The 110,007-nt window shown below is 47.5% G+C and overlaps 2 protein-coding genes across 2 annotated transcripts; one reads left to right on the plus strand and one right to left on the minus strand.

Moving 5' to 3' along the window:
• Positions 1-849: 849 nt before the first annotated feature.
• Positions 850-57,925, minus strand: LOC138793988 (zinc finger protein 845-like). The gene is made up of 20 exons (XM_069972753.1): positions 57,775-57,925; positions 57,566-57,689; positions 57,335-57,453; positions 56,848-56,911; positions 52,809-54,113; positions 41,968-42,101; positions 40,554-40,715; positions 40,345-40,468; positions 40,132-40,232; positions 39,438-39,501; positions 38,175-38,936; positions 21,859-22,042; positions 21,087-21,762; positions 17,832-17,988; positions 3,402-3,535; positions 3,125-3,286; positions 2,916-3,039; positions 2,666-2,808; positions 2,449-2,530; positions 850-2,300 (listed from the first exon to the last, which is right to left on the minus strand). The coding sequence occupies exons 1-20, from the start codon at positions 57,796-57,798 to the stop codon at positions 1,522-1,524; spliced, it is 5,424 nt and encodes a 1,807-aa protein (XP_069828854.1). The 5' UTR covers positions 57,799-57,925; the 3' UTR covers positions 850-1,521.
• A 10,659-nt stretch (positions 57,926-68,584) lies between these two features.
• Positions 68,585-78,975, plus strand: RNF121 (ring finger protein 121). Its single transcript, XM_069971900.1, has 9 exons — positions 68,585-68,693; positions 70,441-70,481; positions 71,402-71,543; positions 71,744-71,898; positions 72,280-72,387; positions 74,872-74,992; positions 75,081-75,214; positions 77,504-77,605; positions 78,757-78,975. Exons 1-9 carry the CDS (start codon positions 68,631-68,633, stop codon positions 78,875-78,877), a joined length of 987 nt encoding a protein of 328 aa, XP_069828001.1. The 5' UTR covers positions 68,585-68,630; the 3' UTR covers positions 78,878-78,975.
• Positions 78,976-110,007: the final 31,032 nt, after the last annotated feature.

A 110,007-nucleotide genomic window follows, 5' to 3' on the forward strand; every position in this document is an offset into this window, starting at 1 on the left:
GAGAGGAGGTGATGACATCAGAGGAGGAGGTGATGATGATATGAGAGGAGGTGATGACATCAGAGGAGGAGGTGATATGAGAGGAGGTGATGACATCATAGGAGGTGATGATATGAGAGGAGGAGGTGATGACATCAAAGGAGGAGGTGATGAGATCAGAGACAGTGGTGATGACATCAGAGGAGGTGATGAAATGAGAGGAGGTGATGACATCAAAGGAAGAGGTGATGAGATCAGAGGAAGTGGTGAAGACATCAGTGGAGGTGATGACATCAGTGGAGGTGATGACGATATGAGAGGAGGTGATGACATCAGAGGAGGAGGTGATGATATGAGAGGAGGTGGTGATGACATGAGGAGGTGATGACATCAGAGGAGGTGGTGATGATGATGGCCATTTAAGGATTAGTGTGGGGCTGTTTGTATGAATATTTCTCCCGCTTTGAGCCGGCACGTGGCCCATGTTTCTCCTTCCTTCTCCTCCATCTGTTTATTCTTCACAGCGTACTAAAAAGGTTTCCAGGAAAAACAGCTGATCCTCAGGACAGAATATGACTGGTCGAGCAGTAAGGTGCTGATACACTGCACCCCCTGCTGAATCAGCTGTCTGACACCTCTGGTACACTGGGCATGGAGCCCTGGCCCCTATAGCTGCCGTCATCATTACCCAGCTCCATCCCGGGTGTACTGCGGCCATTGGGGGGGGAAGCTGTTTTAGGCTATCACTGTGATATAAGCTAACCCTGTGCTATAGGCTATCATGGTGCTATAGGCTATCATGGTGCTATAGGCGTACAGTTATACTTAGCACATTCTGACATCCACCAGTTTGCTGTTAGAAAACCTTTATTAACACTTATTATGTGCAAATCCTTTAATTCTCACAGTCTTTACAGGGAGAGAAAACCTCGGCAGGACCTTATGAACCTCCCAGAAGCCGCACCAGAACTCTTGTATACTTCCTTCCATCGTTACATGGAGATGAAGGGGGTTACAGACCTCTTAGATCAGCCTTAGGGGTCAGAGGTCACAATGACTATTTTGTTCTGGATAAAGCAGCGACAGTGCCTCGATCCCTGGAAGCGGGTTCTGACTCTTGTCACAATGACAGCATCCTATCACAGCCCGGAGGCGGAACCTCAGCTACACGACCGTATCCCAGTCTAGAACGTCCGCCGGATGCAGCCTCCCTGGAGTCATGTCCGTGGGGGAGTGAATGAAGCTGTCCGTCCTCACAGTCAGCCATCCTCGCCTTCCCTATATAAATCCTTAGGAAATGTTTCTCGGTTGCAGTGACCGATTCGGGACAATAACACATGACAGACGTGGCCAAAGATCTCCGGGGTATATGAAGTTATAGTGTTCTGTATGGTGGCCGGTTATATATACGAGAACAAATCCTGAAGCGGCTCCACACCGGCCGCATTTCCTGCAAGCTGAACGCGGCTTCTCCCCCGTGTGACTTCGCCGATGTCGCTCGAGAAGAAAACATTTCCCACATTCGGAAAATGAAAATAGCTTCTACGTTTTGTGAGTTCTTACGTGATAGGCAAAGCTGGACTGATGGGTAAAACATTTCCCACATACAGGACATGAATATGGCTTCTCCCCCGTGTGAATTCTCTCGTGTTTCTCCAGATAATCTTTACGCATAAAGCGTTTTCCGCATTCCATACATGAAAATGGCTTCTCCCCCGAGTGGATTCTCTGATGTCTCTCCAGATGACCTTTACTCACAAAGCTTTTCCCACACTCTGAACATAAAAATGGCTTCTCCCCTGTGTGAGTTTTCAGATGTTCCAAAAGATAGGATTTAAGACTAAAACATTTCCCACACTCAGGACATGAGAACGGCTTCTCCCCGCTGTGCGTGATCTGATGGTACTCCAGAGAATATTTATGCTTAAAGAACTTGCCACAATCCGCACACGAAAACGGCTTCTTCCCCGTGTGAATTCGCTCATGTTGTTCAAGGTAATCCTTGCGGGTAAAACGTTTATCACATTCTGTACACGAGAAAGGCTTCACTCCCGTGTGGATTCTCTGATGTCTCTCAAGATGACCTTTAAGCATAAAACATTTTCCACACTCTGAACATGTGAACGGCTTCTCCCCTGTGTGAGTCCTTATGTGCTCTATAACATACGACTTCCGGCTGAAGCTTTTCCCACATTCAGGACAAGCAAACATTTTAGCGGCTCCATGTTCATGTTTGATCTCAGTCCATGATGGAGGATCAGCTACCTCATAACAGGCAGGAAAAAGGAGGCGGCCATTGGAGTCGCTCATCCAGTCTGCACCTGAAATAAAACGATAAAATAAGATGTGGAAAAAATCCGTAAAAAGTGTTTGTCTACGGCTTCTCCCCACGAGAACAGCAATGAATGACAGCGAGGAGGACAGACAGGAGCGAATACAGGAAAACACGGACTGATGAGACGTTCTTACCGACCACTGAGAGCGATACGTGGGGATCCAGGCCACTGCTTGTTACACCATGAATTTCCTGCAGGAATCCCACATCAAACACCTGAGGAAAAAGGAACGTCAGAAGGACGGGAATAACATTCAGCCAACTATTTTCCCATAGAGTGTATACTGCCTGCCCCATCAGTATACGGCTCCATCCCATCATCTATAGAGGAGTTACAGATATCTCATCTACCTGCTGATCCGGGGGCCCGTTGTGCTGATCCGGGGGCCCGTTGTGCTGATCCGGGGGCCCGTTGTGCTGATCCTCTGGACAATCCTGGGAATATACAGGACGGGGACATCTCTCTGCTGGTGGATTTCTCCTCCTGGATCCATCTATAGGGAAGATACACAGTGACATTGTGTATAAGTGATGAGGGATGATGGGGGTCTTGGTGCCCCTCCCCCCTGGTCTCCTCTATAATCAGTAAGTCTCCTCTTACCCGGTGATGTGAGGGGCGGCTGATCCTCCATCATGGCCTCCTTGTACACATCCTTGTGTCCTTCTACATACTCCCACTCCTCCATGGAGAAATAGACGGTGACGTCCTGACACCTTATAGGAACCTGACACACACAATGATGGCGTCATCCTCCAGACACCTCCCACCTTGGTGTTATATGTCCCAGCATTCCCAGCAGCATTGCTCACCTCTCCAGTCAGGAGCTCAGTCATCCTGGTGGTCAGTTCTAGGATCTTCTGCTCATGGATCAGTGATGGAGGTGGAGGATCTGTGATGGGGCTGCTGCTCCAGCCTCCTGACACAGGGGGCGCCACACACTCACCACACCACTTCTTCACTACTGTGTAATCCTGTGTATGGTGAGACACTGATCACTACAGAGAGTCTAACAATCCTTCCCCTCTCCAGTCATCTCCCTGTATTATCTATAGGGATAAGAGGGAGGGGATGTGACGCATGGCTCACCTCTCCGGTGATCAGGTGGATTATCTCTAGGGTGAGCTCTAATATCCTGGCCGCCATCATGTCTCCCGCCTTCTCCAGCCTTGGGGGGTCATTGATGTGGGGGACCATCGCCTTTACCTGACACCGTCCTGGACCTGAGGAAACAAGAGAACAAGGACTGAGCAGAATCCCATCCGGAGGAAATCCTACATGACGTCTCACAGGATGTTTCCTCCTCGGTCCATGAATCCAGATGCAGCCGTCACTCAGTATAATGGTTCTCCTATATATTACATTAGACCTATGATGACTCTGATGATGGAGAGAACATGTGACTTTATCCTCGTCTATCAATTGTTTTTGGCTGTCCAGGTATAATGGGAATTGTAGTTCTGCGACAGCTGGAGGGTCACATGTGACACCTGAGCACCACCAGGCCCTGGTCGCTGCCATATACCAAGGTCCAGTACATCCAGATCTATAGGATTCCTGACAATTAAAGGGCTACTCCAGCCATAGGTATAGGGCATAAGTGTCCTACAGCAGGGGGAGGGGGCTGACCGATGGGGAAATCTACAATTGGGGAGGAGGGACCCAACTCCACATGCTGAATAGAGCTGTGTGTGTGTGTGTGGGGGGGGGGGGGGGGGGGGGGGGGGGGGGGGCTGCTGCCTGATCTCCGGGACTCACATACTGGAGTGCTGGGTCGGCATGGACTCTCTTCACTCTCTAAGGAGCCGCCACAGGCTGCCAAGTACATTGTTCGGTACTCCATGTATGGTGAATGTATGGTGTCCACGGCGACACAGCGCCCCGTTCTTGTGAGTCCCGCATACACCCCCATGATCAGACACGTATCCTCCACCCTGTGGGTAAGGGACAGGTGTACATGGCCGGGATACCCCTGTGGGTGAGGGACAGGTGTACATGGCTGGGATACCCCTGTGGGTGAGGGACAGGTGTACATGGCCGGGATACCCCTGTGGGTGAGGGACAGGTGTACATGGCTGGGATACCCCTGTGGGTGAGGGACAAGTGTACATGGCCGGGATACCCCTGTGGGTGAGGGACAGGTGTACATTGCCGGGATACCCCTGGGGGTAAGGGACAGGTGTACATGGCCGGGATACCCCTGTGGGTGAGGGACAGGTGTACATGGCCGGGATACCCCTGTGGTGAGGGACAGGTGTACATGGCTGGGATACCCCTGTGGGTGAGGGACAGGTGTACATGGCTGGGATACCCCTGTGGGTGAGGGACAGGTGTACATGGCCGGGATACCCCTGTGGGTAAGGGACAGGTGTACATGGCCGGGAAACCCCTGTGGGTGAGGGACAGGTGTACATGGCTGGGATACCCCTGTGGTAAGGGACAGGTGTACATGGCTGGGATACCCGTTGTGGGTGAGGGACAGGTGTACATGGCCGGGATACCCCTGTGGGGAAGGGACAGGTGTACATGGCTGGGATACCCCTGTGGTAAGGGACAGGTGTACATGGCCGGGATACCCCTGTGGGTGAGGGACAGGTGTACATGGCTGGGATACCCCTGCGGGTGAGGGACAGGTGTACATGGCCGGGATACCCCTGTGGGTAAGGGACAGGTGTACATGGCCGGGATACCCCTGTGGTGAGGGACAGGTGTACATGGCTGGGAGACCCCTGTGGGTGAGGGACAGGTGTACATGGCTGGGATACCCCTGTGGTAAGGGACAGGTGTACATGGCTGGGATACCCCTGTGGGTGAGGGACAGGTGTACATGGCCGGGATACCCCTGTGGGGAAGGGACAGGTGTACATGGCCGGGATACCCCTGTGGGTAAGGGACAGGTGTACATGACTGGGATACCTCTGTGGGTGAGGGACAGGTGTACATGGCTGGGATACCCCTGTGGTAAGGGACAGGTGTACATGGCTGGGATACCCCTGTGGGTGAGGGACAGGTGTACATGGCCGGGATACCCCTGTGGGTGAGGGACAGGTGTACATGGCCGGGATACCCCTGTGGGTGAGGGACAGGTGTACATGGCTGGGATACCCCTGTGGTGAGGGACAGGTGTACATGGCCGGGATACCCCTGTGGGTGAGGGACAGGTGTACATGGCCGGGATACCCCTGTGGGTGAGGGACAGGTGTACATGGCTGGGATACCCCTGTGGTGAGGGACAGGTGTACATGGCCGGGATACCCCTGTGGGGGAGGGACAGGTGTACATGGCTGGGATCAGTTACATATAGATGTAGTGCCGCCAATAACCTGGTGATGGCGCTGCGCTGGCATAATACAGGGATGGGGAACCTGCAGCCCTCCAAGTGTTACAGAACTACAACTCCCATCATGCCTGGTCAGAGGCTGGAGGGCAGAAGGTTCCCATCTCTGTATAATACCAGGGGTGGGTGCTGCCCCCTGCTGTCACTACCAGGACTACTCCCCATACAATGTTACTGCTGAAGGACTACTACACCCAGCATGCACCCCTGCCCATAGCCGCAGCACATACTGTATACTGTCAGGATTGTAGCCGAAACCGAGAGATATAGAGATATAGAGAGAAACCAGAGAGAGAGAGAGAGAGAGAGACACAGAGAGAGAGAGACAGAGAGAGAGACCAGAGAGAGACAGAGAGAGAGAGAGAGAGAGAGAGAAACCAGAGAGAGAGAGAGAGAGACAGAGAGAGAGACCAGAGAGAGAGAGAGACACAGAGAGAGAGAGAGAGACAGAGAGAGAGACCACAGAGAGAGAGACAGAGAGAGAGAGAGAGACAGAGACAGAGAGACAGAGAGAGACAGAGAGAGACCAGAGAGAGACCAGAGAGAGAGAGATATAGAGATATAGAGAGAGACAGAGAGACACAGAGAGAGAAAGACAGAGAAACCAGAGAGAGAGAGACAGAGAGACAGAGAGAGACAGAGAGAGAGAGAGACAGAGAGAGACAGAGAGAGAGACCACAGAGAGAGAGACAGAGAGAGAGAGAGACAGAGACAGAGAGACAACGAGAGACAGAGAGAGACAGAGAGAGACAGAGAGAGACCAGAGAGAGAGAGAGATATAGAGATATAGAGAGAGACAGAGAGACACAGAGAGAGAGACACAGAGAGAGAAAGACAGAGAAACCAGAGAGAGAGAGAGAGAGAGAGAGACAGAGAGAGACAGAGAGAGAGAGAGACAGAGAGAGAGACCAGAGAGAGAGAGAGAGACAGAGAGAGAGACCAGAGAGACAGAGAGAGAGAGACAGAGAGAGAGAGACCAGAGAGAGAGAGACCAGAGAGAGAGAGAGAAGAGTATAATCCGGCTCCTCACTCACCTCCAGCACCGACTCCTCACCGGGGGACCAGCCGTGTGCTCAGTGACATCACAGATCATGTGACCAGCTCCAGTCATGTGACTCCACAGTGTGGGCGGGGTCAGTGTGTGCTGAGGAGGAGACCAATCAGCTGTCAGCCATCTCCTCCTGTAATACCAGACATGTCATCTATGTGATATATGTATACTGTGTGTAATATACATGGTGTATGTGTGATATATGTATACTGTGTGTAATATACATGGTGTATGTGTGATATATGTATACTGTGTGTAATATACATGGTGTATGTGTGATATATGTATACTGTGTGTAATATACATGGTGTATGTGTGATATATGTATACTGTGTGTAATATACATGGTGTATGTGTGATATATGTATACTGTGTGTAATATACATGGTGTATGTGTGATATATGTATACTGTGTGTAATATACATGGTGTATGTGTGATATATGTATACTGTGTGAAATATACATGGTGTATGTGTGATATATGTATACTGTGTATTATACATGGTGTATGTGTGATATATGTATACTGTATGTTATATACATGGTGTATGTGTGATATATGTATACTGTATGTAATATACATGGTGTATGTGTGATATATGTATACTGTGTGTAATATACATGGTGTATGTGTGATATATGTATACTGTGTGTAATATACATGGTGTATGTGTGATATATGTATACTGTGTGTAATATACATGGTGTATGTGTGATATGTATATACTGTGTGTAATATACATGGTGTATGTGTGATATATGTATACTGTGTGTAATATACATGGTGTATGTGTGATATATGTATACTGTGTGTAATATACATGGTGTATGTGTGATATATGTATACTGTGTGTAATATACATGGTGTATGTGTGATATATGTATACTGTGTGTAATATACATGGTGTATGTGTGATATATGTATACTGTGTGTAATATGGTGTATGTGTGATATATGTATACTGTGTGTAATACGGTGTATGTGTGATATATGTATAATGTGTGTAATATACATGGTGTATGTGTGATATATGTATACTGTGTGTAATATACATGGTGTATGTGTGATATATGTATACTGTGTGTAATATACATGATGTATGTGTGATATATGTATACTGTGTGTAATATACATGGTGTATGTGTGATATATGTATACTGTGTGTAATATACATGGTGTATGTGTGATATATGTATACTGTGTGTAATATACATGATGTATGTGTGATATATGTATACTGTGTGTAATATACATGATGTATGTGTGATATATGTATACTGTGTGTAATATACATGGTGTATGTGTGATATATGTATACTGTGTGTAATATACATGTGTATGTGTGATATATGTATACTGTGTGTGTAATATGCATGGTGTATGTGTGATATATGTATACTGTGTGTAATATACATGGTGTATGTGTGATATATGTATACTGTGTGTAATATACATGGTGTATGTGTGATATATGTATACTGTGTGTAATATGGTGTATGTGTGATATATGTATACTGTGTGTAATATGGTGTATGTGTGATATATGTATATACTGTGTGTAATATACATGGTGTATGTGTGATATATGTATACTGTGTGTAATATACATGGTGTATGTGTGATATATGTATACTGTGTGTAATATACATGGTGTATGTGTGATATATGTATACTGTGTGTAATATACATGGTGTATGTGTGATATATGTATACTGTGTGTATTATACATGGTGTATGTGTGATATATGTATACTGTGTGTAATATACATGGTGTATGTGTGATATATGTATACTGTGTGTAATATACATGATGTATGTGTGATATATGTATACTGTGTGTAATATACATGGTGTATGTGTGATATATGTATACTGTGTGTAATATACATGGTGTATGAGTGATATATGTATATACTGTGTGTAATATACATGGTGTATGTGTGATATATGTATACTGTGTAATATACATGGTGTATGTGTGATATATGTATACTGTGTGTAATATACATGATGTATGTGTGATATATGTATACTGTGTGTAATATACATGGTGTATGTGTGATATATGTATACTGTGTGTAATATACATGGTGTATGTGTGATATATGTATACTGTGTGTAATATACATGTGTATGTGTGATATATGTATACTGTGTGTAATATGGTGTATGTGTGATATATGTATACTGTGTGTAATATGGTGTATGTGTGATATATGTATATACTGTGTGTAATATACATGGTGTATGTGTGATATATGTATACTGTGTGTAATATACATGGTGTATGTGTGATATATGTATACTGTGTGTAATATACATGGTGTATGTGTGATATATGTATACTGTGTGTAATATACATGGTGTATGTGTGATATATGTATACTGTGTGTAATATACATGGTGTATGTGTGATATATGTATACTGTGTGTAATATACATGGTGTATGTGTGATATATGTATACTGTATGTAATATACATGGTGTATGTGTGATATATGTATACTGTGTGTAATATACATGGTGTATGTGTGATATATGTATATACTGTGTGTAATATACATTGTGTATGTGTGATATATGTATATACTGTGTGTAATATACATGGTGTATGTGTGATATATGTATACTAGGTGTAATATACATGGTGTATGTGTGATATATGTATACTGTGTGTAATATACATGGTGTATGTGTGATATATGTATACTGTGTGTAATATACATGGTGTATGTGTGATATATGTATACTGTGTGTAATATACATGGTGTATGTGTGATATATGTATACTGTGTGTAATATACATGGTGTATGTGTGATATATGTATACTGTGTGTAATATACATGGTGTATGTGTGATATATGTATACTGTGTGTAATATACATGGTGTATGTGTGATATATGTATACTGTGTGTTATATACATGGTGTGTGATATATGTATACTGTGTGTAATATACATGGTGTATGTGTGATATATGTATACTGTGTGTAATATACATGGTGTATGTGTGATATATGTATATACTGTGTGTAATATACATGGTGTATGTGTGATATATGTATACTGTGTGTAATATACATGGTGTATGTGTGATATATGTATACTGTGTGTAATATACATGGTGTATGTGTGATATATGTATACTGTGTGTAATATACATGGTGTATGTGTGATATATGTATACTGTGTAATATACATGGTGTATGTGTGATATATGTATACTGTATGTAATATACATGGTGTATGTGTGATATATGTATACTGTGTGTAATATACATGGTGTATGTGTGATATGTATATACTGTGTGTAATATACATGGTGTATGTGTGATATATGTATACTGTGTAATATACATGGTGTATGTGTGATATATGTATACTGTGTGTAATATACATGGTGTATGTGTGATATATGTATACTGTATGTAATATACATGGTGTATGTGTGATATATGTATACTGTGTGTAATATACATGGTGTATGTGTGATATATGTATACTGTGTGTAATATACATGGTGTATGTGTGATATATGTATACTGTGTGTAATATACGTGGTGTATGTGTGATATATGTATACTGTGTGTAATATACGTGGTGTATGTGTGATATATGTATACTGTGTGTAATATACGTGGTGTATGTGTGATATATGTATACTGTGTGTAATATACATGGTGTATGTGTGATATATGTATACTGTGTGTGTAATATACGTGGTGTATGTGTGATATATGTATACTGTGTGTAATATACATGGTGTATGTGTGATATATGTATACTGTGTGTGTAATATACATGGTGTATGTGTGATATATGTATACTGTGTGTAATATACATGATGTATGTGTGATATATGTATACTGTGTGTGTAATATACATGGTGTATGTGTGATATATGTATACTGTGTGTAATATACATGGTGTATGTGTGATATATGTATACTGTGTGTAATATACATGGTGTATGTGTGATATATGTATACTGTGTGTAATATACATGGTGTATGTGTGATATATGTATACTGTGTGTAATATACATGGTGTATGTGTGATATATGTATACTGTGTGTAATATGGTGTATGTGTGATATATGTATACTGTGTGTATTATACATGGTGTATGTGTGATATATGTATACTGTGTATTATACATGGTGTATGTGTGATATATGTATACTGTATGTTATATACATGGTGTATGTGTGATATATGTATACTGTATGTAATATACATGGTGTATGTGTGATATATGTATACTGTGTGTAATATACATGGTGTATGTGTGATATATGTATACTGTGTGTAATATACATGGTGTATGTGTGATATATGTATACTGTGTGTAATATACATGGTGTATGTGTGATATGTATATACTGTGTGTAATATACATGGTGTATGTGTGATATATGTATACTGTGTGTAATATACATGGTGTATGTGTGATATATGTATACTGTGTGTAATATACATGGTGTATGTGTGATATATGTATACTGTGTGTAATATACGTGGTGTATGTGTGATATATGTATACTGTGTGTAATATACATGGTGTATGTGTGATATATGTATACTGTGTGTAATATGGTGTATGTGTGATATATGTATACTGTGTGTAATACGGTGTATGTGTGATATATGTATAATGTGTGTAATATACATGGTGTATGTGTGATATATGTATACTGTGTGTAATATACATGGTGTATGTGTGATATATGTATACTGTGTGTAATATACATGATGTATGTGTGATATATGTATACTGTGTGTAATATACATGGTGTATGTGTGATATATGTATACTGTGTGTAATATACATGGTGTATGTGTGATATATGTATACTGTGTGTAATATACATGATGTATGTGTGATATATGTATACTGTGTGTAATATACATGATGTATGTGTGATATATGTATACTGTGTGTAATATACATGGTGTATGTGTGATATATGTATACTGTGTGTAATATACATGTGTATGTGTGATATATGTATACTGTGTGTGTAATATGCATGGTGTATGTGTGATATATGTATACTGTGTGTAATATACATGGTGTATGTGTGATATATGTATACTGTGTGTAATATACGTGGTGTATGTGTGATATATGTATACTGTGTGTAATATGGTGTATGTGTGATATATGTATACTGTGTGTAATATGGTGTATGTGTGATATATGTATATACTGTGTGTAATATACATGGTGTATGTGTGATATATGTATACTGTGTGTAATATACATGGTGTATGTGTGATATATGTATACTGTGTGTAATATACATGGTGTATGTGTGATATATGTATACTGTGTGTAATATACATGGTGTATGTGTGATATATGTATACTGTGTGTATTATACATGGTGTATGTGTGATATATGTATACTGTGTGTAATATACATGGTGTATGTGTGATATATGTATACTGTGTGTAATATACATGATGTATGTGTGATATATGTATACTGTGTGTAATATACATGGTGTATGTGTGATATATGTATACTGTGTGTAATATACATGGTGTATGAGTGATATATGTATATACTGTGTGTAATATACATGGTGTATGTGTGATATATGTATACTGTGTAATATACATGGTGTATGTGTGATATATGTATACTGTGTGTAATATACATGATGTATGTGTGATATATGTATACTGTGTGTAATATACATGATGTATGTGTGATATATGTATACTGTGTGTAATATACATGGTGTATGTGTGATATATGTATACTGTGTGTAATATACATGTGTATGTGTGATATATGTATACTGTGTGTAATATGGTGTATGTGTGATATATGTATACTGTGTGTAATATGGTGTATGTGTGATATATGTATATACTGTGTGTAATATACATGGTGTATGTGTGATATATGTATACTGTGTGTAATATACATGGTGTATGTGTGATATATGTATACTGTGTGTAATATACATGGTGTATGTGTGATATATGTATACTGTGTGTAATATACATGGTGTATGTGTGATATATGTATACTGTGTGTAATATACATGGTGTATGTGTGATATATGTATACTGTGTGTAATATACATGGTGTATGTGTGATATATGTATACTGTATGTAATATACATGGTGTATGTGTGATATATGTATACTGTGTGTAATATACATGGTGTATGTGTGATATATGTATATACTGTGTGTAATATACATTGTGTATGTGTGATATATGTATATACTGTGTGTAATATACATGGTGTATGTGTGATATATGTATACTAGGTGTAATATACATGGTGTATGTGTGATATATGTATACTGTGTGTAATATACATGGTGTATGTGTGATATATGTATACTGTGTGTAATATACATGGTGTATGTGTGATATATGTATACTGTGTGTAATATACATGGTGTATGTGTGATATATGTATACTGTGTGTAATATACATGGTGTATGTGTGATATATGTATACTGTGTGTAATATACATGGTGTATGTGTGATATATGTATACTGTGTGTAATATACATGGTGTATGTGTGATATATGTATACTGTGTGTTATATACATGGTGTGTGATATATGTATACTGTGTGTAATATACATGGTGTATGTGTGATATATGTATACTGTGTGTAATATACATGGTGTATGTGTGATATATGTATATACTGTGTGTAATATACATGGTGTATGTGTGATATATGTATACTGTGTGTAATATACATGGTGTATGTGTGATATATGTATACTGTGTGTAATATACATGGTGTATGTGTGATATATGTATACTGTGTGTAATATACATGGTGTATGTGTGATATATGTATACTGTGTAATATACATGGTGTATGTGTGATATATGTATACTGTATGTAATATACATGGTGTATGTGTGATATATGTATACTGTGTGTAATATACATGGTGTATGTGTGATATGTATATACTGTGTGTAATATACATGGTGTATGTGTGATATATGTATACTGTGTAATATACATGGTGTATGTGTGATATATGTATACTGTGTGTAATATACATGGTGTATGTGTGATATATGTATACTGTATGTAATATACATGGTGTATGTGTGATATATGTATACTGTGTGTAATATACATGGTGTATGTGTGATATATGTATACTGTGTGTAATATACATGGTGTATGTGTGATATATGTATACTGTGTGTAATATACGTGGTGTATGTGTGATATATGTATACTGTGTGTAATATACGTGGTGTATGTGTGATATATGTATACTGTGTGTAATATACGTGGTGTATGTGTGATATATGTATACTGTGTGTAATATACATGGTGTATGTGTGATATATGTATACTGTGTGTGTAATATACGTGGTGTATGTGTGATATATGTATACTGTGTGTAATATACATGGTGTATGTGTGATATATGTATACTGTGTGTGTAATATACATGGTGTATGTGTGATATATGTATACTGTGTGTAATATACATGATGTATGTGTGATATATGTATACTGTGTGTGTAATATACATGGTGTATGTGTGATATATGTATACTGTGTGTAATATACATGGTGTATGTGTGATATATGTATACTGTGTGTAATATACATGGTGTATGTGTGATATATGTATACTGTGTGTAATATACATGGTGTATGTGTGATATATGTATACTGTGTGTAATATACATGGTGTATGTGTGATATATGTATACTGTGTGTAATATGGTGTATGTGTGATATATGTATACTGTGTGTATTATACATGGTGTATGTGTGATATATGTATACTGTGTGTAATATGGTGTATGTGTGATATATGTATACTGTGTGTAATATACATGGTGTATGTGTGATATATGTATACTGTGTGTAATATACATGTGTATGTGTGATATATGTATACTGTGTGTAATATACATGGTGTATGTGTGATATATGTATATACTGTGTGTGTAATATACATGGTGTATGTGTGATATATGTATACTGTGTGTAATATACATGGTGTATGTGTGATATATGTATACTGTGTGTAATATACATGGTGTATGTGTGATATATGTATACTGTGTGTAATATACATGGTGTATGTGTGATATATGTATACTGTATGTAATATACATGGTTTATGTGTGATATATGTATACTGTGTGTAATATACATGGTGTATGTGTGATATATGTATACTGTATGTAATATACATGGTGTATGTGTGATATATGTATACTGTGTGTAATATACATGGTGTATGTGTGATATATGTATACTGTGTGTAATATACATGGTGTATGTGTGATATATGTATACTGTGTGTAATATACATGGTGTATGTGTGATATATGTATACTGTGTGTAATATACATGGTGTATGTGTGATATATGTATACTGTATGTGTAATATACATGGTGTATGTGTGATATATGTATACTGTGTGTAATATACATGGTGTATGTGTGATATATGTATACTGTGTGTAATATACATGGTGTATGTGTGATAAATGTATATACTGTGTGTAATATACATGGTGTATGTGTGATATATGTATACTGTGTGTAATATACATGGTGTATGTGTGATATATGTATACTGTGTGTAATATACATGGTGTATGTGTGATATATGTATACTGTGTGTAATATACATGGTGTATGTGTGATATATGTATACTGTGTGTAATATGGTGTATGTGTGATATATGTATACTGTGTGTAATACGGTGTATGTGTGATATATGTATAATGTGTGTAATATACATGGTGTATGTGTGATATATGTATACTGTGTGTAATATACATGGTGTATGTGTGATATATGTATACTGTGTGTAATATACATGATGTATGTGTGATATATGTATACTGTGTGTAATATACATGGTGTATGTGTGATATATGTATACTGTGTGTAATATACATGGTGTATGTGTGATATATGTATACTGTGTGTAATATACATGATGTATGTGTGATATATGTATACTGTGTGTAATATACATGATGTATGTGTGATATATGTATACTGTGTGTAATATACATGGTGTATGTGTGATATATGTATACTGTGTGTAATATACATGTGTATGTGTGATATATGTATACTGTGTGTGTAATATGCATGGTGTATGTGTGATATATGTATACTGTGTGTAATATACATGGTGTATGTGTGATATATGTATACTGTGTGTAATATACATGGTGTATGTGTGATATATGTATACTGTGTGTAATATGGTGTATGTGTGATATATGTATACTGTGTGTAATATGGTGTATGTGTGATATATGTATATACTGTGTGTAATATACATGGTGTATGTGTGATATATGTATACTGTGTGTAATATACATGGTGTATGTGTGATATATGTATACTGTGTGTAATATACATGGTGTATGTGTGATATATGTATACTGTGTGTAATATACATGGTGTATGTGTGATTTATGTATACTGTGTGTATTATACATGGTGTATGTGTGATATATGTATACTGTGTGTAATATACATGGTGTATGTGTGATATATGTATACTGTGTGTAATATACATGATGTATGTGTGATATATGTATACTGTGTGTAATATACATGGTGTATGTGTGATATATGTATACTGTGTGTAATATACATGGTGTATGAGTGATATATGTATATACTGTGTGTAATATACATGGTGTATGTGTGATATATGTATACTGTGTAATATACATGGTGTATGTGTGATATATGTATACTGTGTGTAATATACATGATGTATGTGTGATATATGTATACTGTGTGTAATATACATGATGTATGTGTGATATATGTATACTGTGTGTAATATACATGGTGTATGTGTGATATATGTATACTGTGTGTAATATACATGTGTATGTGTGATATATGTATACTGTGTGTAATATGGTGTATGTGTGATATATGTATACTGTGTGTAATATGGTGTATGTGTGATATATGTATATACTGTGTGTAATATACATGGTGTATGTGTGATATATGTATACTGTGTGTAATATACATGGTGTATGTGTGATATATGTATACTGTGTGTAATATACATGGTGTATGTGTGATATATGTATACTGTGTGTAATATACATGGTGTATGTGTGATATATGTATACTGTGTGTAATATACATGGTGTATGTGTGATATATGTATACTGTGTGTAATATACATGGTGTATGTGTGATATATGTATACTGTATGTAATATACATGGTGTATGTGTGATATATGTATACTGTGTGTAATATACATGGTGTATGTGTGATATATGTATATACTGTGTGTAATATACATTGTGTATGTGTGATATATGTATATACTGTGTGTAATATACATGGTGTATGTGTGATATATGTATACTAGGTGTAATATACATGGTGTATGTGTGATATATGTATACTGTGTGTAATATACATGGTGTATGTGTGATATATGTATACTGTGTGTAATATACATGGTGTATGTGTGATATATGTATACTGTGTGTAATATACATGGTGTATGTGTGATATATGTATACTGTGTGTAATATACATGGTGTATGTGTGATATATGTATACTGTGTGTAATATACATGGTGTATGTGTGATATATGTATACTGTGTGTAATATACATGGTGTATGTGTGATATATGTATACTGTGTGTAATATACATGGTGTATGTGTGATATATGTATACTGTGTGTTATATACATGGTGTATGTGTGATATATGTATACTGTGTGTAATATACATGGTGTATGTGTGATATATGTATACTGTGTGTAATATACATGGTGTATGTGTGATATATGTATACTGTGTGTTATATACATGGTGTATGTGTGATATATGTATACTGTGTGTAATATACATTGTGTATGTGTGATATATGTATACTGTGTGTAATATACATGGTGTATGTGTGATATGAAACAACCAGTGAGATGTAACTGTATATAATAATATGTATGATATATGGTTTTAAACTGACATTCTGCATTTGGCCAAAAGATGTCGCTGCAGCACACGGCCTGTGGTGTTAAAGAATAACTCTGGTGCTGATTAAAAAAAAAAAAAAACAATAAACCAATCATAAACTTGCTTTTCCCACTCACCATCCCTCCGGAGTCCGTCTCTGTTTGAATTTCCCGCTGTTTGCAGGTCCCTGAAGCTCCAGTTTGTGTCTTCATTTTTTCTTCGCTTCCTGGTTTGGGTTTTCCCATGATGCACTTTGTCTCCTGTGATGTCTGACTCTATAGAACTGTTAGGTGGCTTACAGCTTGTTCAGCCAATCAGAGCTGAGCAACCTGAGTCACCTGACAAAGGGAGGCTGGCCTAACAGGGCTTAGATCCGCCTTCCACTTGATGATGTCATTGTCACAAAATGTTCGTACGAACCCGAACCTCGGCAGGTTCGGACCATCCCTAGTCTGCAGTCATCAGGTAAGAATGAGTTTCCTTCACTTCCTGGTGGGGGGTTGAGGGGGGAAAAATAGGGAAAGGGGCAGATAGGTGATTGAAGCAAATTATAGTTATATAACTCTGTAATGTGTTTCAATTACTGTTAATAAGCTTTTGCTGGAGTACCCCTTTAAGGTTGTGCTGTTGTCAAGGGAAACGAACCTGACAGTGGGAAGATGTGACCTGAGGGAAGAAGGAGAAGCAGCTGAGGGAAGTCTGGAGCGGCCATTTTGATGAGATAGCTGGCTGTAGCAGACTGAGAGACCTGACGCCATTTAGGTGAAGCGTATATCTTCTGCCCCCCCAAATGCTGTGGAGAGCAGCCATACTAGTCTGTGACCGGGTCCTGTTGGGAGATTCACTGAGACAGCATAGGAGCTGTGTCATAGATGTGAGGAGAAACGACGGCCATCTTTACTACAGAACCTTGGCAGGAGGGGCCCCCTCATTCAGTAACCGTCTAAAGGTCAGAGGTCTGGGACAGATATTGGGCCTGTACATAGCTTAGTCAGGGCTATTGTCTGTCACAGGCCGCAGTATATTGTGTAAGGAACGTCCCAGCAACTCGGCCATTTGTCTTATCAGGGTACAAACACATAGGCCGGATCCGCTGCTGATCCCTTTTCTGTTAGTTTCTATGAGAGAACATCCCGCTGTGAGTATAGAACTGACAGCCCTGTTAACCCCCCGCTAGCCGCAGCATACTGTACCTGCTCCACGCTCCGGCTTGCTTCGGGGGGCTTCCGGCGTCTGGACCTCCTGCTCAGCCAATCAGTGGTTGCCTCGCCACAGCGTACCGGCTGACCGCCAGAAGACGCCAGGAGCCCCCGAAGGAGGGAACCCGGTAGAGTATGTTCCCAGACCGCGGGGGTTAATGGCGAACTTGCAGCATAAAAACCACCGCAGATATGGTATGTGTGAACGTACCCTTATACTGTTGTTTGTGGATGGATAATAATGTAAATAGTTTATAAGGATTGTGAGCTCCTGTGCTACCCCGCTAACGCCCATCAGAGACCCCCCACATATTGGTTCCTGTTTATTCAGGGGATAGTAGGGATACGCCGGCCGGCCTATCTAAGCTCGCTAGTAGGTAAAGTTACTGTGTATCATACAACATATTTCCGGGCGACGCGCTGTGTAGCACAGGGACCTCGGCATAAGCCTGATTGTATATCATTTTGGGATATTCGAGCTTTGGTACCTTTGTATCTTTCAGTAAAGTGCAGCTTTGTTTGACCTGGTGTTGGATTCGTTTTCCTCATTCATGACTTTGCTGTATCCTGGGAAGCCGATCCTGGTACACGGCTTATATATGTGTAATATACATGTGTAAGGCTAAGTTCACACTTCCATAGGGCTCTCTGTTGGACAGTGTTCAAGAACAGACTGATGGCTTTTTATTTTACGTAGGTAAGAGGAGTTAAGGCTCAGTGTTTGTGCCGCACTCTGGCCGCCTCACCACTCCTTCCTCCTCCCTCTTTATAAATAATCTGGCCTCCTGCTCGCTCAGCTGTCAGTCAGTAGTCAGTGTCTCTGCTGCCCGGCCTCCTGCTCACTCAGTAGTCAGTGTCTCTACTGCCCGACCTCTTGCTTGCTCAGCGTCAGTCAGTAGTCAGTGTCTCTGCTGCCCGGCGTCCTGCTCGATGAGCTGTCAGCCAGTGTCTCTGATTGCAGATCAGTTCTCTCTAGGCAGTTTATGTCTAAAAGAAATAGTTGTATCTCTGACCCCAAATGTGTAGGAGCTGTGGTCTAGGGGTAACTTTCCTGTCTAGAGACCCGCCAGCAGTTCTTTCTTTGGTTCAAATACCAGTTGAAATTAAGTGGATGGCCGCCATTTTAAGGCAGATAATGTCCGTTATTTGCTATTAAATGGCAGCCATCTTCTCAATTTTAACAGTGTGTGAACATAGCCATTCTGTGTGTTTTTTTAATCCACTCCTGGTTTTACAAAATACTGAGAAAAATACTATGTGTGAACATAGCCTTAAAAAGACACAATAATGAGAAAAAAAATAAAATAAAGACCTATGTTTAATTTCCATCAGGGGATTTGAACCAAAAGCAGAACTGCTGGCAGGTCTCAAGACAGGGGAGTTACCCCTAGACCACAGCTCCTACACATTTGAGCTTAGAGATTCAGAGTGTTTATTTCTGACATAAACTGTCTACAGAGGACTGGTCTACAATCAGAGACACTGGCTGACAGCTGAGCGGGCAGGAGGCCAAGCAGCAGGGATTATTCATGAAGAGGGAGGAGGGGTGAGGCGGCCAGAGGGTGGCAAAGACAACTCCTGTTTGACTCTTGATTACAATAGGAGGAGACATAAGATTGTGCATATTCCGCTGCACGGGAAATTACCAAAAGTCATCATGCTCACTAGGGGACTGCCAGCTACAGCACACTGCAAGCACCTCAGGTAGGGCCCGGGAGCTGACAGATTCCCTTTATTATTAGGCCTAGAGGTGAGAATGAAAACTGCAGGAATGTATAATAAAGATAGAAATCACCAAAAATATATTTAACATATAAACTTAATTTTGACAATAGGTCGGTTTCTGAAGAAACAATCCCTTTAAGCCACACGTCCTGAGGAAGAAGATGCTACAATGGAGCTTCACTCCTAACAAAAACCAAACATGGAGGCTAAACATGGCCGCACCCTGCAGACATGCTGCAGAATCCACAACATTCCTGTATGATTTGGCGCAGATTCCCATTCAGGGCGCAGATTCCCATTCAGGGCACAGATCCGGCTTCTTCTATGCGGGAGATTTCCGGATGTTTCTAAAGAGAAGTGTTATACATAAAGCATCTCCCTCGTTTTGTGCTTGAAGGAGGCTTCTCTCCTGTGTGAATTCTCAGATGTCTTGATCGCTCACTAAAACCTTTTCCACATTCAGATCACGACAACTTCTTCTGCAGAGTGAATTCTCTGATGTCTCTCGAGATGATGTTTGAGCAAAAAACATTTTCCACACTCTGAACAAGAAAATGACTTCTGCCCCGTGTGACTTCTTAAATGATACATAAGGCCTGATTTATAGGTAAAACATTTCCCACATTGAGGACATGAAAATGGCTTCTCCCCTGTGTGACTTCTCTGATGTCTCTCCAGATAATCTTTACGCATAAAACATTTTCCGCATTCCACACAAGTAAACGTCTTCTCTCCTGAGTGAGTCAGCTGATGTCTCTCAAGATGGCTTTTACTCATAAAGCTTTTTCCACATTCTGAACATAAAAATGGCTTATCCCCTATATGAGTTCTTAGATGTTCCATAAGATACGATTTATGACTGAAACATTTACCACATTCAGGACATAAAAATGGCTTCTCCCCGGAGTGAATAATTTGATGATTCTTAAAAGAACTTTTATGCAAAAAACATTTTCCACATTCGTCACATGAAAATGGCTTCACCACTGTGTGAATTCTTTGATGCTCAAGGTAATCCTTACGTGTAAAACACTTCCCACATTCCACACATGTAAATGGCTTCTGCCCCGAGTGGATTCTCTGATGTCTCTCAAGACGATCTTTCAGCATAAAACACTTCCCACATTCTACACATGAAAACGGTTTATCCCCGACCATGTGAGTTCTTTGATGTTCCATAAGGTACGGCTTCCGAGTAAAACACTTCCCACATTCTAGACAAGGAAACGGTTTATCCCCTATGTGAATTTGCTGATGTTTTTCAAGATAATCTTTACGTGTAAAACATTTTCCGCATTCCCGACAGGAAAATGGTTTCTCTCCCGTGTGGATTCTCTTATGCCTGTTGAGATGACTTTTAAGCATAAAGCATTTCCCGCATTCGGAACATGAAAACCGCTTCTCCCCTGTGTGAATTCTTAGATGTCCCATAAGATTTGATTTCTGCTTAAAACATTTCCCACACTCAGAACAGGCAAACACTTTAGTCCCTTTATGTCCAGATCTCTTCCTCCCAATCTGTGATTGATTATCCTCTACTTTATAAGATGGAGGAAAAAGGAGGAGAGGCTCATGGGGGACGGTTCTCCAGTCTTCACCTGGAGGAAGAAAGACATTTATTATGATCTCTCCTTCTAGTTGCACAGACAGAGCCGTCACATAGAGGGAAGCGTCAGTCACCGCTAGTGCAGCACTATATACATATACACCTATATACTACAATTATCACTTATCAGCACTGGACAATGTCAGGGATCGGGCCCCTGGCTGGATCGGCAGGATATCACGCCCCCTGATGACACTCGGCCCATTGACATCACCTAAGGACCCAAGAAGGAAATCCTGCATTGGCACGGTGGCCTCTACCAGTGGAGTACCCCTTTAAAGTCGCTATCCCTAACCTTGCCCTGCACCCAATCACCACTGTTAGAGGCCACTGTGCCCATGCAGGATTTCCTTCTTGGTTCCTCGGGTGACGTCAATGGGCCGAGTATTGTCAGGGGGCCAAGATGGGACGGGGGGCACAATGGCTGATATGCCCCGCCTCCATGACCCTCTCCAGCAACAATAATAAATAAGGAACCAAATACATAAGGTTCCCGAAAGGCTCTTACCGTTCTCTGACTCCGATACGGGGATTGTGTGTCCGCTCATCGCTCCACCATCATCTTCCTGCAAAGAGGAAATACATGAGAAACAAAGAAGCCTGAAGTGTTAGGGGGGACTCCGACCCTCCGCAATTACAGCCGATCTGCTACGGACCTTAACTAGCTACTCATTCATGATGATACCGGGAGCTCCAACACACTTCACAGCGCGGCCGTCACTACAGGAGAGCAAGGATGTACACTGTTCCTGCCCGTAGCATATCGTGTGATTGACCCCCAGTAGCGTAATTTAGTGGGGACAGAGGGGACGGACGCTCCGGGGCCCATACAGGCAGGGGGCCCACTGAAGATTTCACCAGTTAATGATGTCCCCAAAAGCTATTAAAATTGTTAACTATCTAAGTATTATCTTTTACCCATCCCAATATTAGCTGCTGTGTGTGCCCCATGCTGGGCCCATCAGCTATGGGAAATAATGCAGTAGTCTGTCATTTTTGTATATAGGTTATTTAGTATAGTTTCCTTGAACTGCATGGGACTATTTATTATTATTCCCCAGCATTTGTACTATACAGTTACTCTATCGGTACTGCGGGTATCCCCTTCAGGTGTTGCCTCTTTAGTCACTGACCATCAGCTATGGTGTAGTCCTCATACTGCCCAATAGATATTAGACAGATAGATATGAGACAAATACATAGAAGAATGGATGGACGGACGGCTAATTAGAAAACAGAAAGCGCCACAGCTTCCTCTATGAGACAACCAGTGAATCCATCTCTTCTACCTGCTGATCCGGGGGGCCGTTGTGCTGATCCGGGGGGCCGTTGTGCTGATCCTCTGGACAATCCTGGGAATACAGAGGACGGGGAGATCTCCCTGCTGCTGGATTTCTCCTCCTGGATCCATCTGTAGGGAAGACACAGGGACTGAGTACATTGTGTATATGTGATGAGGGATGATGGGGGTCTCGGTGCCCCTCACCCCTGGTCTCCTCTATAATCAGTAGGTCTCCTCTTACCCGGTGATGTGAGGGGCGGCTGATCCTCCATCATGGCCTCCTTGTACAGATCCTTGTGTCCTTCTACATACTCCCACTCCTCCATGGAGAAATAGACGGTGACGTCCTGACACCTTATAGGAACCTGACACACACAATGATGGCGTCATCCTCCAGACACCTCCCACCTTGGTGTTATATGTCCCAGCATTCCCAGCAGCATTGCTCACCTCTCCAGTCAGGAGCTCAGTCATCCTGGTGGTCAGTTCTAGGATCTTCTGCTCATGGATCAGTGATGGAGGTGGAGGATCTGTGATGGGGCTGCTGCTCCAGCCTCCTGATATAGGGGGCGCCACACACTCACCACACCACTTCTTCACTACTGTGTAATCCTGTGTATGGTGAGACACTGATCACTACAGAGAGTCTAACAATCCTTCCCCTCTCCAGTCATCTCCCTGTATTATCTATAGGGATAAGAGGGAGGGGATGTGACGCATGGCTCACCTCTCCGGTGATCAGGTGGATTATCTCTAGGGTGAGCTCTAATATCCTGGCCGCCATCATGTCTCCCGCCTTCTCCAGCCTTGGGGGGTCACTGATGTGGGGGACCATCGCCTTTACCTGAGGAAACAAGAGAACAAGGACTGAGCAGAATCCTGTCTGGAGGAAATCCTACATGACGTCTCACAGGATCCAGATAGTTCCTGATTATCCGTACAGATCAGTCTGGTTTCTGTAGAGGCCGAGAGTCACTAGAAAACACCAGCAAAGCCGGCAGTCTGTGGGTGAGGGACAGGTGTACATAATGGCTGGGATACCCCTGTGGTGAGGGACCGGTGTACATGGCCGGGATACCCCTGTGGGTGAGGGAGAGGTGTACATGGCTGGGAGACCCCTGTGGGTGAGGGACAGGTGTACATGGCTGGGATACCCCTGTGGGTGAGGGACAGGTGTACATAATGGCTGGGATACCCCTGTGGTGAGGGACCGGTGTACATGGCCGGGATACCCCTGTGGGTGAGGGAGAGGTGTACATGGCTGGGAGACCCCTGTGGGTGAGGGACAGGTGTACATGGCTGGGATACCCCTGTGGGTGAGGGACAGGTGTACATGGCCGGGATACCCCTGTGGGTGAGGGACAGGTGTACATGGCCGGGATACCCCTGTGGGTGAGGGACAGGTGTACATGGCCGGGATACCCCTGTGGGTGAGGGACAGGTGTACATGGCCGGGATACCCCTGTGGGTGAGGGACAGGTGTACATGGCTGGGATACCCCTGTGGGTGAGGGACAGGTGTACATGGCTGGGATACCCCTGTGGGTGAGGGACAGGTGTACATGGCTGGGATACCCCTGTGGGTGAGGGACAGGTGTACATGGCTGGGATACCCCTGTGGGTGAGGGAGAGGTGTACATGGCCGGGATACCCCTGTGGGTGAGGGGCAGGTGTACATAGCTGGGATACCCCTGTGGATGAGGGACAGGTGTACATGGCCGGGAGACCCCTGTGGGTGAGGGGCAGGTGTACATGGCCGGGATACCTCTGTGGGTGAGGGACAGGTGTACATGGCCGGGAGACCCCTGTGGGTGAGGGACAGGTGTACATGGCTGGGATACCCCTGTGGGTGAGGGACAGGTGTACATGGCTGGGAGACCCCTGTGGGTGAGGGACAGGTGTACATGGCCGGGTAAGGGACAGGTGTACATGGCCGGGATACCCCTGTGGGTGAGGGACAGGTGTACATGGCCGGGATACCCCTGTGGGTGAGGGACAGGTGTACATGGCCGGGATACCCCTGTGGGTGAGGGACAGGTGTACATGGCTGGGATACCCCTGTGGTGAGGGACAGGTGTACATTGCCGGGATACCCCTGGGGGTGAGGGACAGGTGTACATGGCTGGGATACCCCTGTGGGTGAGGGACAGGTGTACATTGCCGGGATACCCCTGGGGGTGAGGGACAGGTGTACATGGCTGGGATACCCCTGTGGGGGGACAGGTGTACATGGCCGGGATACCCCTGTGGTGAGGGACAGGTGTACATGGCCGGGATACCCCTGTGGGGGAGGGACAGGTGTACATGGCTGGGATCAGTTACATATAGATGTAGTGCCGCCAATAACCTGGTGATGGCGCTGCGCTGGCATAATACAGGGATGGGGAACCTGCAGCCCTCCATGTGTTACAGAACTACAACTCCCATCATGCCTGGTCAGAGGCTGGAGGGCAGAAGGTTCCCATCTCTGTATAATACCAGGGGTGGGTGCTGCCCCCTGCTGTCACTACCAGGACTACTCCCCATACATTGTTACTGCTGAAGGACTACTACACCCAGCATGCACCCCTGCCCATAGCCGCAGCACATACTGTATACTGTCAGGATCGTAGCCGAAACCGAGAGAAGGAGAGAGACAGAGAGAGAGAGAGGGGGAGAGAGAGAGAGAGAGAGACAGAGAGAGAGGGAGGGAGAGACCAGAGAGAGACAGAGAGAGAGAGAAGAGTATAATCCGGCTCCTCACTCACCTCCAGCACCGACTCCTCACCGGGGGACCAGCCGTGTGCTCAGTGACATCACAGGTCATGTGACCAGCTGCAGTCATGTGACTCCACAGTGTGGGCGGGACCAGTGTGTGCTGAAGAAGAGACCAATCAGCTGTCAGCCATCTCCTCCTGTCATATCAGACATGTCATCTATGTGATATATGTATACTGTGTGTAATATACATGGTGTATGTGTGATATATGTATACTGTGTGTAATATACATGGTGTATGTGTGATATATGTATACTGTGTGTAATATACATGGTGTATGTGTGATATATGTATATACTGTGTGTAATATACATGGTGTATATGTGATATATGTATACTGTGTGTAATATACATGGTGAATGTGTGATATATGTATACTGTGTGTAATATACATGGTGTATGTGTGATATATGTATACTGTGTGTAATATACATGGTGTATGTGTGATATATGTATACTGTGTGTAATATACATGGTGTATGTGTGATATATGTATATACTGTGTGTAATATACATGGTGTATATGTGATATATGTATACTGTGTGTAATATACATGGTGTATGTGTGATATATGTATATACTGTGTGTAATATACATGGTGTATATGTGATATATGTATACTGTGTGTAATATACATGGTGAATGTGTGATATATGTATACTGTGTGTAATATACATGGTGTATGTGTGATATATGTATACTGTGTGTAATATACATGGTGTATGTGTGATATATGTATAATGTGTGTAATATACATGGTGTATATGTGATATATGTATACTGTGTGTAATATACATGGTGTATGTGTGATATATGTATATACTGTGTGTAATATACATGGTGTATGTGTGATATATGTATACTGTGTGTAATATACATGGTGTATGTGTGATATATGTATACTGTGTGTAATATGGTGTATGTGTGATATATGTATACTGTGTGTAATATGGTGTATGTGTGATATATGTATATACTGTGTGTAATATACATGGTGTATGTGTGATATATGTATACTGTGTGTAATATACATGGTGTTTGTGTGATATATGTATACTGTGTGTAATATACATGGTGTATGTGTGATATATGTATACTGTGTGTAATATACATGGTGTATGTGTGATATATGTATACTGTGTGTAATATACATGGTGTATGTGTGATATATGTATACTGTGTGTAATATACATGGTGTATGTGTGATATATGTATACTGTGTGTAATATACATGGTGTATGTGTGATATATGTATACTGTGTGTGTAATATACATGGTGTATGTGTGATATATGTATATACTGTGTGTAATATACATGGTGTATGTGTGATATATGTATATACTGTGTGTAATATACATGGTGTATGTGTGATATATGTATATACTGTGTGTAATATACATGGTGTATGTGTGATATATGTATACTGTGTGTAATATGGTGTATGTGTGATATATGTATACTGTGTGTAATATGGTGTATGTGTGATATATGTATATACTGTGTGTAATATACATGGTGTATGTGTGATATATGTATACTGTGTGTAATATACATGGTGTTTGTGTGATATATGTATACTGTGTGTAATATACATGGTGTATGTGTGATATATGTATACTGTGTGTAATATACATGGTGTATGTGTGATATATGTATACTGTGTGTAATATACATGGTGTATGTGTGATATATGTATACTGTGTGTAATATACATGGTGTATGTGTGATATATGTATACTGTGTGTAATATACATGGTGTATGTGTGATATATGTATACTGTGTGTGTAATATACATGGTGTATGTGTGATATATGTATATACTGTGTGTAATATACATGGTGTATGTGTGATATATGTATATACTGTGTGTAATATACATGGTGTATGTGTGATATATGTATATACTGTGTGTAATATACATGGTGTATGTGTGATATATGTATATACTGTGTGTAATATACATGGTGTATGTGTGATATATGTATATACTGTGTGTAATATACATGGTGTATGTGTGATATATGTATATACTGTGTGTAATATACATGGTGTATGTGTGATATATGTATACTGTGTGTAATATACATGGTGTATGTGTGATATGTATATACTGTATGTAATATACATGGTGTATGTGTGATATATGTATACTGTGTGTAATATACATGGTGTATGTGTGATATATGTATACTGTGTGTAATATACATGGTGTATGTGTGATATGTATATACTGTGTGTAATATACATGGTGTATGTGTGATATATGTATACTGTGTGTAATATGGTGTATGTGTGATATATGTATACTGTGTGTAATATACATGGTGTATGTGTGATATATGTATACTGTGTGTAATATACATGGTGTATGTGTGATATATGTATACTGTGTGTAATATACATGGTGTATGTGTGATATGTATATACTGTATGTAATATACATGGTGTATGTGTGATATATGTATACTGTGTGTAATATACATGGTGTATGTGTGATATATGTATACTGTGTGTAATATACATGGTGTATGTGTGATATAGGGGGGCTGCGCTCTTTGTATTTGGGGATAAAACCGGTGACGTGCTGGTATACTTGGCCAGATGAGAACGTCCTCCCACCTCTATCCCTGGGGCTCTAGATCAGCATGACCTCTGCTCTCTGACCCTTCGCGGGTTAATGGTGTCTTCAGGGACTGTTATAAGGAGCTGTACACGTCCCGGAGAACGGCCCCAGGACTATGCTGAGCTCCCTGACCATTCTAAGATGAGGACTCTCTGCGGTCTGACATATTAGATGCACCAATGACCCTGAGGACATTATGGAGGCAGGTAAGTGTGTGCCCCCTGGGGAGACCCCGCGTCTGGAGGGGCTGATAGGGGACTGGTATATGGTAACTATGGATTCCCTTCTCCATCATCTCCTGGCCCTGGACACTGACTCCTCAGGGGGGGGTAAGGATCCTACCCTTCCGGACCCTTATAGGCCCATATCGCTTTTGAACTGAATTATATTATTTATTTATAAAGCGCCGTTAATTCCAGAGCGCTATACAGGCGACAGGGGTAACAGGCAGGACCAATACAGGAACAAGCACATTACATGAAGGGAGATGGCCGACCGGTACATGGGGAAGAGGAGCCTGCCCGCCAGCGCTTACATAGGGAGAGAGGAGCCTGCCCGCCAGGTATTACATAGGGAGAGAGGAGCCTGCCCGCCAGGTATTACATAGGGAGAGAGGAGCCTGCCCGCCAGGTATTACATAGGGAGAGACGTCCCTGCCCGCCAGCGCTTACATAGGGAGAGAGAGGAGCCTGCCCGCCAGCGCTTACATAGGGAGAGAGGAGCCTGCCTGCCAGGTATTACATAGGGAGAGAGGAGCCTGCCCGCCAGGCCTTACATAGGGAGAGAGGAGCCTGCCCACCAGGTATTACATAGGGAGAGAGGAGCCTGCCCGCCAGGTATTACATAGGGAGAGAGGAGCCTGCCTGCCAGGTATTACATAGGGAGAGAGGAGCCTGCCCGCCAGCGCTTACATAGGGAGAGAGGAGCCTGCCCGCCAGCGCTTACATAGGGAGAGAGGAGCCTGCCCGCCAGCGCTTACATAGGGAGAGAGGAGCCTGCCCGCCAGCGCTTACATAGGGAGAGAGGACCCTGCCCGCCAGGGATTACATAGGGAGAGAGGAGCCTGCCCGCCAGCGCTTACATAGGGAGAGAGGAGCCTGCCGGCCAGGTATTATATAGGGAGAGAGGAGCCTGCCTGCCAGGTATTACATAGGGAGAGAGGAGCCTGCCCGCCAGGTATTACATAGGGAGAGAGGAGCCTGCCCGCCAGGTATTACATAGGGAGAGAGGAGCCTGCCCGCCAGGTATTACATAGGGAGAGAGGAGCCTGCCCGCCAGGTATTACATAGGGAGAGACGTCCCTGCCCGCCAGGTATTACATAGGGAGAGAGGAGCCTGCCCGCCAGGTATTACATAGGGAGAGACGTCCCTGCCCGCCAGGTATTACATAGGGAGAGACGTCCCTGCCCGCCAGGTATTACATAGGGAGAGAGAGGAGCCTGCCCGCCAGGGATAACATAGGGAGAGAGAGGAGCCTGCCCGCCAGGGATTACATAGGGAGAGAGGAGCCTGCCCGCCAGGTATTACATAGGGAGAGACGTCCCTGCCCGCCAGGGATTACATAGGGAGAGAGAGGAGCCTGCCCGCCAGGGATAACATAGGGAGAGAGAGGAGCCTGCCCGCCAGGGATTACATAGGGAGAGAGGAGCCTGCCCGCCAGGTATTACATAGGGAGAGACGTCCCTGCCCGCCAGGTATTACATAGGGAGAGAGGAGCCTGCCCGCCAGGTATTACATAGGGAGAGACGTCCCTGCCCGCCAGGTATTACATAGGGAGAGACGTCCCTGCCCGCCAGGTATTACATAGGGAGAGAGGAGCCTGGCCGCCAGGTATTACATAGGGAGAGAGGAGCCTGGCCGCCAGCGCTTACATAGGGAGAGAGGAGCCTGCCCGCCAGCGCTTACATAGGGAGAGAGGAGCCTGCCCGCCAGCGCTTACATAGGGAGAGAGGAGCCTGCCCGCCAGGCCTTACATAGGGAGAGAGGAGCCTGCCCGCCAGGCCTTACATAGGGAGAGACGTCCCTGCCCGCCAGGTATTACATAGGGAGAGGACCTTGCCCGCCAGGGCTTACATAGGGAGAGAGGAGCCTGCCCGCCAGGTATTACATAGGGAGAGAGGAGCCTGCCCGCCAAGTATTACATAGGGAGAGAGGAGCCTGCCCGCCAGGTATTACATAGGGAGAGACGTCCCTGCCCGCCAGGTATTACATAGGGAGAGAGGAGCCTGCCCGCCAGGCCTTACATAGGGAGAGAGGAGCCTGCCCGCCAGGGATTACATAGGGAGAGAGGAGCCTGCCCGCCAGGTATTACATAGGGAGAGAGGAGCCTGCCCGCCAAGTATTACATAGGGAGAGAGGAGCCTGCCCGCCAGGCCTTACATAGGGAGAGAGGAGCCTGCCCGCCAGGGATTACATAGGGAGAGAGGAGCCTGCCCGCCAGGTATTACATAGGGAGAGAGGACCCTGCCCACCAGGTATTACATAGGGAGAGAGGACCCTGCCCACCAGGCATTACATAGGGAGAGAGGACCCTGCCCACCAGGCATTACATAGGGAGAGAGGACCCTGCCCACCAGGCATTACATAGGGAGAGAGGACCCTGCCCACCAGGCATTACATAGGGAGAGAGGACCCTGCCCACCAGGCCTTACATAGGGAGAGAGGACCCTGCCCACCAGGCCTTACATAGGGAGAGAGGAGCCTGCCCACCAGGCCTTACATAGGGAGAGAGGAGCCTGCCCGCCAGGTATTACATAGGGAGAGAGGAGCCTGCCCGCCAGGTATTACATAGGGAGAGAGGAGCCTGCCCGCCAGGTATTACATAGGGAGAGAGGACCCTGCCCGCCAGGTATTACATAGCGACAGAAGAGGCTGCCCGCCAGGTATTATATAGGGAGAGAGGACCCTGCCCGCCAGGCCTTACATAGGGAGAGAGGACCCTGCCTGCCAGGTATTACATAGGGAGAGAGAGGAGCCTGCCCGCCAGGTATTACATAGGGAGAGAGAGGAGCCTGCCCGCCAGGTATTACATAAGGAGAGAGGAGCCTGCCCGCCAGCGCTTACATAGGGAGAGAGGAGCCTGCCCGCCAGGGATTACATAGGGAGAGAGGAGCCTGCCCGCCAGGTATTACATAAGGAGAGAGGAGCCTGCCCGCCAGGTTTTACATAGGGAGAGAGGAGCCTGCCTGCCAGGTATTACATAGGGAGAGAGGAGCCTGCCCGCCAGGTATTACATAGGGAGAGAGGAGCCTGCCCGCCAGGTATTACATAGGGAGAGAGGAGCCTGCCCGCCAGGTATTACATAGGGAGAGAGGAGCCTGCCCGCCAGGTATTACATAGGGAGAGACGTCCCTGCCCGCCAGGTATTACATAGGGAGAGAGGAGCCTGCCCGCCAGGTATTACATAGGGAGAGACGTCCCTGCCCGCCAGGTATTACATAGGGAGAGACGTCCCTGCCCGCCAGGTATTACATAGGGAGAGAGAGGAGCCTGCCCGCCAGGGATAACATAGGGAGAGAGAGGAGCCTGCCCGCCAGGGATTACATAGGGAGAGAGGAGCCTGCCCGCCAGGTATTACATAGGGAGAGACGTCCCTGCCCGCCAGGGATTACATAGGGAGAGAGAGGAGCCTGCCCGCCAGGGATAACATAGGGAGAGAGAGGAGCCTGCCCGCCAGGGATTACATAGGGAGAGAGGAGCCTGCCCGCCAGGTATTACATAGGGAGAGACGTCCCTGCCCGCCAGGTATTACATAGGGAGAGAGGAGCCTGCCCGCCAGGTATTACATAGGGAGAGACGTCCCTGCCCGCCAGGTATTACATAGGGAGAGACGTCCCTGCCCGCCAGGTATTACATAGGGAGAGAGGAGCCTGGCCGCCAGGTATTACATAGGGAGAGAGGAGCCTGGCCGCCAGCGCTTACATAGGGAGAGAGGAGCCTGCCCGCCAGCGCTTACATAGGGAGAGAGGAGCCTGCCCGCCAGCGCTTACATAGGGAGAGAGGAGCCTGCCCGCCAGGCCTTACATAGGGAGAGAGGAGCCTGCCCGCCAGGCCTTACATAGGGAGAGACGTCCCTGCCCGCCAGGTATTACATAGGGAGAGGACCTTGCCCGCCAGGGCTTACATAGGGAGAGAGGAGCCTGCCCGCCAGGTATTACATAGGGAGAGAGGAGCCTGCCCGCCAAGTATTACATAGGGAGAGAGGAGCCTGCCTGCCAGGTATTACATAGGGAGAGACGTCCCTGCCCGCCAGGTATTACATAGGGAGAGAGGAGCCTGCCCGCCAGGCCTTACATAGGGAGAGAGGAGCCTGCCCGCCAGGGATTACATAGGGAGAGAGGAGCCTGCCCGCCAGGTATTACATAGGGAGAGAGGAGCCTGCCCGCCAAGTATTACATAGGGAGAGAGGAGCCTGCCCGCCAGGCCTTACATAGGGAGAGAGGAGCCTGCCCGCCAGGGATTACATAGGGAGAGAGGAGCCTGCCCGCCAGGTATTACATAGGGAGAGAGGACCCTGCCCACCAGGTATTACATAGGGAGAGAGGACCCTGCCCACCAGGCATTACATAGGGAGAGAGGACCCTGCCCACCAGGCATTACATAGGGAGAGAGGACCCTGCCCACCAGGCATTACATAGGGAGAGAGGACCCTGCCCACCAGGCCTTACATAGGGAGAGAGGACCCTGCCCACCAGGCCTTACATAGGGAGAGAGGAGCCTGCCCACCAGGCCTTACATAGGGAGAGAGGAGCCTGCCCGCCAGGTATTACATAGGGAGAGAGGAGCCTGCCCGCCAGGTCTTACATAGGGAGAGAGGAGCCTGCCCGCCAGGTATTACATAGGGAGAGAGGACCCTGCCCGCCAGGTATTACATAGCGACAGAAGAGGCTGCCCGCCAGGTATTATATAGGGAGAGAGGACCCTGCCCGCCAGGCCTTACATAGGGAGAGAGGACCCTGCCTGCCAGGTATTACATAGGGAGAGAGAGGAGCCTGCCCGCCAGGTATTACATAGGGAGAGAGAGGAGCCTGCCCGCCAGGTATTACATAAGGAGAGAGGAGCCTGCCCGCCAGCGCTTACATAGGGAGAGAGGAGCCTGCCCGCCAGGGATTACATAGGGAGAGAGGAGCCTGCCCGCCAGGTATTACATAAGGAGAGAGGAGCCTGCCCGCCAGGTTTTACATAGGGAGAGAGGAGCCTGCCCGCCAGGTATTACATAGGGAGAGAGGAGCCTGCCCGCCAGGCCTTACATAGGGAGAGAGGAGCCTGCCCGCCAGGCCTTACATAGGGAGAGAGGAGCCTGCCCGCCAGGTATTACATAGGGAGAGAGGAGCCTGCCCGCCAGGGATTACATAGGGAGAGAGGAGCCTGCCCGCCAGGTATTACATAGGGAGAGAGGAGCCTGCCCGCCAGGGATTACATAGGGAGAGAGGACCGGGCAGAATTAATGGGAGAGATTTATCAAACATGGTGTAAAGTGACACTGGCTCAGTCGCTCTCGGCAACCAATCAGATTCCACCTTTCATTCCTCACAGACTCTTTGCAAAATGTTTGATAAATCTCCCCCAATATCTTTAAAGGATTTTTTTTAACCTAAATTTCTGTACCTTTTCCAGGCTTCTCCAGTTTTACCCCTAAACAATTTCTCACAAGGTTAGATGGGTTACTGAGACCTTCTACTGGCCAGAGAACAGCCCAGAATCGGCCGCCCCTCGCTCCAGGCGCCTAGGCATCAGGGGGGGTTAGCTGCTCCACATGGGTTTTTCTATTTTTTGGCTTCTCAGTTGGTATGCAGCCGTTGGTGGCGAGGCCTCGTCCTATACCATGTCTCAGTCGCTCTTGCTTTGCTCATATGAAGGTTTGGTTAATGTTCTGTATAGGTTCCTCTCTTCCTCTGAGGTCTTGATACCATTATAAACGGTGTCACGGGTATGATCTGTAGTGGATGAGATGCTTCTATATGCTCCGCATATGTATGGGAGTGCCCCGATTGCTGTGCTGTGTATGTATGGGAGTGCCCCTGACTGCTCCGCATATGTATGGGAGGGCCCCTGACTGCTCCGCATATGTATGGGAGTGCCCCGACTGCTGTGCTGTGTATGTATGGGAGTGCCCCTGACTGCTCCGCATATGTATGGGAGTGCCCCTGACTGCTCCGCATATGTATGGGAGTGCCCCGACTGCTGTGCTGTGTATGTATGGGAGTGCCCCTGACTGCTCCGCATATGTATGGGAGGGCCCCTGACTGCTCCGCATATGTATGGGAGTGCCCCGACTGCTGTGCTGTGTATGTATGGGAGTGCCCCTGACTGCTCCGCATATGTATGGGAGGGCCCCTGACTGCTCCGCATATGTATGGGAGTGCCCCGACTGCTGTGCTGTGTATGTATGGGAGTGCCCCCGACTGCTGTGCTGTGTATGTATGGGAGTGCCCCTGACTGCTCCGCATATGTATGGGAGTGCCCCGACTGCTGTGCTGTGTATGTATGGGAGTGCCCCCGACTGCTGTGCTGTGTATGTATGGGAGTGCCCCCGACTGCTCCGCATATGTATGGGAGTGCCCCGACTGCCCCGCATATGTATGGGAGTGCCCCTGACTGCTGCCCCGCATATGTATGGGAGTGCCCCTGACTGCTGTGCTGTGTATGTATGTATGGGAGTGCCCCTGACTGCTGCCCCGCATATGTATGGGAGTGCCCCTGACTGCTGCGCTGTTATGTATGGGCGGGCCCCTGACTGCTGCCCGCATATGTATGGGAGTGCCCCTGACTGCTGCCCTGCATATGTATGGGAGTGCCCCTGACTGCTGCCCTGCATATGTATGGGAGTGCCCCTGACTGCTGTGCTGTGTATGTATGGGAGTGCCCCTGACTGCTGCCCCGCATATGTATGGGAGTGCCCCTGACTGCTGTGCTGTGTATGTATGGGAGTGCCCCTGACTGCTGCCCGCATATGTATGGGAGTGCCCCTGACTGCTGTGCTGTGTATGTATGGGAGTGCCCCTGACTGCTGCCCCACATATGTATGGGAGTGCCCCTGACTGCTGCCCCGCATATGTATGGGAGTGCCCCTGACTGCTGTGCTGTGTATGTATGGGAGTGCCCCTGACTGCTGTGCTGTGTATGTATGGGAGTGCCCCTGACTGCTGTGTATGTATGTATGGGAGGGCCCCTGACTGCTGTGCTGTGTATGTATGGGAGTGCCCCTGACTGCTGCCCCACATATGTATGGAAGTGCCCCTGACTGCTCCGCATATGTATGGGAGTGCCCCGACTGCTGTGCTGTGTATGTATGGGAGTGCCCCTGACTGCTGCCCCACATATGTATGGGAGTGCCCCTGACTGCTCCGCATATGTATGGGAGTGCCCCGACTGCTGTGCTGTGTATGTATGGGAGTGCCCCTGACTGCTGCCCCACATATGTATGGAAGTGCCCCTGACTGCTCCGCATATGTATGGGAGTGCCCCGACTGCTGTGCTGTGTATGTATGGGAGTGCCCCTGACTGCTGCCCCACATATGTATGGGAGTGCCCCGACTGCTGTGCTGTGTATGTATGGGAGTGCCCCTGACTGCTGCCCGCATATGTATGGGAGTGCCCCTGACTGCTGCCCCACATATGTATGGGAGTGCCCCTGACTGCTGCCGCATATGTATGGGAGGGCCCCTGACTGCTGTGCTGTGTATGTATGGGAGTGCCCCTGACTGCTGCACACATATGTATGGGAGTGCCCCTGACTGCTCCGCATATGTATGGGAGTGCCCCTGACTGCTCCGCATATGTATGGGAGTGCCCCTGACTGCTCCGCATATGTATGGGAGTGCCCCTGACTGCTCCGCATATGTATGGGAGTGCCCCTGACTGCTCCGCATATGTATGGGAGTGCCCCTGACTACTCCGCATATGTATGGGAGTGCCCCTGACTGCTCCGCATATGTATGGGAGTGCCCCTGACTACTCCGCATATGTATGGGAGTGCCCCTGACTGCTCCGCATATGTATGGGAGTGCCCCTGACTGCTGTGCATGTATGGGAGTGCCCCTGACTGCTGTGCATGTATGGGAGTGCCCCTGACTGCTGCCCCGCATATGTATGGGAGTGCCCCTGACTGCTGCCCCACATATGTATGGGAGTGCCCCGACTGCTGTGCATGTATGGGAGTGCCCCTGACTGCTGCCCCGCATATGTATGGGAGTGCCCCTGACTGCTGCCCCGCATATGTATGGGAGTGCCCCTGACTGCTGCCCGCATATGTATGGGAGTGCCCCTGACTGCCCCGCATATGTATGGGAGGGCCCCTGACTGCTGCCGCATATGTATGGGAGTGCCCCTGACTGCTGCCCCGCATATGTATGGGAGTGCTCCTGACTGCTGCCGCATATGTATGGGAGTGCCCCTGACTGCTGCCGCATATGTATGGGAGTGCCCCTGACTGCTGCCCCGCATATGTATGGGAGTGCCCCTGACTGCTGCCCGCATATGTATGGGAGTGCCCCTGACTGACCCACATATGTATGGGAGTGCCCCTGACTGCTGCCCCGCATATGTATGGGAGGGCCCCTGACTGCTGTGCTGTGTATGTATGGAAGTGTATAATATAGAAATATAGATAGTAATCACCAAAGATTCTGAAAATACATATTTAACATATAAATGTGACTTTGACAATAGGTCGGATTCTGAAGACACAATCCCTTTAAGCCACACATGTCCTGAGGAAGAAGATGCTACAATGGAGCTTCACTCCTAACACAAACCAAAGATGGAGGCTAAACATGGCCGCACCCTGCAGACATGCTGCAGAATCCACAACATCCCTGTATGATTTGGCGCAGATTCCCATTCAGGTCTCAGATCCGGCTTCTTCTCTGCGGGAGATTTCCGGATGTTTCTCAGGAGAAGTGTTACATAAAGCATCTCCCTCGTTTTGTGCATGAAAGAGGCTTCTCTCCTTCTCAAACGTCTTAATTGCTCACAAAAACTTTTCCCACATTCAGGTTACGACTTCTTCTTCTCTAGTGTGAATTCTCCGATGTCTCACAAGAGTACCTTTGAGCAAAAAACATTTTCCACACTCGGAACAAGAAAATGGCTTCTCCCCCGTGTGACTTCTAAGATGATACGCAAGACCTGATTTATAGGGAAAACATTTTCCACATTCAGGACATGAGAATGGCTTCTCCCCTGTGTGACTTCTCTGATGTTTCTCCAGATAATCTTTACGCATAAAACATTTTCCGCATTCCACACACGTAAACGTCTTCTCTCCTGAGTGAGTCAGCTGATGTCTCTCAAGATGGCTTTTACTCATAAAGCTTTTTCCACATTCTGAACATAAAAATGGCTTATCCCCTATATGAGTTCTTAGATGTTCCATAAGATACGATTTCTGACTAAAACATTTACCACATTCTGGACATAAAAATGGCTTCTCCCCGGAGTGTCTAACCTGATGTTTCTCAAAAGAACTTTTATGCACAAAACATTTTCCACATTCGTCACAAGTAAATGGCTTCATCCCTGTGTGTATCCGGTGATGTTGATGTTTAAGGTAATCCTTACGTGCAAAACACTTCCCACACTCCACACATGCAAATGGCTTCTGCTCCGAGTGGATTCTCTGATGTCTCTCAAGACGACCTTTCAGCATAAAACATTTCCCACATTCTAGACAAGGAAACGGTTTATCCCCTATGTGAATTTGCTGATGTTGTTCAAGATATTCTTTACGTGTAAAACGTTTTTTGCATTCCTGACAGGAAAATGGCTTCTCTCCCGTGTGGATTCTCTGATGTCTCTCAAAGTGACTTTTAAGCATAAAGCATTTCCCGCATTCTGAACATGAAAACCGCTTCTCCCCTGTGTGAATCCTTAGATGTCCTATGAGATTTGATTTACGATTAAAACATTTCCCACACTCAGAACAGGCAAACACTTTAGTCCCTTTATGTCCAGATCTCTTCCTCCCAATCTGCGATTGATTATCCTCTACTTTATAACATGGAGGGAAAAATAGAGGCTCATGGGGGACGGTTCTCCAGTCTTCACCTGGAGGAAGAAAGACATTTATTATGATCTCTCCTTCTAGTCGCACAGACAGAGCCGCCACATAGAGGGAAGCGTCAGTCACCGCTAGTGCAGCACTATATACATATACACCTATATACCTATATACTACACTTATAAGCACTGGACAATGTCAGGGATCGGGCCCCTGGCTGGATCGGCAGGATATCACGCCCCCTGATGACACTCGGCCCATTGACATCACCTGAGGACCCAAGAAGGAAATCCTGCATTGGCACGGTGGCCTCTACCAGTGGAGTACCCCTTTAAAGTCGCTATCCCTCACCTTGCCCTGCACCCACATCACCACAGGTAGAGGCCACCATGCACATGCAGGATTTCCTTGGTTCCTCGGGTGACGTCAATGGACCAAGATGGGACGGAGGGCACAATGGGTGATATGCCCCGCCTCCATGACCCTGTCCAGCAATGATTATAAATAAGGAACCGAATACAACATAAAGGTTCCCAAGAGGCTCTTACCGTCCTCTGACTCAGATACCGATACGGGGATTGTGTGTCCGCTCATCGCTCCACCATCATCTTCCTGCAAAGAGGAAATACATGAGAAACAAAGAAGCCTGAAGTGGTAGGGGGACATAAAGCCTTACTCCACAGAACGATTATCGGCCGTATTTGGCCGATAATCGTCCCGTGTAATAGAAGGCAACAATAAGCTGACATCGTTCATGTCGTTTGTCTTTCAACATGTTGAAAAACCAATCACTCATATAGCAGCGATATGCTGCCGCCGCTCCGTGCGACAAAGGCGGCGGAAGCAGACGCTGCTATATGCTATGGTCTGCCCAGATGATTTGGCGATCACACGGGCAGCTCCCCGCTCCGAACCCCCCCACAGACTCATTGACAGCGCTTGTTTGCTCCTCCAGTCGGCCCTTGGAATAGGGGCTCTACACCCACCGCAATTACGGCCGATGTGCTACGGACCTGAACTCGCTGCTCATTCATGATGATACTGGGAGCTCCAAAACACTTCACAGCGCGGCTGTCACTACAGGAGAGCAAAGATGTACACTGTTCCTGCCCGTAGCATATTGTGTGGATGACCCCCATATTGTGCGAATGATTCCCCCCCCAGTGTTTTGTAAACAGAAAGAATGTGGAATTGTTAAGATCTGAGCAACACTAAGACAACCAGTGCACCCGCCTTATGTACCTGCTGATCCGGGGGGCCGTTGTGCTGATCCTCTGCACAATCCTGGGAATACAGAGGACGGGGAGATCTCTCTGCTGCTGGATTTCTCCTCCTGGATCCATCTGTAGGGAAGACACAGGGACTGAGTACATTGTGTATATGTGATGAGGGATGATGGGGGTCTCGGTGCCCCTCACCCCTGGTCTCCTCTATAATCAGTAGGTCTTCTCTTACCCGGTGATGTGAGGGGCGGCTGATCCTCCATCATGGCCTCCTTGTACACATCCTTGTGTCCTTCTACATACTCCCACTCCTCCATGGAGAAATAGACGGTGACGTCCTGACACCTTATAGGAACCTGACACACACAATGATGGCGTCATCCTCCAGACACCTCCCACCTTGGTGTTATATGTCCCAGCATTCCCAGCAGCATTGCTCACCTCTCCAGTCAGGAGCTCAGTCATCCTGGTGGTCAGTTCTAGGATCTTCTGCTCATGGATCAGTGATGGAGGTGGAGGATCTGTGATGGGGCTGCTGCTCCAGCCTCCTGACACAGGGGGCGCCACACACTCACCACACCACTTCTTCACTACTGTGTAATCCTGTGTATGGTGAGACACTGATCACTACAGAGAGTCTAACAATCCTTCCCCTCTCCAGTCATCGCCCTGTATTATCTATAGCAGCGTTTCCCAACTGGGGTGCCACAAGAACCCGCCATGGGTGCTGCGGGATCCCGTTGGGAATTGTGACACTGTCACTTTTATATCCCTAGAAGTTGTGGCCGCACAGCTTCTAGGGATATAGCGATCAGTTTGATGTTTGCGATGCAGAACATTGAATTGAGCAGAATGTAGGAGCAGGACCTGTCAGCGTCCTGCTCCTACATGCAATCCCATAGGCCGCCGGCACTTCATACCTGCGGCCTATGGGACTCCGGGACGTGACCTCTCCGGCAGGCGTGATGCTGTGATGTCATCACGCCTGCCGGAGGTTCCGTCCCCGCGGCTTGCAAGATGGAGCAGAAGAGAAAGGAGAGCTGCTCCCTGAAGCCACACAGCCCGGATTAGGTGAGTAGGATGTTTTTGTTTTTTTTTATTGGTGCACAGAAGGTGGGGGCACAGCATGGGGGACATTATTACTAGGGGCAGGCAGGGGGGCATTTATACTCAGGGGCACAGCATGGGGGACATTATTAATAAGGGCAGGCAGGGAGGGGGGCATTTATACTGAGGGGGACATCATGGGGGACATTATTACTAGGGGCAGGCCGGGAGCATTTATATTGAGAGGCACAGCATAGGGGACATTATTACTAGGGGCAGGCAGGGGGCATTTATACTGAGGGCCACAGCATGGGCATTATTACTATATGGGGGCACAGCAGGGGTATTATTGCTATATGGAGGGCACAGCAGTGGGGGCATTATTACTATATGGAGGGCACATTAGGGGGCATTACTACTATGTGGGGGCACAGCATGAGGCATTATTATTGTGTGGGGGTACACAACAGTTTGGGAGGCTATATGAGGGAGAAAGGGTAGCTAGTTGCTAGAAATGTGCGGAGCCTAAGATGTCTGTCTCGCAGGTTCTGAAGAGATGAATTGTAGCTGGAAGAAATCGTCACGGTGGTCTGGACCAGATGGAGAGGAAAAGGGAAAGTAACGACTTGGTTAAAAGAAGACGTCACCTGTGAGTCACTAAATGTCGGTTTTTATATTGTGTAAAATGTTATTTAGTGGGGGTGCCCCGAGCTGAATTTTTTTTCTAAGGGGTGCCCTGAGGTGGAAAAGGTTGGGAAGCACTGCTCTATAGTGATAAGAGGGGGAGGGGATGTGACGCATGGCTCACCTCTCCGGTGATCAGGTGGATTATCTCTAGGGTGAGCTCTAATATCCTGGCCGCCATCATGTCTCCCGCCTTCTCCAGCCTTGGGGGGTCACTGATGTGGGGGACCATCGCCTTTACCTGACACCGTCCTGGACCTGAGGAAACAAGAGAACAAGGACTGAGCAGAATCCCGTCCGGAGGAAATCCTATATGATGTCTCACAGGATCCAGATTGTTCCTGATTATCCGTACAGATCAGTCTGGTTTCTCCTGAGGACGAGACTCACTAGAAAACACCAGCAAAGCCGGCAGTCTGCTATGGGGGGGGGGCTGGCGTGGAGAAGCCCTTTAATTGGTTTCCTTGTTGTTGTTTTTGAGGTAGCTGTATCTGCTCCGCGCGCTCTGCTATTCCTGTGTATGTGAAAAGCTTCACCAGATGTGGTACCTGATGCTCTGTCTCTGATATGAGGTGCAGCATCTGGTGTCATCCACAACACCGGGCAGAGCGCACAGAGCAGCCTGTATACACTGCTGTATATGTATCCGACGTAGGGACTACTCCTATATTACGTATCCGGCGTAGGGACCGCTCCTATATTATGTATCCGGCGTAGGGACCGCTCCCATATTATGTAACCGGCATAGGGATACATAGGTGTACATAGCCGGGATACCCCTGTGGGTAAAGGACAGGTGTACATAGCTGGGATATCCCTGTGGTTGAGGGACAGGTGTACATGGCCGGGATACCCCTGTGGGTGAGGGACAGGTGTACATGGCTGGGACACCCCTGTGGGTGAGGGACAGGTGTACATGGCCGGGAGACCCCTGTGGGTGAGGGACAGGTGTACATGGCTGGGACACCCCTGTGGGTGAGGGACAGGTGTACATGGCCGGGATACCCCTGTGGGTGAGGGACAGGTGTACATGGCCGGGATACCCCTGTGGGTGAGGGACAGGTGTACATGTCCGGGATACCCCTGTGGGTGAGGGACAGGTGTACATGGCTGGGACACCCCTGTGGGTGAGGGACAGGTGTACATGGCCGGGATACCCCTGTGGGTGAGGGACAGGTGTACATGGCTGGGATACCCCTGTGGGTAAGGGACAGGTGTACATGGCTGGGATACCCCTGTGGGTGAGGGACAGGTGTACATGGCTGGGATACCCCTGTGGGTGAGGGACAGGTGTACATGGCTGGGATACCCCTGTGGGTGAGGGACAGGTGTACATGGCTGGGATACCCCTGTGGGTGAGGGACAGGTGTACATGGCTGGGATACCCCTGTGGGTGAGGGACAGGTGTACATGGCTGGGATACCCCTGTGGGTGAGGGACAGGTGTACATGGCCGGGATACCCCTGTGGGTGAGGGACAGGTGTACATGGCCGGGATACCCCTGTGGGTGAGGGACAGGTGTACATGGCCGGGATACCCCTGTGGGTGAGGGACAGGTGTACATGGCTGGGATACCCCTGTGGGTAAGGGACAGGTGTACATGGCTGGGATACCCCTGTGGGTAAGGGACAGGTGTACATGGCCGGGTAAGGGACAGGTGTACATGGCTGGGACACCCCTGTGGGTGAGGGGCAGGTGTACATGGCTGGGATACCCCTGTGGGTAAGGGACAGGTGTACATGGCTGGGATACCCCTGTGGGTAAGGGACAGGTGTACATGGCCGGGATACCCCTGTGGGTGAGGGACAGGTGTACATGGCTGGGACACCCCTGTGGGTGAGGGACAGGTGTACATGGCCGGGAGACCCCTGTGGGTGAGGGACAGGTGTACATGGCTGGGACACCCCTGTGTGTGAGGGACAGGTGTACATGGCCGGGATACCCCTGTGGGTAAGGGACAGGTGTACATGGCCGGGATACCCCTGTGGGTGAGGGACAGGTGTACATGGCCGGGATACCCCTGTGGTAAGGGACAGGTGTACATGGCCGGGATACCCCTGTGGGGGAGGGACAGGTGTACATGGCCGGGATACCCCTGTGGGTGAGGGACAGGTGTACATGGCCGGGATACCCCTGTGGGGGAGGGACAGGTGTACATGGCCGGGATACCCCTGTGGTAAGGGACAGGTGTACATGGCCGGGATACCCCTGTGGTGAGGGACAGGTGTACATGGCCAGGATATCCCTGTGGTGAGGGACAGGTGTACATGGCCGGGATACCCCTGTGGGGGAGGGACAGGTGTACATGGCCGGGATACCCCTGTGGTAAGGGACAGGTGTACATGGCCGGGAGACCCCTGTGGGTGAGGGACAGGTGTACATGGCCAGGATATCCCTGTGGTGAGGGACAGGTGTACATGGCCGGGATACCCCTGTGGGTGAGGGACAGGTGTACATGGCCGGGATACCCCTGTGGGTAAGGGACAGGTGTACATGGCCGGGATACCCCTGTGGGTAAGGGACAGGTGTACATGGCTGGGATACCCCTGTGGGGGAGGGACAGGTGTACATGGCTGGGATACCCCTGTGGGGGAGGGACAGGTGTACATGGCTGGGATCAGTTACATATAGATGTAGTGCCGCCAATAACCTGGTGATGGCGCTGCGCTGGCATAATACAGGGATGGGGAACCTGCAGCCCTCCATGTGTTACAGAACTACAACTCCCATCATGCCTGGTCAGAGGCTGGAGGGCAGAAGGTTCCCATCTCTGTATAATACCAGGGGTGGGTGCTGCCCCCTGCTGTCACTACCAGGACTACTCCCCATACATTGTTACTGCTGAAGGACTACTACACCCAGCATGCACCCCTGCCCATAGCCGCAGCACATACTGTATACTGTCAGGATTGTAGCCGAAACCGAGAGAAGGAGAGAGAGACAGACAGAGAGAGAGGGGGAGAGAGAGAGAGAGAGAGACAGAGAGAGAGGGAGGGAGAGACCAGAGAGAGACAGAGAGAGAGAGAAGAGTATAATCCGGCTCCTCACTCACCTCCAGCACCGACTCCTCACCGGGGGACCAGCCGTGTGCTCAGTGACATCACAGGTCATGTGACCAGCTGCAGTCATGTGACTCCACAGTGTGGGCGGGACCAGTGTGTGCTGAAGAAGAGACCAATCAGCTGTCAGCCATCTCCTCCTGTCATATCAGACATGTCATCTATGTGATATATGTATACTGTGTGTAATATACATGGTGTATGTGTGATATATGTATACTGTGTGTAATATACATGGTGTATGTGTGATATATGTATACTGTGTGTAATATACATGGTGTATGTGTGATATATGTATATACTGTGTGTAATATACATGGTGTATGTGTGATATATGTATACTGTGTGTAATATACATGGTGTATGTGTGATATATGTATACTGTGTGTAATATACATGGTGTATGTGTGATATATGTATACTGTGTGTAATATACATGGTGTATGTGTGATATATGTATACTGTGTGTAATATACATGGTGTATGTGTGATATATGTATACTGTGTGTAATATACATGGTGTGTGATATATGTATACTGTGTGTAATATACATGGTGTATGTGTGATATATGTATACTGTGTGTAATATACATGGTGTATGTGTGATATATGTATACTGTGTGTAATATACATGGTGTATGTGTGATATATGTATACTGTGTGTAATATACATGGTGTATGTGTGATATATGTATATACTGTGTGTAATATACATGGTGTATGTGTGATATATGTATACTGTGTGTAATATACATTGTGTATGTGTGATATATGTATACTGTGTGTAATATACATGGTGTATGTGTGATATATGTATACTGTGTGTAATATACATGGTGTATGTGTGATATATGTATATACTGTGTGTAATATACATGGTGTATGTGTGATATATGTATACTGTGTGTAATATACATGGTGTATGTGTGATATATGTATACTGTGTGTAATATACATGGTGTATGTGTGATATATGTATACTGTGTGTAATATACATGGTGTATGTGTGATATATGTATACTGTGTGTAATATACATGGTGTATGTGTGATATATGTATACTGTGTGTAATATACATGGTGTGTGATATATGTATACTGTGTGTAATATACATGGTGTATGTGTGATATATGTATACTGTGTGTAATATACATGGTGTATGTGTGATATATGTATACTGTGTGTAATATACATGGTGTATGTGTGATATATGTATACTGTGTGTAATATACATGGTGTATGTGTGATATATGTATATACTGTGTGTAATATACATGGTGTATGTGTGATATATGTATACTGTGTGTAATATACATTGTGTATGTGTGATATATGTATACTGTGTGTAATATACATGGTGTATGTGTGATATATGTATACTGTGTGTAATATGCATGGTGTATGTGTGATATATGTATACTGTGTGTAATATACATGGTGTATGTGTGATATATGTATACTGTGTGTAATATACATGGTGTATGTGTGATATATGTATACTGTGTGTAATATGGTGTATGTGTGATATATGTATACTGTGTGTATTATAAATGGTGTATGTGTGATATATGTATACTGTGTGTAATATACATGGTGTATGTGTGATATATGTATACTGTGTGTAATATACATGGTGTATGTGTGATATATGTATACTGTGTGTAATATACATGGTGTATGTGTGATATATGTATACTGTGTGTAATATACATGATGTATGTGTGATATATGTATACTGTGTGTAATATGGTGTATGTGTGATATATGTATATACTGTGTGTAATATACATGGTGTGTGATATATGTATACTGTGTGTAATATACATGGTGTATGTGTGATATATGTATACTGTGTGTAATATACATGGTGTGTGATATATGTATACTGTGTGTAATATACATGGTGTATGTGTGATATATGTATACTGTGTGTAATATACATGGTGTATGTGTGATATATGTATATACTGTGTGTAATATACATGGTGTATGTGTGATATATGTATATACTGTGTGTAATATACATGGTGTGTGATATATGTATACTGTGTGTAATATACATGGTGTATGTGTGATATATGTATATACTGTGTGTAATATACATGGTGTATGTGTGATATATGTATATACTGTGTGTAATATACATGGTGTATGTGTGATATGTATATACTGTGTGTAATATACATGGTGTATGTGTGATATATGTGTACTGTGTGTAATATACATGGTGTATGTGTGATATATGTATACTGTGTGTAATATACATGGTGTATGTGTGTAATATACATGGTGTATGTGTGATATATGTATACTGTGTGTAATATACATGGTGTATGTGTGATATATGTATACTGTGTGTAATATACATGGTGTATGTGTGATATATGTATACTGTGTGTAATATACATGGTGTATGTGTGATATATGTATACTGTGTGTAATATACATGGTGTATGTGTGATATATGTATACTGTGTGTAATATACATGATGTATGTGTGATATATGTATACTGTGTGTAATATACATGATGTATGTGTGATATATGTATACTGTGTGTAATATACATGGTGTGTGATATATGTATACTGTGTGTAATATACATGGTGTATGTGTGATATATGTATATACTGTATGTAATATACATGGTGTATGTGTGATATATGTATAATGTGTGTAATATACATGGTGTATGTGTGATATATGTATACTGTGTGTAATATACATGGTGTATGTGTGATATATGTATACTGTGTGTAATATACATGGTGTATGTGTGATATATGTATACTGTGTGTAATATACATGGTGTATGTGTGATATATGTATACTGTGTGTAATATACATGGTGTATGTGTGATATATGTATACTGTGTGTAATATACATGGTGTATGTGTGATATATGTATATACTGTGTGTAATATACATGGTGTATGTGTGATATATGTATACTGTGTGTAATATACATGGTGTATGTGTGATATATGTATACTGTGTGTAATATACATGGTGTGAAGCCAAAGCCAGGAACAGCCTTTAAACAGAGATCAGGTCATAAAGAAAAGCCTGAGATTTCTCCTCTTTTCAAATCCATTTCTGGCTTTGGCTTCAAATCTTTGGCAGATAGTCTGTCAGATAATCTTTCTGTGTAAATGGGTCCTTAGGCGATGTTCACTTGATTCACAATTTCAAACAAATTTAGGATCCATTTATTTCACTTGGGCCGTTCACACCGTCCGTAACTTTACAGATTTGTAATGCGCAAAGCTGACTGACAGCTTCTAGTACAGACCATAACTGCAGCACAGACTCTGCCATAGAAATCAATGGGAACGCCCGCCATTATTGTGGAACTGTAACGTTCACAAAACAATCTTGGAAAAAGAGCGCCACCTCTATCCTTAGGTGGTGTGCAGTATTACAATTCAGCTCCACTTATGTACCGTCATGTACAGCTTACCTGTCAGGAATCTGCCATCTCTCAGCCGCTGGGAGAAAGCTATGGCCGCCAGCAGGCCTAGTTGGCCAATAGATGTCATTATCCAGAACTAGGAAAATGGAGCTACTTTCTTCCAGAAACAGCAGTGATGTGAAGGTAGTGATGGTGGATGACTTAGGGCCCATTGATTTCCATTGGGCTGTTCACACTGTCCGTATATTTATGGATCTGTAGAAATTGCATTCGGAAAAATACCTCACAAGTTCTAGTCCGGACCGCAATTGCGTCATTTGTCCCTCAGAAGTCACTGGGAGCGGCCGTAACTTCAGACGATCTGGAATCTGTACGTATGATCTGCACCAGGACATGGCCTAATTTATCACAGTGCGGGTTGTGGTACGGATCACTGCATTCACTTAAATGGTACCTAAAATTGTCCGTGGTCGCAGACCCGTGACCACAGACAATTTTACAGGATGTGTGAATGCAGCCTAAGGCTATGTTCACATTGTGTATGCAGGGGACAGGGTGTGGATGGAGGATACATGAGGGGAGTATGGGGAGGTCAGGTCAGAGATGTATGGGGGGGACAGGTTGTGGATGGAGGATACATGGGGGGGTATGGGGAGGTCAGGTCAGAGATGTATGGGGGGGACAGGTTGTGGATGGAGGATACATGGGGGGGTATGGGGAGGTCAGGTCAGAGATGTATGGGGGGGACAGGTTGTGGATGGAGGATACATGGGGGGGGGTGGGGAGGTCAGGTCAGAGATGTATGGGGGGGACAGGTTGTGGATGGAGGATACATGGGGGGGTATGGGGAGGTCAGGTCAGAGATGTATGGGGGGGACAGGTTGTGGATGGAGGATACATGGGGGGGTATGGGGAGGTCAGGTCAGAGATGTATGGGGGGGACAGGTTGTGGATGGAGGATACATGGGGGGGTATGGGGAGGTCAGGTCAGAGATGTATGGGGGGGACAGGGTGTGGATGGAGGATACATGAGGGGGTATGGGGAGGTCAGGGATGTATGGGGGGGACAGGGTGTGGATGGAGGATACATGAGGGGGTATGGGGAGGTCAGGTCAGAGATGTATGGGGGGGACAGGGTGTGGATGGAGGATACATGAGGAGGGTATGGGGAGGTCAGATATGTATGCAGGGGACAGGGTGTGGATGGAGGATACATGGGGGGGTATAGGGAGGTCAGGGATGTATGGGGGGGACAGGGTGTGGATGGAGGATACATGAGGGGGTATGGGGAGGTCAGGTCAGAGATGTATGGGGGGGGACAGGGTGTGGATGGAGGATACATAAGGAGGGTATGGGGAGGTCAGATATGTATGCAGGGGACAGGGTGTGGATGGAGGATACATGAGGGGGGTATGGGGAGGTCAGGTCAGAGATGTATGGGGGGGACAGGGTGTGGATGGAGGATACATAAGGAGGGTATGGGGAGGTCAGATATGTATGCAGGGGACAGGGTGTGGATGGAGGATACATGGGGGGGTATGGGGAGGTCAGGTCAGATATGTATGCAGGGGACAGGGTGTGGATGGAGGATACATGAGGAGGGTATGGGGAGGTCAGGTCAGAGATGTATGGGGCCGGGGGGGGGGACAGGTTGTGGATGGAGGATACATGGGGGGGTATGGGGAGGTCAGGTCAGAGATGTATGGGGGGGGGACAGGTTGTGGATGGAGGATACATGAGGGCGGTATGGGGAGGTCAGAGATGTATGGGGGGGACAGGGTGTGGATGGAGGATACATGAGGAGGGTATGGGGAGGTCAGAGATGTATGGGGGGGACAGGGTGTGGATAGAGGATATATGGGGTATGGGGAGGTCAGAGATGTATGGGGGGGACAGGGTGGGTGTGGATGGAGGATACATGAGGAGGGTATGGGGAGGTCAGAGATGTATGGGGGGGACAGGGTGGGTGTGGATAGAGGATATATGGGGTATGGGGAGGTCAGAGATATATGGGGGGGACAGGGTGTGGATGGAGGATACATGAGGAGGGTATGGGGAGGTCAGAGATATATGGGGGGGACAGGGTGTGGATAGAGGATATATGGGGTATGGGGAGGTCAGAGATGTATGGGGGGGACAGGGTGGGTGTGGATGGAGGATACATGAGGAGGGTATGGGGAGGTCAGAGATGTATGGGGGGGACAGGGTGGGTGTGGATAGAGGATATATGGGGTATGGGGAGGTCAGAGATATATGGGGGGGACAGGGTGTGGATGGAGGATATATGAGGGGGGTATGGGGAGGTCAGAGATGTATGGACGGCCTTGTATGTCATTGTTACTAATACAGTGGTACCTTGGTTTAAGAGTAACTTGGTTTAAGAGCGTTTTGGTTTATGAGCTCACAGTTTTTCAAAATTGTGACTTGGTGTAAGAGCTCCCTGTACTGGGTGGGAGGGGGAGGGGTATGGTCTGTATAGCGGGGTCTACAGAACTGTACTCTGACCCAGGAAGTCTCCCTCACCTTCCAAATCATAGCAGATCCACTTCAGGCTGGGGCTTACATCAGGGGACAGGACTGTGGAGGTAATCTCTCCATAGCTGTAACCCCTCTCTCCCCGGACAGAGAGTGCTGCATGTATGTGCCCACATCTGCCCTGCTCATTCCTCCATGCTCCCTGCAGTCTCTGTCCGCCCTTGTGTTTCCCATCCTCTCCATTACTGTAAAGTAACTTATAATATCACAGATTCTGCTGCTTCTCATTGTTTCATCTGTTTTACATGTTATTCAGAGTAATAAATCATTATTTTGTGCTGTGGAACCAATTGTCTGCATATCAGTGATTTCTTATGGGAATTTGCTTTGGTTTAAGAGTGGATTTGGATTACAAGCACGGCCCTGGAACGGATTATACTCCTAACCCAAGGCAGCAATGTATAAATTATATTTGTTGGACGCCGGAAGGAGCTGGAGGAGGAGAAGTGTGAGGAGACTGAGCTAAAGGTCCCATACAGCTTAGACGTCATTCGGCCGTCAGTCTATGGTGTATGAGGGTTCTCCCACTGGCAGATGATACTGGTGCAAATAGGGGGGCGGCTGTGATGGAAAATCTTCTCCCGAGCCCTTTGTTTCAGGAGTTATAAGCCGCAGCCAGCACTCCTGTGTATGGGGGGGTCTGCCAGCTAAAGGGTCGACTGTAAGGAGGCAGGAGTGTTACACGGAAAGCCACAGAAGAGGAGGGGGACGCAGCAGTAGTAGTAGTAGAGAACAGATCTGTCACATAATCCTATGGTGAAGGGGCGGTCAGGACCTGGATCCATGATTTGTAGAATAGGGAAGAATAAACAGTTCCTGAATCTGACAGATCGGGCAGGGCTGAGGAAGATGGCGGAAAGCTGGGGGACTCGGTTTTCTCCAGCGAAAATCTCTCTCTTTCAAATCAACTGGTTTCAGAAAGTTATATAGACTTATTTTATTTCTATTTAAAAATCTCCAGTTTTTTGTACTTATCAGCTGCTGTTTGTCCTGCAGGAATTGATGTATTCTCTCCAGTCTTACACAGTGCTCTCTGCTGCCACCTCTGTCCAGAGCAGGAGAGGTTTTCTATGGGGATCTGCTGCTGCTCTGGACAGTTCCTGACATGGACAGAGGTGGCAGCAGAGAGCACTGCGCCAGACTGGAGAGAATACACCACTTCCTGCAGGACATACAGCAGCTGATAAGTACCGGAAGACTGGAGATTTTTAAACAGAAATAAATTACAAATCTATATACCTTTTTTAGCAGAGGTGACACAGCTCAGGATCCTCTCCATACCGCTCCTTATCACAGAGGATTCAGTTAGGCAATAATGGCTATAGACATAGGCAACAATAGGCAGAAGCTTTCTCACTGACATGAATGGGAAATTCTTCAGGGCATGCTCCGTGACCTTTGCAGAGCAAAATCCAAAGGGAGGGGAGTCTAAGCTGCGATTTTCATCTATTGAAATCTCTTATCCAGCAGCCTCCTCCTCATCATCACAGACAGGACAGACAGTCTCAGATTAATATTAGGCCTAGTGGTGAGAATGAAAACTGCAGGAGTGTATAATATAGATATAGATAGTAATCACCAAAGATTCTGAAAATATATATTTAACATATAAATGTGACTTTGACAATAGGTCGGTTTCTGAAGACACAATCCCTTTAAGCCACACATGTCCTGAGGAAGAAGATGCTACAATGGAGCTTCACTCCTAACACAAACCAAAGATGGAGGCTAAACATGGCCGCACCCTGCAGACATGCTGCAGAATCCACAACATCCCTGTATGATTTGGTGCAGATTCCCATTCAGGTCTCAGATCCGGCTTCTTCTCTGCAGGATATTTCCGGATGTTTCTCAAGAGGAGTTTTTCCTTTGTTTCGGGCACAAAAGAGCCTTTTCCTCTGTGAGAATTCTCTGACCTTCCTTAACACTTGATTTCTCTCGAAAACGTTTCCCACATTCAGGTCACGACAACTTCTTCCACTGTGTGAATTCTCTGATGTCTCTCAAGAAGACGTTTGAGCAAAAAGCATTTCCCACACTCTGAACAAGAAAATGGCTTCTCCCCCGTGTGGCTTCTTAGATGATACATAAGACCTGATTTTTGGTTAAAACATTTCCCACATTGAGGACAAGAAAATGGCTTCTCCCCTGTGTGAATTCTCTGATGTTTTATAAGAACTGATTTATAGGTAAAACCTTTCCCACATTCAGGACATGAGAATGGCCTCTCCCCCGTGTGAATCATCTGATGTTTCTCCAGATAATCTTTACGCATAAAGCATTTTCCGCATTCCACACAAGTAAACGTCTTCTCTCCTGAGTGAGTCAGCTGATGTCTCTCGAGATGACCTTTACTCATAAAGCATTTTCCACATTCTGAACATAAAAATGGCTTCTCCCCTATATGAGTTCTTAGATGTTCCATAAGATAGGATTTCTGACTGAAACATTTACCACATTCAGGACATAAAAATGGCTTCTCCCCGGAGTGAATAATCTGATGTTTCTCAAGAGAACGTTTATGCAAAAAACTTTTCCCACATTTGAAACAAGAAAATGGCTTCACCCCTGCGTGAATCCGCTGATGTTGCTCAAGGTAATCCTTACGTGAAAAACACTTCCCACATTCCACACATGCAAATGGCTTCTGCCCTGAGTGTATTCTCTGATGTCTCTCAAGGTGACCTTTCAGCATAAAACATTTCCCACATTCATCACATGAAAACGGTTTATCCCCTATGTGAGTTCTCAGATGTTCCATAAGGTAGGCTTTACGACTAAAACACTTCCCACATTCAGGACATAAAAATGGCTTCTCCCCTGAGTGAATCATCTGATGTTTGTCGAGAGAATGTTTATGCATGAAACACTTCCCACATTCCACACATGTAAATGACTTCCCTCCACTGTGCATTTGCTGATGTTGTTCAAGATAATCTTTACGCGTAAAACGTTTCTCGCATTCCTGACAGGAAAATGGCTTTTCTCCCGTGTGGATTCTCTGATGTCTCTCGAGGTGACTTTTAAGCATAAAGCATTTCCCGCATTCTGAACATGAAAACCGCTTCTCCCCTGTGTGAATTCTTAGATGTCCCATAAGATTTGATTTCCGATTAAAACATTTCCCACACTCAGAACAGGCAAACACTTTAGTCACTTTATGTCCAGATCTCTTCCTCACAATCTGCGATTGATTATCCTCTACTTTATAACATGGAGGGAAAAGGAGGAGAGGCTCATGGGGTACGGTTCTCCAGTCTCCACCTGGAGGAAGAAAGACATTTATTATGATCTCTCCTTCTAGTTGCACAGACAGAGCCGTCACATAGAGGGAAGCGTCAGTCACCACTAGTGCAGCACAACCCAAATAAAACCCTCTTACTACTATCGCACGCTCAAAAAGCAAAGATCCCAGCATGCTTAGTTTCGGTCAATGCTGTTACTGTTTAGTAACCCAGCTTTGCCCGTCAGGTGCTTGGTGGCGGTGCCTCCCTATGGACTCTCTCAGTGTTACAGCAGATGTACATTAGGACTACGGACTCTCTTCAGTATTACAACAGATGTACACTCGGACTACAGACTCTCTTAGTGTTACAGGAGATGTACACCCCGACTACGGACTCTCTCAGTGTTACAGCAGATCGACACTCGGACTACGGACTCTCTCAGTGTTACAGCAGATGAACACTCGGACTACGGACTCTCTCAGTGTTACAGCAGATGAACACTCGGACTACGGACTCTCTCAGTGTTACAGCAGATGTACACTCGGCTTCTCTCAGTGTTACAGCAGATGTACACTCGGACTACGGACTCTCTCAGTGTTACAGCAGATATACACTCGGACTACGGACTCTCTCAGTGTTACAGCGGATGTACACTCGGCTTCTCTCAGTGTTACAGCAGATGTACACTCGGACTACGGACTCTCTCAGTGTTACAGCAGATGTACACTCGGCTTCTCTCAGTGTTACAGCAGATGTACACTCGGACTACGGACTCTCTCAGTGTTACAGCAGATGTACACTCGGCTTCTCTCAGTGTTACAGCAGATGTACACTCGGACTACGGACTCTCTCAGTGTTACAGCAGATGTACAGTCGGACTACGGACTCTCTCAGTGTTACAGCAGATGTACACTCGGACTACGGACTCTCTCAGTGTTACAGCAGATGTACACTCGGCTTCTCTCAGTGTTACAGCAGATGTACACTCGGACTACGGACTCTCTCAGTGTTACAGCAGATATACACTCGGACTACGGACTCTCTCAGTGTTACAGCGGATGTACACTCGGCTTCTCTCAGTGTTACAGCAGATGTACACTCGGACTACGGACTCTCTCAGTGTTACAGCAGATGTACACTCGGCTTCTCTCAGTGTTACAGCAGATGTACACTCGGACTACGGACTCTCTCAGTGTTACAGCAGATGTACAGTCGGACTACGGACTCTCTCAGTGTTACAGCAGATGTACACTCGGCTTCTCTCAGTGTTACAGCAGATGTACACTCGGCTTCTCTCAGTGTTACAGCAGATGTACACTCGGACTACGGACTCTCTCAGTGTTACAGCAGATCAGCCCGGAGAGGACTCTCTTGGTTCCAATACAAGCTGCTGAACACGTTCCTTCAATTATGTTTCCCCATTGGGATTTTGGTGACCACCTCCGCTGACCTGGAAGTCCTGCACCCCCCACCAAAGTTACTTCTCAGCTATATCGTATACTCGTAGAGACGCTGATCGGGACCTCCCGTTATCCCCGCATAGGAGAGGGACCGGAACGGATAAGCTTATGATCTTCACCTTGACACACTATGGGGGAGATTTATCAAACATGGTGTAAAGAGAGACTGGCTCAGTTGCCCCTAGCAACCAATCAGATTCCACCTTTCATTCCTCACAGACTCTTTGGAAAATGAAAGGTGGAATCTGATTGGCTGCCGGGGGCGACTGAGCCAGTTTCACTTTACCCCATGTTTGATAAATCTCCCCCTATACACCTATGTGCATTCACACGTACAGGATCCGCAGCAGATTTGATGCTCCGTCCAGAATCTGCCGCGGACCCAGAGCATAAAATCCGCTGCGCTGAGGTGCGTGTGAAGCTCCCCTGACATTTTATGGAGGTGGCACAGATGTCCCCGGCTCCTGGACAGAACTTACCCAGATGTTCCTGAGGTCTGTGGGCGTTGTGACACGGAGGTCGGTACAATGATTCTTGTCTGGTGGGACTGGGCAGTTCTGCAGCCATTTTGGAAAGAGATATGTGACATCTACACTCAGGTCAGGGGTGAGGAGGTTACCCCCACACCAGGCCTGGCATCGCTCTCTCTGATCCCCGCTCCCATCACCTCCAATAGAAAAGGCAGATTGTGTGACTTTTTGATGGAAAATCCTGTCTGGGCCTGTAAAGTTGTGGTTTCCCTGGTCCTCCTATAACACCAGTCCTGCTTTGGCACAGAGGCCGGTGTAATTATTCTTATGCTACTCACTGACTATTCGGCAGGAGACATGTGTTGCCACATTGGTGCAGTCCACAAAAAACCCTCTAGTGCAGCATTATATACGTATAACACCTCCCATAGTGAGACTAACAATTCCTTCCATACTTGTTAGTATCTATTCAGTCTCCTTCCCCCAGTTCTCAGCTGCTGCTTTCTGCTGAAGACACAAACATCTGTGTGTGAGCTTTTCTCTCTGTCTCCCCCTCCTCCCTTGTGAGATGGCTGATGTAAACAAGTCCCTGACAGGCTGTATCTGCAACATTGTAGCTTGTTTGTAATGCTGGGAGAATTGATCACAGTGAATTCATCAGCAACTTGACCTCAGAATAACCCTCCCAGCATTACAAAGTGCCCTGCACCCATTTCACCACTGGCAGAGGCCACGGTGCCGATGGGCTGAGCGTCATCAGGGGGGGGTGATATCCTGCTGAGGAGGGACAGAGGGACACAATGGCTGATATGCCCCGCAATGATAAAACGACCAAACTTACCATTCTCGGACTCCGATACCGATATGGGGATTCTGTGTCTGCTCAGCGCTCCACCATCATCTTCCTGCAAAGAGGAAATACATGAGAAACCATGAACCTGACATAATCTTATATCCAGGGGAATCCCGAGAGACCAGGAGACTATTTCAATTCTTCCACAATTACGGCCGATGTGCTACCGGGAGCTCCAAAACACAGCGCAGCCGTCACTACAGGAGAGCAAAGATGTACACTGTTCCTGCCTATAGCATATCGTGTGATTGACCCCCATATCGTATGAATGACCCCCATATCATGTGAACGAACCCCCACCCCCACCCCAGTTTTTTGTAAGCAGGAAAAATGTGGAATTGTTACGTTCTGGACAACACTGACCAAGACCAAACCGTGACAGATAACGGGGGAAGGTGGAGCAGAGCAGCTCAGAAATGGCGGCTCCTGGGTTCCCGCTGCAGGAAGAGACAACCAGTGCATCCGCCTCATCTACCTGCTGATCCGGAGGGTCGTTGTGCTGATCCGGGGGGCCGTTGTGCTGATCCTCTGCACAATCCTGGGAATATAGAGGACGGGGAGATCTCTCTGCTGGATTTCTCCTCCTGGATCCATCTGTAGGGAAGACACAGGGACTGAGTACATTGTGTATATGTGATGAGGGATGATGGGGGTCTCGGTGCCCCTCCCCCCTGGTCTCCTCTATAATCAGTAGGTCTCCTCTTACCCGGTGATGTGAGGGGCGGCTGATCCTCCATCATGGCCTCCTTGTACAGATCCTTGTGTCCTTCTACATACTCCCACTCCTCCATGGAGAAATAGACGGTGACGTCCTGACACCTTATAGGAACCTGACACACACAATGATGGCGTCATCCTCCAGACACCTCCCACCTTGGTGTTCTATGTCCCAGCATTCCCAGCAGCATTGCTCACCTCTCCAGTCAGGAGCTCAGTCATCCTGGTGGTCAGTTCTAGGATCTTCTGCTCATGGATCAGTGATGGAGGTGGAGGATCTGTGATGGGGCTGCTGCTCCAGCCTCCTGACACAGGGGGCGCCACACACTCACCACACCACTTCTTCACTACTGTGTAATCCTGTGTATGGTGAGACACTGATCACTACAGAGAGTCTAACAATCCTTCCCCTCTCCAGTCATCTCCCTGTATTATCTATAGGGATAAGAGGGAGGGGATGTGATGCATGGCTCACCTCTCCGGTGATCAGGTGGATTATCTCTAGGGTGAGCTCTAATATCCTGGCCGCCATCATGTCTCCCGCCTTCTCCAGCCTTGGGGGGTCATTGATGTGGGGGACCATCGCCTTTACCTGACACAGTCCTGGACCTGAGGAAACAAGGGTCACAGAATGACATTACTGACAGTATCCAGGAGACTGATCACATGATATATATGGTGGGTTATTATCTGGTCCTGTATATACGAGGAGGTTGTCCCCTGGTGCTCCCTCTCAGTCTCCTATCCCCCTCAGTCTCCTGTCCCCGTCATTCCCCCTCAGTTTCCTGTCCCCGTCTCTCCCCCTCAGTCTTCTGTCCCTGTCGCTCGCCCTCAGTCTCCTGTCCCTGTCGCTCGCCCTCAGTCTCCTGTCCCCCTCAGTCTCCTGTCCCCCTCAGTCTCCTGTCCCCCTCAGTCTCCTGTCCCCGTCGCTCCCCCTCAGTCTCCTGCCCCCCTCAGTCTTCTGTCCCCGTCGCTCCCCCTCAGTCTCCTGTCCCTCTCAGTCTCCTGTCCCTCTCAGTCTCCTGTCCCCCTCAGTCTCCTGTCCCCCTCAGTCTCCTGTCCCCCTCAGTCTCCTGTCCCCCTCAGTCTCCTGTCCCCCTCAGTCTCCTGTCCCTGTCGCTCCCCCTCAGTCTCCTGTCCTCGTCGCTCCCCCTCAGTCTCCTGTCCCCCTCAGTCTTCTGTCCCCGTTGCTCCCCCTCAGTCTCCTGTCCTCGTCGCTCCCCCTCAGTCTCCTGTCCCCCTCAGTCTTCTTGCCCCCTTCAGTCTCCTGTCCCAGTCGCTCCCCCTCAGTCTCCTGTCCCCCTCAGTCTTCTGTCCCCGTTGCTCCCCCTCAGTCTCCTGTCCCCGTCGCTCCCCCTCAGTCTCCTGTCCCAGTCGCTCCCCCTCAGTCTCCTGTCCCCCTTAGTCTCCTGTCCCCCTTAGTCTCCTGTCCCAGTCGCTCCCCCTTAGTCTCCTGTCCCCGTCGCTCCCCCTCAGTCTCCTGTCCCCGTCGCTCGCCCTCAGTCTCCTGTCCCCGTCGCTCCCCCTCAGTCTCCTGTCCCCGTCGCTCCCCCTCAGTCTCCTGTCCCCGTCGCTCCCCCTCAGTCTCCTGTCCCCGTCGCTCCTCCTCAGTCTTCTGCCCCCTCAGTCTCCTGTCCCCCTCTCTCCCACTCAGTCTCCTGTCCCCGTCGCTCGCCATCAGTCTCCTTTCCCCGTCACTCGCCATCAGTCTCCTGTCCCCGCCGTTCGCCCTTAGTCTCCTGTCCCTCGCCCTCAGTCTCCTGTCCCCGTCGCTCCCCCTCAGTCTCCTGCCCCCCTCAGTCTCCTGTCCCCCTCTCTCCCTCTCAGTCTCCTGTCCCCGTCGCTCGCCCTCATTCTCCTGTCCCTCGCCCTCAGTCTCCTGTCCCTGTCGCTCGCCCTCAGTCTCCTGTCCCCGTCACTCCCTCTCTCCCCCTCAGTCTCCTGTCCCTGTCGCTCGCCATCAGTCTCCTGTCCCCGCCGCTCGCCCTTAGTCTCCTGTCCCTCGCCCTCAGTCTCCTGTCCCCGTCGCTCCCCCTCAGTCTCCTGCCCCCCTCAGTCTCCTGTCCCCCTCTCAGTCTCCTGTCCCCGTCGCTCGCCCTCAGTCTCCTGTCCCTCGCCCTCAGTCTCCTCTCCCTGTTGCTCGCCCTCAGTCTCCTGTCCCCGCCGCTCACCCTTAGTCTCCTGTCCCCGTCGCTCGTCCTTAGTCTCCTGTCCCCTTCAGTCTCCTGTCCCTGTCACTCCCCCTCAGTCTCCTGTCTCCGTCACTCCCCCTCAGTCTCCTGTCCCTGTCACTCCCCCTAAGTCTCCTGTCTCCGTCACTCGCCCTCAGTCTCCTGTCCCTGTCACTCCCTCCCAGTCTCCTGTCTCCGTCACTTGCCCTTAGTCTCCTGTCCCTGTCGCTCGCCCTCAGTCTCCTGTCCCTCCCCCTCAGTCTCCTGTCCCTCCCCCTCAGTCTCCTGTCCCTCCCCCTCAGTCTCCTGTCCCTGTCCCTCCCCCTCAGTCTCCTGTCGCTCGCCCTCAGTCTCCTGTCCCTCCCCCTCAGTCTCCTGTCCCTGTCCCTCCCCCTCAGTCTCCTGTCGCTCGCCCTCCCTCTTACCCTCAGTCAGTGCTCACTCCTCCTCACTGTGTTCCTCTCTGCTGCTGCTTCCTGGTGGCTGTGATGTCACAGGAAGGGGCAGGACCTCCCAGGATTACAGGACTGAGCTTGTGTGTGTGTGTGTGTGTGTGTGTGTGTGTTAGGGGGGGGGGTATTTACATGGGACTGTATAATGGAGGTGAGGAATGTTATTTACATGGGACTGTTTAATGGAGGTGAGGGATGTTAATTACATGGGACTGTATAATGGAGGTGAGGAATGTTATTTACATGGGACTGTATAATGGAGGTGAGGAATGTTATTTACATGGGACTGTATAATGGAGGTGAGGGCTGTTATTTACATGGGACTGTATAATGGAGGTGAGGGCTGTTATTTACATGGGACTGTATAATGGAGGTGAGGAATGTTATTTACATGGGACTGTATAATGGAGGTGAGGAATGTTATTTACATGGGACTGTATAATGGAGGTGAGGGCTGTTATTTACATGGGACTGTATAATGGAGGTGAGGGCTGTTATTTACATGGGACTGTATAATGGAGGTGAGGGATGTTATTTACATGGGATTGTATAATTAGGGCAGGGATGTTATTTACATGGGACTGTATAATTAGGGCAGGGATGTTATTTACATGGGACTGTATGATGGAGGAGGGGAGGGTGTTATTTACATGGGACTGTATGATGGAGGAGGGGAGGGTGTTATTTACATGGGACTGTATGATGGAGGAGGGGAGGGTGTTATTTACATGGGACTGTATGATGGAGGAGGGGAGGGCTGTTATTTACATGGGACTGTATGATGGAGGAGGGGAGGGTGTTATTTACATGGGACTGTATGATGGAGGGGAGGGTGTTATTTACATGGGACTGTATGATGGAGGCGGGGAGGGTGTTATTTACATGGGACTGTATGATGGAGGAGGGGAGGGTGTTATTTACATGGGACTGTATGATGGAGGAGGGGAGGGATGTTATTTACATGGGACTGTATAATTAGGGCAGGGATGTTATTTACATGGGACTGTATGATGGAAGAGGGGAGGGTGTTATTTACATGGGACTGTATGATGGAGGAGGGGAGGGTGTTATTTACATGGGACTGTATGATGGAGGAGAGCAGGGGTTATCCAGCACTACAGAAACACGGCCACTTTCTTCCAGAGACAACACGACTCTTGTCTTTGCTGCTCAGTTTCATTGAAGTGAATGAAGCTTAATTGCAAACCGCATCAGAACTGGAGACAAGAGCGGTGCTGTCTCTGAAAGAAAGTGGCCATGTTTTTGTAGCGCTGGATAACCCCATTAAGAGCGTTTTGCGGGCAGAGATGACAGTTTTTGAAATTTGTGACTTGGTATAAGAGCATTGCTTTGGTGTAAGAGCTCCCTGTACTGGGTGGGAGGGGGAGTGGGGGAGGGGCATGGTCTGCATAGCGGGGTCTACAACCCTGTACTCTGACCCAGGAAGTCTCCCTCACCTTCCACATCATAGCAGATCTGTCAGACCTTGTGTTTACCATCCTCTCCATTCCTGCTATAAGTTGCACTTACACTCAGAAAAAGATACAGGTGACAGCACATCCAAGGTGAAAAAATGTTCAGTTTTAATCACACCAGTGCGCACTGAACATTTTTTCACCTTGGATGTGCTGTCACCTGTATCTTTTTCTTGGATTGAATTACCAACTTTGGGCCCATTGGTGAGACGAGCACCCACTTATATTTTTTCTGAACTGTGCTGTTGTGATTTTTCCTTTTGATATTGGTGCACTTACACTCAGCTATACACACTGCTGCTATAATGTGCCTGCACTTACACTCAGCTATACACACTGCTGCTATAATGTGCCTGCACTTACACTCAGCTATACACACTGCTGCTATAATGTGCCTGCACTTACACTCAGCTATACACACTGCTGCTATAATGTGCCTGCACTTACACTCAGCTATACACACTGCTGCTATAATGTGCCTGCACTTACACTCAGCTATACACACTGCTGCTATAATGTGCCTGCACTTACACTCAGCTATACACACTGCTGCTATAATGTGCCTGCACTTACACTCAGCTATACACACTGCTGCTATAATGTGCCTGCACTTACACTCAGCTATACACACTGCTGCTATAATGTGCCTGCACTTACACTCAGCTATACACACTGCTGCTATAATGTGCCTGCACTTACACTCAGCTATACACACTGCTGCTATAATGTGCCTGCACTTACACTCAGCTATACACACTGCTGCTATAATGTGCCTGCACTTACACTCAGCTATACACACTGCTGCTATAATGTGCCTGCACTTACACTCAGCTATACACACTGCTGCTATAATGTGCCTGCACTTACACTCAGCTATACACACTGCTGCTATAATGTGCCTGCACTTACACTCAGCTATACACACTGCTGCTATAATGTGCCTGCACTTACACTCAGCTATACACACTGCTGCTATAATGTGCCTGCACTTACACTCAGCTATACACACTGCTGCTATAATGTGCCTGCACTTACACTCAGCTATACACACTGCTGCTATAATGTGCCTGCACTTACACTCAGCTATACACACTGCTGCTATAATGTGCCTGCACTTACACTCAGCTATACACACTGCTGCTATAATGTGCCTGCACTTACACTCAGCTATACACACTGCTGCTATAATGTGCCTGCACTTACACTCAGCTATACACACTGCTGCTATAATGTGCCTGCACTTACACTCAGCTATACACACTGCTGCTATAATGTGCCTGCACTTACACTCAGCTATACACACTGCTGCTATAATGTGCCTGCACTCACACTCAGCTATACACACTGCTGCTATAATGTGCCTGCACTCACACTCAGCTATACACACTGCTGCTATAATGTGCCTGCACTTACACTCAGCTATACACACTGCTGCTATAATGTGCCTGCACTTACACTCAGCTATACACACTGCTGCTATAATGTGCCTGCACTCACACTCAGCTATACACACTGCTGCTATAATGTGCCTGCCCCTACATTCAGCTAAACACACTGCTGCTATAATGTGCCTGCACTCACACATTTAGCTATACACACTGCTGCTATAATGTGCCTGCACTCACACTCAGCTATACACACTGCTGCTATAATGTGCCTGCACTTACACTCAGCTATACACACTGCTGCTATAATGTGCCTGCACTTACACTCAGCTATACACACTGCTGCTATAATGTGCCTACACTTACACTCAGCTATACACACTGCTGCTTGATGTGCCTGCACTTACACTCACACTGTTGTATAGAAATGTTTCTGTCACTGTTCTCCTGCACAGCTCTGTGATTCTCACTTCCTGATTGGTCCATGATGAACACACCCCCTTCCCCATTGCTGTCATGTTACCACACAGACCTCTGGCAGCAGCCCTGCTTCTCTATTTTAGCCTGTTGTACTATGCTACTGCATTATGGGGATTTACAGCTCCATCCTGTATCTACAAGCTGCTGCTGTGTTATCAGGGTTATACAGTTACTATGCATTATACACCACATGCTGCTATACTGTACAGTAACTTATATATCACATATCCAGCTGCTGTGTTATCAGGGTTATACAGTTACTATACATTATACACCACATGCTGCTATACTGTACAGTAACTTATATATCACATATCCAGCTGCTGCTGTGTTATCAGGGTTATACAGTTACTATACATTATACACCACATGCTGATTGCTATACTGTACAGTAACTTATACATCACATATCCAGCTGCTGTGTTATCAGGGTTATACAGTTACTATACATTATATACCACATGCTGCTATACTGTACAGTAACTTATATATCACATATCCAGCTGCTGTGTTATCAGGGTTATACAGTTACTATACATTATACACCACATGCTGCTATACTGTACAGTAACTTATATATCACATATCCAGCTGCTGTGTTATCAGGGTTATACAGTTATACTATACATTATACACCACATGCTGCTATACTGTACAGTAACTTATATATCACATATCCAGCTGCTGTGTTATCAGGGTTATACAGTTACTATACATCATACACCACATGCTGCTATACTGTACAGTAACTTATATATCACATATCCAGCTGCTGTGTTATCAGGGTTATACAGTTACTATACATTATATACCACATGCTGCTATACTGTACAGTAACTTATATATCACATATCCAGCTGCTGCAGTGTTATCAGGGTTATACAGTTACTATACATTATATACCACATGCTGCTATACTGTACAGTAATTTATATATCACATATCCAGCTGCTGTGTTATCAGGGTTATACAGTTACTATACATTATATACCACATGCTGCTATACTGTACAGTAACTTATATATCACATATCCAGCTGCTGCAGTGTTATCAGGGTTATACAGTTACTATACATTATATACCTCATGCTGCTATACTGTACAGTAATTTATATATCACATATCCAGCTGCTGTGTTATCAGGGTTATACAGTTACTATACATTATATACCACATGCTGCTATACTGTACAGTAACTTATATATCACATATCCAGCTGCTGCTGTGTTATCAGGGTTATACAGTTACTATACATTATATACCACATGCTGCTATACTGTACAGTAACTTATATATCACATATCCAGCTGCTGTGTTATCAGGGTTATACAGTTACTATACATTATACACCACATGCTGATTGCTATACTGTACAGTAACTTATATATCACATATCCAGCTGCTGCTGTGTTATCAGGGTTATACAGTTACTATACATTATACACCACATGCTGCTATACTGTACAGTAACTTATATATCACATATCCAGCTGCTGTGTTATCAGGGTTATACAGTTACTATACATTATACACCACATGCTGCTATACTGTACAGTAACTTATATATCACATATCCAGCTGCTGCTGTGTTATCAGGGTTATACAGTTACTATACATTATACACCACATGCTGCTATACTGTACAGTAACTTATATATCACATATCCAGCTGCTGTGTTATCAGGGTTATACAGTTACTATACATTATACACCACATGCTGCTATACTGTACAATAACTTATATATCACATATCCAGCTGCTGCTGTGTTATCAGGGTTATACAGTTACTATACATTATATACCACATGCTGCTATACTGTACAGTAACTTATATATCACATATCCAGCTGCTGTGTTATCAGGTTATAAAGTTACTATACATTATACACCACATGCTGCTATACTGTACAGTAACTTATATTACATATCCAGCTGCAGTGTTATCAGGGTTATACAGTTACTATACATTATATACCACATGCTGATTGCTACACTGTACAGTAACTTATATATCACATATCCAGCTGCTGTGTTATCAGGTTATACAGTTACTATACATTATACACCACATGCTGCTATACTGTACAGTAACTTATATATCACATATCCAGCTGCTGTGTTATCAGGGTTATACAGTTACTATACATTATACACCACATGCTGCTATACTGTACAGTAACTTATATATCACATATCCAGCTGCTGTGTTATCAGGGTTATACAGTTATACTATACATTATATACCACATGCTGCTATACTGTACAGTAACTTATATATCACATATCCAGCTGCTGTGTTATCAGGGTTATACAGTTATACTATACATTATATACCACATGCTGCTATACTGTACAGTAACTTATATATCACATATCCAGCTGCTGCAGTGTTATCAGGGTTATACAGTTACTATACATTATATACCACATGCTGCTATACTGTACAGTAATTTATATATCACATATCCAGCTGCTGTGTTATCAGGGTTATACAGTTACTATACATTATATACCACATGCTGCTATACTGTACAGTAACTTATATATCACATATCCAGCTGCTGCAGTGTTATCAGGGTTATACAGTTACTATACATTATATACCACATGCTGCTATACTGTACAGTAATTTATATATCACATATCCAGCTGCTGTGTTATCAGGGTTATACAGTTACTATACATTATATACCACATGCTGCTATACTGTACAGTATCTTATATATCACATATCCAGCTGCTGCTGTGTTATCAGGGTTATACAGTTACTATACATTATATACCACATGCTGCTATACTGTACAGTAACTTATATATCACATATCCAGCTGCTGTGTTATCAGGGTTATACAGTTACTATACATTATATACCACATGCTGCTATACTGTACAGTAACTTATATATCACATATCCAGCTGCTGTGTTATCAGGGTTATACAGTTACTATATATTATATACCACATGCTGATTGCTATACTGTACAGTAACTTATATATCACATATCCAGCTGCTGTGTTATCAGGGTTATACAGTTACTATACATTATACACCACATGCTGATTGCTATACTGTACAGTAACATATATCACATATCCAGCTGCTGTTATCAGGGTTATACAGTTACTATACATTATACACCACATGCTGCTATACTGTACAGTAACTTATATATCACATATCCAGCTGCTGTGTTATCAGGGTTATACAGTTACTATACATTATACACCACATGCTGCTATACTGTACAGTAACTTATATATCACATATCCAGCTGCTGTGTTATCAGGGTTATACAGTTACTATACATTATATACCACATGCTGCTATACTGTACAGTAACTTATATATCACATATCCAGCTGCTGTGTTATCAGGGTTATACAGTTACTATACATTATACACCACATGCTGATTGCTATACTGTACAGTAACTTATATATATCACATATCCAGCTGCTGTGTTATCAGGGTTATACAGTTACTATACATTATACACCACATGCTGATTGCTATACTGTACAGTAACTTATACATCACATATCCAGCTGCTGTTATCAGGGTTATACAGTTACTATACATTATATACCACATGCTGCTATACTGTACAGTAACTTATATATCACATATCCAGCTGCTGTGTTATCAGGGTTATACAGTTACTATACATTATACACCACATGCTGATTGCTATACTGTACAGTAACATATATCACATATCCAGCTGCTGTGTTATCAGGGTTATACAGTTACTATACATTATACACCACATGCTGCTATACTGTACAGTAACTTATATATCACATATCCAGGTGCTGTGTTATCAGGGTTATACAGTTACTATACATTATACACCACATGCTGCTATACTGTACAGTAACTTATATATCACATATCCAGCTGCTGTGTTATCAGGGTTATACAGTTACTATACATTATACACCACATGCTGCTATACTGTACAGTAACTTATATATCACATATCCAGCTGCTGTGTTATCAGGGTTATACAGTTACTATACATTATATACCACATGCTGCTATACTGTACAGTAACTTATATATCACATATCCAGCTGCTGTGTTATCAAGGTTATACAGTTACTATACATTATACACCACATGCTGCTATACTGTACAGTAACTTATATATCACATATCCAGCTGCTGTGTTATCAGGGTTATACAGTTACTATACATTATACACCACATGCTGATTGCTATACTGTACAGTAACTTATATATCACATATCCAGCTGCTGTGTTATCAGGGTTATACAGTTACTATACATTATACACCACATGCTGCTATACTGTACAGTAACTTATATATCACAGTTTCATCTGTTTTACATGTTATTCAGAATAACAATCATCTGCATTTCAATGATTTCTTATGGGAAAATTTGCTTTGGTGGAAGAGTGATTTGGATTACAAGCGCCGTCCCGGAATGGATTATACTCCTAATCCAAGGCATCAATGTGTTATATAGCGGTATACATTACATAGAGGTATACAGTCCACTTTGCTGGTGAGGTTATACACATTTTCTTCATCAAACGTAATAGAATAATAATAATAATAATAATAATAAATCTACATTTTTATAAGGTGACGATATCCTGGGAGTCACCTGACCCCTGACCTCTCCCTGAACCTCCCGCCTCTAACCAGGAACCACAAACACCAGAGGCCGCACATGTAGTCACTAATTTCCACTTAAGGCGGCGCCATCTTTCTTGGGAAAAACCTTCTGATTATCACGGTCTTCGGCAAAATGGCGTCCAGGGATCTCTATCGAGGTGACTGGAGACACTTACTCTTGCTGTCCCTTATGGCAGCACAGTATTTGTAACTACATGGTCGCTCATGTACACGGTTATATTGTACTGTATGTGAGCCGCAGCCGTGCTTCGCGATGGGAGTACAAACATGGTCGTCATACTCCGTCATCTGTCACTATTCCATGTCACGTGGTTTTTATAGACGCGTCAGCTGATCATTGATGCCTTCTCTGATTGGGCGATCGGCTGCGCCGGAAAGCGATCTCTGATTAGTTCCCGTCTCCCGGAACTCGCAGTCGTGGCGAAAGATGGCTGCGGCTGTGCTGGAGGTGGAAGTCGGGGATGCCGGGGTGCGGGAGGCGGTGGAGGAGGTAAAGCCGGACGGGGATCCTAATAACGGGGAAAGCCGGAGAGAGGCCGGGTATATAGCGCCGCCCCCTCCGGAAACACCGGCCGACCGTGCACCCCCAACAGCTTGCACCCCTCCCCCACCCGTCACTGCACGTCCCCCGCCCTGTCACCCTGCCCCCACACCTCTCCCCTTCCTCCTGTCGCTGTGTGTGTGTGTGTGTGGTCTCTCTCTCTCTCCTCTTCTCCTCCTCCTGTCGCTCTGTGTGTGCGGGGTCCCCTCTCTCTCTCTCTCTCTCTCCTCCTGTCGCTCTGTGTGTGCGGGGTCCCCTCTCTCTCTCTCTCCTCCTGTCGCTGTGTGTGCGGGGTCCCCTCTCTCTCCTCCTGTCGCTCTGTGTGCGGGGTCCCATCTCTCTCCTCCTCCTCCTGTCGCTGTGTGTGCGGGGTCCCCCCTCTCTACTCCTGTTGCTGTGTGTGTGGGGTCCCCCCTCTCTCCTCCTCCTCCTCCTCCTGTCGCTCTGTGTGTGCGGGGTCCCCTCTCTCTCCTCCTCCTCCTCCTCCTGTCGCTGTGTGTGCGGGGTCCCCCCTCTCTCCTCCTCCTGTCGCTGTGTGTGTGCGGGGTCCCCTCTCTCTCTCTCCTCCTGTCGCTGTGTGTGTGCGGGGTCCCCTCTCTCTCTCTCTCTCTCTCCTCCTGTCGCTGTGTGTGTGTGCGGGGTCCCCTCTCTCTCTCTCTCTCTCTCTCTCTCTCCTCCTGTCGCTGTGTGTGTGCGGGGTCCCCTCTCTCTCTCTCTCTCCTCCTGTCGCTCTGTGTGTGCGGGGTCCCCTCTCTCCTCCTGTCGCTCTGTGTGTGCGGGGTCCCCTCTCTCCTCCTGTCGCTCTGTGTGTGCGGGGTCCCCTCTCCCTCTCTCCTCCTGTCGCTCTGTGTGTGCGGGGTCCCCTCTCTCTCTCTCTCCTCCTGTCGCTTTGTGTGTGCGGGGTCCCCTCTCTCTCCTCCTTCTCCTCCTGTCGCTCTGTGTGTGCGGGGTCCCCTCTCTCTCCTCCTTCTCCTCCTGTCGCTCTGTGTGTGCGGGGTCCCCTCTCTCTCCTCCTTCTCCTCTTGTCGCTCTGTGTGTGCGGGGTCCCCTCTCTCTCCTCATTCTCCTCTTGTCGCTCTGTGTGTGCGGGGTCCCCTCTCTCTCCTCCTTCTCCTCTTGTCGCTCTGTGTGTGCGGGGTCCCCTCTCTCTCCTCCTTCTCCTCTTGTCGCTCTGTGTGTGCGGGGTCCCCTCTCTCTCCTCCTTCTCCTCTTGTCGCTCTGTGTGTGCGGGGTCCCCTCTCTCTCCTCCTTCTCCTCTTGTCGCTCTGTGTGTGCGGGGTCTTCTCACCCTCCTCCTGTCACTGTGTGGATCTGGCCTCCCTGCCCTCTGGTTGCCCCCCTCTCCCCCTCTGGTCGCCCCCTCATGTACACACTGTAGCTCGGTGACGCCCCCGGTTAGCGCTCCGCTCTCTGCACTATTTGCATTAGTCTTGGCGCCCCGTCTCCTCTTATTTGCTCACAGGTGCGGAGGAGACGCCTGAGGCGCGCGGTGTACTGCTCCATTGTTACTGCAGCTGTGACCTTCATCAGGTCATGTGGCATTAAAGGGCCAGTAACCTGCCGTCCAGAGCTTATAATAGTGCTGGAGCGTTATAAGAGGACGTCAGTCACGTGTTGCATCTCTCTGGTTTGCAGGTGTCTCTTGTTGCTGGATATTGTCTCAATCCGGAGGATTTCACTGTCTCTTTCTCTCCAGCAGGTGGATCTGTCTGACCTGGCCCCAGAGGAGCGATGGAGGTGAGGGGTGCCCTGATCACATGTCATTATATCAGTGATGTCATCCAGGGGGCTGGGCCCTTATCACATGGGATTATATCCGTGATGTCATCCAGGGGGTGGGGCCCTGATCACATGTCATATCAGTGATGTCATCCAGGGGGTGGGGCCCTGATCACATGTCATATCAGTGATGTCATCCAGGGGGGGTGGGGTCCTGATCACATGTCATATCAGTGATGTCATCCAGGGGGGTGGGGCCCTTATCACATGGGATTATATCAGTGATGCCATCCAAGGGGCTGGGCTGTGATGACCTCTCAGTGATGTCTTCCAGGGGGTGTGGCCCAGATCACGTCATTATATCAGTGATGTCATCAAGGGTGTGGGGCTCAGATCACATGTCATATCAGTGATGTCATCCAGGGGGCGGAGCCCAAATTTCATGTCATTATATTAGTAATGTCATCAAGGGGGTGGGGCTCAGATCACATGTCATTATATCAGTGATGTCACTCAGAAGCCGGGGATGTGACTCCCTCTCAGTGATGTCATCCAGGGGACGGGGATGTGACCACGTCATTATATCAGTGATGTCACTCAGGGGGGCGGGGCTGTTATCACATGTCATTATATCAGTGATGCCACTCAGCAGGCGGAGCTGTGACTCCCTCTCAGTGATGTCATCCAGGGGGCAGGGCTGTGATCCCATGTCATTATATCAGTGAAGTCACACAGGGGGCGGGGCTGTGACTCCCTATCAGTGATGTCACTCAGGGGGCGCGGCTGTGATCACATGTCATCAGTGATGTCACTCAGGGGGGCGGGGCTGTGATCACATGTCATTATATCAGTGATGTCACTCAGGGGGCGGGGCTGTGACTCCCTCTCCTGTAGTATAAGCAGTAGCAGTGTTATATCACATCTCTCTCTGGTTGCAGGGTGGAACATGCCAGGATGCACGCCAAGCACCGGGGTCACGAGGCCATGCACGCGGAGATGGTCCTCATCCTGATCGCCACGCTGGTGGTGGCTCAGCTGCTGCTGGTGCAGTGGAAGCAGAGGCACCCGCGCTCCTACAATGTGAGAGGGGAGGGGGATCTCCTGCTGTAATGTTCAGCATGTGCTCAGGACCTGCTGGGAGAACATCAGTAGTCCTATGGCCATTATTAGTGTTATCACCTCCAGAGCTGTAATCGCTCTTCTGCTACTGGGTGGTGTCTTTCTGGGGTAGTCCCCTTTGCCTCCATTATTCCTGCCACCTCCTCCTCTTCCTCCTGCAGATGGTGACTCTGTTCCAGATGTGGATCGTTCCCGTCTACTTCACAGTGAAGCTGCACTGGTGGCGATTCCTTGGGATCTGGATCCTGTTCTCTCTCATCACTGCGTTCATCACCTACAAAGCCACAAGGAAACCGCTGGAACAGACCACCCCCAGGTGAGCGCCCCCTACTGCACACAATGCTCAACATTATACCCCAGAGCTGCACTCACTATTCTGCTGTAGGGGTCAATGTGTACATACATTACTGATTCTGTATTATACTCCAGAGCTGCACTCACTATTCTGCTGGTGGGGTCAATGTGTACATACATTACTAATCCTGATTTAGATCCTGTATTATACTCCAGAGCTGCACTCACAATTCTTCCTTTGGCTGACTATGTACATACATTACTGATCCTGTATTATACTCCACAGCTGCGCTCACTATTCTGCTGGTGGGCTCACTATGTACATACATTACATTACCTTACTGATCCTGTATTATACTCCAGAGCTGCACTCACTATTCTGCTGTATACACTCCTCCTGCAGGCTGGTATATAAGTGGTTCCTGCTGCTGTATAAGATGAGCTACACTACGGGCATTGTTGGATACACCGCTGTCATGTTCACGCTCTTCGGGCTGAATCTGCTGTTCCGGTAAGTGTGTGCGGTGCAGGCGCTGATATCTCGGGGACATGTTCTCCTGTAGATGCTGACGTTCTGGTAAGAGGCCACTAAACATCTATCCCCCCAGTCCAATCCTGAAGCGGAGTGTGCTCGGGTCACCTGACCACCAATACTTGGTGAATATTCTGACCTGGATTGTATACTGATAATACAATTGTCTATTTATGTACAAGCACAACAAGACATCCGTACAGTTAGGGAAAGAACCCAACGTGTTTCCCTTTTCGGATAGTTGGATATACAATACGCTTCATCAGGGGTTAAATGTTCCCAAACATCAGCAACACTAGTATCATGTATCAAAGATAGTAACTACTACTGCACAACCCACTGAATAGAGCGAGGTGCTGTCAGGGAAGGAACAGTGCAGATAGTCAGGGCTGGGGCGGTGTATTATACTCTGCCAGTCATGTTCCCTCTGTTCAGGCCCCAGTCCGATACTGTCAGTACTACACTAAGGGTATGTAATAAGCGTAATTCCACGGCGGAACTCTCTGCGGAATTACGTCTGCCTCAGTAGTGTGTCATAGCATCTCAATGGGAGAGTGCGCGCCCTCTCATTCACTCGCAGCAGGACACTGAGCCGTATTTGCTCAGTGTGAACATACCCTAAAGTTAGAAATAATGCGGCAATAGGCTATGCACCATAACACAATAGCAGAGGTTACATGGGACGCCTTATTACACCCTCTTACTACGCTCCGTCACTAGATGACTTGACGCCATTGTAGCAGCCAAACAGGCTGCATGACTATTAATTAATGGTTTGTATGGACCCTGATGAGTATAATACACCGCCCCAGCCCTGACTATCTGCACTGTTTCTTCCCTGACAGCACCTCACTCTATGTGATGGGTTGTGCAGTAGTAGTTACTATCTTTGTTATCTGTGCTACATGGTACTAGTGTTGTTGATGTTTGGGAACAATTAACCCCTGATGAAGCATATTGTATATCAAACTATCTGAAAAGGGAAACACGTTGGGTTATTTCCCGAACTGTACGGATGTCTTGTTGTGCTTGTACATAAATAGACAATTGTATTATAAGTATACAATCCAGGTCAGAATATTCACCAAGTATTGGTGGTCAGGTGACCCGAGCACACTCCGCTTCAGGATCGTTTTAGTTGTGATACTTTTTGTTTAAGTAACGTATCCTTGCCTGAGGTCGGTTTCATCACACAGACGGTTCTGTGATATGCTGGTAGAAGACGTGTCTGATTTATACAATTAACTTTATTGATCTGTGACAAGATAGCAAAAGTAAGAAGTAGTAAGATTAGGTTTGAGCTCCAGGTGCATTACCACCTTTTGTCCACTAGATGTCATCCATGTAATTGTAGAGGAGGCCTATACTGCTGAGGGGGCAGCAGTGACTTATACAATCTATAGTACTGATGTTGCCTTCACCCCCCCCACAGCCGCTGAATACTCCTGTATACTGTGCTCTCCCTGCAACTGCTGTATACCCCTGTGTTCTCCTGTATTCTGTGCTCTCCCTGCAACTGCTGTATGCCCCTGTGTTCTCCTGTATACTGTTCTCTTCTTGCAACCACTGTATACCCCTGTATATTTCTGTATACTGTGTTCTACCCGCAGCCGCTGTATATTCCTGTATACTGTGTTCTCCCCACAGGCACTGTATACCCCAGTATCCCTCTGTATACTGTGTTCTCCCCGTAGGAACTGGATCCCCCTGTATACTGTGTTCTCCCTGTAGGCACTGTATACCCCTGTATACTGTGTTCTCCCTGTAGGCACTGTATACCCCTGTATACTGTGCTCTCCCTGTATACTGTGTTCTCCCTGTAGGCACTGTATACCCCTGTATACTGTGTTCTCCCTGTAGGCACTGTATACCCCTGTATACTGTGTTCTCCCCGTAGGCACTGTATACCCCTGTATCCCCCTGTAATACTGTGTTTTCCCTGTAGGCACTGTATACCCCTGTATCCCCCTGTAATACTGTGTTTTCCCTGTAGGCACTGTATACCCCTGTATCCCCCTGTATACTGTGTTTTCTCTGTAGCCACTGTATACCCCTGAATCCCCCTGTATACTGTGTTTTCCCTGTAGGCACTGTATACCCCTGAATCCCCCTGTATACTGTTCTCTTCGTAGGCACTGCATACTCCTGTATACCTCTGTATACTGTGTTCTCCCCGCAGGCACTGTGTACCCCTGTATACTGTGTTCTCCCCGCAGGCACTGCGTACTCCTGTATACCTCTGTATCCCCCTGTATACTGTGTTCTCCCCGCAGGCACTGTGTACTCCTGTATACCTCTGTATCCCCCTGTATACTGTGTTCTCCCCGCAGGCACTGCGTACTCCTGTATACCTCTGTATACTGTGTTCTCCCCGCAGGCACTGCGTACTCCTGTATACCTCTGTATCCCCCTGTATACTGTGTTCTCGCTGCCCCTCATGTTCTTCTCGCTCCCATTCTGCAGTATAAAGCCCGAGGACGCCATGGACTTTGGGATCTCGCTCCTCTTCTATGGACTGTATTACGGGGTGCTGGGCCGGGACTTTGCAGAGATGTGCGCGGATTACATGGCATCCACCATAGGGGTAAGTAATGACTGTGTGTATGGGGGGGACACTCCTTGGTTGTGATGCATTGTGGGAGATGTAGTGTGACCTCACGTTGTCCTCTTAGTTTTACAGCGCCTCCGGGATGCCGACCAAGCACCTGTCAGACAGCGTGTGCGCCGTGTGCGGCCAGAGGATATTCGTGGATGTGAACGAGGAGGGAATCATAGAGAACACCTACAGACTGTCCTGTAACCATGTGTATCCTTATATAGTGTATACATAATATATCCTTATGTACTATATACCATATATCCTGTAACCATGTGTATCCTTATATAGTGTATACATCATATATACCATGTGTGCCTTATATAGTGTATACATCATATATACCTCTGTATTCACAGAGGAGAATCCCATAACAGAGGACATGACTAGGGATAATGTAAATCCTCCTATAAACCTTACCTGCGTAACACAATAAGAAGTGGGGCAATGCCTTAAAGGGAACCTGTCACCCGAGACGCGGGCATCCCCGGATACTCACCTTTTCCTGTAAGTCCCGGACCCGAAACGGAGATCTCGGCGCCCGAAGCTGAGCGCGCGCTGTATGCTAATCAGAGATGAGTTTTATGCCCGTAGAGAATGATTGGAGCTGTCATTCTCTATGGGCATCAGACCCATCCCTGCAGCGCGCGTGCACAGCTTCCGACGGGGATATTTTCGTCCCGGGACCGGGTCCAGGAGTGGGACCTACAGGAAAGGGTAAGTATCCGGGGGGTCGGGCGGCCTCTGCGCCCACGTCCTGAGTAACAGGTTCCCTTTAAAAACATTAAAATCCATAAGTCACCGGGCCCAGAAGGCATCGATCCTAGAGTACTGCAGGAATTATGTACAGTGTTAGACAGACCCTTATTCCTGATATTTAAAGTTTCTATAATAACAGGGATTGTTCTACAGGACTGGCGCATAGCCAATGTGGTACCAATATTCAAGAAGGGGTCAAAGAGTCATCCTGGAAACTACAGGCCTGTTAGTCTAACATCTATAGTGGGTAAAGTGTTTGAGGGGTTTGTAATAGATGCTATACTGGAGTATGTTAAAGGGAATCTGTCGGCTCCCGGGGCCCTACCTGAGGTGCTTACATTGTGCTGTAGCTGGCAGCCCCCTAGTGAGCATGATGCTTTTTGGTAATTTTCTGAGCAGTTGATTATGTACAATCTTACGTCTCCTCCTGTAATGAAGGGGCAAAGAGGAGTTGTTTGTGCCATGTTCTGGCCACCTCACCACTCCTTCCTCCTCTTCATGAATAATCAATACTGCCCAGTCTCCTGCTCGCTCAGCTGTCAGTGTGTCTGCTGCCCGGCCTCCTGCTCGCTCAGCTGTCAGTGTGTCTGCTGCCCGGCCTCCTGCTCGCTCAGCTGTCAGTGTGTCTGCTGCCCGGCCTCCTGCTCGCTCAGCTGTCAGTGTGTCTGCTGCCCGGCCTCCTGCTCGCTCAGCTGTCAGTGTGTCTGCTGCCCGGCCTCCTGCTCGCTCAGCTGTCAGTGTGTCTGCTGCCCGGCCTCCTGCTCGCTCAGCTGTCAGTGTGTCTGCTGCCCGGCCTCCTGCTCGCTCAGCTGTCAGTGTCTCTGCTGCCCGGCCTCCTGCTCGCTCAGCTGTCAGTGTCTGTGCTGCCCGGCCTCCTGCTCGCTCAGCTGTCAGCCAGTGTCTCTGATTGCAAATCAGTCCTCTGTAGGCAGGTTATTTCCAATCGCCGTTCTCGCTAATTAGCTTTTCAAATGCAGCTGTCAAAGTTGACAGCTGCATTTGAAAAGCAGCTTTTCCACAGCCCTGGTGTCTAGTGGGGGGATGTGTATCCTTATATAGTGTATACATAATATATACCGTGTGTGTCCTTATATAGTGTATACATCATATATACCATGTGGGTCCTTATATATTATGTATACACTATATAAGGATACACACATGGTATATATTATGTATACACTATATACCGTGTGTGTGCTTATATAGTGTATACATAATATATACCGTGTGGGTCCTTATATAGTGTATTCATCATATATACCATGTGGGTCCTTATATAGTGTATACATAATATATACCGTGGGTCCTTATATAGTGTATACATAATGTATACAGTGTGGGTCCTTATATAGTGTATACATAATATATACAGTGTGTGTCCTTATATAGTGTATTCTTCATATATACCATGTGGGTCCTTATATAGTGTATACATAATGTATACAGTGTGGGTCCTTATATAGTGTATACATAATATATACCATGTGGGTCCTTATATAGTTTATACATAATATATACCGTGTGTGTCCTTATATAACCTACCTCATATATCCTGTATAGTGGTGATGTCATTAATATATGGTCCATGATCCTTCCTTCTATACACTGCAGTCGTCCTGTCCCCTTTGCAGAAAAGCTCTTTGCTCTCGGCCGTGGTGGAGAGGTTGGAGTCTCTTCTATATCAATGTATATGTGTCCTTATGGTTCGGTGTTTTCCTTAACCTCGCTGTGTTGCAGTTTCCATGAGTTCTGTATCCGGGGCTGGTGCATCGTGGGTAAGAAGCAGACGTGTCCGTACTGTAAGGAGAAGGTGGACCTGAAGAGGATGTTCAGCAACCCGTATCCTTTTCTGTCGCTGGGTGGGGGCGGGGGTCAGCGGGGCCTTTGGTGATGGGTGGAGGGGCAGTGGTGGGTACTGACCACACAGGTCAGATGGCTGTATCAGGAGTGATTTATGTAAAGTATTCACTCCCCTGTGTGACAGGGCCAGGTGCGGGAGGGCGAGGCGGGTGGGGATTAGGTGCGGGAGGGCGAGGTGGTGGGGATTAGGCGCGGGAGGGCGAGGCGGGTGGGGATTAGGCGCGGGAGGGCGAGGCGGGTGGGGGTTAGGCGCGTAAACAGTTTTCTTTGGAGAATAGTCCAATCTAACAGAAGGGGAAGAATGTCGGGTGTGAATAGCGGGCAACTAGAGATGAGCGAGCATGGAGCGGCAGTCGCTGAAGAGCGGATTGCAGAGATAAGCGATTCTCTATTACTGTAAATTCACTCATCTCTAGTAGCAACTTGTTTTTCTGTAAGTCCTCAGAGATGCAGTGAGCACTTTCTATGGAGCTTGTATCTGTGATGCAGTGACTGTGGGGTGTGAGCACCTTATATAGAACCGGTATCTGTGACTGCGGGGTGTGAACACTTTCTATGGAGCCGGTGACTGGGGTGTGAGCACCTTATATAGAACCGGTGTCGGTGGTGCGGTGACTGTGGGGTGTGAGCACCTTATATAGAACCGGTGTCGGTGGGGCGGTGACTGTGGGGTGTGAGCACCTTATATAGAACCGGTGTCGGTGGTGCGGTGACTGTGGGGTGTGAGCACCTTGTATAGAACCGGTGTCGGTGGTGCGGTGACTGTGGGGTGTGAGCACCTTATATAGAACCGTGTCGGTGGAGCGGTGACTGTGGGGTGTGAGCACCTTATATAGAACCGGTGACTGCGGGGTGTGAGCACCTTATATAGAACCGGTATCTGTGACTGCGGGGTGTGAACACTTTCTATGGAGCCGGTGACTGGGGTGTGAGCACCTTATATAGAACCGGTGTCGGTGGTGCGGTGACTGTGGGGTGTGAGCACCTTATATAGAACCGGTGACTGTGGGGTGTGAGCACCTTATATAGAACCGGTGTCGGTGGTGCGGTGACTGTGGGGTGTGAATACTTTGGTTCAGTTACGTTCTTGTCTCTTTCCTGCTCTTTGCCTCCTTGACTCTGGCGTCCAGCTGGGAGAGACCTCACGTCATGTACGGGCAGCTGCTGGATTGGCTGCGGTACCTGGTGGCATGGCAGCCGGTCATTATCGGACTGGTACAGGGCATCAACTACTGCCTGGGACTGGAATGAGCCATGTCCGAGCTCTCGCACCATCCGGAGGGGAAAGGCAGCGAGGCCGGCGGCACCTTCTCTGGATTTTCCCCCCAGTTTTTTAGCCATGGGAGCTGCCTGGACGCTCTTCTCCGCAGTGTTAGCCGCCACCGCCGCTCTGGAGCGCCCCCGGGTGGATTATTTATTTATAACAGCGCATCGTCTGTACTTTTATTTGGCACTACATGATTCTGTCTTTAGTTCTTAACCACTGAAACGTCTTTTGCCTCCATTCCCCATAGGTTGTAGCGGGGGGGTGGTTATACACCCGCCGACCGTGTCCGCCACACATCACACAATCTAGGAGTCGTGTGCGGAGACTTTTTTTTTTCTGTTCCCGTTTTTCATGTGTCCAATGAGAATCCAAAGGACGGGGTTTTGTGTTTATATTGTCAGGGTCATCTGCCACCAACGGGAGGGGGAGGAGTTATTTATACGTTACACAGAGGATGGCCACGACAGACGCATTCAGATTTTATCGACCCTGATATCAAATTTTAACGTGTTTTTTTTTTTTTTTTTCTCATGGGTTGGGACTGACTGCAGAGGTCTCCTATACTCCTGTGTGTGCAGCGGAGGTCTCCGGTATCTGTATGTACAGCGGAGGTCTTCTGTATCTCCTGTGTGTACAGCGGAGGTCTCCGGTATCTGTATGTACAGCGGAGGTCTCCTGTATCTCTGTGCAGCGGAGGTCTCCGGTATCTGTATGTACAGCGGAGGTTTCCTGTATCTCCTGTATTGCTGTGTGTACAGCGGAGGTCTCCTGTATCTCTGTGCAGCGGAGGTTTCCTGTATCTCCTGTACCGCTGTGTGTACAGTGGAGGTTTGTAGTGACCATAAACTGTGGAAAGGAATAAAGAGAACGCTCAATAAACACTCCTGGCCATCCGGCCTGATCCCTCGGTGTCCGCACTTATTCCTGGAGATGTTGCCCTATTCCGCCAAGTTTTTACATACTCCGCTTAGCTGTTTCTTAGTGATACCAGTGGCTGCAATCACAGAGAGTCTGTGTCAGTATAATAGCGCCTCCTACAGGTCATGTTCACAAAGTGTAGTCATAGCATAGCTAAAGATAAATATGGTTTGCTATTAACTTCATTTACTTCAGTGGAACTGAGTTTCAAAACCCGCACCCAAACTGGAGACAAGAGTGGTGCAAAAGTGGCCATGCTTTTGTAGCACTGGATAACCTCTTTAAATAATAGTCAAAATGCTGCCTGATTGCTAAGGATATAGCGCTACTTTATGATTGCCAGATTGCCAGGACCAGAGGGTAAGAGGGCTCGCCATCATGCTGGTTCACTGCTTTTTTTCACAGTGTGTCGGGAGCCATAACCCAGGTCTGTTCACTGTGCAGGGAAAAAATGCTAAACTATCTGCTGCATTTTATGCTCTGCAGGATTGTGAAACCCATAACAAAATTGTGAAGACAGCAGTCAGCAGTGGATGTGCTTGGGGCGCAGGCTACATGGTGACTTTGGTTGTGTGACATGAAGATTGTGACATTGCATCCACGGATTGTCAGTTGTTACGACTTATGGCATAATGTGACTATGACAGTCGTGTGATGGATTCCAGGTCACAAGTTGGAAACTGATTGGTTTGTGATGACTTTTCCATGGAACAGTGTGTATATATATATATATATATATATATATATATATATATATATATATATATATATATATATATATATATATGATAACAAGCTGTGCACAGATATTTTGGTTGCACGTGTTATGGCGCGTTTACACAGGCAGATTTATCTGACATATTTTGGAAGCCAAAGCCAGGAACGGATTTGAAAAGAGGAGAAATCTTAGTCTTTCCTTTATGATCCGTTCCATGTTTATAGTCTGTTCCTGGCTTTGGCTTAAAAAATCTGTCAGATAAATCTGCCTGTGTAAACGCACCATTAGGTGTGATCTGCCGTCACCCACCACCTGTTACCGTGTATGTCTAACCTCAGGTTATCCAGTTCTGGGTTATTATAGCAGTAGTTTTTCATGAGGCCCCACATAACGCTCAGGGGAGAAAGTCGCTGCCAGACAACTGTCACGACTCGTCTCTGGTCTCTTCCCCATCGACTGCCTCAGAATGAAGTGATTAGATATGTTAAAGTTCAGCACATCTCAGTTTTTACTCTCACATTATGTAAAACCAACCTTATAGACATAGACATTCAAACTCAGACTGAATGTGACGTTTTCACAATCTGACCGTGTAATGGTGATACCCTGCCAATATAACATCAGTAATAATAGATTTCTATAAGTCCTATAGTCAGTAGGATTAACTCCTGAAGCATGGAGAAAATTGGACACACTATTCATAAGTAACACATCAGACACCTCAATCACCTTCAGTAAAGAACAAACCCACAAGAGAACACTCATGTTATTGGCTTATTTAGGGGTCTCCCCTTGTTTTGTTGGTTTCTGGTTAGAAGGCCACAGAAGTGCGCTGGTCGGCATTAGGTGCTCCGCTTGTCTTCTGTGACATTGTTTTCTGTTGCGTTGTTTCTCATATCTAGCTATTACTCTCTTCTATGATGTCTAGCTGCTCCCGAGCTGCAAAGAGAAATGCAAGAGAAAGTCAAGGTCTTGCTCTGGTTGTCACCATCTTCTCCCTGATCAGTGCACCTATATACTGTACCCCAGGAATGGATCCATCCAGTGATCATTTGGATTAGAGATGTGCAAACTTCTGGTAAATTCAGGTTTGTGCAAACTAAAACTATTGGCTTGTGAACCTGCTCAGCCTGGAGGAGATGGATGTAGCCCAAGGACTGCCTGGAAAACATGGATACAGCCTACGATTCCAAACTTACTGTAAGTTCCCTCATCTCTGGTTAAGACACCTGACAATTCTAGGATTAAAGCTGAAGAAGTTTAGACTGATTCAATAAGGAACTGCCCTATGAGTCAGGAGCCATCTTTGTCATCTGGGCTCCTAATAGAAGTACCAGAAGGATGATTAGGAGGCTTAAGTCATGGAAAAATACAGTCTGTTCAATGAGGACCATGTAGCAAGTCAAAGCAGCTGAGAGGATCATGAAGACAGATGGGTTTACCTATGAAGTCATTATTAGGAATTTATTCTATTACCATAGAGATGGGACGGAGTTCTTCCCCAGATTATGTGCAAAACTAATGCTAAGTTTACACAGAGCGATAATTCGCCTGATCGTACGATTAACGATTTCGAAGTAACGATTTTTCTTTTATTATGATCAGCGTTTAGATGGAACGATATATCGTACAGAAAATTCGTTTTCCAATCGTTTTGCGATCGCTTAAGCCTATCTCGCACATAGGTAAAATCAGTGAACGACTGTTTACACGGAACGATCGGCGAATTTTTTGCGAACGACGATTTAAGAACAAGTTAAAAGATCAAAATGAATGATTTCTTGTTCGTCGTGCGATCGTTCGCTGCGTTTACATGTACAATTATCGTTCGAATTCGCACGATAATCGTTCCGTGTAAACCCAGCATAAGTGACTGTGCTCTAATAAGATGACAGTTCACGCCTTAAAGCTGTGTGTAAGCTAGACACGAATCATGGAAACTCCCTTCAAGATGATTCCTGGCGTGTATTCTAAAATGGGCCATTTCCCTCCCTAATCCTCCCCCGCGCAGCAGTCAGCAACTACTGGGGAAGAGCTCTCAGGCCTTACAGTCAGCTGGGCCCTGACCTAGCACCCCAGAGCCCTTGGGAGCAGTTCCCCACCATTCACACTTCGGAGAGGTCAGCAGATTTTCTGTGTTTCCGGTCCTCGGCTATTGCTAGTTCTTGTGGATTCATCGGTGGGAGAAAGCTTCATCTCCGTGTACCGTCCTCTCGGCCATCCTCACTATTTGGCACTAAGTTGAATAAAGTCCTGGAGAATCTTAAGCAAGATAAAGAGGTGTCTTCTCCCCAGATCCAGAAGTCGAGATCAAAAGTTTCTTTTGATCAATTAGGGAAAAATCTGAAACTTCTCTATTAAACAGACATGGAGCATTTACTGAGGTCCAGATCTGAGCCAAATCCGTCTAATTGCAAATATTCCTGCTCAGATTGGTCAAGAATTTAGAATACTTCTGGGTTCTTTCAATGACAGGGATAACATATGGAGTTCACCCCCGCCAGAGAGACTTCTGGTGAACAGAATGTGCTAAGTATTTTACAGGATTTGTACAGAACAAACCACCTCATGGCATCCATAAACCTAAGGTGCACCTTTGGGTGCTGGACTTTGTTACAAGACCGTGGGTTTCTAATAAACGGGCTGACTCCAAGGAGGTTGGGGAATTTCCTGAGTTTACTCATCACTAGAAATTTTGCTTTCAGTCTTCGGAGATTATCAAAATTTGCTATGAACTTTAAAGTGCTACCTATCATCCACTAACCCAATGAGTGTCCTCCATACAGACAAGCCCGAGGGCCCGGACGTCTGGCCTCTAGATGACTGCATTCTCAGTTCCATATTGATCAGCAAGACAGTTCTAAGAAATCCCATTTTCCAGTTCTGGATATAATGGAAGTCGTCTGTCCGGGAATAAAGTCTCCTCCAATCGCAGGGACTTGAGGGTAATCAGACTATTGTTAGCCCACTCACGGCTCCTTAAGGACAAATCTGTGAGTCTTCACCGACAACATGGTGTTGACAAATTAGTAGTTACTTGGAGCTAGCTCATAGTGTCAGCCTTCTGGAATTGAGCCAAAGGTTATCTCCTGAGTGTCCGCAACAAGGAACAGCTGGGAGTCCAATAAGATTGCCTCAGCCGGGATTATCTGCTGCCAGGAAAGGGTCATTGAAGAAGGAAGGGAATTCAAGACTGCAATGTAGGGAATTCCCCAAATCACAATCAATGCTTACAAGAAAACGGGCAGTTTCCTCTTTTTTTCCCCTCTTTCCTCTTGCCTGAACATGTTCAGCCTTTCAATGGCCATCCCTCATCTGGTCCTGGCCAAAATCAAGGGAGACCATAGACCATTCTGCTGCTCCTTCATGGCCAAGGAGATTGTGATTCTGCTATAGACTTCAGACGCATCTCCTGTCTCTGGGAGTTTGAGTTTATCTAGAAGACCGGACTCTATTAAGTCTTATTTAGAATGAGAAGTAATTCTGATTCCTGGGCAGAACTGAAGCAGTCATCTGATCCTTCCTTATGTGTTAATTTTGGCCAAGAAGGTTCTACAAAACCCTGTAGACTCCCTCTGCCCCTCGGTGTGCTCCTTCAGAGTCTGTCTCTGGCTATTCAATTCGTAAGGGCTAATAGGTACCTGAGACTTCTTTCCTATCCAGGATCTTTTCCTAGTTTCGAAACAACTTCTTAAAGGGATTATCCAGTGCTACAAAAACATGGCCACTTTCTTTCAGAGACAACAAGACTTTTGCCTCCCCCTTAGGTGTGGTTTGCAATTAAGCAACATTCACTTTAATGGAACTAAGAAACAAAATCACACCCAAACTGGAGACAAGAGTGGGGCTGTCTCTTGAAGAAAGTGTACATGTTTTTGAAGCATAATAATAATCCCTTTAAGGATTCTTTAGCGAAGCTCATTTTAAAGTTGCAAAAATATCTTCTGCTAATGATCTTCTTCTCAGCCGTCCTATACTTCCTGACCATATTATTCTAAGGATTGATCCTATATTCCAAAGAAATCCTCATTCCTTCCATCTGGCTCGTGAAGAACTCTGGATGGCCGTAGACTTAGGCTACATTCACATGCTCTGTATATACGGATGATGTGGACTTCATAATTTCTGTAATCGTCATTCATTATAATGCAGAGAGCTCCGAAAGTGTTAAAGCGTCGCACTACTGTACTGACACAGCTGAGTCCATAGAATATCTCCAAAATTAAAACAATTACGGAATTCCTGGCATCATAACGAATGATGATATCAAGAATTCCAAAGTCCCTTCTGTAACACATTGTCCACAGATATATATAAAACATGTGAATGTCTCCTTAGGGTTGATCGAGAGGAGGGCCTCGTTTTAGGTAGAAACTTCCTTCCTGATGGTAAATCTGGTATCAGAATAAATCCCCAGATCACGACCCATCTCCAGAATCTATAAACCATCACCATGAATGGTGGTCCTGTATTCTTTTGCCCCATTGTTCCTGTGTTAGCGCTGCCTTCTATTCCTGAACCACAGTGCCCTTAGCACCAAAGCAGCTATGGACCCTGGTCTGTTCTCTATAAAGAGGCAGAAGGGTAAAGATGACATCATGGAGAGCAGCCTCCATTGTGTGGTGCCTACAATGAGTAATGGTGCCACCAATGTGTGCTGCTCCCAATGTGTGATGGACCTCCAATGTGTGGAGCCTCATGTTCTCCTTGAGCTCCGGGGTGGAGGACTTTCTAGTCATAGCACTTAAGGTTTTGTGGTTAGGACTTTGCCCGTCAGTGCATAGTTCCTGATATCAGCTCGATGATTGAGTAAACCACGGCAGACGCTGGGCACCAAGTCTCTCCAGGGCAAAGGGGAAGGCAGTAAATGTGCCTTAGAGAGTAGGATATAAGGGAGCTGTGATGATGAGTGGTAGTACCCGCCTCTTAACGTTGGGTTCATAGTTCCTGGACCACCTTCAACCTTCTTCTTTCTCCATCTTTCCCAATGGACTGAGGCGACACCAATGGCAGAATTCAGACTCTTAAAGGAGCATGTAGATGCAGCCTGTGTCTGAGGACTGGACCTGTGATCGGATGAAATTACAGAAAGCTCACCGCTATCTTCCTGGGATTGTGCCCAGGACGGATTATGTCCCTCCATAGTGACAGTCTATGATTCATACACCGGGGGCCTGTGTAGCCTCAGGGCTCCCTGCCTCCCGTACTAGTTTCCACTGCTACATGCCTCCTGTTCCCCCGGCTTGTTCGCTCTGCTCCCCGTCCGCCTTAACGCCGTATGCCTGCCGGGAGGTGTGCCACTCTGCTTCCCGTCTGCCTCCGGTCCAGTCCGCCCCGCCGCCATATGCCTGCCGGGAGGTGTGGCGCTCTGCTCTACCCTCCGCCCTGCTGCCATATGCCTGCGGGGGAGGTGTGCGGCTCTGCTCCCCCATCTGCCCCGCTGCCATATGCCTGCCGGGAGGTGTGCCGCTCTGCTCCCCCGTCCGCCCCGCTGCCATATGCCTGCGGGGGAGGTGTGCGGCTCTGCTCCCCCATCTGCCCCGCTGCCATATGCCTTCCGGGAGGTGTGCCGCTCTGCTCCCCCGTCCGCCCCGCTGCCATATGCCTGCCGGGGAGGTGTGTGGCTCTGCTCCCCCATCTGCCCCGCCGCCATATGCCTGCCCGGAGGTGTGCCGCTCTGCCCCGCCGCCATATGCCTGCCAGGGAGGTGTAACGCTCCGTTCCCCCGTCGCCCCCCCCCCCCCCCATATGCCTGCCGGGAGGTGTGCCGCTCTGCTCCCCTGTCCACCCCACCGCCATATGCCTGCCGAAGAGGTGTGCTGCTCTACTCCCCCGTCCACCATATGCCTGCCGGGAGATGTGCCGCTCAGCTCCCCCGTCCACCCCGCCGCCATATGCCTTCCGGGAGGTGTGCCGCTCTGCTCCCCCGTCCGCCCCGCCGCCATATGCCTGCCGAAGAGGTGTTCCGCTCTTCTCCCCCGTCCGCCCCGCCGCCATATGCCTGCTGGGGGAGGTGTAACGATCTGCTCCCCCGTCGCCCCCCCCCCCTCGCCATATGCCTGCCGGGGAGGTGTAACGCTCTGCTCCCCCGCCATATGCCTGCCGGGGAGTTGTGCCGCTCTGCTCCCCCTACCACCCCGCCGCCATATGGCTGCCTTGATCATTCATTCCGTCATTTCCCTGAAAGGGGTCAGTGATTTGATCAGATCCCTGGATTCTATCATTTCACTGCAATCTATAGATCCTGAGGTATATAGATCCCTATAATGAAGGTATAGTGCAGTATATAGAGCCCTATAATGAGGCAAAGTGCAGTGTATAGAGCCCTATAATGAGGCAAAGTGCAGTGTATAGAGCCCTATAATGAGGCAAAGTGCAGTGTATAGATCCCTATAATGAGGCAAAGTGCAGTATATAGATCCCTGTAATGAGGTATAGTGCAGTGTATAGATCCCTATAATGAGGCATAGTGCAGTATATAGAGCCCTATAATGAGGCATAGTGCAGTATATAGAGCCCTATAATGAGGCAAAGTGCAGTATATAGATCCCTGTAATGAGGCAAAGTGCAGTATATAGATCCCTATAATGAGGTATAATGCAGTATATAGATCCCTATAATGAGGCATAGTGCAGTATATAGAGCCCTATAATGAGGCAAAGTGCAGTATATAGATCCCTGTAATGAGGCAAAGTGCAGTATATAGATCCCTATAATGAGGTATAATGCAGTATATAGATCCCTATAATGAGGCATAATGCAGTATATAGATCCCTATAATGAGGCATAGTGCAGTATATAGATCCCTATAATGAGGCATAGTGCAGTAGACACTATATTACCGCCATACACAGCACTGGTGATATAATACTGACATATACTGTGCTCTCCCCCGAACAGTGACTCACATTTTACATGGTAAAATTATAAAACCTGTTCATTGTCCCATAGGGGGCGCTGACTCCATACTGTCTATAGGATTATGTGACGTCACCAGAGATGTGAGGTGTGACACTGATGTGCGAGAGAGGTCCGGCTCACTGTGCGGGATCTGTGCAACCCATCATATCCGAGCACCTTGCAGCGACCCATTACACCACAGCACCTTGCAGCGACCCATCATATCCGAGCACCTTGCAGCGACCCATTACACCACAGCACCTTGCAGCGACCCATTACACCACAGCACCGCGCAGCGACCCATCATATCACAGCAACGTGCAGCGACCCATCATATCACAGCACCGCGCAGCGACCCATCATATCACAGCACCGCGCAGCGACCCATCATATCACAGCAACGTGCAGCGACCCATCATATCACAGCACCGCGCAGCGACCCATCATATCACAGCACCGCGCAGCGACCCATCATATCACAGCACCGCGCAGCGACCCATCATATCACAGCAACGTGCAGCGACCCATCATATCACAGCACCGCGCAGCGACCCATTACACCACAGCACCTTGCAGCGACCCATCATATCACAGCACCGCGCAGCGACCCATCATATCACAGCAACGTGCAGCGACCCATCATATCACAGCACCGCGCAGCGACCCATCATATCACAGCACCGCGCAGCGACCCATCATATCACAGCACCGCGCAGCGACCCATTACATCGCAGCACCATGCAGCAACCCATTACATCGCTATATGCCCCGCTCTGTGTAGACACCTTATAGATGGTCCCTTGTTCAGTCCTCCATATAGATGGTCTTTTGTGCATCTCCTATAGTAGGGAGCCTTCCTCTCTGTGTCCCTTTATAGTAGATGACAACCTCTGTGCATCCCCTATACCAGGGGTAGGGAACCTTGGCTCTCCAGCTGTTGCAAAACTACAACTCCCATCATGTGTGGACAGTCAAAGCTAAAGCTGTAGTTTTGCAATAGCTGGAGAGCCAAGGTTCACTATCCCTGCCTGATAGTATATGGCTACCTCTGTGTGTGTATCCCCCTACAGGCAGCCCCCAGTCTTGTGCATCCCCAGACCCCAGTGTTGTCCTTCCCCCATATAGCCCCCAGTGTTGTTGTTCCTCCCCCATATAGCCCCCAGTGTTGTTGTCCTTCCACCATATAGCCCCCACTGTTATTGTCCTTCCCCCATATAGCCCCCACTGTTGTTGTCCTCCCCCATATAGCCCCCACTGTTATTGTCCTTCCCCCATATAGCCCCCACTGTTGTTGTCCTCCCCCATATAGCCCCCACTGTTGTTGTCCTTCCCCATATAGCCCCCACTGTTGTTGTCCTTCCCCCATATAGCCCCCACTGTTGTTGTCCTTCCCCATATAGCCCCCAGTGTTGTTGTTCCTCCCCCATATAGCCCCCAGTGTTGTTGTCCTTCCACCATATAGCCCCCAGTGTTGTTGTCCTTCCACCATATAGCCCCCACTGTTATTGTCCTTCCCCCATATAGCCCCCACTGTTGTTGTCCTCCCCCATATAGCCCCCACTGTTATTGTCCTTCCCCCATATAGCCCCCACTGTTGTTGTCCTCCCCCATATAGCCCCCACTGTTATTGTCCTTCCCCATATAGCCCCCACTGTTGTTGTCCTTCCCCCATATAGCCCCCACTGTTGTTGTCCTCCCCCCATATAGCCCCCACTGTTGTTGTCCTTCCCCCATATAGCACCCAGTGTTGTTGTCCTCCCCCATATAGCCCCCACTGTTGTTGTCCTTCCCCATATAGCCCCCACTGTTGTCCTTCCCCCATATAGCCCCCACTGTTGTTGTCCTTCCCCCATATAGCCCCCACTGTTATTGTCCTCCCCCATATAGCCCCCACTGTTGTTGTCCTCCCCCATATAGCCCCCACTGTTGTTGTCCTTCCCCATATAGCCCCCACTGTTGTCCTTCCCCCATATAGCCCCCACTGTTGTTGTCCTTCCCCCATATAGCCCCCACTGTTATTGTCCTCCCCCATATAGCCCCCACTGTTGTTGTCCTCCCCCATATAGCCCCCACTGTTGTTGTCCTCCCCCATATAGCACCCAGTGTTGTAGTCCTTCCCCCATATAGCCCCCAATGTTGTTGTCCTTCCCCATATAGCCCCACTGTTGTCCTCCCCCATATAGCCCCTACTGTTGTAGTCCTTCCCCATATAGCCCCCACTGTTGTCCTCCCCCATATAGCCCCCACTGTTGTTGTCCTTCCCCCATATAGCCCCCACTGTTGTCCTCCCCCATATAGCCCCCACTGTTGTTGTCCTCCCCCATATAGCCCCCACTGTTGTCTTCCCCATATAGCCCCCACTGTTGTTGTCCTCCCCCATATAGCCCCCAGTGTTGTTGTTGTCCTTCCCCCATATAGCCCCCACTGTTGTTCTCCTTCCCCCATATAGCCCCCACTGTTGTTGTCCTCCCCCATATAGCCCCCAGTGTTGTTGTCCTCCCCCATATAGCCCCCACTGTTGTTGTCCTCCCCCATATAGCCCCCACTGTTGTTGTCCTTCCCCATATAGCCCCCACTGTTGTTGTCCTCCCCCATATAGCCCCCACTGTTGTTGTCCTTCCCCCATATAGCCCCCACTGTTGTTGTCCTCCCCCATATAGCCCCCACTGTTGTTGTCCTCCCCCATATAGCCCCCACTGTTATTGTCCTCCCCCATATAGCCCCCACTGTTGTCTTCCCCCATATAGCCCCCACTGTTGTCTTCCCCCATATAGCCCCCACTGTTATTGTCCTCCCCCATATAGCCCCCACTGTTATTGTCCTCCCCCATATAGCCCCCACTGTTGTTGTCCTCCCCCATATAGCCCCCAGTGTTGTTGTCCTCCCCCCATATAGCCCCCACTGTTGTTGTCCTCCCCCATATAGCCCCCACTGTTGTTGTCCTCCCCCATATAGCCCCCACTGTTGTTGTCCTTCCCCCATATAGCCCCCACTGTTGTTGTCCTTCCCCCATATAGCCCCCACTGTTGTTGTCCTCCCCCATATAGCCCCCACTGTTGTTGTCCTTCCCCCATATAGCCCCCACTGTTGTTGTCCTTCCCCCATATAGCCCCCACTGTTGTTGTCCTTCCCCCATATAGCCCCCACTGTTGTTGTCCTTCCCCCATATAGCCCCCACTGTTGTTGTCCTCCCCCATATAGCCCCCACTGTTATTGTCCTCCCCCATATAGCCCCCAGTGTTGTTGTCCTCCCCCATATAGCCCCCACTGTTGTTCTCCTTCCCACATATAGCCCCCACTGTTGTTCTCCTTCCCCCATATAGCCCCCACTGTTCCCCTCTGATAAAAAGAAAAAAAACAAACAGAACTCACCAAACCACACGCTCCCCCATCGGTCGCTGGTCTCTTCTTCTCTCTTCCCCGCTGGATGAGCAGCTCCCTGGTCGAGTCCCACGCAGCGCCATCACTAAGCTCAGTGTGCGCCGCGGCGGCTGGAACTTCCGGTACAGAGAGTGACAGGCTCTCTGTACCCGGAAGTCCCAGCCGAGGCGGCGCACACTGAGCTTAGTGATGGCGCTGCGTGGGACTCGACCAGGGAGCTGCTCATCCGGCGGGGGCCGACACTCTTGTGATCGCAAGCAAAACGCTGCTTGCGGTCACAAGAGTGATTGACAGGGTGGGAAGCCTATGGCTTCTCGCGCTATCAATTAGAACACTTAACACCCGGGAGGCCCGCTCGGCCACCGGGTGCTGCAGGCGGTCAGCTTCGGGGGCCAAGGCCTCGGGCCCCCGGATGCCAGGGGCCCCGTAGCGCCAGTGATCACAGCACCGCGCAGTGACCCATTATATTACAGCACCGCGCAGCGACTTATTACACCACAGCACCATGCAGCGACCCATTATACCACAGCACCGCGCAGCGACCCATTACACCACTGCCCCGTGCAGCGACCCATTATATTACAGCACCGCACAGCGACCCATTATATCACAGCACCGCGCAGCGACCCATTATATCACAGCACCGCGCAGCGACCCATTATATCACAGCACCGCGCAGCGACCCATTATATCACAGCACCGCACAGCGACCCATTATATCACAGCACTGCGCAGCGACCCATCGTATCACAGCACCGCGCAGCGACCCATTACACCACTGCCCCGCGCAGCGACCCATTACACCACTGCCCCGCGCAGCGACCCATTACACCACTGCCCCGCGCAGCGACCCATTACACCACTGCCCCGCGCAGCGACCCATCATATCACCGCACTGCGCAGCGACCCATCATATCGCAGCACCGCGCAGCGACCCATCATATCACAGCACCGCGCAGCGACCCATCATATCACAGCACCGCGCAGCGACCCATTACAACACTGCCCAGTGCAGCGACCCATCATATCACAGCACCGCGCAGCGACCCATCATATCACAGCACCGCGCAGCGACCCATCATATCACAGCACCGCACAGCGACCGATTAAAAGGAAAAATTGGCCGCACATCTATGACTCTGTTCACACTGCAGGTTGCACGCTGCTCGTGGCTAAAGTACAGACAAAAAAAAACAAGTGCAGCAGCAACCCACAGGTGTAAGGGCTTACCCTATATACTCCTCCCAGCGTACACACGGTAAACACCTGCTCTGTAGATATTAAAAATTAAAATATAACAGGATCTTAGCAAACTATTTGATCAAACAGATACAATATAACTACACATGCAGTGGTGCCACCTGGCGGAGTCACAAGAAGCAGAACACAACTTCCACTGAAGATTATGGAAAAGGATTCATTCAGTATAATACAGAATAGTGAGTGCAGCTCTGGAGTACAGGATCAGTAATGTAATGTATGTACACAGTGACCCCACCAGCAGAATAGTGAGTGCAGCTCTGGAGAGTACTGGCCACTAGAGGGAGCTTCTTCCTGTTTCCTGTTTGTTGCTGTGAGGATCGTTTGGTGTGCTCTGTGCATTTGGAGGGAAGCCTGGACTTTGTTTTCTTTGGGGTGCATCCCCTTCTCCCCAGGAGGGGGGTGCAGGCCCAGGTATGAGCGAGGCGAGGAGAACCCCAACTCCTGCCCCCCGAACCAGGTCTGTGGGGGGCAGAGGAATCCAGCGACCAACAGCAGAGGGAACACCATCAGGAGGTCCATCAGAGGTACAAGGGCTGAGGCGGTTTGCTAGGAGGTGCAGCGATGCTTCTCCAGCCGCCCCTGAACTAGAAGTGACAAAGGGTAGCCGCAAGGCTACGACTACCTGTGGAACTACAAGCACCAGCAGTACTACAGCGACTGTGGAATCATGTCATGACAGTGTGAGCAGTGACACTCCTCCTGGAGCAAGGCTGTCTGCCCAGGGAGATGTGGAGAAAGATTGGGGGGTGCCGCGGTCCCAAGAGACGGGGCAGACCTATGGCCTCCGGATTGCTGCGAGCCTCCATGGGTATGAGGACACCAGGAACAACCTGTACAAGCTCCAGGAGGAGGTATGTGCTGTAAAAGCATTAATGGACACTGCTGCTAAGCAGCAAAAGGCTGAGTTATCAGCGAAGATAAAATGTCTGAAAGCTGATATCAAAAGGCTAATGAAAAAACGAACTTTTATTTTGGAGAACAGTGGGCCGTTTAGAGAAAAACTACAGAATGACGATCGTTTTGCTGAAATGGAGAGAGAAAAGCGGAGAGGGCTGAGAGGGCTCCAGCCAGAGAGCCGGGTGGAGGAGGAAGGAGACGCTGCGGAGGTACGTGATGTTGAGCCGAATCCACCCGGGGGTCCCCAACAACAGACCCCATACAGTGGGCTCCCTGCAGGGCAAGCAGCATTGTCATCTAGCCGCTGTTCGGGGGATGAAAGCAACACCAGTTACCAGTATGAGTATGAGAGTATGGAGTCTAGTATGGCGGTAAGCTCCATCTCTGTTTGCAGTAGCAGAGGAGGAGCAGGTGAGGAACCGGCTGTAAGGTCGGACAGTGATATTGGCCCAGCGGTGGGCAGTAACGTTAAAGGCACTGGTACATCAGCTCGCGGGAGGGGGGTACATCAGACGGGAGGGGGGAGCGGCTGTGTGCCAGAGTCAGCTGCGGGAGCTCCGTTGGCGCTTGGCGCTGGCACTGCTGTTCCTTTGGGGCAGCGGTGTCGTCGCCGAGATGCTGCCGGGGCTAAGATGTCTTCGCCTCCCAAAAGAAAGACTGGACTTAAGCCTTTATTTTGTTTTGGTGTTGCTGGACCAGATCGTGCGGAGGACTCTAGTACTGATGAGGCAGAGGGTACCAGCAGAAATAGGGCAGGGGCTGCCTCTAAACAGTCCAGGCAGGCTGTTCGGTCCTTTCTTAAGGGACCGGTGGCCTGTCCTGTGGAGGTGGCTCCGGTCCTGGTACCCAATGACGCTGATGGTACAAAATCTCTTTCTGTCCCAGAACACACCGGTCCACCCAGTGTGAATGGGGGAATTAATGTTGGGGGGAAGGCAGGAGTGAATGTGGGGAGGAATCTGTCTGGGGCTTTGGAGGGTGGTCGGGGCAGTGTGACATGTGGTATTGGTGTGGGTATGGATTATGTGGAGGAGGGTGGTGAAGGGGCACAGACTAGTGGTGGGAGCATAGGGCCTGGTCCAGTTGCACCCCCAGCGGCTGCAGCAGCGGTAAGCAGCTATGCAAATGTTGCCGCTGGGGGAAGTGGGGTGCTTTCCTCGTCCTCGGGCCCTGGGGATGGTGACTTGCATCGACGTGTCCTGCAGGCCTTAAAGAGAGGGGAGAGAACAATCAATGTAGAGGGTAGGGAGGTTGATCTGTCTTTCTTGATAGAAAGGCATGGCCTTGCAGCCTTCCGAGAGGAAAGGGGTAGGGAAACTGTGTGGTCTCTCCCAACAGCCGGGCCGGGTGGTGTCCGAAGGAATGTGGTCCGTCTGAGGTGGAGAGGCAGTGATACATGTCCCCCAAGATCTAAAGTTGTTGAGCTCCTGCTGAGGATGAGCTTCAAGGCAGCTGACATCTTTGCCTTGATACATCCCTTTGGTACCCCTGAATTCGATATCAGCTTTGTTCGGCCGGAGGGGCTTGAGCTTTTTTGGTCGAACTATGAGCTGGTAAAGGATGAGCCCGGCTGGCGAGACTTTGCCATTCAGGCGGTGTCTCGCCAAAATAACGTCAAGAGAGTGACCGTTTTAACCCGTAACGAATCACTCTCTTGTATTGACATCATGACGTGGCTTGGCCGGTATGGAGAGGTGGTGGAAGTCCCAAAAAAGAACAGGGACGAATATGGCATCTGGTCAGGGGCTTGGACCTTTATGGTCAAACTTAGGTATTCAGGAAACACCGTTACCCACATACCATCTGCCACCTTCCTAGGAAGGGATCGAATCCAGGTCTTCTACCAGGGTCAGCCTAAGCTCTGTCACAGGTGCGGTGACCCCACACATTTCAGTGCTAGGTGCACAGTGATGAAGTGCTCATTGTGTGGGGAAATAGGCCATCTCGCTGCATCCTGTGTGGAGATTAGGTGTCACCTGTGTGGTGACTTAGGTCACCCATTCAGTCGCTGCCCTCGTTCCTTTGCCAATGCAGTTGTTACCCCGGTGGAGAAAGGTCGTGAGGAGGAATCTACTGGGGGGGCAGCTGGCGGAGGTGAAGGAGTAAAAGAGCCAGGGAAGAAAAGTAAGCAAAAGACGCCAGCCCAACTGCGGCGTCGGGATAAGCGCCAAAGGGAGAGGGAGATGGGGGAGTCTCAGGAGCCTTGCGCAACTATGGCGACCTCTGATCTCATCCCTGAGGCCAATCTTACTGCTGAGGCTCTGAGGGACAGTGATCTGGATGAGGAGATTTGGAGGATTCGGAAAGAAGAAGGTGCCATCTCTCCACTGTCCTCCCATGGTGAGAGCGCGGATGAGGATAGTGGGAGATGGGTGGAGCACAAGCGGGGTACTAAAAAGAATAAGAAAAGGGGGGATGTAAGATCTTCTCCCACCCCCCAGATGCCAAAGGAAGGTACAACCATCTTCCCTCTGATTGGTCTCTCAAACCGGTTCCAAACCCTCGAAGATGTTTCCTCCTCAGAGGTGCAGGAGGCGCAGGGTGAGGTTCTGGTTGTCGCGGTGACGGAGGGGCCTGCAGGGGACGTCGAATCCTCTCTCCCTGGGGAACGTATTTCCTTTGGGGGGAGGATCTGCCCAGAGTCGGGGGACGAGGAAATTGTAAATAAAGGGGATATGGATACATCCGTTTCACTAAAGAGAGGTAAACCATCGTCAGATGAGGAAGGTGGCGGGCAGGATGCAAAGGATAGTGGGAAAAAGAAAGCCGTCTAACTCAATCACCCATGATGGCGGCACCCTCTCTGTTGACGCTGGCTTCCATTAATGTAGCCAGCATTAAGTCAGATACGGCTAGATTTGCGGCCTATGATTATTTTGCCCACATTAATGCTGACATTTTCTTTTTGCAGGAGACCAGGCTAACAGACATGTCATCTATATTTAAAGCCAGAAGGGAATGGAGGAATGGGCCCTCCTACTGGTCTCTTGCGGCCGAGCCGTATAGCGGGGTGGCGGTCCTTTTTGCCGCACCGGTAGAATGCCGACGGGTTATTGAGTTAGAAATGGGGAGGTGCCTGATTCTAGATGTCCTCATGAAGGGACAAGAACTTCGCCTTATTAACATCTATGGTCCACAGTCCAAGTGGGATCGGAAGTGTCTCTTTATGAGGATCAAGCCCTATCTTTTTACAAGTCGGCAGGTGGTCTTTGGAGGGGACTTCAATGCTGTCACGAGGCCCCAGGATAGGGGAGGTTCCAGAGACAAGCTGACTTATGATGGCGTCGCCCTGAATAGTATAGCTAGTGAGGCTCGCCTGGTGGATGTTCACATCCGGCATACACCAGGCCACGCGGGATTCACCTATCATAGGGGTAGTTGTAGGTCCAGGATAGACAGGTTTTATTTAAAGGAGGAAGCCGTCTCTTCAGCGGTGTCCGTTGTTGAGGTGGAGTTCTCCGACCACTGTTTAATTTTGTTTTCTCTGAATGTTACAGAGACCCCCCGGATGGGTAGAGGCTACTGGAAGCTCAATTCGTCTCTCTTGGAAGAAGCGGAAATAAGACAGTCCTTTGAGGATTTTCTTCAGAGCCAGGTACCATTGCTGGGCCTTTGTAGCAGTAAGTCAGAGTGGTGGGAGATGTTCAAAAAAAGGGTTGCGAGATTCTTCCGCGAGCTCTCGAGCCTCAGGAGTCTGGACAGGTATCGCCTGTACCAGGGCCTGAGGAAGAAACTTGAACGTCTTGTCTCGACTGGAGGTAGTCGTGATGATATCTCCAGAGTGAAAGCCTTGCTAATGAGGTGCCAGTACGATAGACACGCATCTTTGGTTTTTGAGAGGGATTACGGGAAGTACCGCTCGCCCGACCTTTACAGAAACTGCAAGATGTCAGTGAATAGTAAAATCGTCTCAGGACTGATTGATAGTACAGGATCCCTGAAAAGGTCCAGATCAGGGATCCTGGAGGTCGTCAGATCCTTTTACTCGCACCTCTTGGGGAGGAAGGATCTAGATCGGGATAAGGCCTCAGCTTTCTTGACTGAAACCGTCCCTGAACCAGGGGTAGACCCCTCTCTTGACGTTTTGACAGAGATGATCCAAGAAGAGGAAGTCAGGGTGGCTATTGATGGTCTTGCCCTCAAGAAGTCACCCGGTCCAGATGGCTTAACATCTGAGTTCTATAAGACCTTTAAGGACTCTTTGGTACCCCTCTTGACTGAGGTATTTAATGAGTGTCTCTCCTCGGGCACTCTGCCGAGGTCAATGAGGAGGTCAGCCTTGATCATCTTGTCAAAGGGTAAAGACCCGTCCCGCATTGAGAATTGGCGTCCCATAGCGCTTCTCAGTGTGGACAGAAAGATTCTGGCAAAAGTGCTGTTTAATCGGCTGGTGAAGTTTGCACCCCAGCTCCTTTCGGGGGCCCAGCATTGCTCTGTTCCAGGCCGCAGTACCTTTAGTGCTGTGCTCGGTGTCCGGGAGGCTGTGGAGCAGGGTAGGGCAGGTCACTGGAAGGGGTACTTGCTGTCCTTGGATCAGGCAAAAGCGTTTGATCGGGTTAACCACGAGTACCTCTGGTCTGTCCTTCTGAGATATGGCCTGCCGGGGGTTTTTGTTGATTGGCTTAAGACCTTGTATGCAGGGGCAGAGAGTTTCCCGCTTGTGAATGGTTGGATTGGCCGCTCTTTTGAGGTTGGGTCTGGTGTCCGTCAGGGTTGCCCTTTGAGCCCACTGTTGTACGTGTTTGCAGTTGATCCTTTCCTTAGGAGGATTGATTGTGGACCGTTGACGGGGGTGAGAATGGACCCTGCGGTGCCGGATTCCACTCTGAGGGTGGTAGCGTACGCCGATGATGTCACCATATTCGTCTCCTCGCAAGAGGAGGTGCAGTGTGTGATGTCAGAGGTGGAGCGCTACTCAGAGGCATCTGGGTCCAAGATCAACCAGGATAAGTGTGAGAGTCTCTGGCTGGGAGGTGGAGATCCTGGATTTGATCTCCCGGACACCCTTCCAGAGCCCCAGGAGTTTGCAAAAGTTCTCGGCATCGAATTCGGCCAAGGGGATTACCCCAAACAAAACTGGGACAGCAGGCTCAAGATCGCCGCTCAGAAGGTGGATCAGTGGAAGGGTTGGTCTTTGACCCTCAGGGAAAGGGTTAACCTGATCAAAACATTCCTGCTCCCTTTGCTGATATATCTGGGCAGTGTTTGCATTTTGCCAGAACCTCTCTGGACTCGGGTCTACAGTGTGTTCTTCCAACTGTTATGGGGGAATAGACTGAACCTAGTCAAGAGGGAGGTTACTTACCGTACGAGGAGACAAGGGGGGTTGTGTATGGTCAACCCCGTGGTGTTCCTGGTGAATACCTTTCTTAAGACCAACATTGCAAATCTCTGGAAAGAGAGGGCTCCTCCGTGGGTATTCTCCTGTAGGGGATGGTTTCGGCCTTTCTTCCAGGAATGGGAGACAGGAGGGCAAGTGAAGGATCTCCGCACACCACACGGGCATCTTATGCTACCCTGGTTCTGAAGGTCATTCGTCGGTGGGGTTTGGGGATGTGGGAGATTAGGACTCTGTCGAGGAAATTCCTTGACAATAGGGTCCTGTCATCCCATTTCCAAAAACCGCTGGCGCTCAAGGATTGCCCAAGCCGGGATCTGGAGGTTGGTTTGGGCCTATTGAATTCCATCAGGATCCCCTTGAAGTTTTGGGACTTGGCTTGGCGCTGCTTCCATGGGAAACTGTATGTGAGGGACAATCTGAAGTGCAGGAGCTCTGAGGATCGGGGATGTCCCCGGGAGGAGTGTGGAGGCATGCTGGAAAGCATGGAGCATTTTCTGCTTCATTGTCCCTTTAATACAGAGGTTTACAACAGGGTGGGCGCTTCCATCGGGTGGCCCAGGTTGGCCCGCCTCTCCTATGCGGAATGGGCCTATGGAGCATTCAGAAACCTTGGTGGCTGGGACCGGAGCACTTTATTCCTAGTCAGCATAGTGGTCAGGTACCACACGTGGAGTGCACGGTGTTTAGTGTCGACGCAGCGTAAAATCCTCCCTGTGGATGAGGTGGTTAGGGGCACAGCGCCCCCTGTGGATGAGGTGGTTAGGGGCACAGCGCCCCCTGTGGATGAGGTGGTTAGGGGCACACTCGGTGACCTGGTGAAGGTGCGCTCTCTGGAGTACGAAAGGCTGGGGGCTGGTAGGGCCTCTTGTCTTTGGAGGGGCTTTGCCTATAAGGTTCCTTAGCCTGCGTCTCCTCTCCTGGTGGCGGCTGATGCTAACACCTTAGTCTTTTGTTTTGTGCTGTAGAGATACTGGAGTATACGGCTTGCAGGCGCTGATCTTGGGCTTTCGGGCTGTGTGTGGGGCTGAGAAGTCTCATTATTGTTGGGTTTAGTATGTTATATATATGTTTTGTTTTTTTTTTGTTTTGTTTTTTTACAAAGTTTGTGTATTGTGATTGTCTTTGTATGTTTGTATAAATTGTATATACTGTATATATTATATATGTTTTGTTTGCACCTAGGGCTTGGGGTTTAGTGATAGGTTGGGTGGTGGGTAAAAGGGGGGAGGGGGTTTCTGTGGGACTTTGTTGGGACTTTTATATATATATATATATATATATATATATAAAATCCTGGGCTGGTTCATGGACGTCCGTGATCATGTACTGGGGGCATGGGATGCGGGACCAGCTCAGGGCCAAAAAAAAATAAATAAAAAAATAAAATAAAATAAAAATAAATAAATAAATAAAAAAAAATAAAAAAAATAAAAAAAAATTAAAAATTAAAAAATATTATATGTATTGTTTAGTTATAGGTTATTATTTTGTATTGTGTCTTGTTTAGTTTTAGTTTATTTGTGTAATGATGTCTTGTTTAGTTGGTGTTGGGTTGAGTAGAATTGTGTCTGTGGTATTAGGTTGTGCACAATGCAACTGCGCCAGGGGGTTTACATTTTAGTTATTTATATAGGTGTATAGTATATAGAAGTGTATTGTATATAGTAGTGTATATAGGTGTGTATAGTATATAGAAGTGTATTGTATATAGTAGTGTATATAGGTGTGTTTATAGGTGTATAGTATATAGTGGTGTATTGTATATAGGTGTGTTTATAAGTGTATAGTATATAGTAGTATATATAGGTTTGTATATACTAGTGTATATAGTTTATTAATATGTTTAGCTAAATAGTTTATATTGTGTATATATTGTATATAGGTATATGGGTGTATATAGGTTGTATGTGTGGAAGAATGAGTGTGGGGATGGGCCGGTGGTTTATGTTATGGTTTCATTTTCTATTGTTTTGTTCTGGTCAGATATGGTGCGTTATTTCTGTATTTATTTATTGTTATGTTTAAAATTTTAATAAAAGAAATACAGGATCAGTAATGTACTGTATGTATACAGTGACCTCACCAGCAGAATAGTGAGTGCAGCTCTGGAGTATAATACAGGATCAGTAATGTATGTACACAGTGACCCCCACCAGCAGAATAGTGAGTGCAGCTCTGGGGTACAGGATGTAACTCAGGATCAATACAGGATCAGTAATGTGATGTATGTACACAGTGACTCTGGTCATGTGATGCTTGTATATAGGAGCATATTCTTGGTTGTCATTAAGGGCACATTACATGATTACACAGCCCTATAGCTGAGTGTATAGGCTGACATGTTACCCCTGTACTTCCCCTGTGAGTCCCCGGCAGCAATGAGGTAACCGCAGTCATGTGACCATCGTAACCACAACAATGGATGGTGTACAAAGGGGAACGTGTGTCATCCAACAGAACATGCCGAATATAGTAATATCAGTCTATGAGTCTGTAGATCTCACAGAGCATTGTCTACACTGGATACAGCTAAAAGCAGGACTAGCTATGTACAATGTATCAGTCTATAGATCTCACAGAGCATTGTCTACACTGGATACAGCTGAGGGCAGGACTAGCTATGTACAATGTATCAGTCTGGAGCTCACAGAGCATTGTCTACACTGGATACAGCTGAGAGCAGGACTAGCTATGTACAATGTATCAGTCTGGAGCTCACAGAGCATTGTCTACAGTGGATACAGCTGAGAGCAGGACTAGCTATGTACAATGTATCAGTCTGGAGCTCACAGAGCATTGTCTACAGTGGATACAGCTGAGAGCAGGACTAGCTATGTACAATGTATCAGTCTGGAGCTCACAGAGCATTGTGTACAGTCATGGCCAAAAGTTTTGAGAATGACACAAATCTATTTTCCCATGATCTGCTGCCCTCTGTTTTTTCTGTGTGTTTGTCAGATGTTTTTATCACATACAGAAATAGAATTGCAATCATATTATGAGTAACAGAAGCTTATACTGACAGATAGATGAGTTACTGCAGCAAGTCTATAATATTTGCAGTGTTGCGGCTTCTTCTTCAGGACCTCTGCAATTCTCCCCGGCTGCTCTCATCAACTTCTGGACCAAATCCTGACTGATAGCCGTCCATTCTTGCACAATCAATGCTTGCATTTTGTCAGAATTTGTTGGTTTTTGTTTGTCCACCCGTCTCTTGATGATTGACCACAAGTTCTCAATGGGATTAAGATCTGGGGAGTTTTCTGGCCATGGACCCAAAATCTCTGTTTTGTTCCCTGAGCCATTTAGTTATTACCTTTGCTTTATGGCGAGGTGCTCCATCATGCTGGAAAAGGCATTGTTGGTGGCCAAACTGCTCTTGGACGGTTGGGAGAAGTTGCTCTTGGAGACATTCTGGTCCCATTCTTTATTCATGGCTGTGTTTTTAGGCAAGACTGTGAGAGAGCCGATTCCCTTGGCTGAGAAGCGACCCCACACATGAATGGTTTCAGGATGCCGGTTACAGTTGGCATGAGACAAGACTGGTGGTAGCGCTCACCTCGTCTTCTCCCAATAAGCTGTTTTCCAGATGTCCCAAACAATCGGAAAGGGGATTTATCAGAGACAATGACTTTTCCCCCAGTCCTCAGCAGTCCCCTCCCTGGACCTTTCCCCCAGTCCTCAGCAGTCCACTCCCTGGACCTTTCCCCCAGTCCTCAGCAGTCCACTCCCTGGACCTTTCCCCCAGTCCTCAGCAGTCCACTCCCTGGACCTTTCCCCCAGTCCTCAGCAGTCCACTCCCTGGACCTTTCCCCAGTCCTCAGCAGTCCACTCCCTGGACCTTTCCCCCAGTCCTCAGCAGTCCGCTCCCTGGACCTTTCCCCCAGTCCTCAGCAGTCCACTCCCTGGACCTTTCCCCCAGTCCTCAGCAGTCCACTCCCTGCACCTTTCCCCCAGTCCTCAGCAGTCCACTCCCTGGACCTTTCCCCAGTCCTCAGCAGTCCACTCCCTGGACCTTTCCCCCAGTCCTCAGCAGTCCACTCCCTGGACCTTTCCCCCAGTCCTCAGCAGTCCACTCCCTGGACCTTTCCCCCAGTCCTCAGCAGTCCGCTCCCTGGACCTTTCCCCCAGTCCTCAGCAGTCCACTCCCTGGACCTTTCCCCCAGTCCTCAGCAGTCCACTCCCTGGACCTTTCCCCCAGTCCTCAGCAGTCCACTCCCTGGACCTTTCCCCCAGTCCTCAGCAGTCCACTCCCTGGACCTTTTGCAGAATATCAGTCTGTCCCTGATGTTTTTTTCTGGAGAGAAGTGGCTTCTTTGCTGCCCTCCTTGAGACCAGGCCTTGCTCCAAGAGTCTCCGCAGTCTCACAGTGCACAGTGCAACAATGGAACCTCTCTCCTTGAAGTTCTTGATGATGCGATAGATTGCTGACTGAGGTGCAATCTTTCTAGCTGCGATACTCTTCCCTGTTAGGCCATTTTTGTGCAGTACAATGATAACTGCACTTGTTTCTTTAGAGATAACCATGTTTAACAGAAGAGAAACAATGATGCCAAGCACCAGCCTCCTTTTAAAGTATCCAGTGGTGTCATTCTTAATCATGACAGATTGATCTCCAGCCCTGTCCTTATCCACACCCACACCTGTGTTAATGGAGCAATCACTGAAGCCATGTTAGCTGGTCCTTGTAAGGCAGGGCTGCAATGATGGTGAAATGTGTTTTGGGGGATAAAGTTCATTTTCTAGGCAAATATTGACTGTGCAAGTAACTGCTGTTAAGCTGATCACTTTTTTTTTTTTTTTTTTATAGAATTTTTATTTTTGAACTTTTGCATATAAAGAACAAAATAACATACATCCGCAAGCTAGGACAGGAAATAAATGACATTGTGCCAGGATCATCAGAGCAACACAAGAGTCATAAAAATAGGCATCGGCATAAGGGGCAGTCTAAACGCGCAAGTACATCCGGAACCGATTCACACAAGTGATCACTGTGCCCCAGCCAGCAGACAAACAAACCAACAACCAGACAACACACACACACGCACACACACAGCCGCGCACCTCCCCCCTACCCCCAATCCCACCCACCCAGGTACTCAACCAGTTGTGGAATCCAGCATCAACCAGTGGATCCATATTTTTAAAAATTTTGGGGGGCATTTATGGCTTTCATACAATATTTGGAATAGGGGGACATAGGAGTTGACCAATTGGATCCACCTGCTCAGGGCGGGGGGCTCAGTGCTCTTCCACTCCATAACCACTATTTTCTTGGCACAAAAGAGAATGAAACGGATAAACATTCTATAGTACTTATTCTGTGTGATGTCATTGATTAGGCCTAACAGGCACACTGCCGGGGTACAAACTGAGGGGAAGTCAAACTTGTCAGACAAAAAGTGGAGAACTGAACGCCAAAAGGTTTAATTTTGGGGCAGTCCCAAACGGCGTGGATAAATGTTCCCACTGCTTCCTGGCACCTAAAGCAGGCGTCTGATGGCAGCACTCCCATTTTCTTAAGCCGCTCCGGGGTGTAGTATGTCCTCTGCAAATATCTAAATTGGATAAGGCGATCTCTGGCACTAACCACCGTGGGGTAATACGTGTGGATCACTTCCTTCCACCTCTTCTCAAAGAGAGAGGGAATGTCCCTTGCCCATTGAAGGAATGCTTTTTGGAAAGGAGAGCCCTCCTGTGGGTTTAACAAGAGGTATCCCTGAGTCAGGGGCTTAGAAGGGTCGGTAGTGCCCAGAAGTTTCTCAGCAGAGGAAAACTCTTGTGGCACATTTAGGCTCCCGAATTGGGCTTTGATCGCGTGACGCAACTGGAGATAATGGAAGAAGGCCGTACGGGGGACACCGTATTTATCTCGTAACATATCAAAAGAGTGAAATTCGAAATCGGGGGAAAAAAGATGAGCCAGGTAACGGACACCATGTTTACCCCACAGCACCACGCCTGGTAGGTTTAGCAGGTGAGGGAGACGTGGGTTAAGCCACAGAGGCGTTCTAGGGGAGGGTAGGGGGGAGGGAAGAAGCCTGTGCACCACCGACCAAACTCTGAGGACAGTACGTATGGGGGTTAGCCACTGAGAGGAAGGAGTAAACCTGTATAGAGCATTGACAAGGCCTTCGTAAGACCCCAGCAAGGCTCCTGCCAAAGCAACCGCGGTGTTACCCAGATCCAGGTCGAGCCACCAGTGAGCATACACTAACGGGGAGGCCAAAAAATATTGATACATATTGGGAGCTGCCAGACCTCCCCGATGCTTGGGCGCCTGAAGAGAGATAAGACCTATCCTAGGTGCCTTGCTTTGCCAATAGAAGGATCTCAGTAACCTGTCCAAACGTGTAAAGAATCCCTTGGGGGGGGGGGGGGGGGGGGGGGGGAAACAGGCGATACATGGAAGAGGTAGAGGAATTTCAGAAGGAAAATCATTTTAAAAATGTTTATCCTGCCCAGGAGGGAAAGCGGTAGCATTTCCCATTTGCGGAGACTTTGTTCCACAGACGTGAGGAGGGGGGTCAGATTAAGAGACATGTAGTCATCCACAGAGGCTGTGACCTCAGCCCCCAGGTATTTAAATTGCTGTGCCGCCGTCACCTGACCAGGCAAGTTACTTGGCAGTGGCAGGGAGGCTTCCAGGGGCATCAAAACAGACTTAGACCAGTTAACCACCAATCCTGATAGAGCCCCGAAGCAGTCTATGAGTTCCATAAGGGACTGGAGGGAAGGGCCGGCATCAGCCAGATAGACCAGGGTATCATCGGCATATAGAGAAACCTTCCCCACCAGGGACCCTCTGGGAATACCCACAACTGAGGAGGAGGCATGCACGGCCGCCGCCAGCGGCTCAATGGCGAGAGCAAAGAGGAGAGGTGAAAGCGGACACCCCTGCCTCGTCCCCCTGCCAAGTGGAAAGGAAGCAGAAATGTCCAGGTCAGTACGGATTTTAGCAGTAGGGGCAGTGTAGAAAAGACGAACCCAGGCCCGAAAGACTGGCCCAAAGCGGAATCTGCCGAGGAGGGACCAGAGATACTGCCAATCAACAGAGTCAAAGGCTTTTTGTATATCTAGGCTGAGCGCACAACCGGGAACAGGGTCATCCTTACTAGCTGCAATATTCAGGTACAGCCGGGACAAATTAATATCCGTGGCCCTCCCCGGCATAAAGCCGATCTGGTCCGGGGAAACAATTGATTCGATAACCCCATTAAGCCTGGTGGCAAGGACTTTGGCCAGGATTTTCACGTCTACATTCAGGAGTGAGATGGGTCTATAAGAGGACGGCAGGAGAGGGTCTTTGTTAGGTTTCAACAATAGGATAATTAAGGCGTCTCTGAGGGAATCCGGGAGGATACGAGAATGCAAGGAGTCAATATACAGGTCAACGGGGGGCCAACGAGTCTGCATTATTCTTATACCACTCTATAGTCAGTCCATCAATACCAGGGGTTTTCCCAACCGGCATAGTTTTAATGGCCTCCAGAATTTTCTCTGTAGTGATAGGGAGATCCAAGATTTCCGACTGAGAAGCCTTAAGTGGCGTGAGAGGAATAGAATCAAAAAAGGCCGTATATTCGGCAGGCCGCACGGAACAGTGGGGGGAGTAGAGATCCCTATAGAAGTCCCGAAAGACTGTGTTAATATCTTGCGGGTCAGACATCAGGGTCCCGGAGTTGTTATAGGCACCAGGGATAGAAACAGGAGGACGGTCCGCCCTTGCCAGGTACGCCAGAAGTTTGCCATGTTTGTCGCCAAACTCAAAGAGTGAGGCTTCTTTACCAAGGAGTTTCTTCCGAATGTGTTCCTTCTGCAAGAGCAGCAGGTCCCTCTGTGCCATGGCCCACTTTCTCCGTTTGCCCTCACCGCGTACTCCGCCTCCAACGTACTAATTTGAGATGTTAGGTGGGATTCCTGCTGAGAATAAATGGCTCTCTGCCCTGCCACCCCCGTAACAAACGCTCCCCGAATAGTCCCCAATACGACTTGTGCGCCTCAGATAAGACTCCCTGAACCGCTTCAGAGGATAGCCAGCCAGGGTGCATACGCCACAGTCTAGAGGGAATTGGGGGAGCTAACCTCAGGGAAATTACAAGTGCAGAGTGGTCAGAGATCCCTCTATTGGTATACTGAGCATCGCCTACTAAGGGCAGCAAGTCTGGTGAGGCAAAAGCAAGGTCAATCCTAGAAAAAGTGTTCTGGACTGAAGAAAAGTAGGAATACTTAACCGCCCTAGGAAATTTCCAGCGCCAAACATCGGTTAGGTTCAGAGCAGCGCACCACGAGCGGACGTGGGGGGATGCTGGGTCCACTCCACTAGTTCTGTCTAGGATAGGGTCAGGAACAGCATTAAAGTCCCCTATAAAGAGCAGCGGACCTGAGGGAAAAGCAGAGATTTTAGTGGAGAGTACATCCAGGAGTGAGATAGAAAAGGGAGGAGGGACATACACAGAGATTAAGGTAAAAGAAAGCGAGCCACACGTGCAATGAACAATCACATATCTGCCAAAGTGATCACAGTCAACCTGAGTGACCACAATGGGCAGAGATTTAGCTACTAAGACCGAGACACCCCTAGAGCTGGTGGAATAGGTGGCATGATAGCCGTTAGCGATCCAGGCCCTCTTCAATGGCTAGGAGTTTTTGACCGACAATATGCGTTTCTTGCAAGCAAATAATGTGGGGGGAATGTTTTTTTAACAAAGTCAAGGACCAGGGCCCTTTTAAATTTCGAGTTTAACCCCCTAACATTCCAACTTACTATATTAAGTGACGCCATCACGGACCCAAAGGAAGGGACAGGGACAGGGAAGAGAAACCCGGCAGTGGGAAGGCAGGAGGAGGGGGCACGGCCAGCCATACATTCACGTACAGACCACACACAAACATATACAGCTAAACAATTATACATCCTAACAATAACTTAATACCCAATGCCCTGTCTAGCACTACAACACTGGAACTAATAGCGTAGACCTTGACCCTAACTATTAACTATCTTGGGGGGGTAGAGACCCCCTAGAGGCAGTAACCACTAGCCAGCAGTAGAGGGGGTGAAAAAACACACACTAACCTTCCCCCCTCCCGCCAACCATATTATAAGTTGCCTCCACAGGATCCCGCTAACACTGTAATAGGAGGTAAAGACTATGCATGAAACTCGAGGATACATCCTACCCTCCCCCGTGAACCCCAGTCCCGACAAATAGTAATCCCCACATGGTGGCCACCACCTTGCACCCTTAGCCTTGAGGGCGATTGTCAGGGGCCGATTCCGCCCATTCCAGAGCCGCCGACGGTGAGTTGAAGAACTTAGTGGAGTTCCCAACAATAACATGGAGGCGGGCTGGATACATCATGGAGTATTGATACCCCTTAGCCCTTAGCTTGGTGCGAGCCTCTGTAAATTGCGTGCGTTGTTTGCGCAGTTCCACGGAAAAATCAGGGTAGAAAGACACTCTGACGTTATACATCAGGATTTCTCCTTTAATTCGAACCGCCCTCAGGATAGCATCCCGATCTCTGAAGTGAAGAAGTCGGACCAGGAAAGGCCGCAGAGGGGCTCCCGGCGGAGGAAGTTTCGCAGGGACTCTGTGAGCCCGTTCAATTGTGAAGAATTCAGAGAAGGTGTCACTAGGGAGAATCTGTCGCAGCCAATTTTCTGTAAAAGCCACCGGGTCATCACCCTCAGATTTCTCTGAAAGACAGACAATGCGAATATTGTTCCGCCGAAGGTGGTTCTCAAAGTCATCAGCCCTGTTCATGACCGCTTTTATCTGTCTTTGTAGATCAGAGATTTGTGCTGGGATAGGGTGCAGGGTATCCTCCGCCTCCGAGACCCGCCTTTCCACCTCCGCCGTACGTTCTCTATTTTTTTGCGTTTCATGACGGAGGATGACAAAGTCTTGGAGCAGTTCATCCACTTTTGATACCATCATGGTCTGGCACGTGGTGATAGCAACTAACACTTCAGAAAATTTGCCGTCGATATCAGTAGCAGACTATTGTGAGCGTTCAGGGGAATGCAGGCGTGCAGGACTTAGCGAGCCCTCAAAGCAGGATAATTGACTCTCTGGTGAGGCCTCCCTCTCTCTAGTCACGGACCTGGAGGATCCCCCCCCTTGCTTCACCACCTGATCTCGACCCCTGGCCGCCTTTTGATTAGAGGCGACTGGCATCTCCTCGATAGCCTCCGATCCAGAGTCCACATCCAAAGGAGCAACAGACATCGGGTGCTGGGAATCCCCCCCCCCGTTTCCCCTTGTTTGTGCCCCCTTTTGAGATACCCATTCCGCCAGTAGGTGCACCACAGCACAGCAGACAAGGTGGAAACAGTACGTGCTAGGCCCAGCGCTGGGAGTGATACAGGATTCTGCCACCTATCCAAGATGGCCGCCGTTCCCTTGAATGAGGGCCTTTGCTGCTGCAAGCGTGGGCTGAAAGAGTTGAGGGACAGAGTCTTATTTTACAGGAGAGAATGCAGACAGCCAGGCTCCCAGCACACTGGGCTTATGTGATGCTGACAGGCTGGGAGCAGGCACACTCCACGTGCGCACCCAGGAGCTAATCCCACGAGGTAACGTACACGGTGGGGGCCGGGGACCGCAGTCCAGGGGAGGAGGCAGGCCTACCCGATATTCTGGCTGTTTCCCGTATCTGTCCACCACCGATCCGGCGGAGTGTCGGCTGGTGAGGAGCGGTGCACGCTGGTCGGCTGGTGAGGAGCAGCGCTCCCACACCCGCCAATGGTATAGATGCACCGTCCGGCAGAGGCAGAAGGCCGCAGGCTAGGGCGAGGAGGCGGGCCTAATCGTGGTCTCGGAGGATCTTCCGTCACCTCCCGGGGGCACCGGAACGGACCGTGGGCAGCAGTGCGACTTGAGGGGTGAGGGCACCTTCAGCCCAGAATAGACCAAAACACACACTTTTTAAGACCAACCTACATAAAGAGACAGGACAGCAATGGCACATCTGTTCTGGGACATTGCAACTAGTCCCAACATCACTGGCCCATATTGCAGCAATTCATCATATCAACCACCATACGGCTTCCCTCAGTCTAGTGATGTCTTCTCTCACAGTCTATTAGGCTGGGTTCACACTACCTCTCTGCAATCCGTTTTTTTTTTTTTTTTTTTTTTTGCAAAAACGGATGCAACTGTTTTTTATCCGTTTTTTGCACACACACACAAAAAAAAATGGATTGCAATAACGTAGTGTGAACCCAGCCTTACCTGGTAACATGACTTTGAGTGCACTGTGGAACCTTGTGTAGACTCCCCCGTCTACCATCAAGGTACACTAACTGTCTGAAAGAGCACAGCTGAAGGGAAAGAGATAACTATGCTGTTTTATGTTCACTGTTTTTAACCAATCCCAGGTACCACACACAGCCAGCACCACTTCTTCTCTCTTTTCTTTCTTACACAGCCCCACCATGAGATAGGACAGCATAACCTACTGGCAGAGTCTCTTTAAGTGCCCGGCTCTGTCCTGCACCCACACCTTGTGCTAAACCTTCAAGTGCCCATGTGTCATGTGTGGCCAGCATGACAAGTGTCCCAGAAGAAACACCAGAGCCTGCCGGCTGTATACTATCCTCAGCAACCCCGGGTCACAGCAATATTACACCAGTGATACAGTCATACCGGGGGCGGGGCTGTCATCATGTCATTCTGAAGCCGGTG

This window comes from Dendropsophus ebraccatus, chromosome 5 (assembly GCF_027789765.1).
Source record: "Dendropsophus ebraccatus isolate aDenEbr1 chromosome 5, aDenEbr1.pat, whole genome shotgun sequence".
In the NCBI taxonomy this organism is placed as follows: Eukaryota; Metazoa; Chordata; class Amphibia; order Anura; family Hylidae; genus Dendropsophus; species Dendropsophus ebraccatus.

Excerpts from the sequence above, each read along its gene's own strand:
- LOC138793988 (XM_069972753.1), bottom strand. The coding sequence starts at position 57,798 with ATGACTGAGCTCCTGACTGGAGAG. Across the intron at positions 42,102-52,808 it reads GGAAGAAGTTGTCGTGACCT|GTCCAGGACGGTGTCAGGTA; the intron begins GAATGTGGGAAA and ends TTGTTTCCTCAG. Across the intron at positions 22,043-38,174 it reads TAAAAGCCATCTTGAGAGAC|ATCTAAGAATTCACACAGGG; the intron begins ATCAGCTGACTC and ends ATCTTATGGGAC.
- RNF121 (XM_069971900.1), top strand. The coding sequence starts at position 68,631 with ATGGCTGCGGCTGTGCTGGAGGTGGAAGTCGGGGATGCCGGGGTGCGG. Across the intron at positions 71,899-72,279 it reads CTGGAACAGACCACCCCCAG|GCTGGTATATAAGTGGTTCC; the intron begins GTGAGCGCCCCC and ends CTCCTCCTGCAG. Across the intron at positions 77,606-78,756 it reads AAGAGGATGTTCAGCAACCC|CTGGGAGAGACCTCACGTCA; the intron begins GTATCCTTTTCT and ends TCTGGCGTCCAG.